Source organism: Carcharhinus amblyrhynchos, chromosome 3, assembly GCF_965287045.1.
Source record: "Carcharhinus amblyrhynchos chromosome 3, sCarAmb.v2.hapA, whole genome shotgun sequence".
In the NCBI taxonomy this organism is placed as follows: Eukaryota; Metazoa; Chordata; class Chondrichthyes; order Carcharhiniformes; family Carcharhinidae; genus Carcharhinus; species Carcharhinus amblyrhynchos.
In genome coordinates, this window is record NC_137326.1 from 107425695 (window position 1) to 107569873 (window position 144179).

A 144179-nucleotide genomic window follows, 5' to 3' on the forward strand; every position below is an offset into this window, starting at 1 on the left:
AAAGATACAGCAGGAGAGAGAGAGAGAAGACAGGAGGGGAGTCAGCTGAACTGAGGAACATTACAAAGTTTGAGGAGGGGGTAGCCCAGCGAGGGAGGAATTGGGCTGAGCTCATGCAGATAGAGAGGTCAGCTCATGCCCCCATCCAGTAAGCACCCATGTATAATGTAGTCACACAGAAGCCTAAGGATCATGCAGTCCATCATGTCGGAGGCAGCTTATGCAGTCACTTACTCTCTTCTCTCTCACTTACAGCAGGAAGAGGGCAAAGCCAGTAAAAGCCCTGTCCAGGAGTCACACCAGCCCACAGAGAACAAAGGATATTGAGTCCCTGCAGAGTATCACAGTGGTCTCCTGTACCATCCACCAGCACAGAGACACACACCTTGGTCGGTACAAGGTATGGTTCAGACTCGGTCTCACATTGTGGTGACCATCGCTCAGGCACATACCAGCAGCAGGAGGAGGCAGGGTCAGCCAAGCTCACCCACACTCAGAGAATTACTGGGGAAGAGGCACCAGGAGCATCCAATAAGATGACAAGCCTCTGTGACTGACCTTGCACAACTTGCTGGAGATGTAGCAAGAGGCAGAGGAACATGAGGCAGAGATGGCAGAGATGGCAGAGGCCCTCAATAGAGTGGCTCATGAGATGAAGGCCGGCTGCATGTTTTGTGAGAAGTGCTTCTATGGGGGAGATCTCGCTATGGATATGCGAAAGGAGGACAGGACATCCGACCTCTCTCTGGGTTCCCCTCTCCCCAAGAAACCAGCAGGGGTCATCAGGCACCTGAGGTGAGGAACAGCAGTTGTTGAAAACCGCTGGCATCTCCACTCAGGACTCTCTTATGAAGTCTGGCCCTCTGGAGTACCCTTTGCCTGTGATTCCTTTAGTTTTATCCTCTGTGACCACAGAGAGAGCAGCTATAATACACCACACCCTCAGAGTCTCAGGATGACTACAGCCAAGGCCATCTAAGACAACAAGGCAAACTGGTCAGCAGGCAGACTCCACTCCTGCTGTGGATGTCAGGGGAGCAGTTTGAAGAGGTGGTAGGGCACAAAATATCGAGATGTTATGATTTTATGTGTGCTTGGGCAGGTGCACTATAATTGTTAATGTCATTACGCTTTTGCACATTAATGGATCTGCGGTCTATTGTTGTTAGGTCTGTGCACCATTTTCATCACTTCGTCAGAGGTCTGATTAAGGGTCATCTAAACTCAGAATGTTGGCTCTTCTTTCTCTCCACAGATGCTGTCAGACCCGCTGGGATTTTCCAGCATTTTTCTGTTTTGATTCCTCCAAGTAGGTCTCTTATGAGCAAAGGCCTTCCAGGCATTGAAATATATGTTGCATTTCTTGAGGGAAGCCTTCTGGGTGCCTTTGAAACACTTCTTTTGTCCTTTTGTTTGGGAGCCTTCCTTGAGCTGGCAAAGAAGATTTGCTTTGGCAGTCAAGACTCTGGCATCCCAACCATATGGCTAGCCCAGAGGAGTTGGTTTTGGATGATTATGGCCTCAATGGTGGTGTCCTTGCTTCCTTCAAGGATGCTAACCTCTCAGTTGATGGGGAGAACTGTCTCAGTACGCATTGATAGTCCTTCTCCAGAGCACTGAGGAGATGTCTGTATGTAGTCCGAGTTTCTGGACCATATGTAAAAGTTGGGAGGATGACTGCCTTGTGTCAACACGAATCATCTAAGACTCTCATCTTTAGGCGTCTGAAGGTGCATGCTTGCAAATTGGATAAGATGTTGGATCTCTGCATCAATGTCAGCCTTCAAGGAGAGATGGCTCCCAAGTAGGGGAAATGTTCCACATTTGGTAAAGTTTTTCTGTTGATCTTGATGGAGGGAGAGACTGGATCTTGCCCTGGGGCAGTTTGGTAAAGGACTTGAATCTTCTTGAGGTTGAGGCTGAGATTGATTCTTTGGAATGCTTCCACAGAGACATCAAGCATGATCTGGAGAGTTTCTTCCAAGAAAGCAGAGATGGCAATGTCATCTGCATACTAAAGTTCTAGAGATATCAGTATCATTTTCTTTTTGGATTTTAACCAATTGAGTTGAAAGGTTTTCCATTCGTGGTGAAGAATGTGACAATGAAAATGGAGAAAAGGGTGGGAATGATGATACATCCCTGCTTGATTTTAGTGTTGACCTCAAAGGTTTCTGTCTTATTTCCAACGGTGAGGACGATTGCCGACATCTTGTCGTGGAGGAGTTGGAGAATGTTGATGTGTGCACTCCCAGGACTCATCAGTTGACACTACAAAGCCCTCCTTCTGAACACTTATCCACTCTTCCCCTCCATATCCATTCACACCTGCACATCTTTTATGCCCAACAAACCTGCCCACACCCCATCTGCAACCGAATGCAACCGACCACCAGATGATCCACTTCCAGGAATCTCCTGCCGTGTGAAGATTCACATCTTGAAAATTCCTACAGTGTGAATATCCATATCTTGAATGCCGCTACAGTGAGAAGATCCACATCCGGGAATTCCTGCAGTGAGAAGATCCACGTGTTGATGCTCTATCACCTACTGTGGCATGTGGTGTTCCAGGGTCACTGGAAACCTCCATCTGCAAATCTCCACAAGCTGCCCCAAACCTTTTTCCAGGTGATTTCCAACATGTCCACGCCATGTTGGTCTGGATATGATTTGTATTGATGTGATGACCTGCTGGTGGCAAAGATAATTGGATGGGGGGACAATTCCAGTTGGGACTTGTTGGTGGGGTTTCCAAGGTGGCCGGTACTGCCAAATCTTCAGACAATACAATACTCTTGAAGCCAATGTCTCAGTACAAAGTTACAACTTTTACTTAGAACAGCAGCCATTAAGAGAAACCAAAAAACGATCAGGACAGCTCTGAGATAGACCTTGTTAATGAAATTTGATGTACACAATTCAAAACAGATCAATTATAGGTTTTCTTATCAATTACTCCTGCCTTTCATTAGCTTTAAATCATTCATCTTCAATATACACAAATCAACAATAATACCTGTCATATATCTTAGGCAATTGCATCTTATCCTCTGGCATAATAGCATTTTACTCGTCCATAGCATCCAGAAGCTAACTCCTGGTCTTGACTGACCCCCACTTCCCGTGTTCCTAGTAATCTCAAATGCTAGCCCAAAGTTCAAATGAACGTTCCATGAGTTCCACTATTGGTCACTGCCAAACCAGATTAACACATGACTCCATGTCTGGGTATGCATCTATCTTATCTGGTCAATGAGTAAACCCTATTCATGAAATATGATTAAATATTCTAAAATGTTCTCTACTGATAAATTTTGTATATTCTCAAGGCCTTAACGTTCTCTTACAATATGGCTTTGTCCTAATGTCCTTTACCATGTTGCTTTGTGGCAAATTGCCTTGGCAAAAGTGAACAATATACCTGAAAAAATGCATTAACGCATTCATAATATCAGCATATGTGTTTTAAAATCATAATCACTTGTTTAAATCTCTCACTGCATCCCATATCTGTATAAACTGTTTTCTTGTTAGCTCGTAAGCCTATTTTAAAATTTACTTAACTTAATGCTGGTAGTTCTTAATGTCTAATGGTTTAAAAATCTTACTAACCTATTAGGATTTCTCCCTTACATCTGAAACTGGCTTTATGTGGCACCTGGCAGGATTGGCGACCCGCCATGATACGTGGTAGCATCGTCTTTCATGCTAGTGGTAAAGCGATTCATCATTTTCCTCCACAATGCTGCCCTCAGCAACATCCACCATTAAACCTCCAGTCTTGGGACTGGAATGTCCCAGATGATGGGGATGATTTTGAGCCCACGTTCTCCTTCGTGGGAATGGTGACATGTGCTCAAAGTCCGGGGAGACTTAGCGTGATTTGCACAGGTGAATTTCTGAGTTCTGATCTTCCAGCCCACTTTACCTGAGAAGTAGTTGACTTCCACACCCTGTTGCATGTAATGACCTTGGCAGGTGTCTCCTGGAGGGCTGGGATCTGGAGGGGAAGCATTTTCACAACTGTATTACTAATAAGTATGCTGGTCTATCATTCTTCATTGTTTTTTCACAGCTCAAAGTTATATCCTGTCTTGATTTATGTAATGGCCTAACTGCTGAAGGACAGAGACTTCTAATCAGGGGATTAGAAACAACTCACAATTCTTTTAATTAATTTGCTAATTAACTGTTCAAAACAACTCTCACTTAAGCCATCAAATAAACTACTAATAATTCCTGGTATTGAACACTTTCAGTTCATTTTTGTGGTTACTTCATTTTGATTTCAAATACAGTGAAATATATAGTTGAAAATTTGTGTACCATGTCCCAAATTCTCTCCAGGCCTTGCAGACCTGCCAACATTTACCTGACGCCTCCAATGTTGGCCAGAATTTTCTGGCCATTCACACCAGTGGGATTCTCTGGTCTTGCTGCAATAGATGACGATTTGGCTGAGCACCAAATTCTCCACCCTCGCTCTAGCAGGGCGTGAATGTGGAAAATTTCACATGTGTCTTTCTCTATCAATCCTTTTCTTGGTTCTGGTGGGTTCTGGTGCCCCCTACTGGTCCTGAAGTCCCCAAATCCTCTGGATCCTCTCTCTGTAACTTTGAAACCCAAAGGACTGTCCTCTTTCCAGGTTCCTAATGGGCTTTCTTTGCGCTTAAGGTCCTTTCAAGGTCTAGAGGTTCTCAAGAGTTCAGCTGCAGCATCTTTCTATAACATCAACCGGGTTTTCTGCATTGTCTTGGCTGATTTCTTCAAAAAGGTCATTATTGGATGGAGTCATGGCTGGCCAGATCAGCACGTTGCCTGGCCCTTGAATTGATTGGCTTTCTTGGCCATTTCAGACAGCATTTAAGAATCAACCACACTGCTGTGGATCTGAAGTCATATGTTGGCCAGACCAGGTAAGGATGGCAGCTTTCCTTCCCTCAAGGACATTAGCTTTCTTTAAATCATAATGCAGCCTTCTTCTGAAATGATCCAACATGATTCTTTCTGCTACGTTTGAAGAGGAAAGAACTTTGGTTTAGTCATGTTCTGGCTAAGTGCATTTGATCACCTCTTTGTGAGCAGGGAGCTCTTTCTGTTTGAAAGGTCATAAGAGGATGGGGCAGCAGTGCCTCAAGAAGATGCGGGCTCAATATCCAATGTGAGCTCTCGCGAATGATACATTGATGCATTTAAATTAGGTTTGGGTCCTTCCCCGATGCGTTCACATTACTCCGCTGCTGATGTTAGCTCAAAATCAGAAAACGTAATCTTGCTAACATTGGCAGCAGAGTTCTGTGGAACAAGCTGGGGAAGGGCGCGAACCTAATTTGAGTTGAGCCCGCACTACCATCCTTGCAGATGGTAAACACGCACTCAAAATGTCGCCCAATGTTTCTCTGCAAGTACTTCAACTGGAAAAGATCAACTAAAAGGTGGTGTTGGTTCTCAAGAATGTGAATCTGGGGAAATGAATCTGGGGAAAAACATGGAAATATGGGAGTCATTGAACGGGTATTTTGTGTCTGTCTTCACCATAGAATAATTTAAAAGCTTCCCAAAGATACTGGAAAATCAAGAGGTGAACAGGAGGGAGAAACTTAAAACAACCACCATCATCAGGGAAAAGATGCAGGGAAAACTACCAAACTTTAAAAGCTGACAAATCCCCAGAACAAGTTGGCCTGCATCTGAGGGTCTCAAAGGAAATGGTTGTGGATGCGTTGGTTATAATTTTCCAAAATTCATTAGATTCTGGAAGGGCCCCAGCAGGTTGGACAAAAGCTAACATAAAATCATTATTCAAGAAAGGAAGAAGACAGAAAGCTGGAATCAATAGATATCCATCATAGAAAAATTGTTAGAATGTATTATTGAGTAGATTATAGCAGGGTACTTGGAAAATCATAGTGATCATGATCATACTGATAAATTTTTGTTAAGTAAAGATGTTAAGGGACATGGACCAAAGGCATATTTCTGGTGTTAGGCCACAGATCAGACATGATCTCATGGCAGATCAGGCTTGATGGGCTGAATGGCCTACTCCTGTTCCGATGGAAGAGAATTCATTTTTAACTAACTCTTCAGAGTCTTTTGAGGAAGCCACAAGCAAGGTAGATAAAGGAAGGCCTATAGATGTGGTGTGCTTGGAATTCCAAGAGATATTTGGTAAGGTGCCAATCAAAGGTTACTACGCCAGATAACTAACAGGTAGCAGAGTGTCGAAAAAAATGGGCCTTTTTCAGGTTGCCAAGTTCTAAGCAGTAGAGTGCCATAGGGATCAGTGCTTGTGTCTTAAATTCTTTATAATCTATATCTTTCAGTTGGAAGAAGGGACCAAATGTATTTCTCCCATTGCAGCCCGCAACTTTTCTGGCAGGTCGGGTTAGGAGATGCGTGTGTCGGCCATTTCACGGGTTCCCCGTGAGTATTTATGATCCATGTGCATCTCCGACTGGAAAAAAATGGCACCACTGGGAACATGCAGAATTCCGACGGGATGTGAGGTAAGTAATTTGAATATGTTTTAAGTGTATTTAAATGTCATTTCAATGTAATTATCTGATCTGTGCTAGCCTTGATAGCATCTCTCCCACCCCCCCAGGGTACTTCTTTCCAGCAAAGTTTAGAGTGGCTCCCCATGTTTAGGAAACTAGTGGCAGACCCCGCCAGAATGAAGGTGGTTGTGGGGGGGGCGGATGCAATCAGGAGGGTGGGGGTGTTGTGCTCCCTGTGTGAGAAACACAGCTCACAGTTAAACAATTTAGTCAAGTCAAGTTCTGAAGGAGCAAGATTTTATTTGACGTTCTTGCAAGACCGGGTGTCTAGCGAAATAGGCACACCTCACATAGATTTACAGCACATTTTATACCTTTTTACAAGCATTGTGATAGCTTTGCAATGTGATGTTCTCTCCTAATTGGTGGTCCCTGTCCCATCTATGTGTTGACATTTTCCTATTGGCTCGAGGTGACCCAAGTTCTCATCCCCTCTACTCTCCATCTAACCAGGTTTCCTGTTATCACAAGAGTGCATTAGCAAACTCATCCATCTTATCCAACACTGTTATATGTCCAGTTCAGATTGGCGGTAATCAATCCTTTGCCAACTTAATCACTGCTGTCCCAACCATCTCAGTGACCCCTTCCCCCTTTTATGCTTAGTTGTATAAACAACACATCTTGCAGACCATTTGCTTTTTATAACGTGGGCCTCTTACATTCCTGCAGGATGTGGTGTATGCTTCACTGCACATCACATCTCTGATGTTATCTCTACGTTACAGGCAGTCTTTTTATTATCCCTAATTATTGCTGTGTTAGCAGCATCGAACCTTATGTCCTATGTTTGTGACTAAACTCACAGTTGTTTCCATAAAGTGGGTTATCAATATGCCTAACAATATCCAATCTATTTGACTTCAAGCTATTTCTCTATGCTCTACAAATATATGTGTTAACAACATCTTTACCTATTGCTCACACCTGGGCATGGGCACACTGACAGTGCCAGTCTGTGCCCCCTGGCACTGCCCAAAGGGCAAAGTGCCCATGCCCAGGCATGATATGTTCATGTGTCTGTATACATTGTGTGCCTGGTGGCATTGCCCACCAGGCATCAGGCAGTGCCAAGGGGCATGACCTATTTTGGGCAGGGCCAACAAACAGTTGTTGGGGTTGGGGGGGTCCCACTGCCTGAGTTTGCATGAGGATTGATCTGGACTGGAGGGAGGCCAGGAGGTGGAGGGGGGGAACGGTCTGCCATGAGGGTCCTGCCTCCTGGGGGGATCTGATGTCAAGGGGTTGGGGTGGGGGTCTGTGGGGTGAGAGGGGTGGGGGGAGTCACCACTGTTGTGGGGGGGGGGGGGTTGTAGTCTGGACATCGGGGCACTCCGGGGGTGGGGAGTGGTGGGAGTCAGGGCTGGCCCGGGAATTGTTGTGAGGGCCTTAATTGGGCCATGGTGGGGGGAAGGGGGGGGGGGGGCTGGAGGGGCAACACTGCAGAGGTCCCTGGCTGGCCGGCGATTGACCACTCCAGCGCAGAGTTCCAGAACTGTCAAACTCTGGCATGAATAGGTCCCACGCCCCTGGGTTTTTAATGAGATTCTCGATTGTGCCCTCTGCAGTGCACAGAGTGCAGAGATTCAGGTCTGAAGCTGCATTGAAAAAAAGTCGCGATCTAGAACAGTTTTCCCACCAATTCAGCACTTTTGGGAGAATCACCCACATTGTTCCTGAAGCTGGCAGTGAGCAAGGGAACAATGTCACAGAATGTCACAGCAAATAGGAGACAAACTGAAGTCCCAAAGTTGCTGAAATATTTTTCAATGAATTTTCACTATTGGGTAGCCAATAATAAGCCACTTTCTCCTCACATTAAAAAATAAGCACTGAGCTGTTAAAATAGATCTGATTCCCTTTGCATTAAATTAAAACAAATGTCACTTTTAACATTTGCCCATCATGACAGTTATGGAATAAAGGACACTGAATTTCTACATTTCTTTCAGGGTTTAGGCAAATTGTGTTGTTTGAAGAAGAAACCCAGTGAAACACACACAGCAGCTCTGGACACTCCACATCCTGAGGGACAGCCCGGGGGGAACCCATTGTTCAGGTGGAGGGTTTCCACCCGGACCTTTGTGCCGGGACCGGAAGTATGGGCTGGTCCTCGCGAATGAGGCTCCGGGTGGATTCTGCATTCGGGGAACCACTGGGTCGGTAAGCGGCGGTAGCGTGTCCCTGGCTGAAGGACGAGTGGGACCCCCCCCCCCCCCCCCCCCCATCTCCGAGCCCGGCTTCCGCGCCGGGAAGGAGCTCCCCCCCCCCACTCTCTCTCGAACCAGCAGGCTGAAAGCTCGGCCCGGCCACTCTTCCCGGGACAGAGAGCCCCGGCCACGGCCCAAGCCGCCCTTCCTCCGACCCTTCCCGGATCCCAGCAGCCGCCGGCTCTTCCTGCTCGGTCTGGTATAAAGTTCATCTGTACCCAAAGCCCCATCCTGCCCACCTCCTTCCCTCAGCTGGCCGGTGGCACCTTCTTCTATGTCAGAGTAAGGAAGTGAAACCGAGTCCGGTCTTGTCCTTGCTCAGCGTCCGGACGTCTGTATTTGTAATGGTAGCAAAGGCAGAATTTAATATCAATTGCACCTCTCTCATCTCGGGGTCTGGCGGTTATTTGACCAGCCCCTCTAGTTTGAGGTCATGCAAGACAGTAAAGGTTACCTTTATAGTTTGTGTTGACCTGGAATGACTGTCAGGAATCAATAATTACAGTTCCAGATGAGTCATTCAAAAATATACCAATCCTTGGTACCACCTTTAAATCGATCAAGTTTTTTGCGTTCGTCCCTAGAACCTTTATGTAATTCTGTGTTTGTGTTTCCACATGATCTTGTATATCACTTTAACATCTTGTCATCCTCTTCCTTATTTGTAATATTATAAATTTGATAACAACGTATTCAGTTTCTGCTATAATACCTCTTCTCACTTCAGGATTTGGCAAGTGTGTTTAACTGGTTTTATGACAGTTCTTAATTAGAGACGCCATCTTTTTCCATTGTATGTTCTTTCTTTAGCCACAACACGTTCTGTTTTATGAATATCTGAGGCACAGCAGTCCATGAGATTCAAGAAATATGTGCAAACTGATAGTACTTATCACTAGTGTTAGTATGTACCTCCAAATGAACCCGGCTGTCTCTTCCACTTTTTACTCCCGATATCAGTGATTAGAAGTTTTTTGCCATGAGCCAACTTTTGAGTTTGGATGAACTATTTATTTAAATTCATCCTAGAAAAGCATGTTCTTATCAATTAAGGTTTCTCTCAAATCATCAACTTTGCCTCTAACATTGTGCACTTGCCGTCGAAAACAGCTTTTCTTTTGTTTGTTAAATTCACTGCGGTTTTTTCTGATCTGGAGGGAAAAAAAGGGATATTAACACCACATTGGACTTACCAGTTTAAAAAAAAAGTTCAAGAATTAACCATAGGAATCAAATACATTATACTGAAAAAGCTCTCTACACTTGCAACATCACCTTCTTAAAAATCCTATGGATAAAATTTGATACTTCACAGTGTGAAAATAATTAGATACCAAGGATACTTTGAGGATGGTTGTTAGATTATCAAATTATTGACAGGCTGTCTAATTTGAAGCTGTGTTGATACTAAGAAAATTAAATGAGTTGTACTGTTCTGTGGGGTCAGTGGTATGTATACAAACATGGCTGCAGGTTTGTACAGAGGGCCTTGTAAACAACAATGGAACAAATGACCAGTTAAACTTCGAGACAGAGGTTCTGAAATTCAGCCCCTCCTGCAATGTTGGAAGAGGTCATCTAAGAAACTTTCAGTGCAGTGTTGAGGATTCGCTCCAGTGCCCATTGCTATTTGTTTTCACAATGTGGAGTTGTGGGCATTGAACTGGGGTAGGCACAGTAAGTAGTCTCACAACACTAGGTTAAGGTCCAACAGGTTTATTTGGTAGCATGAGCTTTCGGAGTGCCACTCCATCAGGACTCACCTGATGAAGGAGTGGCGCTCCGAAAGCTCATGCTACCAATTAAGCCTGTTGGACTTTAATCTGGTGTTGTGAGACTACGTATTTGTTTTCACAGCATTTTAGAGCAAAGTCTTATTCGTTTTTTAATGTTTTTTCTTGCATTAATGATTTTTGGAGAGATGTGTGGTGCTGTGGTTAGACAGTAGGCTTTCATCTTTTACACTTGGGTTCAAGTCCAGTCCAGTTGATGAGATGCAGGCATCTTTTGTGAAATAAGTTTGGAAAATCTCAAATTTGATCTGGATTGGTTATACCCAAGTTAGGAATGCTTCATGTTTGTACTGGGTTCTGGGAAAGGTTCCTCAGCAAATAACATCTTTGATATTTTATTAAATGGTAATCTTGACAGATAATCTATACAATATATAATGATGTAAATCTACAGCAGGTCATTTGGCCCAGCATCTCTGCTTGCTTTTGATTTAATTTATTATTGTCACATGTACACAGTGAAAAGTATTGTTTCTTGTGTGCTATACAGACAAAGCGTACCATACATGGAGAAGGAAACAAAAAAGTGCAGAATGTAATGTTACAGTTATAGCTAGGGTGTAGAGAAAGATCAACTTAATGCAGAATAGGTCCGTTCAAAAGTCTGATGGCAGCAGGGAAGAAGCTGTTCTTGTGTCGGTTGATACATGACCTCAGACTTTTGTATCTTTTTCTTGACAGAAGAAGGTGGAAAAGAGAATGTCTGAACTAACAATGGGCTTTTTTCTCACTGCAGTTAAAGTTGACATGGAATTTGGCTTTGTTTATAAGCACTTTAAATATTTATCAGATTGAAATTCCTTGGTTGCTTTGATTTTGGTTGCATGAGTAATATAGATTTTTTTAATTGAGTTAGGGTTACTGTCAGCTTTAACTTTAGAGTTGGAAATTGAGTGGTCTCATGAAAATGTTGTGTGTTTGGGGAAGTGGAATTCAATTGAGGATGAGGGATTGTTGTTTGAACATTTCGTGCCTCTTCAGAATTCTGTGTACTTGAGGACAATTGTTTGCGGTGAAATCTGGAGTAAATGGGGCTGCTTTTTAACATAGCTTGTTACAACAAGTTGGTATTAGTTGCAAAACCGAGCAAATTTAAAAGCTCAAGGCTTTTGAAAATATTTTGAACCTGAAGCAACAAGGACAAAGAAAACTCCACTCAATTAAGTAGCATTTTATCTCATCTGTAAAATGAATTGAGATTTCTGCTTACACAGCTAATGAGTTATAAAAAACAAAGGAACAAGAGATGGAAACGAAATAAAGGAACTGATAGACTTGTCTGGAGGATTGGAATAAACAACCCACTCGTTGAATTGTAAAGGTATGAGGTGCAGTCAGAATAATTATGAAGACAAAGTTAGTATTTGAAATGCAGAACAAAGGAGGTAAATAAGAATTAAAGTAAAATACCATGAGGAATATATTGCAGAGCTGTTTATTGAAATGGTTCTCTATTTCTTTTTTAACTTCCTCCAGGCCTACAATACTCCCAATTCTGGCCCCTTCCACTCACTCCACCATCATTGGTAATATCCTCAGCTTTTAGGTCCTAAACTCTGGAATTTCCTCTTCAAACTTTTCCATCTCTCCACCTGTTTGACCTTGTGCTTCTCATTACTAATATCTCAAGGTGGTTCGATGTCAAATTGTATCTGGTAAAGCTTCTGAGAAGCATCTTGGGCTGTTTTACTTATTAAGGCTGCTATATAAATGCAAGCTGTTGTTATAACACTTACTTGCAGACCACTTTCATAGCAGGAAAAACTGGGAGAGTATGCAGGAAAGGAGAAAAGGACAGTAATTGAAGAGAGTTGGCCCAAAAGTAGATTTGTAGTAAGTGTTTTAGGAGGCATTTTTAAAATTCTTTGTTAGAATGTATGTGTTGCCAGCAAGCACTTGTTGCCCATTCCTAATTGCCCTTAGTGCAGCTTCATTAATATCTTACAAAAAAATCAGTGTCTCATTCATCATCTGAGAGTAATGCAATTTTAAATAATTGGAAATAATTTCAAAAATGTGCAGGGCCATTTCCAAGTATCATTGGTGTAAAATCTCAGTTATTGTGTGAAGGCAACATTTAAAAGCTTTTAAAAGTTGTCCAATTGTGCCCTCGCATTTCAGAAAAAAGCTTAATTTTAAGAACCTCTTTGAGGGCTTGTGAATATGTGCAATTAGTGAAAACTTGCCATGGTGATTAATTTGATTTGTAGTTTGAGCAGCTTTGTGAGCTGGGCTGGCTTCCAACACTACTTTCCAAACTGGTTCAAACAGTTAGATTAATTTGTGCGGAATCTAATATTGTGCTTATTATGGGAGAGTTGCACTGGAAATACTGGCACAGTAGCAGGATCTCCAGCCTGTAAATTTGTTTTTTGTTGTCATTAGGGATAATGCCTTCAAGGCAAATAGCCTTACACCTGTTAGGGGCATTATCCCAATAGGCTTCCACAAACCAGGGGTAGGCGGGAATTCAAGAAGGAAATTTTCTCATGGATTTTATGCCAGTTCTGTGTTCATCAGATTTGTACAAGAAGGAAGTGCTTTATTTGTCTATTCTTCCTATCTCTTTCCCCTAAATCTTTATATTTTTTCTCTGTTATTCAAACAACTTGACAGATGTCTGTGTGAGAGAGCAGGGTTCATTAAACAGTGAAGGTTACTAGAGCTCAGACCTCCTCTGTGTGATCTAAGAGATGAAAGGTTAAAGATGTTAGATTTGCACATTTGTAATGACAGGTTGCGGTAGGGTTGAATTACAAGTAAATAGATTGGATCTGAAATTTGCATTTTGAGATAAGTTAGGAAATTGATTTTTCAGCTGTTGAATTTCAAAAGGAAGTTCAAGGATGACAAGGAATACTTGCACTTTACAGGGGTTCCTTGAGTAAACAGGGGAAGGCACATTAAATGTTATCAACCTGAAATTTGAGGCAAAATAGGAAACATGAAAAATTATTCTATTTGGAGAAGTTGAGTTAAGAGAGGTGTTCAAGAACGATGGAACCTGAGACAAAAAGGAGAAAATATATTTAAGGAAAGGGATGTTTAACTGACTTGGGTTGCAGTTGGAAAAATCCTTGAAGACTAGCTCCTTTATGTGGGATGTTGAGAAATTGTGAAAGTTCTAAATTAAAAGAAATCCTTTCTCAGATTACAAAGCCAGTGCACAGAATAGACATGGCAGGTCCTTAATCCATCTCCTTGCTTGCTCCCAAAACCAATTCAAATTGAATCCAATTCATTGTTCCTTCAAAGGAGACATGCTAAATCGAAGCCAACAAGAACAGGCTTCTGACCTCATGCTTGAATCCAGCCAAAAGGACTGAGAATTAAATTGCTGCCTCCAATGTTAAGCCAGGAAAGTCCTTGTTTCAGGAAATGGTTTGTATTGAAACCACCTTTTGGAATTCCACAGAACCTGAGAAGTGATGAGATTTATTAAAGTGATAACAATTCCTTGACTTGGGTAATATTTACTAGATTTTTATGGTTAAAATCCTCAAAAGGGGTTGTTACCAAAAAGGTAGTTGAATTTATACACTTGACAGTGCATTTCCTGGGGAGTTGTTCTGTAAGACTATTTTAATTGAACTTCTTCACTCAAAGGGTGGTGAATCTCTGGAATTCTCTGCCCGTTGAAGTGGTGGAGGCTGCCTCGCTAAATATTTTTAAGAAGCTGGTTGATGGGTTCTTGATAAGAGAGGGGATTAAGGGTTATGGGGAGAGGGCGGGAAAGTGGAACTGAGCCACGACAGATCAGCCATGATCTTATTGAATGGCGGGGCAGGCTCGAAGGGCTAGATGGCCTACTCCTGCTCCTATTTCTTATGTTCTTATGTAATTGTTTGACTTTTACCTTATGTGCTAATGTAATTTTTCTTATTATTTTAATTTTTAAAATTGTAATGGTGTAACTGGAGTTCTATGCTTTTGAGGTCAGAAGCTCTTACTCCTCAATTTCAAGAAAAATGGTTAAAGTTTAAGATCAGTGAGACAGACTTCACTTTGGGGTTTGGCTTGCTCAGCGATAACATCAGCTGTGGTCGTAACAATCTAGGTAACCAAGATAAAACATCTGTTCCTGTTGGGAAAGGATCAAGAGCCAGAAGACATTTACTGACGGTGAATTTCAAAAGAACCAAAGGTGGCATGAAAAGCTTTTTTATCTGACGATTTGTGATCTGGAATTCACTGCTTGAAGGGGTTGGAAGATTCCATCATGTTTCCAAAAGGGATCTTTATAAGTACCTGAAAAGGAAAATAATGCAGGACCACAATGAAAGAACTGGGAAGTAGGACAAAATAATTGGTTCTTGCAAAGAACTGAGACAGGCCAATAGACCGAATGGCCTCCTGTGCTGCAACCATTTTATAATTCTTTGAAAATTTTCCCTTTCCCATTTATGGTAAGCTTATAATTGCAATTGAAGCTGTGGTTGGCAGTCACGAGATAATTTTACCACAATCGAGTTACAACATTCAAAGAGATGAAATTCAGCATGTCCTGGAAAGAAGGACTTGCATTTATAGACCTGATCACTGGACGTCTCAAAGCACTTCTCAGGCAATGAAGTGTTTTAAAGTATAGTTGAGTTGTGATGTAGGACCTGAATGATTTAACTGGCAGCACCTGAAGTCTAGAATTATTCACCATCGTCACTGGCTCTGGTCCAAATGTCAGTTCTCGTCAGAGACATAGAACTCTCAAATATTAGGTCACATTTGTAATGAAATAAATTGTATAAAATGGTTTAAAAATGTGTAGTTTAATTTTTTGCTGCATTCTACCCTTCGGTTATTGTACCTAAAAGACCCCCCCCCCCCCAACTTTCAGTTATCGTTTGTAAATGTTATGCTTAGTTGTCATAATATTTATTTTACTTCTTCTTGGCATGTGAGTACCACTGGCTGGACCATCATTGACCATTCCTAATTTCAGTAAGGAGTCTGACAACGCCAAGTTTAAGTCCAACCAATTTATTTGCCAGTAAACTCAAGCTTTCGGGGTTTGCCCTTCGTCAGGTGAATGGAGAGTTCTGGCCTCAGACACAGCATATAACAGCACAGACAGTTTACAGATTACTGATTAGAATGCGAGTCTTTACAACTAACCTGCTATTCAAGTCTTAAAGATGCCGGCAATGTGAGTGGAAAGAGCATTATGCATAGGTTAAAGAGATGTGTATTGTCTCCAGACAGTACAGTAAGTGAAGTTTTGCAAACCCAGGCAAGTCATGGGGGTTACAGATAGTGCAACACACAACACACGACAGCGCAGAGTCGCTGAGCAGAGACTGATAGCTAAGTCCCGCACACGTGAGGGTGGTCTCAACAGGGATCTTGGGTTCATGTTGCACTATCTGTAACCCCCATGACTTGCCTGGGTTTGCAAAACTTCACTTACTGTACTGTCTGGAGACAATACACATCTCTTTAACCAATGCATAATGCTCTTTCCACTCACATTGTCGGTATCTTTAAGACTTGAATAGCAGGTTAGTTGTAAAGACTTGCATTCTAATCAGTAATTTGTAAACTGTCTGTGCTGTTATAAGCTCTGTCTGAGGCCAGAACACTCCATTCACCTGATGAAGGGGCAAACTCTGAAAGCTTGTGAGTTTACTATCAAATAAATTGGTTGGACTTAAACCTGGCATTGTCAGACTTCTTACTGTGTTTACCCCAGTCCAATGCCGGCATCTCCACATCATTCCTAATTGCCCAGCTCACAGCCACTTCATTGAGCACAACTAGGAATGGGCAATAAATGCTGGTGGTGCGCACGTGCTAAAAACAAATAAATCATGACATATCACCATATATTCTGGGTTTTATAGTTCGAAAGGAAGTGCCGTTAAAATAATACATCTGTCACAATTTTTTTTACTGAAGCTAGAATCCTTTTTTAGCTGATTGTCATGTAATGTCAATGTAGTTTCCTGGATGGGTTTTGATTGCAGAAGGCAGGGGTGGGGTCATGATGAGAGGAATTTTCAGATTCCTTTTTGGCCCTGGGCATTTTCTGTTTGCTTTTTTTTTAAACTCTTCCCTGCCAGACAATAGCTCTGCATCTGCAGGCTGCAAAAAATGCCTAATCAATACAGTCGTGGCATCATGAATGTGAGCACGTTTGCTGGATCAGCTGGGGTTTTCCTTCCCCTTGTTTCGATGTGTCAATATGTTGGTTATGGTGATAGACTGACTATTGTAGTACCCCAGAAATTGGGTGTAAAACACAATTATAATTATGCATCTTTTTCTCATTTGCAGAACTTTGCATGTTAAAAATGTTAGTTCTGACTGTATCCACTACCTTGAGACTCAATAAGGAAAATGGAAGACAAAAACTGTGGAAAGTTACTTAAGCTATTTGCTGGCTTTCAGCTACTTTTTGGTTTAGTATTGGTAGCTTAAAAATAAATTCAGCAACTCGCATGTTCACTATTCTGTTGCTTACTTCTCCTTTTAGTGCTATTCAACTGAATCAGTCTGCTTTTGGTTTGTTGATAGCGCACTCTACACCAAGGTTCAGTTTTTAATTTTAGCGCTGAATCTCCTCATTTCTTTGGTAACTTGCTGGTTATTCTGTTATGTTGAGCATTATCTGGAGGACAGCTTTGTGCACCACTGATGTTGTGCTTTATGATGCAATGGAATTCTCTTCTGGGAAGACTTGCATCACAAAGCATGACCTCCAAAATATCAGTATGGCTTTATTAATTTGGACAGCAGCATTTTATTATCTTTGAATGTAAACCCAGTGTTCTTAATGGGTACTGTCTTTGACGACTAACACTTTTTTTCTTGTTTTTCTACTTTGTAGCACGTAACAATACACTTTCAAATAAAAATGGAAATGTTGCCTTGTTCTCTAGCGTTGGATAAATTGGAATGAGATCACTTTGTTGCTCTAGGTAAGGACTTCAGTACTTAACTGTGTATTGGAGTGTTACCCTTTCGTTTATTATTGTTGATAGAAGAGATTGCATATTTTTGCCTCATAGAATCATACATTGCCAATGAGATCTTTTGGCCCATCGAGTCTGCACCACCACGTTAGAAACACCTGAGCTCCCACTTAATCCTATCCGCCAGCACTTGGCCCATAGCCCTGAATGTTATGTGATACGCCAAGTGCTCATCCAGATGCCTTTTAAAGGATGTGAGGCAACTCGACTCTACCAGCCTTCCAGGCAGCGCATTCCAGACCATCATCACCCTTTGGGTAAAAACGGTTTCCTCTCATCTTGAACCTATGTTTCTTTGCGATTGTGTCCCATGTGAATTTACAAGTCTCCCATGTGGGACCTTATCAAAGGCTTTGCTGAAATCCATATAAATTACATTGACTGCACTACCTTTGTCTACACACTGGTCACTTCCTCAAAAAGTGCAGTCAGATTTGTTCAGCATGATGTCCCTGTGATGTAGCCTTCCTCACTTTTCCTAATCAAGCTTTGCCTCTAAGTGGAGATAGATGCACTCCTTCAGAAGTTTTTCTAATAGTTTCCCTACCACTGACATGAGACTCAGTAGTCAGTAGTTCTATGGTTTATCTCTACCACCCTTCTTAAATAGCATAACCACATTAGCTGTTCTCCAGTCTTCCAGTATCTCCCTTGAAAATTTGGGTCAGTGCCCCTGCAATCTCCTCCTTTGCCTCCCATAGCAGCCTAGGACAGAATTCATCTTGACCTGAAGATTTATGCTCTTTTAAGGCTGCTAAATCTCCAATACCTTGTCCTTCTCTTTGTTCATTTGCTCAAGAACCTTACAGTCCCTGTCCTTGAATTCCATACTATCGTCCTCATTCTCTTGGGTGAAGACTCTATCAATGTCCTCTGGTGCCATCCACTGATCATCCTCTTGGTCACTATTGTGTCCTACTTTTTCCCTCCTTATCCTCTTCCCACTGATATACTTACAGAATATCTTGAGATCTTCCCTACTTTTACCAGCCAAAGCTTTCTCATATCTCCTCTTTGCATTCCTAATTGCTTTCTTAAGCTCCTGCACTTTCTGTACCTCACTAATGCCTCCACTGATTTGCTCCCCTTTATATTTTAAAAGCCTTTTTTTCCCTTCTCATTGTAACCTGAGTATGTCTGGCCATCCATGGTTCACTGGCTTGTTATTCCTAACTATCACCCTAAAGGGAACATGCCAGTCTTGTTCCTTCCCATTTCCTTTTTGAATGCCCTCCACTGCTCTTCTGTAGATTTTCCCATTAGTAGCCGTTCCCAGTCTATCATGGCCTGTCTTATTTTACCGAAATCCGCTCTCCCCCAGTCCAAAACTCTTTTATGCAGCTTGTCTATTTCCTTGTCCATATCAAGCTTAAATTGCACCCTGTTGTGATCGCTACCACTAAAATGCTCCCCCACCACCATCTCAGCCAGCTGTCCAGCTTCGTTCTCCAGAACCAGGTCTAGCACAGCTCCCTCCCTTGTTGAACCTTCCACATATTGACTTAAAAAGTTCTCCGGTGCATATTTCAAGAAATCTACTCCAAGCCCTTAACACTATGTATATTCCAGTTAATCTTGGGAAAGTTGAAATCATCTAATATAATAACCCTATATCAACGATTTGGATGAGAATGTACAAGGCATGATCAGTAAGTTTGCAGATGACACTAAATTATGTATTGTAGACAGTGAGGAAGGTCATCAAAAATTGCAGCAGTGTCTTGATCAGCTGGGGAAGTGGGCCAAGAAATGGCAAATGGAATTCAATACAGAGAAGTGAAAGATGTTGCATTTTGGAAAGTCAAATCAAAGTGTGACCTTAGGGAGTATCGTGGAACAGAGGGACCTTGGAGTTCGGGTTCATGGTTTTTTAAAGGTGGAGTCACAGGTAGATAGGGCAGTGAAGGTGGCTTTTGACATGCGGGCCTTCATCAGTCAGGGCACTGAGTATTGAAGTTGAGAAGTTATGTTGCAGTTGGGTGGGACAGTGGTGAGGCTGCACCTGGTGTATTATATTTAGTTTTGATTGCCTTGCTGTAGAAAAGATGTTATTAAACTGAAGGAAGTGCAGAAGAGCTTTACAAGGATGCTGCCAAGACTCAGGGGGCTGAATTTTAGGGAGAGGTTGGACAGGTTAGGACTTTTTTCTTTGGAGCATAGGAGACTGAGGGGTGGCCTTATAGAGGTGTTTAAGCTCATGAAGGCATGGGTAAAGTGAAGGCACTCAGTTGAGGAATCAAGAACTAAAGGGCATAGATTTAAGTTGAGGGGAAAGAATTAATGGGAACCTGAGGAGCAACTTTTTTACACAGGGTAGTATGTATATGGAATTAACTGCCGGAGGAAGTGCTTGAGGCAGGGACATTGACAACATTTAAAAGGCATTTGGACAGATACATGGATAGGAAAAGTTTAGATGGATGTGGGCCAAATGCAGGCAAATGGGGTTAGCTAGATGGGCATTTTGGTCGGCATGGACCAGTTCGGGCCGAAGGCCTGTCTCTGTGCTGTACATTCTATGATATTGTTATGGCTTTTACACGTCTCCACTATCTGAGCACTTATTTGCTCCTCAGTATCCCTCTGACTTTTTGGGGCCTATAATAAACTCTTAACAATGTGGCTGCCCTTTTTTTATTCCTAAGCTCTACCCACAAAGCTTCATTTGATGGCCCCTCCGAGATATCATCTCTCACTGCATTAACTAACTCCTTAACTAAGACATTGCAATGTCTCCTGCTCTGCCTCACTTGAAGATTCTATATCCCGAAATGTTGAGTTGCAGATCGTGATGGTAAACCCAAGATGGTATAAAATTGCAATAGTAGTTTTCTACATTTCCCTTTAATTTTTATTTTACTTTATGAATTTGATTATCCTCCTATACCAGTTGCCTTATTTTGTAATAACACAATTATTTCAGAAAGTCAAGTAATTGATGTCACACCCCTTGAGAGTCTTTCTAAAAGATGACTGGAGAATTTAAAAACCTTTAGTAGATATTACCATTAAATGAAAATTGAAACAAAGTGCAATAATCTGAGGCTTGTTGCAGTTATGAAATTGCTCAGAAGTCCCATTTTGTTTTAATGCTGTTCCTAAATGTATACAAGCAGTTAATCACTTCATACTGTTTTCGATCAATATTTGAAACAGGAGTTCAACTTTATTTTTAAAAAATAATTTTAAGTGCATGCTATTATAAAAATTTAAGATGTTGGCTAAATTTTACTGTAGCCGGACATCTAATGCCATTTGCCATCAGTCACATTTACTCTTGTATGTTAAGGTTTTTTGTGTGGCAAATTGTTGAAACTGATGTTACAAGTTCGCATTGAGAAAAGTAGTATCTTTTGTATCCGAGTGCACCAATATATTCCCCGGATCAGTAAGATTGAAGAATTGAAAAGTCAACAGAGCAAGGACTGAGGAGGAAGTGTAGATTAGACTGAGTGAATTTAATGTCATATCAGGTTTAGAAAGAGAAGAAAGGAAAACTAGATAAGAGGGAGAGAAAAATGGGAAAATTTGCATTTTACATTTCAAAAAATTGCTAATAATAATTGGTACCTGGAGGAATGAGATATCAACTTGTAGTAGTTAATTTTCAGAGCGGTTGATTGACGTTGTCGTGTCTTTAAAAGTGTAACTGCACTTGAGATGGTGAACCTTGACTCGTAGTGAGTTGAGTTCACGTGCACTGTGTGAATAAATCGACTTTACGTCATTCCTTGCTTTTCAATCATTTGGCAGTCAGCAAAATCATGCTTTTGCACAGCTAACAGCAGAGCAAATCATCTTGGACAACAACCTTTGGATATTTACACTTAACCACACACCTCTGTCTTTAACCATCAACCCCCACCTGTGAAATGGCTGTATCATTTATGCATGAATAACAGTGAGCGCAAATAGCAAATCCTAGTAGGTTGAATTTTGAATAATTCTTGCCTCTGTGCCACTTAAAAGTTAGTGTCCATTGCTCCAGCTAACTGATTATTCATACTCACGTAAGGAGGCTTAAGAAATAGTAAGTAAATGTATTAATTAGAAGAGTGTTCTGTTTTGAGTTGCTGGTAAAATATAATGTGTGTTACTTTAACTAAGATGGACAATTCCAGCCACATAACATTGTTGTTACAACATAAGAGAGTAGGAAGTCAGGGATTAAAAAAAGGTAATTTGCCCCATCATAGCTTACTCCTTTTAATGAAATGTCATCCTTTAGGAATATGACAAAACTGTTTTGTTTTCTAGATTCTGACTCAAAAATGAAATGAATTAGTAATAGAAAGCGTTACTAATAATAATTCAATCTATCATCCTGCAGCATGTACATTTGTGCAGATGAGTTAGATTATTGACAGTTATGGTCATAATGTGCCCTTAAATTGGAATGGATTCTGCTTTAGTGTTTCAATCTTGAAGTTATTTAGACCATTTATTCCATCTTCTCTCTGTGCCAACTTGTGTAACCTTTGTCCATTTTGGTAGGTTACTGCTGCTTGATGGTGGCATCTGAAATGATTGACTTGCAGTATTTCATATTTACTTTTCCCCTGCATGCTTAATACTTGATCACTAGCCTTTCCAGACCAAAGACATTTTATTGTAGTGCAAAATCTTTTAAGTTTTCCTTACTGTGGTGAGCCCAATGTATTTAAATGGCACTAATGCTTATTTTTCTCTCTTTTCTTCTACCACAGCCTACTGGCAAACACACTGAAGCTATATTGTATTAAAATGAAGTTCCCTACGCAGAGACTGTACTCGCTGTCCCGAACTGTTCACCATCTGAATACCCCGCGCATTAATCCGCGCAGACTACACTGGAATTCTGCTGCTCGGCCATACTCCACTTTGAAGAGATTTCCGTTGAGGACAGCAAAGCCACTTCCGTGGAAAGTTGAATACTATCCTCACAGAAATTTCATTCTTGCTAGATTGGCAACACGACTGCTAAAAATTCGTTACCTTGTGCTAGGATCAGCAGTGGGAGGTGGTTACACAGCAAAGAAGGTATGTCAGAAACTTACACACTTGGCATGCAGTATGCTGAGAAAATGAAAAAGGGCTAATGGAAAGAATAATATTTTTCTTAGCTTATCACGAGGAATTTCTGTGATTGTGCTTCCCAACGCAAAGACATAATGGACTCTAAAGATTTAGCTTAAAATCATGAAACCTTTCCCAAAAGATATATAAATTCTTTGATAATTTATTATTGCAATTAAAAATGTTTAATCTCCATAATTGTTTGTTAGAATGTGTTTTTTCCTGTGAGATTACAGCATTTTTGTTTATATTTCTGATTTCCAGCATTTACAGTATTTTACTTGCGTAATAATGTTTACCCTGCATTTTCTTTTGTTAGACGTATGACCAATGGAAGGATATGATGCCAGATCTGACAGCATACAAGTGGATAATTCCAGATTTTGTTTGGGATCTTGATGAACATATTAACTTTGGTGAGCTGTTTTTGGTTGCAGGTGTATATTCAGAAGTATTTGAGGAGTAATATTTATTCAAAATATATCACAGTGGCTTGATTGTTCTGGTTGTTGTGCTGTAGCTTTACCTTTTAAATGAATCACTTCTTGCTCTGTTCTTTTCACGGTTAGCGAAATATAATTTATCATCGATCTGGATTTTGCAGTGATGATAATGGAATTGCCAGTGTTTGCACATGCACAGTCGAACTTGGGAGTCCAGAAGTTGCTGTCAGTGATTTTTATGGTTCCTCAGAGGTTGTAATATTTAATTATAAGAACATAAGAACATAAGAACATAAGAAATAGGAGCAGGAGTAGGCCATCTAGCCCTTCGAGCCTGCCCCGCCATTCAATAAGATCATGGCTGATCTGTCGTGGCTCAGTTCCACTTTCCCACCCTCTCCCCATAACCCTCAATCCCTTCTCTTATCAAAAACCCATCAACCCGCTTCTTAAAAATATTTAGCGAGGCAGCCTCCACCACTTCAACGGGCAGAGAATTCCAGAGATTCACCACCCTTTGAGTGAAGAAGTTCCTCCTCAACTCCGTTCTAAACCGCCTCCCCTTTATCTTGAGGCTGTGCCCCCTAGTCCTACTGTCTTTTTTGAGCGGGAAGAGTCTCTCCACCTCTATCCTATCCATCCCATTCATCATCTTATACGTCTCAATGAGATCTCCCCTCATTCTTCTAAACTCTAACGAGTACAAGCCTAGTTTATTCAGCCTCTCCTCATAGCCCAATCCCCTCAACTCCGGTATCAGCCTAGTAAACCTCCTCTGCACTCCCTCCAGGGCCAAAATATCCTTGCGCAGGTGCGGCGCCCAAAACTGCACACAGTACTCCAGCTGCGGCCTCACCAATGCCCTATACAGCTGCAGCAAGACCTCCCTACTTTTATATTCAATCCCCCTCGCTATGAAGGCCAGCATCCCATTCGCCTTCCTGACCACCTGCTGCACCTGCAAGCTGGGTTTTTGCGACTCATGCACAAGGACCCCGAGGTCCCTCTGCACCGTCGCCTGCTGCAGTTTTTCGCCACGTAAGTAATAGTCCTTCCTACCATTCTTCCTACCAAAGTGGACCACCTCACACTTGCCAACATTAAATTCCATTTGCCATTTCCTGGCCCATTCGCCCAGCCTATCTAGATCCTTCTGCAGACTCTCCACACCCTCCGCACAATTTGCCGTTCCCCCAATCTTGGTGTCATCAGCAAATTTCGACACCCTGCACTCGGTTCCCTCCTCCAGATCATCTATATAAATGGTAAATAGCTGAGGCCCCAGCACTGACCCCTGGGGCACCCCACTAGTCACCATCCGCCAATCCGAATAGCACCCATTGACCCCCACTCTCTGCCTCCTATTTGACAACCAATCCTCTATCCACGCTAACACCCTACCCCCAACTCCATGTCCCCTGACCTTCTGCAATAACCTCTTGTGAGGTACCTTGTCAAAGGCCTTCTGAAAATCCAGAAAGACCACATCCACCGGCTCTCCTCTATCCACTGCCCTAGACACATCCTCATAGAACTCCAGTAAATTTGTCAGACACGACTTCCCTTTAATGAAACCGTGTTGCGTCCGCCCTATCAAGCAATTCCCTTCAAGATGCCTTGCAATTTCCTGCTTAATGACAGATTCTAACATTTTACCCACCACAGACGTTAAACTAACCGGCCTATAATTCCCCGCCTTTTGCCTGGCACCCTTCTTAAACAACGGCGTAACATTAGCCGTTTTCCAATCTTCCGGCACTTCCCCAGAATCCAGCGACGTCTGGAAAATAACCACCAAGGCATCCACTATCACCTCCGCCATTTCTTTCAGAACCCTCGGATGCATTCCATCCGGTCCTGGGGACTTGTCCACAATCAGCCCCTCCAGTCTGTCAAGCACCACCTCTCTAGTAACAGTAATGTCATTAAGACCCTCCATTCCTACCACCTTTCCATCGCTAACACCCGGCAAATTATTCACGTCCTCCTCCGTGAAGACAGAAACAAAAAAGTTATTCAAGACCTTCGCCATATCCCCATCCCCTACCACTAGCTCCCCTTTCTCATCCTCTAAAGGACCAACGTTCACCCTAGCCAGCCTCTTCCTTTTTATATATTTATAAAAACTCTTGCTATCCTTTTTTATATTAAGTGCTAGCCCAGCCTCATAGCTTCTCCTACCCTCCTTTATCAACTTCTTTGTCAATCTTTGTTGACATTTAAACCTTTCCCAATCCTCTTCTCACCCACTGCTCTTAGCTACTCTAAATTCCTCCGCTTTTAATTTAACACTTTCCTTCACCTCCTTCGTTATCCACGGCTTATTACCTCTCTTCCTACTGTCCTTTTTAACCATCGGAATAAATTTCTGCTGAGCACCAAGAAAGATCTCCTTAAAGATCCTCCACTGCTCCTCAGCAGACCTACCTTCCAACACATTCCCCCAGTCCACATTCGCCAATTCTTCTCTCATCCTACCATACTCCCCTCTATTCAAACAAAGGACGCGCGTCCGGGAACCCACTTTCTCCTCCTCCATCTGCACCAGAAACTCCACCATACAATGATCACTCTCTCCAAGAGGATCCTTCACCGCAAGGTCCCTAATTCTACCCGCCTCATTACATAGCACCAGATCCAAGATAGCTCGCTCCCTCGTCGGCTCCAACACACACTGTTCAAGGAAATTATCCCGGCAGCATTCCAAGAACTCCTCCTCGAGCCCACCTCGTCCAACATGGGTCGACCAATCAATATGCAGATTGAAATCTCCCATAACTACTGCCGTCCCATTCCTGCACGCCGCACTTATTTGCGTGTTAACAGCCCGCCCCACCTCCAGATCATTATTCGGGGGCCTATAGACGACACCCACCAGCGTCTTCCTCCCTTTGCTGTTCCTAATCTCCACCCACAACGATTCCACGTTCTGCTCTTTGGCTCCGATATCATCCCTTGCTACCACCTTGATACTATCCTTAATCAGCAGAGCTACGCCACCCCCTCTTTCCTCCTGCCTGTCCTTCCTAAACACTTGATAGCCCTGTACATTCATCTCCCAGTCCCAGTCACCTTGCAGCCACGTCTCTGTAATGGCCACCAGATCGTATCCATTTGTGTCGATCTGCGCCACCAGCTCATCCACTTTATTCCGAATGCTTCGTGCATTCAGATAAAGCGCTTTCATCCCAGCCTTCACCTGGACCCTATTTGCCGTAACGCCACCAATTGGGACATCCTCGGCCTCTTCCCTTACCTGTACCCTATCCTTAACTTTAGACCTCGTAGCGTCACCTACCCTCGCACCCTCCCCCCCCCTAATTAGTTTAAAGCCCTGTCTACAGTCCTCTTTACTCGATTCGCCAACACTCTGGTCCCAGCACGATTCAGACCAACCCCATCCCGCCCGAACAAGTCCCACCTACCCCAATACTGGTGCCAATGCCCCATAAATTCGAACCCATTCCTCCCACACCAATCCCTGAGCCACCCATTCACTTCCTTTATCCTGTCAATCCTGCGCCCGTCTGCACTCAGTTCAGGCAGTAGCCCAGAGACGACCACCTTGTCGGTTCTACTTTTTAATTCCACTCCCAGCTTCTCATACTCCCTCCGCAGATCCTCAGTCCGCACTTTGCCTACGTCGCCGGCACCCACATGTACTACAACGACCGGGTTCTCACCCTCCCACTCCAGGTTCCTCTGCAGCCCAGCTGTGACATCCTGTACCCGAGCACCAGGCAGACAACACACCCTTCTGTGCACTTTGTCATTGTGACAAAGGACAGTGTCAATACTCTTCACCCCACTATCTCCAATCACTACTATGTTCCTTTTCCCCTTCTCTTTGCCTATGTCCTGCTGCATCACTGTACCGTGTGCAGTTTGCTCACCAACCTCACCTGCCTCGTCCTCTTCCAGACTGGAAGCAAGAACCTCAAACCTGTTATGCAGATTAAGAGGCTGAGGCCTCCGCTCCTCACCCCCCTTCCTCCTCCTCCCAGCAGCCCCCTTTTGTCCCTGACCCTTAGATTTAGCCAATCTAGGGGCACCCTCTCTCCCCCTGATGAGCCTCAGTGTCTGTAGCTCAGAGGCCAGCTCATCCACCTTGAGCTGGAGCTCCTCCAGCAACCTGCACTTACTGCAGACATGGTCACTGGGAAGGACCCTGGGGTCCACCAGTTCCCACATCATACACAAACCACACATCACATGCCCCTCCATTATTCACTGTAATTTTTTATGGGAAAAAAATTTTTTTTCCTTGTTTCTTGCTGTAGTAGTTTTGAAAAAATTTTTTTCCTTGTTTTTTTCAAACAAACTCACCTGGCCTTTTTTCCTTCCAGCCCTTTTTGATATTAAGCCCTATTAACTCACTCTGCTTCCCCCTCACTCCGCTGCCCGCTCAGACGCTGCCCGCTGTCTACACCAGGCCTCCTTTTAAACCTGGCGCTGATTTAAAGCAGGCTGGTCCACAAATGCCTTTTCACCACACCCTCAGAATTCTTAAAGCAGTAAATACAATAAATAAATGCTTTAAACAGTTCTACAAGAGTAAAGTGCTTTAAACTTATTTTAAACAGGTTTTTAACAGGTAAAATCTTAGCTCTGTCTCTCTCTCTCTCTCTCTCTCAGCAGCTTCAGCAAATTATCTCCAAAATACAATCATTAGAAATAATTGAACTGACAATAACTTATACTGTAGTACTGGTGGTTTTGAAAACCCCCAAAAACCCATGAAAAAGGTAATTTGTGGAATCAGGCGTAACTGGAATTTTAACAACATACCAAGTTCATAATTATTGCTCAATACCTTCACTGGCCCTGAAAAGACAGTTGTACAATTGTTGAATGCCAAATATCTCCTTTATGATAAGAATTTTGTTTATATTTTAATTTCTACATCAGTCCCATGGTTGTGTCCCAATCATGAATTTGGTTCTCTGTAGGATTTGCAAATTAAACATGAAAGGAACCAGTGTTGTTTACTTCCTGGTTTGCTGTATGTGAGAATGCTTAAATTTGATTGGTTGCTTATCGATGACTGTCGCTGGATGCTTGGTACCCTCCTCATCTTGGTGCCAGATTGAAACTGATCTTATACTATATCTTTGTAGGTAGCTGCCTTTGAGCATTGTAGCAAGTGCTGTTGCTCTGCTGCTGACCACAAGTGCAGCACATATACCAGCTTCTATTGTTAAATGGGCGGATGACTTAACAGTTTTGTATTTTGCGCCATTTTTCAAGTTCACCTTTTTTAGCAGAACACATGGATTCCTAGGCTTTGTTCACTCAGAAATCAAAAACAACCATGATTCTTTTTGGAAGAAACAGGAATTTCCAATCTTGTTTAATATTGATTCTCTTGACAGACTGTACAGACTTATTTTTATTTGTGTAAAATGGTGTTAGAAGTTGAAAAGAAAACATTTTATTTTCATAAGTTGATAGGGGCTGGTTAGAGAGAAGTTACCTGTATTCAGGGGTTGCATGGTAACACAGTGGTTAGCACTGCTACCTCATAGCGCCTGCCGATTCCTGGTTGGTCACTGTGTGGAGTTTGCATGTTCTCCCCATGTCTGCATGGGTTCCCTCCAGGTGCTCTGGTTTCCTCCCATAGTCAAAAGATGTGCAAGTTAAATGAATTGGCCATGCTGAATTCTCCCTCAGTGTACCTGAACAGGTGCCAGAGTGTGGCAACTAGGAGATTTTCACGGTAACTTAATTGCCGTGTGAACGTAAGCCCACTTGAGACTAATAAGTAAACTTTAAATTTTAAAGTTTATTCCTGAGCAAAAATTAAGGATGCTTTCAGCTGTGGTTTTGGTGGAGAAACTACGTGGTTTGTTTCTTTGGCCAAATAGTCGAGAATTTGGAGTCATGATGTTAGGCTAAGGGGTTGCCCATTTAGGACTGAGGTGAGAAACATTTTCAATCAGGGATGTGAAATGTGAATCTTTGGAAGTCTCTACTCCAGTTAGCTGTGCATGTTCAGTGGTTGAGTACATTCAAGATTGAGATTGATGGATTTTTGAGCATTAAGGGACTCCAGGGATATGGGGATAGGTTGAGAAAATGGAATTGATATAGTAGATCAGTCATGATATTTTAGCACCTATATGACCTGCTATTGCTCCCAGTTCTGACCTTAACATTTTAACTGCTTCTGTCCGGAAAAAAAAATAGAGAGTACATCTAAAATATGTTAATATGTTTTCATTAATATATTTTCAATTTTTAGAAAAAATTCGGGAAATGTTTTCTGATGCAGAACTTGCAAAGTTCCTACCTGATTTTGACAAGGTTGGAGAAAGCCTGAATCACCTGAAAAGCCTGCTATCGCCAGGTTGGTAGCTGTTTGAGATATGCTATGAAGAGATATTAAAAATGTCCATCGGGACGCCCGATGTGGTATTTCTTGCGTATTATTTTGAGGAACTTGCTGATTTGCTACAAATCTTTGTTGTTATTTGGAGAATTTTAAATTAATACTAAACAACCATTTATTAAGTTCAAGCCTTTGGAAAATGTTAGACTAGCAGATGCAAGGTATCATCGAGCTAACTGATCTTGGCAGGATATGAGCAATTGTAACCAAAAACCAATTTGAGCACACATTCTCATTTCAAAAACATTACAAAGTGCAACTTATGGAGTAGCAATAACAATGTGAACCATTTTTCAAAAAATAAAACTGTGGGATTTTGAAACGTTGCTGGAAAATAATCATGAAGGATCATGTGATAGAGTGGAATGTACAGCCCTCCTACTGGTAATTATTCACGGGTTAAATAAATAGCATTCCATTTTCAAAATGAGCTGATTGCTTAAAAATGTCAAATGCTTGTTTTCTGAGCAGCATTATTTGAAGCACCCCCGTTCTCTCATTACTCTGATCGCAGAGAACATGTTTAATACACAATGAGAAGGGGAAAACGTTTCGGATTATTTCATATTAAAGCTCAAAACCTAAGAAATCCTGACATGATTTCTTTAGTCCAATGTCCAAAATATTAAACACAATGCTGAATAAAATGCAGGATCAAATGAACATAGCATTTCTAAATACGTTGGTAAACTTCATTTAAGTGTTGAACAATCCCTAGTTTATGTAGATGACTATTAAATCTTATTAATGCCCCCCACTGAACCCATACCCACTCAACTGCTGACCGCCGATTTCCTACTTTCCAATCTTCACTAACTATGTAAATGCTCCCCTCGCGGATGCTGCCACCCTCATTTCAAAAACATTTCATCACCTTACTTCCTCAAAAAAGAGGATTTCATACATTACATCAGTATAGCTAGAAATGACTTCTGTTTTCACCCTGTGCTGTTGTCTTCAAAATTCTATACTTGGCTACTTCCTCACCTATTTGTTGCCCTGGCTATACTATCTAAAGACATGGCATCAGCTTCCATAGTATACCCTCTGTTCCACTTGTGTCAGCTGCTTAACTTCTTTATGTTGTTAAACTGTTTGCCCTCCATGAATCTTGAATGGTCTGCAGATTGCTTCCACAGCAACTCTTGTGTCTTTGCCACTGATTTTATTCCCTCTTCCTGCGCTCTCAGATTGAACCAGACTATTTGAAAGTTTGACATCCAGTTTCGTGCCAGATTGAGCTCTGATTTTCATAAACTTGCCACTGTCAATTCTGTTTCCATCTCCATAACGTTGCTCATATCCTCCCTTGCCTTGGTTCATCTGCTGCTTCAACCCTCAACAATGCCTTTGTCACCTTGAGACTCAACTATTCCAGTATTTCCCTGGCCGCTGCCCCAATCTCCTCCCCTGTCCGCCATACTTGTAAGTTTTAGCTCACCTTATTGCTACTCTTATTTACTCTTCCACCAAGCCTGTAATACTTTGCATAGTCCCTCACAATCTCCAATGTAATGTTTCTTTTTCAGTATTTAAATCCCTTTTTTTGCCCTGCCCTCTTATTCTGCAACTTCCTCCAGCCCAACAAATCTTTCTCAAAATTCCCCATTCTTCTGTGTCTGTTCTGTCTTTAAGCCACCATTGAAAGCCATGACTTCAGCTACCTAGGCTACATGCTCTGTAATTCTATCCCTGACACACGCTGCCTCTGCAACCATTCTTTCCTTTAGACCCTTCGTAAATCTATGAGCAAGACCATAAAGCCTCTATGATCAAGCTTCTGGTCACCCTTCCTTATATCTTCCTTCCTTGGCAATTACTTTTGCCTGACTGGGCTTCTGTAATGTGGCATAGTATGTTTTTTTTTAGTATTAATGCTTCTATATAAATTCAATTTGTTACTTAATTTCATTTGTTGCTTATTTAGTCAACATTGAATCAGAGATTCCAGATGTAGATGCCGAGCTCTTTAAATTTTGCCTTTCTAGCTGATTTCCTTTTTTTTTGGAGAAAGCAAAATAGATGGAGGTTTTAAAATGGCTCAAATTAATATCTTTAAAAATTGTGCATTGTGGGTTAAGCTTTCACAACAGGGAAGAAACCCTTTAACCATGATTAAATGTTATCTTTGAGCAAACTATTCATACTAGATGTGTTCTGATTCATTATTGTAGAATAAAATTGCTTCTATTATGCACAGTCATGTCTGACTTCTTAGTTAACTGTACTGGTGCCCCAAAATAGCTGAAGTTCAGTGACAGATAATTGGTCAGATGAGAATGGGCTGACTGGTGGCATGGTAAATCATGCAAACTAACATTCTCTTAAAGTGTGTGTGTGGTTAGAGAGGGCTTTTTATGAATATCTTGTAGATGATTATCATGTTCCAACTTTGGTTTTGTAGTGCTACAGTGAGGAGATATTGATATTGGATATTGGAAAGAGTGGGAATGTAGAATAAAACAAAATTATTAGTATCTTGAATTCTATTAAAATACAAATGCAGATAGTTTTTCTTTTAAGATAATAACATTAGACAATGCTGAGTAATGGGCTGATCTAATTTCTACCCCACGTCACTGAAAAAATCTGTTCTGCATCAATTGTAAAAAATGACTAAAATGCAGCATTTCAGGTTTTGGTGATCAGCTGTATGGAGTGGCATAGTCATTTTCACGTGTTTTCAGTACATTTGTGCACTAGGGCAGACTAGTTAAAGATGTGACTTACATTTGTGTTTCTCATTTTACTGCCTTTTCACAGGTGAAAGTTTGTGTAATGAAGTCAAAGGAGTCTCTGATGTGCTTCTGTTAGGTGTGTGAATCGCTTTTGTTGTCATTAACCCACCTACTTACAGTTTAAAAAAACTAATACTTTTTGTCTCATCTACAGTATTATGCATCATTGGAACCATGTGTTTTAGGCTTACATTGTACCTTGAAATTGGTGATTAAATTTGAGATGACTAGAACTTCCATTTAGCCACCTGAAAATGTTTTCTTTGAGGTGACTGCAAGACACAAGTTAATGAATTTACCATTTCCAAGTCAAATTCATTTCCGGGAATCTTTCACATTTTGAAAATTAGATTTGAAATCTTATTCGTACAACAATGTTAAAATTAAACCTCAAATGCAAAAAAAGTCAGATTCTGTTCAACATGAATTAACTAGGTTTTCTTGCACTTAACAACAGATTACTTTTCATATTCCCAGAAAAATTTTCAAGTTGCCTGAAAGTCCTAAGAATTTTCTGCTCATTTACCTCCTTTGACTTCAGTAAATTCTTTGTGAAATGTTGTATGCAAAACTGAAGTAGCAATTTGTACAAATTTAAGTTCAATTATGAACAAAATTTAATTGTTTCAGTGTAAGAATGTTTTGAGCGTTAACATCCTGTAGTTAAGGCATGCATGTAGGCATGTCACCAGAAAGATGAAGCAGAATGTAACTAGACAACAGAATATTTAGCTGAATGAAGGTGAGTATTGCCAAGGAGTAATGTTGCGAGAAAAATGCTTGTTTATCTTAGAGAATGAATTATATTTCAAAAACTTGTGGCAAAGGCTCCATGCCATCCACTTTCTCAGTTTAATGTATTACATTTACGATGGGAAACCATTCATTTTAGAATTAGAGATAATTGACCCTTTTCCCTTCTATTGAATTATGTCTTGTTATTGCCTAAAGGGAAATACTTTTCAACATTAACAAAATAGAACTTTCAGTAATCTCAAATACAGCACATTTCAGTGGTATAATTCAAACACATACAAATGAGTTAAAACAATTGATGCTGCAGATTAAACAAACAATACCAGGAGTATCTTTCTTGCTTTCAGGCGTGTGTCTCAGAGCTTTTTTGGTGCTTATTCTATCTTTAAAATATCGGACAGTCCAAATTTTTTCTGGACAGAAAGATATAGAAAATTAAAGAGTAAAGCAGATGGGAAATTTGTACGTTAAATAGAAACTGATCATGAGGCTTTATTATCTGCAAATATTATCATCACCAATTAAAATTGAAATAACGGCATATATTTGAAGATAACGTTTGCATTCCTTGAGATATGTTGGGTGAATTACTTTGCCAACTACAATGTCATGTGTGATTAACTACATTTCAGCTCAAATATCCCTCTTCCAAGTGTTCCTTATTTCACAAATAACTGACTGCAAAAGATGTTTATTAAAACTTATAAAAGAAAGGCAATATATTATCACATTCAAAAATATTGTAACCACTTATTCATTGCACGTTGGCCCAATGGTCCATGTTCCCTATTCCGCTTGATAGATGTAACCAGGTACTTTAATGTGAGAACTTAAATATGCTATCCGTTAACTTGGGCTGTGGGAAATATTTCCTACTTTATCAATGTTTGGAGGTGAATACAGCTCAGAAAAAGCTGTGCACCACTAACAAAATTCCTTTATTCTTGATATAGTCCATTGATTTCAGTTGTGAACTATAATATCAATAAGCTCTCGGATAATATTTTATATATGTTGGTTGATTGTTCATGATGTTGCTCAGACAAAGTTTTAAAAAATCTGAATTGATTAAGCCCAGCTGCAAATACCTCTGCAAGTGATTGCTCTCAATTAAGTCCAAGCAAACAGCAGGCTCTTGATCAGACCCAGAATTTATATAGTTGAAATTTCATGTACAATTATAATGTTTGACGTCTCAGCTTACTCAGATTTTCAGTTTTAATATGTAAATTGCTGCTTTCTGTGTTTGTTGTGAAATGCTGTGGATTAACCCAAGTGCCCAATGCTAACCAAATTATTCAATTTCAAGACAAAGCAGCTCAGTTGACTGGCATCCTGTCCATCACCTTCACATCCTCCATACTGGCAGACTATGCTGCTATGTGTGCTGTCTGCAATATGCACTGCAGCAACTCCTCAAGCTTCTTTGACAGAATCTCCCAGACCTGCACCATCTATCACCCTAGAAAGACAAGTGTAGCAGATGCATGGGAACACCACTACCTGCAAGTTCCCCACCAAGTCTCTCACCATCCTAACTTAGAAATATGTCACTGTTCTTTTTCTGTTGCTGGGGTTAAAATCTCAGAACTCCCTTTCTCCCAGCAGTATAGGAGCCCCTTCACCACATGGACTCCAACAGGACAGAAGAGAACTCAGCACCAACTTTTCAAGTTAAGGATGGGCAAAAATGCTGGCAATATCAGTGTCTCACACATTAAAAAACAAAGTTGGTATGGACCAATCAAAGTGATGTGGAATATAAAATCCTTAATTATTAGATGATTTTTTTGGTCAGCATTTAATATGTTAATGAAGCAGCAGGCTTCAGCTTTTGCAGCCATTTGAATTTAATGTGTGTCGCCATAGTTTCCCAGGGCTTGGAGAACCTGATAGCTGAAGGGAGGCAAAAATAGCCAGCTGCAGCAGATAAGTGTGGGCTAGGAGAAGCAGGAGTGCTTTATCCTTGGCTATCCAAGTTAACTTGCCATAAAACATTTTCCCCTTCTGCAATGTTCTATCCCTCATACTTCTCTTATGTGATTCCCCCCTTTCCCACAATCTACCTCTCTTATCCAACATGGTGACTCATCCATTAAAATTAGGCAGCATACAATTTTCAAAACCTCACATTGGGGATCAATATTTCAATGAGCTACACAGTACTGTTTGCATCTTTTACTCACTGCTGTTTTTTCCCCCCTTAATCATAGATTTGTTTAGGTATTCAACATTCAAATTGGTTTATTGTGTCGGAAAAGTTAGTCCGCTCTTATATGGTTTATTATAGATTCTGCAGAAAATTCTACTGCTATGAAAGCATCTGATTCTCAAGGATTTGACAACAATGGGAAGCAATATAAGAAGGCAAGTTTCTAATTCAAAACTAGTTGATTTCTTCAATTATTCGCCTTAGTTTGGAATTACGGGAGTTTGCATTTTGATTATTTAAACCTGGAGTAATTGAGGAAAAGTAAAAGCATTAATTGTTGCAAACTGGTGGAAGTTAAACATGGGACAAAAAATATGGTCAAATTTGATACTTATTCCAATCACAAAAGGCGATTGAGAATATATGCAACCTGAGTTAGAGTCATAGAGGCTTACAGCATGGAAACAGGCCTTTTGGCCCAACTTGTCCATGCTGCCCTTTTTGTTAAAACCCCTAAGCTAGTCTCAATTGCCCTCATTTGGCCCATATTCCTCTATACCCATTGTACCCATGTAACTGTCTAAATGCTTCTTAAAAGACAAAATTGTACCCGCCTCTACTACTACCTCTGGCAGCTTGTTCCAGACACTCACCACCCTCTGTGTGAAAAACTTGCCCCACTGAATCCTTTTGTATCTATCCCCTCTCACCTTAAAGTTGCTTTGTTCATGTCAATGAAACATTCTTATTCTACAGATGTGAAGTTTTACAGAATGGACAAGATTACCTCACCAGCTTAGAGCACAATTGTATTTTGTGTTTTACTGCTTTATGGCTGCATCAGTCTCCTTAACAAGCCAATTTACAAAGTGAATTATCATATCTTCAACAATAATATGATTAATCTGTGTTTAAAATAATAAATTGAAGTGCAAACCAAACTCAAAGTAATACACTGATAAATTTTCCTAAGAATGTTGCACATATCAAATATTTCACTTGATAAGTTAGAAGAAATTGATACTTTCCCCTGCTTGGCTAACAACAGATAATCTTGCTATATTTTGGAATTCTGGGCTGATGTCCCTTTTGTGCTGCTTATAAAGAATGGTGGTAGAGGGAAAACCCCAAATGGCTGAGAGTTAATAACAGGATCAACAATGTTTAAAAGATTACACAGAGGGCAAAGCTGAGATGTAGGAGGGTGAGGGAATCATAAGAATAGTAATGAAAGCCACAGAATTTACATGGTGCTGAAAGATGAAAAGAAGAAGAGACACTTGAGGGAAGGCATTGGGAAGTGTGAAGGGCAGAGCTGTGGCGTCAGAAACTCATGATTAGAAGATGATATGCAGTGGGTATTAGGAAGTATTATTTCTTCTGAATATTTTAATTGTGGGTGTGTTTATTTGTAGAAGTATATACTAAGATAAATCAGGAAGCAATATGATTGCTGGAATTTTTTCTACTTGTTTGTTTTTACTGTGGACACAAATGGAGTGTAATGTGCACTTCGCACATTGCATAGATAGTTTAAGTTGCAAAGGTAGCTTTACATTAGGACAAATTGCATTTAAATGTTAGTAAAACATTCAATTTTTATGTCATCTAAACAAAAGTTAAACTCAATTTTCAAGTACGCTATATTGTATAAGTACGCTATATATATATATTTTATAGGGCAAAGGACCTGCCAAGATTTGGTGCTGATTGACTGTAACCTTTGCAAAATTATTAATGATTTCCCACTGAAAACGTCCAGTTATTAGCTGAAAGAATGACCCAACAAGATTTATTGTTTTAGACCTCTTACCGTAACAAATTACTGAGAAAAATTATTAACTAAACGCTATTTTTGTTTTGTAGGCAACTTTACTAAAGTGACATTCCTCTTGTATACTTATCACCTAATGCACTGTCAGTGGAATTAAAATCCTTTTATCAAACCATTCATATTTAGTCCCAGGTTCCCAGTGAGTTCCATTTCCCCATTTTGACTGACTATCTCCAGGCATTTTTAAAAAACTTTCAGAGAGTTCCTTGAAACCAGCAGTAGCTGTACAGCCTGCTCTAATGATTCTTCTTACACTCCAGGCCATGCCTGAACAAATTTCCCAGAATCTATAGAAGGCTGCAAGTTGCACCTGTTCAACAGGAGACTTTTTCTCTTGCATCTGCCTGTGGGAGCTCACAAAAGTCAAAGCCTTTCCTCTCTGCTGATCACACAGAACCACCTGTTTTCTCCTCTTACCTGCCCAAAAACCCAGAGCCAAAGCCTCTATACTGGTTAGCGCAGCTGTCCCTGACTTTTTATCCCAGGTTTGTGATTTTTGCACCTTCCTGAAATTTCTCTGACTTGAGCCGCTTATTACCATAGCAACTAAACCAGACTTGTTACCAAGCAGTATTTGGAATAGGTCACACAATCCTTCTTTGTTTTACCTAAAATTAAAGATACAGGTTAAAGCAGTCTTGTATTTTTATAATACATCAATAATTATTGTTTCCCACTGTTAGAATTGTTCTGTATTCATTTTGTGATGTTTCTGCAGAGGTCAAGGTGTTATCTAAGGTAATGGGAGCGTTTATTGTAACTGTATTAAATTATGTATGATTGTAACAGTTTAGATTTAACTTTTAGCGCATTATTTTGTCTGACCCTGAGTACTGGTATATTATAAACTGCCTTTGCGAAGCTCATTTACTCCTTGCTAATGGGCACTAAATGTAACAGCCCTTTACTCATTAAGCACTACATACTTTCCCATTCCTTCCAAGTGTTCATTTGTCTTTTATGTTGTGTTTTTTTTATTTTCCTCCCTAACTCTTTTCCTTACCCATTGAAAAATTCATGAAGGGTGTGCTTGGGGAGCTCATTCTAATCCAGCAGCAAATCCAGGAGCATGAAGAAGCAGCACGCAGGGTCGCCGAGCAGTTAAACTCTGGCTCCTCTCAACAGAAACGAAAGGTGATAGATTGTACCATCATTTGAGATAACCCAAGCTTGATTCCTTGCCACTGATTTTCATTCAGGGATGTTATGCATATTTGAAATGCTCATTTGTATTGTATGTTAAAGGAAATACTACTTAAAAAATCATTTGAGAAATGGCTGTCTGTGAACAACAAGTAAAAAGTCTGACAACACCAGGTTTTAGTCCAACCTATTTATTTGATAATATACTTACAAGCTTTCGGGGTTAGCCCCTTCGTCAGGTGAATGGAGAGTTCTGGCCTCAGACAGAGCATATAAAGCGCAGACAGTTTAGAGATTACTGATTAGAACGCGAATCCTTACACCTAACCTGCTGTTCAAGACCTGAAGTGGCTGATAATGTGAGTGGAAGGAGCACTGATCACAGGTTAAAGAGATGTGTATTGTCTCCAGACAGTACAGTAAGTGAGGTTTTGCAAACCCAGGCAAGTCACAGGGGTTACAGATAGTGCGACATGAACCCAAGATCAGCCGACAGAGAGATCCGCAGTGCAACAGCCTAAGAGGAAGGAATCCAATTGGACTCCTCCAGAAGGCCGCTGCCCTCGACTGGACTTGTATGCCCAAACCATCAGGAGGTGCGTTAACACCAGGTTCATCAGCCGCACTCACAAGACAGCCCCGAACATCACCCAAGCACAACGCAATGCCATCCACGCTCTCAAGACAAACCGCAACATTGTCATCAAACCAGCAGACAAAGGAGGGGCCATTGTCATACTGAACAGAACGGATTACTGTAAAGAAGTGTACCGACAACTAAACAATGAGGAACACTACAGACAATTACCCACAGATCCGACCAAAGAACACACTCGTCAACTCAATAATCTGATCAAGACCTTTGATCCGGACCTTCAGAGCACCCTCCGTGCTCTCATTCCACGTACTCCCCGCATTGGAGATCTCTATTGCCTCCCAAAGATACACAAGGCAAACACACCTGGCCGTCCCATCGTATCGGGCAATGGAACTCTGTGTGAGAACCTCTCCGGCTACGTCGAGGGCATCCTGAAACCCATTGTACAAAGAACCCCCAGCTTTTGTCGCGACACTACGGACTTCCTACTGAAACTCAGCACACACGGAGCGGTTGAACCAGGGACACTCCTCGTCACAATGGATGTCTCAGCGCTCTACACCAACATCCCCCACAACGATGGCATTGCTGCGACTGCCTCAGTACTCAATGCAGACAACTGCCAGTTTCCAGATGCAATTTTACAACTCATCCGCTTTATCCTGGACCACAATGTCTTCACCTTCAACAACCAGTTTTTCATCCAGACACATGGAACAGCCATGGGGACCAAATTTGCACCTCAATATGCCAACATCTTCATGCACAGGTTCAAACAAGACTTCTTCACTGCACAGAATCTTCAACCGATGCTGTACACTAGATACATCGATGACATTTTCTTCCTTTGGCCTCATGGTGAACAATCGCTGAAACAACTATATGATGATATCAACAAATTCCACCCCACCATCAGACTCACCATGGACTATTCCCCCAGAATCAGTTGCATTCTTGGACACACGCATCTCCATTAAGGAGGGTCACCTCAGCACCTCACTGTACCACAAGCCCACAGACAATCTCACAATGCTCCACTTCTCCAGTTTCCACCCTAAACATGTTAAAGAAGCCATTCCCTATGGACAAGCCCTCCGTATACACAGGATTTGCTCAGATGGGGAGGATCGTGACAGACACCTCCAGACCCTGAAAGATGCCCTCATAAGAACAGGATATGGTGCTCGACTTATAGATCGGCAGTTCCGATGCGCCACAGCGAAAAACTGCACCGATCTCCTCAGAAGGCAAACACGGGACACAGTGGACAGAGTACCCTTCGTCGTCCAGTACTTCCCCGGAGCGGAGAAGCTACGACATCTTCTCCGGAGTCTTCAACATATCATTGATGAAGACGAACATCTCGCCAGGGCTATCCCCACACCCCCACTTCTTGCTTTCAGACAACCACACAACCTCAAACAGACCATTGTTCGCAGCAAACTACCCAGCCTTCAGGAGAACAGTGACCACAATACCACACAACCCTGCCACAGCAACCTCTGCAAGACATGCCGGATCATCGACATGGATACCATCATCACACGTGAGAATACCATCCACCAGGTGCATGGTAAATACTCTTGCAACTCGGCCAACATTGTCTACCTGATACGTTGCAAGAAAGGATGTCCCAAAGCATGGTACGTTGGGGAGACCATGCAGACACTACGACAACGGATGAATGAACATCGCTCGACAGTCACCAGGCAAGACTGTTCCCTTCCTGTTGGCGAACACTTCAGTGGTCACGGGCATTCAGCCTCTGACCTTTGGGTAAGCATTCTCCAAGGCGGCCTTCACGACACACGACAGCGCAGAGTCGCTGAACAGAGACTGATAGCCAAGTTCCGCACACATGAGGATGGTCTCAACAGGGATCTTGGGTTCATGTCGCACTATCTGTAACCCCCGTGACTTGCCTGGGTTTGCAAAACCTCACTTACTGTACTGTCTGGAGACAATACACATCTCTTTAACCTGTGATCAGTGCTCCTTCCACTCACATTATCAGCCACTTCAGGTCTTGAACAGCAGGTTAGGTGTAAGGATTCGCATTCTAATCAGTAATCTCTAAACTGTCTGTGCTTTATATGCTCTGTCTGAGGCCAGAACTCTCCATTCACCTGACGAAGGGGCTAACCCCGAAAGCTTGTAAGTATATTATCAAATAAATAGGTTGGACTAAAACCTGGTGTTGTCAGACTTTTTACTGTGTTTACGCCAGTCCAACACCGGCATACCCACATCATGTGAACAACAACTCAGGGGACCTATTAAAATACAGTGGAAATGAGCTATTATGGATATGTGCAAACAATTTTACTGATTATCTGGTCATTTGTGGATTGTGTGCATGAAGTTTATGATCTGTTTTCACAAATTACCTGCACTCAAACTGCGTCATTTTACATTGACTCCTAACACATTTTAATTAGCATTTGTACATGTTGAATTTGTGGATGCAGTTCTGACTCATCCACCAAGGTTTGAAATGGCCCAGAAGTTGCAACTTGTCTTTGATTGCCAATATTAATAAGGGTTTGGATACTGTAATGATTGTTTCACGTGCAAACTGCTTTCTTTTGGGGGAGGAGAGGAGGAATCTGTTAAGTAGAAATATGGTTGAGGTTTGTTTAACTGTTTTGATAAATGCAATTTAACAGTATGACCAAATTAGGTTACATCAATGTAAAGGAATAGAAAGATAATCTGACAGGGTTAGATAAAGAGGGCTGGAGGATCCTGGAGTGGAACATTGACATCCTCATATTGCAGTTGCACTGAGAGGCCTGTTTCTGGCTCTGAACTCTAATTCTAACTGGCTTGAGAAGCATTCATTTTATTATAGTTATCTTCATCTCTACATATTTATAGATGGTCTGAATGAGAAATTATTGAATTGTTTGGTTTGTAAAATGGAAATATTACATTTTACAGTAGGCTGTACCACTCCCATGTTACCTTCATAGGGCAATCTTTTTGTTTTATTTGTGAAGGATAATGGAACAAAGATGTTAAAAGTCTTATTAGCCTTTAGTAATGCAGATGTGTATCGATAGTAAAGCTCATGAACTGACATCCAACTTCTGAAGTTAATTTGTTGGTAGGTGGAAATAATTTCTAGTTCTGCATACTGTAAATTTTCTGGCCTGGGTTGTGTTACGTTGTAGCTCAGTACCATACCTGACCTACAATGCAAAAGTACAGACCAATTTCTAACCCTCTCTACGCTATCCCTTAATTCAACAAGCATTCATGTAAAAATTCACGTTGCGATGCCAATTGATAAACCATTGCTATCAGCGCATCTCTAACAAATTAGATGTTCGCACAATTCATGACAGGTCATCTATGGGCTGATTGTTACTTTTGAGAAGGGTTGCACTTCTGAAAATTTCAACCTCCTGTATTTTAACTAATTTTTCATTGTTGTCAAATTCTAACATCATGCTGTATCAGATGTCTAATTTGGATTAACAGGCTAAATATTTATAACAAGTTCTGACAAAATACAAACACAGATTTAATTGGGCATAAAAATATGGGGGTAGATTTTGAACTTAGCACCTGGGCATAAAGCTGGTATGGTAAACTGGAGTCCCATTTATTTTCATGAGCATTGAAATCAGTGAAAATTAAAATTGAGCAGTTTCTAGATTGGGCAGCTGATCCACTATGCCAGTTAAATGCTAGCATTGTAAGTTATGTAAATATTACTGTTCAATTGTTTACTAACATTTAAATATTCATTGAGACTTTGCCAGATTCAAATAATGTATCATTATGAGCGAACTTATAACAAACTCACCATACATAACTCTCGGTTAATTGACAATTTCTTGGATCTGGCTGAAGTTCAGAGGGGAACCCGGATCGTAATGAAATTAACTACTGCTAAGTTATATGGTAACATTGACAAATTTCTAATAAGGAAATTTAATTGTAGCACCATATTTTGCTGACACAGTAAATGAGATTTAAATATGTGATGTTTGTAATAAAGTTTGATTAAAATTTTGAAGTTTCAGGTGGCGTTTTGGTAGATTTGCAATGTGGTGTAGTTGAATTTGCTGCTAGGATGTTAAGTGAAAGAAAAATATTGCTTCTTGGTTGAATTTTTTTCTTCTGTAGTGTCAAAATGAGCAGGCCTAAAAAATGTTTTCCAAGGGTTTTCATTTGTTTCAGTGTTTAATTTACTTCACTGTTTTTCAGGTATCAGACAAGGACAAAGCTGAACAACTGCAAGAAGAGCTTCTCCGCACACAGGTGATGAATGTGAATATTTATAACTTGCAACGTAACTGACATTTACTTTCAGGCTTCGGACATTGTGTGTGGAAACATAACATGCATACCCTCAGACAATGAAATGCAATACTAATAACTTCCCTCCAACTTCTAACCTTGCTCGTGATGAGTTATACCTGAGACACCATTGACATACTTATCTAAAATGTCAGGGGTATTGCACCATTCTCAGTGCGATTATATACTCAGCTTAAAGCTGAATCCAAGAAGGTTTTGAGGAAAAGGTTAGGAAAAAAGGTTTCAGTAACTATTGGCACAAGTATGTCCCAGAGACTCTTAACAAAAGAGTCTTTGTTTAAGACCATCTAAAGCAGTTAGATCATGAGAGCTACGATATTGTGGTGATAAACCTTGCCTTGCTTTTGAAGCAGCGTCAGATTACGTTCTGGATTTAACAAGCACAAGTCAATACTTTCACAAGGTTTGATACTTCCAAACAAGGGATATGGACGTTGGGAGGGAGAACATGGAACAGAGTTTATTAGGATTGAGAAATGATTGTTCAGGTTTCTTAGGTTGCACTTTCAATCTTTAAGACATTGTGGTGCAGAAATTGCTGGAGTGTTGCATGTCAAGACGAGGGCTTTGAATTGGATTTTTACATCCTCCCTTTGGTTTGGCTTTTTGTGCTGCAAGATACTTTGTTGGAAAGTCAGTGCAGACTCGATGGGCTGAATGGCTTCCTTCTGCACTGTAAGGATTCTGTGAAGTTGCTGAAGAAACAAATTGATAATTGAGAGGCAGCAGGGCGCCTGCAACTTCATGAACACTGGGCCCACATGGTCTATCTACTTAACCAATGAGATTTAAAGATTAGTAAAGAAAAATGGTATCTGGTGGATTTGAGTGAAATTATATAAAAAAAAGAGAGGATTAAGAGAAAAAAGAAACTGACAAAGGAAGAAAAGAATATTAATAAATGTCTTGAAACTCCACAGTTTCATTGTTATCTTTCTGGCTTCCTGGAGTTGTGACATATCAGGACCATAATTCTCTTAATTTAACGATGTCCGAACCATTTGAAATACCAGCCCTTCAATGGCTGTGGAGAGATTAATTTATACTAATGGCAATTTCATTCTACTCAGTAGGAAAGTTCATAATGACAAATTGATATTCTTTGTGCTTCAATAATCGCAGCTGCCATGAATTTGTCATTATTTTGTTGAGAGATTTCGAGACCATTGTCTCTTTTTTTAAAAAGGGTCATCTTCTAGATAGTGCCCAAGACAGGAGGAAATATTAACGGATACCTGATCATCTTCTCAGAGAATTCCTGAGTTTGTGGGCTTGAGATTGATGCCTGTCATTTTTGCAGTGCTAGATTTAAAAACTGCGTTCAATAACTGGGACTGAACCAACTGAAAACAGAGAGGTAAACAGAATGAGTGGCCACCAGCTACTGCACCTAATTATCCTCCAAAATATGCCAGTTATCTTTAAGATTTGCTTGTTGCTACACTGACTTATTGTTGACAGTAAGAGGTAATTCATTCTTTGTGTCCTGTGCTGATTTCTGGTGCATAGTTCATATTTGGATATCAATCAGTGCATTGTCATGCGTATGAAACATGCTTTGAAGTCTTCAATATCATATAGAAGACGAATTTGCCTCTCAATATCATAGGTTTAAGTAGTTAAGAAGTAATTGTTGATTTGTCACAGGCATGCTTACATTGATACTGTTTTAGTGACATGTACTACATTTTGTAGAACATGCCTTACACACAATGTATTTACTAAACAAACATCTATGCCATTCAGTGCCGAACTTTGCAGTATTTCTCTGTCACGAAGGCCTAGAATTCTGTGACAACACACCTTCTTGACAACAACACAGCTTCTAGGTTTTTATCCAGCAGCCAAGGACTTCATCAGATCAATCACTGAAAATGTTAACTTACAAGATAAGACACTTCTGTCTTATCCCTACTCCTTGTTCAGGACGTGGCTGGATGCTGCTTGCCCCTTTTATTGTGATGTACCTCATTGGAGCTGTTTGTTCGTGGTTGGACGTATTTTAATCTGCCGGTCTGGAATAATTATTCTGATTGGTTAAGATGACCGTGATGCAATATCTTCCCCTTATTTCTGGTGTTTCTAAGGTGCTAAGGTCTGATTTTTTTTTTAACCTATGCTGCACACCATTTTAGCAAATAACCAATCAGCAGTAGCCAAAACAGTAAACGATGTATGATCAAAAAATGCTCTGCTTTTTACCTTACCATGCTACCAATAAACGATTAAATTGCACGTGTACAAGCACGTGCAAATGATTACCAAAATCACATACTCAATGATGGTATCTATTACTCATTTTTTTATTTGATCACAAATGTGGCTTAACCACATAAGGATTCCCATTTTCTCTCACATGGCTAGCGGCTAATATATTGGACAAAGGCAAAATGCTGCTGATGCTGGAATCTAAACAAAAACAGAAAATGCTGTAACATCTCAGCAGGTTTGACAGCATCTTTGGAGAGAGAATAGAGCCGATATTTTTGTGATTGGCTGACCCTTCAGATGCTGTCAGACCTACTGAGGTTTTCCAGCACTTTCTGTTTTTGTTGAATATATTGGACAACTAAGTAAAAGTGAAGAAGAAACTGTAATTTTCAGTTCCAGACAGTTCCCAAAAGTATGTTTTGCCTGTAAAGTTTAGCTGGAATTTATGGTTTGCTTATGTGGAATAACATTTTTTTTTGTTATTTTCCCCATTTCCTCCTTACAGCTGAAATATCAACGAATTCTTGAACGTCTGGAGAAAGAAAATAAAGAGCTACGAAAACAGGCTCTTCAGAAAGATGACAAAGGCATTCACTTACGGAAAATGAAGGTGAACAGATGTTTTTGGTTCTGAGTGGAATTGATCAGAAATTAAAACCTTGTAACCCCTATTCCAAAAGCTTAGTTGACTTGGAATCAATTTTTCAACAGATAGTGACTACATTCTTAATCAGCTACGAAGCAAAACAAACTTGCATTTATATAGCATTTTTCACAATGTAATATGTCCCAGAACATTTTACAGCTAACCAAGTATTTTTAAGATGTAATCACTAAAAGAAATGCAGCAGCCAATTTACGTTTAGTAAGATCCCACAAGCAGCAATTAAAGGATCGGCTTAGGATCTGCACAGGTAGGCCAGTCACACAGAAAATTCTGGAAATATGCTGTAGGTTTGACAGTGCCTGGGGAGAGAAACAGTTTTGAAGAAAAATCAGTGCACCTGAAAAGTTATCTCTATGCCCTCTCCACAAATGCTGCGTATTTGCAGCATTTTCTGTTTTTACTTCGGATTTCCTGCGTCCACCATATTTAGCTTTTGTAACAATAGTTTTGGAGTCTTGCTATTTAACACTTTTTGTATTGAGTTTAGATTGCAATTAAATACAAATCTAGTTTGCTCATTATTCAGTGGACGATTGTTGGTGTGTTTGAACTGCCATGATGTGAAGGTACTAGCAGATGCTCAAGCTACAGCTAGATACTGAAAACTTAGTGTGAGGATTATCCTTTTCTGAAGTAAAGGACATTGAGGAAGATTTTGGTTCACTTCTTTGGTTTGCCATACAGCTCTTTCCTCTAGGTCTCTAAATGTGCTATTTGGGATTAGGTTAAAAATATTTCTGTATTGTTACTCTTTTTCTTCATTTGTGTTTAGTTGGTGAAATGTTGAGAGGATGACAATACATAGCAAAGCTTTCATCCTATCTTCACTTTATTTCCTCATTCTTCAAGTCACATGGGTTTTGGAGAATATTTTTATAAAGGCCAGAGAAACAGCATGGTACACTCAGTGGAAGGTAATGATGTGATGAAATAAAAGAAGCTAATTTTCATTTGGTTCCATCAGCATCCTCACTAATGACCTTTCCTGTATCAGCTCAGCCCAAGGTGCAGCTTTTCCTATTCTATAGCTGCCATTCCCCTGGCCAATATCAAAACATGTAGCCTTGGGTGCATCGTAGTTACTACTTCCACCAAAATGATATTGATCCAGTTTATTCCCGTTGAAATCATCATTGCTAGTTCCTGTAGCTGATAGCAGATGTGGAGCAACACAGTGTTCCTCTGAAGCCGATCACTTCTTCTCACATTTTGCAATACTTCCAAGTTTTATGTCATCTTGTGCCCTGGACACCTACAAGTCTAAGTTATAAATATGTATCCAAAAATTCTGTGATCCTGGTACTGATCCTGGGAAAACTAATATCTTGCTCCAATTTGCAAAACAAATCTTTACCACTTCTCTGTTTTCTTTCACTCAGTCAACCTTGTACTCATTATGACATTGTTCCTTTCATTCCATGTCTACAACTTTGCTGGAAGCCCCTTATTTGGCACCTTATGCATGACTTTTGGGAGTTCGTATATACCACATCAGCTGCATTACCCTCATCTGTTACTTCATCAAAATATTCAGTTGAGTTAGTTAAACATGATTTGTCTTTAAGAGACCTGTGCTGGTATTCCTTAATTAATCCACTGTTGCCCAGGTGTGCAGTTTGGCTGAATTCTGAGGAAAACATTCATTTATTTTGCCATGCAAACACATTGGGTAAAGGTTAAATAATATATTTTTGTAAGTATTGAGTTGCAAAGTTATTCACCGAAGTGTGTTACTCATTTTTATGATGATTTATAATGTGCTGCACTAAATTATTTTGCAAGTTAACTAGAAGAACTTTTACTGCGTTAACTGGAAGAACTTATATTTTTCTAGAAGTCCCTAATTGACTTGTATTCTGAAGTACTTGACATTCTGTCAGACTACGATTCCAACTACAATACCCAGGACCATCTCCCAAGGGTGAGCAGAAAATTGTCATTATTTCTAATTGTGTGGAGTATCCTAGAACAAATGCCTGACACTGAGAAAAGCAGCTATGCTTACAAATGGTTTTTATGTCAACTTCCACCTTTTTGATTTTAACTAGTACAAGTTACTTCTCTTCTAGGTAGTTGTAGTTGGAGACCAAAGTGCTGGGAAAACCAGTGTTCTGGAAATGATTGCTCAAGCTAGAATATTTCCTCGTGGATCTGGTGAAATGATGACTCGTGCACCTGTCAAGGTAAGGAGATAGAACTTGTTACAGTAGACCTAGAGCTTATGGAAGTAAGCACTGGAAAGTCTGTGTATTTAACCTTTGATAAATAGCATTTGTTTTGACATTTTTGTGAATTATTCTAATTCTCAAACTGATTCGTACAGCCTTAATGAACCATTGGTGGGCCATTTGCAACACCATGGTGGCACAGTGGTTAGCACTACTGCCTCAGAGCTCTAGGGACCTAAGTTCAATTCCCAGTGTAGAGTTTGCACGTTCTCCCAGTGTCTGCATGGATTTCCTTCGGGTGCTCCTGTTTCCTTCCACAGTCCAAAGATGTGTGGGTGAGATGCATTGGTCGTATTAAATTGCCCTTCAGTGTCCCGGGATGCACAGGTTAGATGAATTATTGGTGTAAGTGTGTGGGGTTTTGAGGGTATGGCCTGGGTGGGATTGTTGTCGGTGCAGACTTGATGGACTGAATGGCCTCCTTTTGCATTGTAGGCATTCTTTGAAACAGTGACAAACTGCTCCCTAACTGTTGTTGCATAATATAATGTCATGTATTAAATGGCGGAGCAGACTTGATGGGCTGAGTGGCCTAATTCTGCTCCTATGTCTTATGATCTTACTGAGTCTAACTAAACTGTTGTCTTTGATGTCAGAACCAACATTTTCTTTGATGTTAAACAACTTTTCATAAAATGGAAGACATTTCTTTGTGTTTATGTTCCTGTGATGATTTATTTCTGCAAAAATCACCCCTACTCACTAAATAATTTCTGTGTATTTGAATTCATTTAGGTGACATTGAGTGAAGGACCTCACCATATGGCGATATTTAAAGACAGCTCACGAGAATTTGACCTTACCAAAGATGAAGATGTAAGTTTTTATAGGCATTATTTACTTAACCTAATAAGATTAGTTAAGATCTAAGCTGGGTGTGTAATCACTATTAACTTGCTGAACAAGGTTCAAAACACAATTGAAGAGCAAAATAGTACAGATGCTGGAAATCCTCAATAAGCCAAACAGCATCTGCAGACAGAAAAGTGTCAGTAACGTTTTGTCAGAACAGTTCTAATATTGTGTGTTATTTCCTAGTTATGAACTCCCTTGCATAATTTGCTGTTTGAACCCTTCAAACTGATTTCTGTCCCTCCTGACAACCAGCCACACATTTATACTGGGCAGTGCTTTATTATCATTCTTTGCCTTCCTCAATCTCTCTATAGGATTTGCAATTAGCCATATTATCATCACTCAATTTCTTTCCATGGTCTAGCTTCATGGGATTGTCCAAACTTAATTCTTAACTATTCGGTCATTGTTGACACATTTCGAACAATCACTGTTTCTCCCACCTTTGCTCCAGCATTTCAGGAATTCCTTAAAAGTTCATTCTTGGCATTTTTGCCACCTTCCTTAGACAGTGCAGCACTCTCTCAGTACCGCACAGGAGTATGAGCATTAGAAATCTACATTGAAATTCCACTATGGTACTGAGGGAGTACTACACTATCAACGGTGCTGTCTTTTGGATGAGCCATTTGCCATGGTCTGTCACCTTCTCAGGTGGGTGCAAGAAAAAAATCTCATGGTGCTATTTTGAACAAAAGCAGGTGCCATGGTCAATATTTATCCCTCAATGAACATAATCAAAAAACAGGTTACCTTGTCATCCTCACATTGCTTTTTGTTGGAGCTTGCTATCTGCAAATTGGCTACTACGTTTTCTTAATTGTAAGAGTGACTACACTTCAAAAGCACTTCATTGGGTATAAAGTGCCTTGAGAAGTTCTGAGGTTATGATTTGTGCAATATAAATGCAATCCTTTTATCCTGTTACTTGGCAACATTGGTTTGGGCATGGAATCTTTTTCCACATTTATACTTTCCCTCTCTGTGACAGCTTTTGATTCCATTTGCTGTCTCTTTGCTATAACATTGCTTGTCCACTCTTAACTTCATACACCTAAACATGGGGTGGAGAAGACCTAAGCTGCTAACTTTAGCTACGTTCCTTTCTGATACTGACTGCAAGCTTGCCATCATCTCAACAGCAGTCAAAGACTGCACCAGTTGTGACTTGGGAGCAACTTAACCTTGAACTGAGTTTCTGACTTCATATTCTCTTTGTTACAAAGCCTGTCTACTCCCACCTTCAGAACATTATCTAATCCCACCTCTTAGGCTCATACTTCATATATGTCTTTGACACCTCTTGATTTCTCCAAGATTCCCCTTACTGGTTACCCATCTTCCATAAAATTCAGGTTGTCCAAAGTCACGCTGTTCAAGTCCTATCCTGTGTCAATCCTATCCTCACTAACCCAGAGCACCGTTGGTTCCTCAAACTATGTTCTTAAATTTATTTAGTGTCACTGGCATCACTGTTTCTGGAACTACTTTTAATCCGACAGCTTCCTCCCCTGAATTTCCTATTCCTTTCACTCTGACTTGTGCACCTTTCTCCTTTCATCCTACTGTTAATAATGTGCCAACTTACCAGGTTGCATTTGCTTAAACTCCTCTGGTCTCTTCGTCTCCGACTTCTATTTGAGCAAGCTTGAACTATCCCTTCTAATATCTTGCTTAGCTTCTGTGAAATTTGCTTCTTGCTCCACATGCCATTGGATGTTTCTCTATAATGAAGAAATTATCTAAATAAAAGTTGTTGTTGTCAGTGCTGTTGGTGCTACCTCCACAACCACAACCTTACAAAGTAGAGTATGGCTCATAGAAATTGTCAGTCTTGAAATTTGCCATCCTAATAGCGGCTGTTTCCACCTCTAAGCTGTTGCTCATCCATGTCAAGATTTACTGCTCGCTAGTTTCAGTTGTAAGATGAATTCCTGGAACAAACCCTGACCTCTAAATATTTGCTTTGCCTATGAGGTCACTTAATCTAATTGTTGTAATATATTGAGTAGTTATGGTTTTACAGTACCCCAAGTTATGTTTGGATTTTGAAATATGTTTTTGTTTATGCAGCTAGCAGCGTTGCGCAATGAAATTGAAATAAGAATGAGAAATAGTGTGAAGGAAGGACAAACTGTCAGTGCTGAGGTAAGAATAATTGCATGCAATTATTTGCAATCATAAAAAATGTTTGTTCAGTACTCAGTTAAAATGGAATTTGTATTGCCTACATTTTGAATGAAATACAACTGCAATGAATAAAACTGGCGAACAACTTACAGCTTCTGTTAGCAGTAATTGCTGTGGATTTGTATGGTATGTCTTATTATCAATTTTACAGTTTGTTGATTTTATTTACATGATTCATAGACCATCTCGTTAAATGTGAAGGGTCCGGGTCTGCAGCGAATGGTACTGGTCGATCTTCCTGGTGTTATCAGTGTGAGTATCAGAAAACATTATTCTATAAAGGAGACTTGATGCACCTAAAATCAACTCAGATCAGCAGAACCTTCTTATTGTGAGCTAATTCGATCTGTCAGTATTAGAAAATAATCATTATGAATAAATATTCTAACTACGTTGAAAGCCAAATAAAAAAAAGTACTTGGATCAAAGCTTTAACAAGATTTTACACTTTTTCACATGTTGTTGATTTGATAGCATGTGCACCATGATGATTCGCAATGTATCTTGTTGGAAGAGAAGTTGTCAACATTTGAAAATGGTACCTATGACCATTGCTAAAAGTGTGGGTCTTGTGTTTAGTTGGCAGCGGTTCTCCATGCCTTTGACTAATGTGCTTCATGTTATTCATATAAAAATTATCAATGGTCTATAAATATATCATTTGAACTTGCACTTGAACATATAATTGACTATAAATGTGTATGAATGAAATCTTCATTGTTATGCAGAGCTTGAACCTCGTAGGTTGATGGCAAAAATGTCTTTGGTTATCTTACTAAACTTTATGGTGCTTTTTTTCATATGTTGAAGACTGTAACATCAGGAATGGCTGCTGACACCAAGGATATAATTTTTAGCATAAGCAAGGCTTACATGCAGAACCCTAATGCCATTATCCTTTGTATCCAAGGTAAAGATTCAAAATTATTTATCTAGTAAATTGGCTGGTGAGAAACTATTAAGCTGATATACAAATGCATCATCTACTTTTTTACAATAAAGATAACTTAATCATTTTGTACTTGATTAATATTTTGTTGCAATGTAACATATTAGAACAAAGTTGCACTGACCTTATTTTCCATTTTACTTTCTAGCACCAATGTAAATTATGCATTGAGGATTTATGCACATTGTGAATTTATGGTTAAACTCGTATGCAAATTTGCATCTTTGTATATCTTATTCTGTGACTATCAGATTAAAAAAAAATGCAGCCAGCATTCTCTGCCAGCAAAAGTTAATCCTTAATTTCTGTGTTCTGATAATTGTTCTCATTGCTCTTTTTTAAATCTGTGATCTGCCTCAAGCACCACGTGGCTTGCTGTTTCATCTAAAGGATGCATTGCTGTCAATCAGCATTAATTCTTGGCCTAAAATGTGAACTGAACTTACTTGCTCACACCTTTGTGTTGGACTTGAACTTGTAGCATTTTGACCCATGAGTGAGAGTTGTAGCAGTGGAACCATATTGACAAGTGCAAATTGTTGATATCAGAATTTTACATCTTCATTTTTGCCTTGCAAAGCTAACTTAGAGCCCAATTCCAAATATTAATCCTGATTTACATATGTTGCTTACTGGAATTTAGGTAGCATTTCCACGCTATTTTTGGTCCTTTAGATGCGATAAAATATCATATGCTGAACCAAAAATATTTACAGAATTTAAAAGTTAGATCATGTTCAGCTCAGCTAATGAACTGATTTAATAGTAGTTGTAATGAGTAAGCAAATGAGTGAGTTTTAATGAAGTGGAGTGAATTTGATATTTGCTATATGACCACTCAGAACAGATTCTCAAGCATGCAAACGTATGAATTAGGAGCAGGAGTAGGTCACCTGGCCTCTCGAGCCTGCTTCATCGTTCAACAGGATCGTGGTTGATCTGAATGTAACTGCAACTGTACATTCCTGCCTACCCCCCAATAATCATTCACCCCACGTTAATCAAGAATTTATCTGGCTTTGCTTTAAAAATATTCAAGGATCCTACTTCCACTGCCTTTTGAGGAAGAAAGTTTGAGTGACTCATGACCCTCTGAGAGGAAAAGTTTCCCCTAATCTCTGTCTTAAATTAGCGACTCCTTATTTTTTAAAAGTGACTCCCTTATTCTCGATCCTCCGACAGGAGTCATTCTGCAGCCACCCTGTCAATACCTCTTAGAGTCTTAAATGTTTTGATCAAGTTGCCTCTTGTTCTTCAAAATCTAGTAGACCCAACAAAATACAAGAGATTTGAATAAGTAGTACTTTGCGTTTTAAGAATTACATATTTGTCCTTGTTGCCCTGGATTTTGTGTTCTATTTTCAGATGGTTCAGTAGATGCTGAACGCAGTATTGTAACTGACTTGGTTAGCCAGATGGACCCACAAGGCAGAAGGACCATCTTTGTGTTGACCAAAGTGGATCTAGCTGAGAAAAACCTAGCCAGTCCAAGTCGGGTAAGGGCCTTGCAACATTGGATAGTTTTAAAATATGTTTGAAACAAGCTCCTGTGGTATCTTGTTAAATATGTTAAATGATTTAGACCTTCTGAATGTGTGGCAGATAAATTCAAAATGATCCTGAATATCATTCATTCTGAAATGTTCATTGTTTAGTTGCCCTTGTAGCCTGTTCTTTTGCTGTTGTTACAGTAATCCAGTCCCAAATGCAAATCAGAGAAATACGCGGGTTAAAAATAATATTCGCACAAAGCTAGCTTACTGGAATGTATAATATGTTACAGGGAGTTTAATTTAAGCAGCCCTGATTCTCCTCTTGTCACCTGTCGATAAACAGAAAGATAATTTGGGTTTGCTTTCCCCTTTATAAGCAGTAGTGTATTTCTCAACCCTTCCTTTCTGGGTGTAATCCAAACTTATTAATAACCCACAGTAAACTTGAGAACAGATGAACTCAAAGGGTTAGTTAATTGCACACATTCAAACTCAGGAGAGGAGTGGCATTGTAGCCTCCTGTTCAGTCACACAGTAAAAGGGGGATGGAGAAAAGAAAGTTTTACAGGGAAAGAACATAGAAAAAGATTGTTTCATCTGATTCCAGAATTAAAGTCCAACAAGGTATCCCTTTGTGAGGTTTGCAGGTTGAAAATTGATGCTGTATGATTATATTTTTTGCAGGAGAGTTCACTTCGTACGAGGAGATAGGCAGGCACAGATGAATCAGTCACTGATGCTACTGACATGATAGCTCCTTTAGTTCATAGTCACAGACTAACTTAGCTTCAGCAATTTTAAGTTCTTTGTCCGGTTTTTAAAATTTTAGAAATTAGCCAAGAGAAAATCTATATGTGAGAGGTGTTGCTTCCCTTGGCAAGAGCTTCTCATTTATTATAAGCTGCTGTGTGCGTGACTCACTGGACTTCTGTCTCTAAGGATACAAGACACAAGAGTCATTGAATGTGTAGTGAGAGTAACTGTTCTTGACACCAAGGCAACATTTGACCAAATGTGGATTAAGGAACATAGTCATTGGGAATTGGTGGAGGGGGGTAGTGAATCTGTGGAACTTATTGCCACAAAGAACTGTAGAGGCTGGATCGTTAAGAATGTTCAATGCTGAGATAAACAGATTTTTAATCAGTAAGGGAATCGAGGGTTATAGGGATGAGAAGGAAAAGTGGAGATCAGAATTGTGTCAGATCAGCTATGATCTAACTGAATGGTGGATTAGACTCAATAGGCCAAATGGCCTACTTCTGATCCTATGTCTTGTGGTCTTATGGATAATAAATGCTGGCCTTGCCAGAAATGCAAAATTTCAGGAATGAGTTAATATAATCAAGAGTGACTTAGAATAAAGCAAGACTGGGATAATTTTTTTTTAAAAATCAGATACTCTTAAACAGGACAAATGCAGTAAGCATGGCCATGGCTCTAAAATCTTAAGAGTTTTGTTCAATGACATCTTGTCTATCCACCTGAAAGTAATTTTCCCAAAGCAAACCACCCTCCAGACTTGACACATCTTGCAAATTTAAAACCTATCTCTCAAAGGTGAAGTGTGCATTTACTATCCCGGCATGAGCTTCCTTGTGATTTTTTTCTCAGTCATGCACTCCTCCAATTGATTACATTCTATTTTAAGTTAATGATTATACTATATGTAATACATTATTACATCAATGTATGCAAACTGATTCCTTTAAGACACAACTTAATATTTAAGTTATCTTTGAAATTTTTATATTGCACAACTACAGATTCAACAAATTGTGGAAGGCAAGTTGTTTCCGATGAAGGCTTTGGGTTACTTTGCAGTTGTTACTGGTAGAGGTGAGCAATCCATGTCAAGTTTCCATTACATCTTTTAACAAACATCTCCAATGTTAGTTCTAAATCAGTTATGCCATTGACTTTTGTCAGAAAAACATACTGCTTAAAAGCTTTCTGAAATTAGGATATGAGTGAACATTTTCTTTTACCAAGGAATAACGTAGTTAGAATGCATTGAAATATAAATTTATATTAAAATGTTTGTATATGTTTTGTGTTTTAAACAGGCAACACCAATGAAGGTATTGATTCCATAAAGGATTATGAAGGAGAGTTCTTTCAGAATTCAAAATTGTTGAAGTAAGTTTTTTTCAATTTTTGGAATTTTGTTTTGATGGTTTGGACGACTTTGGCAAAATTTGCTTTTGGGTAAAAATGCAAATTGATGTTGAAGGTATAGCAGACACATTGCTACATGGAGGAAAAGTCGTCCTTAGTTTCAGGTATCAAAACAGTATACCTAATAATGTCATTCAGTCCTTTAAGGACGGTGATCAGGTTTGAGTGAATTTAGGTAGCATTGGGGTCTTTGGTGTGACTCAGGGCAGTCTGGAGCACAGGACGGGAAGTGAATAGATGATTGGAGAAGGGAACTTGGACTCCCCAGAGGAACCATCATCCTCACCATATTTAGAACTGAATACCAGTTGGCGAGTGAAATGTACTCTGGTGCCCTGCACTACTGTCTGGTACTCCTTGACTGTTTGATTCTCTGCCTGCACACCTTAAGCTGCGACGTGAACATCTCGAGAAAAAGAGCCATCCACGTAGCTCTCAGCGTTGCATTTGCACTGCAGGGATGCCAGCTGCCACTCAGATTCAAAGGCTGGCTTGAACTCCTGCAAATCCTTGAGATCCAGCTGCTCCAGCCTGACCACTTTCTGCACATGTGGTTGACCAGGACATCGAAGCACCCTGGTGTTCCTATATGGAATGTGATGTGCATTCCATGGGTCTGGGATGCTCTGCCATGCTTCTATTAGACTATGATGTGGAGATGCCAGCATTGAACTTGGGTGGGCACGGTAAGAAGTCTCACAACATTAGGTTAAAGTCCAACAGGTTTATTTGGTATCACAAGCTTTTGGAGTGCTGCCCCTTCATCAAGTGAGTGACTAGTTTATCAGACTAGTTTAACATCGCAGAAGTATCTAATGATTTATTAAAGACTCATTTTTAAAAATGTAGTTGTGTTGTGTTTTTACTCTTTTGCTTTATCTCAAATTGGCTACTTTGCTCCTCTGCTTTTAAGCTCCTCCCTCTACAATCTGTTATTTATTTTGCAGGCCTTAAAGGGAAAGTCCTTATCCACTTCTCACTTGTAAAATGTATGGCATATTGCATTTAAAAAGTAAACTAGTATCTATCATTTTTCTGTTGTGATAATCGTTAGAAGGTACCCAATGTCTCTAAAAAGCCATTGCATAAATGGGTGCTGAATGCTCCTCCAACAACACTCAAGAAGCTTGACACCATACAGAACATAGCAGCCTGCTTAATTTGCATTTTATTTCCTGCCTTAAACATTTAATTCTCCCAACTGCTTGCGCACAGTGGCAACAGTGCGTACCATCTACAATATGCACTGCAGCAATTCTCCAAGGCTGCTGTGACAGCAGCTTCCAGGTCAGCCACCGCCATCACCTGGAAGAGCAAGGACAGTGGTCAGGAACATCATCTGTAAGTTCTCCAAACCACATACCTTGAAACTTTCCACCATCCCCTCACTGTCACTGTGTCAAAATCCTGGAACATCCTTTCTTATTCTGAGTATACCAAAACGAGATAGATTATAAACTCAAGAACACGGTTCATCATGACTGAAGCTCAACTAGAATGTGTAATAAATATTGACCTAACCATAAATAAAAAAAAAATACAATGAGTGTAATATGGAAACTTACAGTAACTGGAATAAAATTATTTTAATGCGGTACTTCAAGAATTTATGTTACTGTCATTTCAGTTTAAATTATATTGTTTGAAAAATACAACTGAATTCTCAATATTCTGCAGCATTAATAAAGAGATTGAAAATCCTGTTATGCTCTTATAGTCTCAGCTGGTTACTTTTAGAATTTTCTTATTAATTGTCAGAAGATTAGAGTTGAATTTTGATTTTTTTCAATGCCTCTGGTAGAAATAATGACATAGGTGTATATTAGTATGGATTAACACTGCCCAAATTGTGTTGTTTTCAATGCAGAGCTTGAATTTCTGCAATCCTCTAACATTCATTCATAGCACTATTAACTGAGAATGTTTGAATTAAGCTGGAAAAATGGAAGGTAAATTTCAACGTCTTGATGTTGATGGCTTCTGCATTTATAGATGTCTTAGGCAGAGATGCTTAGATGTAAAGTTTATTTCTTTGCGTAACAAGCTCTAGATATTTAATTTTAAATTGTAGTTCGAGATCAGGCATTCAGAGGCCCTTCCTCCTGTTGTCCATGGTGACTATTCCCTTTTGGCTGCAGCGCTGAATCTCTGAAACAATCACTTTCAAGCTGATTTTTTGGCTATATTTCAGCCTCTCAAAGCCTGGCACAGCCTTTCCCGATTCAAATATTAGCTTTTATCAGTTCTTCGCAGAGTAATTACAAGACTAAGCAGATTTTGTAACATCCAGGTTGTTTACTTAGCTCCTGGTAATGTCTTCTCATCAATCAGATGTTATAGCTATCAATTAAACATCTTCTGATGCTTCAGGTAGCCACACCAGATTACTTAGCGACTTGTTCTGTAGTCCAGGGGTCACAGAATGCAGTTGAACAGTGCTTCGTATAACTCCGCTCAAAATATTATATATTTTAGTATTCTAGCTTGAAAAAATGGAAAACAAAAGCTGGACCTAGACAACAATTATGCTGGCTAATACAGAGAGAAAACCAGGTCTAGAAAAACAGGACACATTATTATTGATTAACTAATCAAAGCAGGCTTCTGGCCTAGAATCCCTGTTGAAGCCGTCTGAGTGGGAGCAAGGTTTGGGAAAGAATTGCAAACCAAGTTCTTTAAAAATGGAGATTGGATACCCTTGTGAGAAAGACGGAGATTCATTGAGACCAGTTGGCTCACAGTGTAACCAGAGTCTGGTTGGATTGATGAGAAATCCATAGAATTTGATTTGGTATCGTCTGTCACTTGTTTTGGGGTTGTGATGACCGACCACAGTTCATCTGTTAGTTCAGATGCACTGTGGATTTATCCTGAACATCAGAATATAAATTATTATAAATTGTGTTGTCTTTCCAAATTTGTATGTGTAAAGATATAGCTGGGGTAAAGGAATAGTGAATGTTTAGATTACACCAGATTTCACTTTGGGAATTGAGTTGTCTAGTAATATCATCAGCTTGGATCGTAACATTTGATTAATGAGGTTTCACTGTATCTCTAATATATTACAATTTCTTAAAGGCAGGTTGCTTATGTTTTTTTGTATGGAGGAAGTATGTTCACAAATATTGTCATTTGCTATCTGTTTATGGAAGCTGCACGCTGGAGAAAGTACTTTTATAAATGTATTTTAAACACAAGGTGGAGCTGTACGCTAGTTTAGTGACCACAGCTTCACTCATTTCCGAGATTTGAAAATTTACGCTGATGTCAAAGGTTCATAACCAGTTTGTTTGATAACTTCTTGGGAGCAACGTTGTCTTTGACTGAAGTAGAGGAACATGTCCAAATTACAAGTGATTACCTGAGGAGACTGGCAGAAATCCTGGCAAAGTTGTTTCTTCAGGAGTTCTTTCACAGTTCGAATCAAGTGAGCCTTATGGACAGTCAGGGTCTATTCCTCTACGTATCTTTTTGAAGATCCAATGAAGCAGTCCAAAGGCAGAGTGGTAGCTAACTATGACTCAACCTCTTAATTATTCCTTATGTGGCTAAGGTTTTATAATTAACATGAAACTAAATCTGATTTATTTGAGTACAAAGTCTTTACTCTGTATGCCAGCTTCAGTGTTTATTATTAACATTGTTAAGTATTAGTTTGTGTTTTCTCAGCCAGTATAATTGTTTTAGAACAATATACTTAAGAGCATTATAATGTTGTTTTATTCTCTGGAAGGTTCATTTTTGCACTGAATGCTATTACGCATTTTAAACTCATTTTTCATTATCAGCAGCAGTATTGTGTGTCTTTATTAGGTCTCATTATATTTTTAAAAAATGGTATTGGTGATGTACTGCTTCCATCTTTGACACAACTTGGCCAACACAGCTTAATTCACACACTTTGATTCCAGAGAGCTTAGGCATGGTTGATGTACAGATCCAAATATGTGCATGAGTATCAATAGTATGAGTATAGCCAGCTGCCACTTTGTAGTGTATCATTACCAAACACTTGGTCCTCCAGGATGACCTTGTCCATTGGACTACTAGCTTGCTGGATTTTGAGAGGAGAGTGAGAAGAATCTTCTTCTGAATGACAGGTTGCATTAGTTGGGCAAACTGGTCAATTATCAACACAGTGCTCCAGCATTATGTGGACTTGTCCCAATCAAGTACTCAATCAACAGATTGACTTTTGTTCTTGAGTGTGTCATCTTTAATCGGCCTTGATCCCAAAGAGATCTTATTTATCTCCTTCATGGAAGATAACCTACTTCTATCCTGAAAGTTTTGCTACTATATATCTACAAATATGAATGGGAACATTAGAACAATTTGATAGATGTATTGTTATATAAAATTATGTAATTCAGTGAATTTATGGTTCCCAATCAGTGTCAGCTGTGGCAAGTTGTTTATTTTGTGCTTTCTTAGTTAAAATGCTTATGGCTTATGATGCCCTTGGAAACCTCTAAAAGTTTTGTCATGTGCTATTTCAAGTTTATGAAGGTAGTGGACAGTAGTAGTAGTGGTATGAGGGACATACATATTTTATGTAAATATCAGCAATTGATTCTCTGCCCAGCTCAATATAACTTTCCCTTTTCCTCCCACTTGAGGGTGCTCATGTGATATGCAGTCATTGTCCTTGCCCATTTAGGAGGGACAGTGGGTTGATTTGACTCAGCACTTCTCATGACAGCCATCAGTACTGTTTGTATTTGGATGATGGGAGAGCAGGACTGACCCTATTGGTTTTCTTTCCAGAAGCATTATGTTGCTTTACTTCACTCTCCCTACTGACCTGGTTGGGAGCTGCCAGTAAGAATGGGAAGCTTGAAACTGTCTTTGAATGAGAGGTTAGTTTAAATCCTAAGTACAAAGTGAACACCAAACAACAGCAACTAATAGGCTATTTAACTCTGAGCACTAAGAAGGATTTTCAATTCATTTATTATGCATAATGCATGTTTTGGTAAATGAGACCAACTTTGAGTTTCTTTATATTCAAGGACAGGGATGCTGAAAGCACATCAAGTGACAACTAAGAACTTGAGCCTAGCAGTTTCAGACTGTTTCTGGAAGATGGTGCGTGAGTCTGTGGAACAACAGGCTGATGCATTTAAAGGTAAATGTAAATTAGTACCTCATTCTGGTTTATAACCGAATTCACATGAAAACTGGATTATAATTTGAGTTATTGTGAATATTTGAAGGACAAAGCATACTTGGTTTGCTTTTATTATGTGAAAAGTTGACTTTTTTTAGATGTTATGAAAGGGAAGCTACAAAGTTACTTTGTGGTTTAAACTATATCTTGGAAGGCAAAGGAATAATTCTAGTGAAAATTTCTAATCAGAAAATGAAGCTTTTTTCGCATTATGATTTTACGAGATAGAAAAGGAAACCTGAAAAATCAAATGTTTTTGATTTATGGGAAGCATGATTTCCTGCTATTGTATTCATTCAACTTCAATGAAAGTTCAATTTTTTTTTCAGGAACGCCTTTCTCCACTACATTGTTATAACTTAAGCATAATCACAGTAATAAAAAGCTGGAGGAGTTGCTGAATTATATTTGTGTTTTAGTTTGACCTGTCTGTTGTGTCTGTATTGGCTCTTTGTAAAAGCAACTCACCTAGTTTCGATTCTAATCAGGCCCTGGAGATTTATCCACCTTTATCCCATGAATTTCCCCAAAACCATTTCTATTCTAATACTGATTTCCTTCAGCTCCTCACTAAAACTTGTTTCTGTCAGAATTTCCGCTACATCATTCGTGTCTTCCTTTGTGAAGACAGAGCAAAGTACGAATTTAATTCCTCAGCCATTTCTTTGTTCCTGGCTATGAATTCTCCCGTTTCTGACTGTAAGGGGCCTACATTTGTTTTTGTCAACCTTTTTCTCTTTACACACCTATAGACACTTTTACAGTCAGCTCGTTTACTTTCATACTTTCTATTTTGCCCTTTTTAATCAATCCCTTTGCTGAATTTTAAACTGCTCCCAATCCTTATGCCTGATACTTTTGCCAATTTGTATGCTTCTTTGAATCTAATAACATCTCTAATATCCCTTGTAAGCCATGGTTTGGCCACAATTCCCTTACCACTCTTGTGCCATACCAGATTAAACAACTTTTGAGTTCACCCATTTGTTCCTTAAATGCCTGCCATTGCCTGTTCACACTCCTTCCTTTCAGTAGCCAATTCATGTCTCACACTGTCAGAGTTACCCTTATTGAGATTCGGGACCCTGGTCTCAGAAGCAACTATGTCAGTATCCACCTTGACAAAGAATGCTATTATAGTCACTCATCCCTAAGGGTTCTGTCACAACCAGGTAGCCAACTAATCCTTTCACAGTGCATAATAGCCAATCCGAGATGGCCTGCTCCTTTGTTGGCTCCTCAACATATTGGTCCAGAAGACAGTCCTGTATACACTCCCTCTCCCTCTCCTGAGCAGTGACTGTGAAAACTGCAGAATAGCAAAGGCAAGTTTTGCTTTTGGTAGATTGCGCTCCACTGTATGGGAATGTCAAGAAATCAGCCCAGCAACAAAACTGAAGGTCTACAGCGCAGTGGTACTCACTATCCTCCTGTATGCCTGTGAAACGTGGACTGTGTATTGGAGGCACGCAGGACAGCTCAATCATTTCCACATGACTTGCCTTCGCAGAATATTATGCATTAGGTGGCAAGACAAAGTACCAGGCAATGAAGTTCTCTCTAGAGCAAGTTTACCATCAGTCCACATACTGCTGATGAGAGTAAAGACCCGGTGGGCAGGTCATATCATTCGTATGCCGGACGAGCGCATACCCAAGCAGTTCCTTTTTGGGGAACTTTCTGCTGGAAGATGCTCGCATGGAGGGCAGAAGGAATGTTACAAAGATACAGTGAAGGCCTCCCTGAAGTCGCTTGACATAGACACGACCACCTGGGAAACGTTGGCACAAAACCGCCCTACCTGGCGCTGTCCCATCCATAAGGGTTGTCAAGCTCACGAAGCAAGGTGCAATGCTGAAGCACAACTTAAGTGCGAGCTGCACAAGTCCAGAGTCACCAGTGCAACAACTACAGTGCCTACACAGTTCTGTCCAATATGTGCCAGGATATTCCCTGCCCGAATTGGCCTGATCAATCATCTTCAGACATATTGCATCCAGCCTCCAAATGACTAATGGAGTCAAGGTCCTCATTGATGACAATGGACGAACAACAGCAACCATCTGTTGCTTCCTTGAGTGGTACATAAGTGAATAGACCAGCAATGTCAAACAAGCATGTGGACACAGCATTGCTCTTAACATGCAAGCCCTATATAGTCTACGCAAAGGTAAAGGAATCCTCTACCATGCATGTGGAAAACTTGCTCAGAGCTGATTGTGCTTCTTGGGTAGCCGTACATACATGGACAACTGTGCACTGCCAATTGTACTAAAGAATTAAATTGACAAGTCAGTTTACAGTGTGGCTCACTTCCATGTGTTCGAAGCTACATATGTTCATACGCAGGGCCTTATCCTTTGCAAATAGAATGAGTGTGTCCGCGCATTGTGCCTTTTTCAACTAAACAAAGGCTTGGTGACAGCCATTCCCTGATTCATTCCACGTGACAATTCCCTTACCAATCTGATTGGAATTGCCTACTTTGACTTTAAACAACATCTTGGTAGTTAACTATTCCTTGGTGCATTCTCCATGGCAATGCCTTTACCAATTAGAATTCACTAGCTAACCGATTCGCACTTTCTCATTCAGTGGTGGAGGCTGCCTCGCTAAATATTTTTAAGAAGCGGGTTGATGGGTTCTTGATAAGAGAGGGGATTAAGGGTTATGGGGAGAGGGCGGGAAAGTGGAACTGAGCCACAACAGATCAGCCATGATCTTATTGAATGGCGGGGCAGGCTCGAAGGGCTAGATGGCCTACTCCTGCTCCTATTTCTTATGTTCTTATGTTGTTCCTCTTGAGATTTAGTATTCGTTGATTCTTTGCCATCATGTTTTTTTTCCCCCAACAGTGCTTTAATACTGTAACTAATGAACTTTTGTTTGCTAAGAGCTATTAATGCAATGTTTAGAATAGTATGACAGCCGTGGCAATTATAATTATATCAGGAGACAGACAAAAATGTGTAAAAGTAGGAATGCAGCCTTACTTTCCATTGACTCTTTGAATCACAGTGAATAACTTCAGTTTCAAGATTTTGGAAGATGATCCAATGGAAGTCAGAAAGTGTCATGTGTTGCAGATAATCGTTCTGGCTCTCATCATTTAGAAATATTTCCAGTAACAAAACAAATTGTAGGAATTGTGCAGCTCAACAAGAGTGTAGACCAAAAAGCTATCTGTCGTTTCAAGATTTTACAAAGCAATGCCGGAGTGGAAAATAGTCTTCTTTCTTGCACTTGTTAGTTGTGGCTCCTGCTTTAACAAAGACCTGCATGTTAAATTAACCACTGTTTACAATGGGGCACTTCACAGGTCAGATAATTTTAATCACATTCGACTTAGAATTTTTATTATGTATTATAACTAATATTAATTTTTCTAATTCTAGCTACTCGCTTCAACCTTGAAACTGAATGGAAGAACAACTATCCTCGGCTGAGGGAACTGGACAGGGTAACATTCAATTCTCAGTGAATTACTATGGTATTTATAATTAAGTGATCTTTTTCTAACTTGAATTTTTTTCATTAGAATGAACTATACGAGAAGGCGAAGAATGAAATTCTGGATGAAGTGATCAGCTTAAGTCAGGTTACTCCAAAACACTGGTAACGTTATTTTGCATCAGAAGATATTAAAGAAGTGCAGTCCAATTGGAATGTTAATTCTCAAAACAAATGTTAAATAATCTTAGCTTACCACTATCAGTATCAGATTGTTAACTGTAAAATTATGCTTAGTAGAGTTATATTGCTGTAGGTTGCAGTAAAGTCAGCAACCAGGTTTCACTCTTCATGTGGCTAATTTTTAATGTTAGGAGAGCATAGGCAGGAACATCATTTTTCTAACAGCAAAACATTTCTTAAAGTTTATCATGATCCAAGAGTGGAAATCTCAAAACCACTATATTTAAGGAAATTCAAGAGTCAGATTGGGACATCAGGCAGAATTTTATGTTTCCCCAGTTGGCCAGGACTAGTAGCCTTCCCACTGCCCTCGTGCTTAGCCCCACTACATGCCTCCACCATTATGCTAGTCAGGCAAAGCTGAGGGGAGCCTACCAATTATTGGCCACTTTCGTCCACTGTCCACCCTGTCTCATTTTCAGGGGCAATGGGCATCTGGCAGATTGCTCTGCTTGTAAATTATTGTATATCATGTTTTTATACCAGTGCATGCCCTGGAACCACTCTGAAACAGTGCAAAGCTTGAAGCATAACTGCAGTATCAGTATGGCAAAGCATAGAAGAGGCAATTGCTTTCTTAAAGATTTTTACTTTTGGAAGATATGCACAAAACTTACAATTTTAATGTGTGTCAAAACTATATTTTAAAATTGACATTGAGGAATTATTTATATTTAAATCAAATTCTGATGCAGATTATTTATTGTAGACTTAAGTTATTTGGGGTGAGGAATGTGAAAAGTGGTGAATGAGGTTATTGGTTTCCTCTTTTGACCTAATAGTACATCTTATGTACAAGGAGAAGGGTTACCTACGAAGCACAATCTGTGTTAACCCTAAGTCTTAAAGACCATCTATGGTGCAAAAGTGTGACATTTCCAAATGATTTTTGATGCCTTCCATGATTAATCTAGTAACACATTTATAACACATGCTATCCTTCACTCCCTCAACTGGCTCAATGTTCAAATAATCACTTGGCCAGAGGATCGTTGAAAAAACGGTATTCTTGCACCTGTCCTGATGAGTGCAAGTCGAAAAGCTTTGAAACATGTGTCTTTGTCAGCAATGTTCAAATACCGAAAAAAGATGCAGAGTGATAGTGTCATTGTGCACATTGAATGAAAAATCATAAAATACCTCTCCTGCTTCCTTAAAATTTAAAATGCTTTAATTTATAAAGCACCTTTTCATGTTTTTCTAATGAAATGCCTTGAAGTACATCACATAAGCGTGACAATAGAATCCAACGAGTATTGGTACAGCAAATTTGAGCTCTAAAATCAATGTAGCTTATATAATTACAGTTTACTCCTGAAAATGTTATTTTTGTACTTCAATGAATTGCCTAGTAATTTCTGTTAAGTCGCATAAATAATGCAGCAAAGTGAGAAATTGCTACTTGAAAGTTAAATTATTTTGATTTAAGCAACTTTGAATTAAGAGTATATAGTATTTAGATGTAATTGTACTTTAACACAAATAAGCATTTTAACCCATACTAATTAGACTGTGCAAAAATCATCTCCATAATTATTTGTGCAGTTGAGTACCACAAGATGATATCAGCAGATATATTCCCTATTTAGCAGTGATAGTTCCTTAGTTTGTGAAAGATGGATCCTTTTTACTGTTTTGAGATATTTGTATTCCCATTTGTACTTTTGAAATGTCAGAACAAAAGAATATGTAATCCAGCTTGTTTATTTTCTATACTGTTAGGACCAGTATACAGTTTCCAGGAAAACTGCTTCAAAGTAGTTAATCTTTAGTTCTATAAATCTTGTCCAGAAAATAAAAAGTCACGTTAAGAGTTGAAGGGTTAAACGCCAACTTAATTCCTAATAGTCCTATTGATTAGTAGTATAGAGTGAAGTATTTTGGGCAACTTGTAGAGGATTTAAATCTGTCCCTTAAGAAAGTACTTGGTTGTTCTGGGAATCTATGATAGATTAATAACTTTCAAGGAATGAGAAGGAAATAAATCAAATGTTACTGAATCAATTTGATGATGAATTGTGCAGTGCTTACTATTGTGTTTGGCATCTTGTTAGTATATTCACTAACTGGCCAGTTTTATGTTGGTATGAATTGAATGCAGTGGTATTTTACCCATGGGTCTAAAAATGTAAAAAAAAAATCAATATTGGGCCTGTCAACACAGTTTGATTTTTGAAGGTGGCAGACATCAGCTTTTAGCATTTGTCAGCAGCTAGGACAAGCATAGAATCAACTGATGACTATGGTAAAATAAAAATATGAAAAGTGAGTCATAAAGTTATTTTAATGTGGAGCAAAGCAAGATTATTGCAATAGACATGACTGGCTCTCAAACTGAGTCTTTTTTAAAATGGAAGGAATTAAGTATTTCTCTTAGCGCATACTCAGGTAGTCCTTTCTTGTTGAGACAAAATGTCAGCAGTGAACCCAGTTTTGCCTGCTACTGTATTTGGTCATTGGCATCATTCCGGCTGAGGGAGATGATAGGAATGCAACTTCAGAATTTTGATGCAGCCGGATGAGATCACCTGCACTAATGGTGGCTGAACAAGACAATTCTGGGCAGGCAGAGCCTGTCATAGGTGCTACATGAAGTTGTTCCTTGCTAGTGGTGTGGGATGATCTCCACTGGCATCAGCTCTGGATGAAACCACCATAGTGGTGAACTCCCACCCACAGCTGGTGTTGCCATTTGTATTGATCATTAGCCAGAGTTTCTCGCTTGTTGTGACTGACGCTAATGACTTTCATGTCTCTTAAAAGCATCCATGAATGGGAGCATTGGGTGCCCTGCTTTTCTCTTAGAACAAGTTATCTCCCCATGTAGCATATCCATGGGGATATGGCCGATTTTCATAATGTGCACATGCCCAAGCCAGCAAAACCACCTTCGCTTAATTAGTGCGAGTATGCTTGCTTTAGAAAGGGCTGCTTCAATGATAACTTTGTCTTTCAGTGTGATGCCAAGGATGCATCATATAAGCTGGAGCTGGAAGTCATGGAGCTTTTGTTTTTAGTAAGTATAAGTTGTCCAGTCTTTACTACCATACAGCAGTGTGCTGAGTATTCAGATCTTGTGGACAAGCACCTTGAGTCGGTCAGTTTGTTGCTTTTTCCAGTGAGTGTACTGACCGAATAAATATTTAGTATGGAAATTTTAGACTGGCTGATAGAAGATTGATTGCAAGCTGACGATTTGAAAAGGCAATTTAACATATTGGCGAAGAAAGCTTGCAATAGACATCAGAAATATAAGGACTTGGAAATGGAGGCATTGATTTGAAATTTGTTAGAGTTTCAAAATTACTGAAAAGGGATTTAGCTTTTAAGTGTATTATTGTGTTTCTATTTACTACGTATATTGTAGAATTTAGTACAATGTAGATGTTATACTTAAAGGGCTATATGTAAGAGAAATGCAATAAAACTAGAAGCATGTTCTCATAATGCACTTAGTTCATTAGTTAATTAGGCACTCTCCTCTAGATAAGGGAAGGGTGACTTTATAATCTCTTTAAGATTATAAAATGGTTGGGATACGGTAGATGTAGCAAAAATGTTGCTCAGGAGGGCAGTCCATTGTTGTTTGATGACGAGAGACCCCCTGCTACAAGTGCAAACATTGTTTGAAAACAGAAGCTGATTTGGCTGTGAAAGACCCAATGTTGATTAGCCTGCCAACGCTCATTGCCTGTGCGCCCACATGAACAATGGCAATTTATGCAGTCAAACAGAGGAAGCTTTGTGCTTTTAAATGCATACCCAAGCAAGAGCTGAACTCGACTGTTGGCAAAGTTAGTGTCATTTTTCATCTCGTGATAATCTTCTGTCAGTGTATCTGCCCCATGTTATCTTATATATCCATAATAAAATTATCCATTTCCATCTCTTTAACGTCACTCAATCCAGTCGTATCTCAGCTCATCAGTTTCTGGAACTGGTATCTTTTGTTATTTCTAGATTTGACTATTCCAACACATTTCTGGCAGACTTTCCACATTCCGCTCTCGACACTTGAGATCATCAGAAACTCTGCTACCTCTCCTTATGCAAAGTTCTGTTCATGCATCACCCTGTGCTCACTCACCTACAACTAAGCAACAACTCAGTTTTGTAATTTTCAGTTATTTTTAAATTCCTCCATGGTCTCGCTGCTCCCTATCTTTGGAATCTCCTGCAGCCCCATTACTCTGAGATATCTTTGCCTGACTAATTCTGGCCTATTCAGTGTCATTGGTGGTTGTGCCTTCAGTTACCTAGGCCAAGGTTCTGGAATAACTTCTCTAACCCTCACCTCTCACCCGTCACCCTCATTCATGATGTCTCTTGTAACCTGACTGTTTGACCAAAGTTTTAGCTGAATGCCCTAATATTATCTGCTGCTGCATGACATCAGGTTTTTTTTTAATAACACTCCTGTAAAATGTTTCAGTACTACATCAATATAAGTTGCTGTTCGGTCAGCACCTTCAGGAGAGAAGTAACATTTTATCGCTTAAAAAACTGACCCCCATTCTATTTACAAATTCTATCTTTTGATTTAACAATTATGACAGTATTTCATTTAGAAAACATCACGTTCAGTCCATTGAGTCTGCACCAACTCTGAAAGAGCATCTCACTCAGTTCCACCCATAACCCCACGTATGTACCATGGCTAATCTGCACATTTTGGGACTGAGGGGGGAAAACGGAGCACCGCGAGGAAACCCATGCAGACACGGGGAGAGCATGCAAACTCCACACAGTCATCCAAGGCCAGAAGCTGTGAGGCAGCCATGCTAGCCATTGTCTTTTAAACTTCATTAGTGTTACAATTGGCTTGCATTAATACTGCAATGAAATATGAGCACTTGAAATGGAGGCATTGATTTGAAATTTGCTAGACTTTCAAAATTACTGAAAAGGTGTTTAGCTTTAAGTGTATTATTGTGTTTCTATTTACTACATATATTGTAGAATTTAGTACAATATAGATGTTGTGAAAACATCTCCTGTGAAAATCCCTGAGTTGCCAAATTCCAGTGCCCGTTCGAGAACACTGAGGGAAAATTTAGCATGGCCAATGCACCTAACTAGCACATCTTTCGGATTGTGGGAGGAAGCCAGAGCACCCAGAGGAAACTCAGGTGTACATGGGGAGAATGTGCAGACTTCACATAGACAGTGACTCAAGCTTGGAATTGAACCCGAGTCCCTGGCGCTATGAGGCAGCGGTGCTCACCACTGTGTCACAGTGCTGCCCCTGTAGAATCCCTATAGTGCAGGAGGAGGTTATTCAGCTGATTGAATCTGCACCGACAACAGTCCTATCCCGTAACCTCACATATTTACCTTGCTATTCCCCCGACACAAAGGGGCAATTTAGCATGGCCAATCAACCTAACCTGAACATCTTTGGAGTGTGAGGAAAAGATTGGAGCATCTGAAGGAAACCAACGTAGACAGTGACCCAAGCCGGGAGTCGAACCCAGGTCCCTGGCGCTGTGAGGCAGCAGTGCTACCCACTGTGCCACCATGCTGCCATGGTAGGTAGGAAAGTAAGTTATGAAGAGGACATAAGGAGGTTGCACATCGACATAGCTGGATTGAGTGAATAGGCAAAAATCTGGCAGATGAAGCATAATGTGAGAAAGTGTGAAGTTGTTCACTTTGACAGGAAGAATAAAAAAGTAGAGTATTCCTTAAACAGAGAACGTCTGCAGAATTCCAAGGTGCAGAGGGATCTTGTAGTACCAATGCAAGTGGTACAAAGGTTTGTTTGCAGGTACAGCAAGTAATTAAGAGGGCTACAGTAATGTTATAATTTCTTACGAGAGGAATTAAACATAAGGATAAAAACAAAATTATTCCAATACTGGAAATCTTAAATAAAAACTGAAAATGCTAGATAAATCCAGAGTTTTTACTTTTTTACAATTCATTTATGGCATGTGGGCTTTGCTGGTTAGGTCAGCATTTATTGCCCATCCGTAATTGCCCTTGAACCATTGCAGTCCATATGGTGTGATGTGCACCCATAGTGTTTTTAGCGAGGGAGTTCCAGGATTTTTACCTGGCATTTGGAAGGTACTGTCTTAACGAGCCTTGATGAGTTCCAGCAGTGCATCTTGTACATGGTGCACATGTGCTCCTGTGTATTGGTGGTAGAGGGAGTGAATATTTGTGGAAGGGGTGCCAATCAACCTGTCCGCTTTGTCCTCAATGGTGTTGAGTTTCATGAGTTTTGTCGGAGCTGCACTCATCCAGGCAAGAGGAGAGCATTTCATCTCGCTGCTGATTTCTGCCCTGTAGATAATTGACAGGCTTTGGTAATTTGGGAGGTGAGTTAATCACTGCTGGATTCCTGGTGCCTGACCTTTTATCCTCACAGTGTTTATATGACTAGTCCTGTTCAGTTTCTGATCAATGATAAGCCTCAGGAGGTTGTTAGTGGGGTGGGACTAAGCCATGAATGTCAAGGGGCAATGTTTAGATTCTCTCTTGTTAGAGATGGTCATTGCCTGGAACTTGTATGGCATGACTGTTACTTGCTTAATGATATGTGTCCTGTTAATAACTTTAACCTGATTATCAGGTTAGTTGTAAAGACTCGCATTCTAATCAATAATCTGTAAACTGTCTGTGCTGTTATATGTTCTGTCTGAGGCCAGAACTCTCCATTCACCTGACATAAGAACATAAGAAATAGGCGCAGGAGTAGGCCATCTAGCCCTTCGAGCCTGCCCCGCCATTCAATAAGATCATGGCTGATGTGAAGTGGATCAGTTCCACTTTCCTGCTTTCTCCCCATAACCCTTAATTCCCCTGTCGATCAGAAATCTATCTACCCATGACAAATATTTAGCGAGGTAGCCTCCACCACTTCAACGGGTAGAAGATTCCAGAGATTCACCACCCTACGAGTGAAGAAGTTTCTCCTCAACTCTGATCTAAACTGCAGCCCCCCCCCTGCCCCACACACACGCACACACACCTTATCTTGAGGCTGTGTCCCCTAGTCCTGCTGTCCTTTCTAAGCGGGAAGAATCTCTCTACCTCTACCCTATCCATCCCCTTCATTATCTTATACGTCCCTCTAAGATCTCCCCTCAGCCTTCTAAACTCCCAGACCCAGTCTATTTAGCCTCTCTTCATAGGCCAACCCCCTCATCTCCGGTATCAGCCTTGTGAACCTCCTCTGCACTCCCTCCAAGGCCAAAATATCCTTCCGCAAGTGCGGCGACCAAAACTGCACACAGTACTCCAGCTGCGGCCTCACCAGTACCCTGTATGGTTGCAGCAAGACCTCCCTGCTTTTATATTCTATCCCCCTCGCTAAAAGGCCAACATTCCATTCGCCTTCTTGATCAGCTGCTGCACCTGCAGACTGGGTTTTTGCGACTCGTGCACAAGGACCCCCAGGTCCCTCTGCACCGTAGCATGCTGCAGCTTTTTGCCTTTTAAATAATAATCCCTCCTACTATTATCTCTGCCAATGTGGATAACCTCATACTTGGTAACATTATACTCCATCTGCCAGGTCCTCGCCCACTTGCTCAGCCTATCCAGATCTCTCTGCAGACTTTCCACACCCTCCATGCAATTTACTTTTCCACTCATCTTCGTGTCATCAGCAAATTTTGTCACCCTACACTCAGCCCCCTCCTCCAGATCATCTATGTAAATGGTAAATAGTTGAGGCCCCAGCACCGATCCCTGCGGCACTCCACTAGTCACCAACCACCAACCAGAATAGTACCCATTGATACCAACTCTCTGCTTCCTATTAGACACAGTAAAAAGTCTGACAACACCAGGTTTTAGTCCAACCTATTTATTTGATAATATTCTCACTAGCTTTCGAGGGGACAGCCTCTTCGTCAGGTGAATGGAGAGTTCTGGCCTCAGACAGAGCATATAAAGCACAGACAGTTTAGAGATTACTGATTAAAATGCGAATCCTTACACCTAACCTGCTGTTCAAGACCTGAAGTGGCTGACAATGTGAGTGGTAGGAGCACTGATCACAGTTTAAAGAGATGTGTATTGTCTCCAGACAGTACAGTAAGTGAGGTTTTGCAAACCCAGGCAAGTCACGGGGGTTACAGATAGTGCGACATGAACCCAAGATCCCTGTTGAGACCGTCCTCATGTGTGCGGAACTTGGCTATCAGTCTCTGCTCAGCGACTCTGCGCTGTCGTGTGTTGTGAAGGCCGCCTTGGAGAATGCTTACCCGAAGGTCAGAGGCTGAATGCCCGTGACCACTGAAGTGTTCGCCAACAGGAAGGGAACAGTCTTGCCTGGTGACTGTCGAGCGATGTTCATTCATCCGTTGTCGTAGCGTCTGCATGGTCTCCCCAATGTACCATGCTTCGGGACATCCTTTCTTGCAACGTATCAGGTAGACAATGTTGGCCGAGTTGCAAGAGTATTTACCATGTACCTGGTGGATGGTATTCTCACGTGTGATGATGGTGTCCATGTCGATGATCCGGCATGTCTTGCAGAGGTTGCTGTGGCAGGGTTGTGTGGTATTGTGGTCACTGTTCTCCTGAAGGCTGGGTAGTTTGCTGCGAACAATGGTCTGTTTGAGGTTGTGTGGTTGTCTGAAAGCAAGAAGTGGGGGTGTGGGGATGGCCCTGGCGAGATGTTCGTCTTCATCAATGATATGTTGAAGACTGGTGTTGTCAGACTTTTTACTGTGTTTACGCCAGTCCAACGCCGGCATACCCACATCATCCTATTAGACAGCCAATCCTCTATCCACGCTAACACCTTACCCCCAACTCCTTGCACCCTAACCTTCTGTTGCAACCTTTTGTGAGGCACCTTATCAAACACCTTTTAGAAATCTAAAAACAACACATCCACCAGTTCCCCTCTGTCTACCGCACTAGTCACATCTTCATAGAAATCCAATAAATTCGTCAAACACGACTTCCCCTTAACGAATCTGTGCTGCGTCTGCTCGATCAAACTGGTGCCTCGCTATTTCTTCTTTGATAATGGATTCTAGCATTTTTCCAACTTCAGACGTTAAACTAACCGGCCTATAATTCCCTGCCTTTTGTCTGCAGTTTACTATCAAATAAATCGCTTGCACTTAAACCTGCTGTTGTCAGACTTCTTACTGTGTTTACCCCAGAACAATGCTGGCATCTCCACATAATAACTTTATTGGGACAGAGTTGAATGTTTAAAGCTTTCATGTGCACATCATCTTTTGTACTGTTTTCTAAAATTTGTACGTGGTAACTTTGAGACTGAACATTATTGTGTGCAAATCGATCCATGATAATCTTGCAGTAATCCCTTAGACAGAATTTATTTTATCACTCTCATTGGGTAACCTGTTTTAAGAGTTAAAATGCAGAAACACCTGCCTGCTATAAGCAGCTTTTTTTTGTAATAACTGTGTTCTTTAGAGTTTTTAAAATATGGGTACATTGTTAGGTTCTGATTTTGTGTGAAGTCTGTGAATTAATAATAAGTTGCATGTGACCTTGTCTATAGCCAATTTTTTTTAAATTCCAGCCAGTGACATAATTAGAAGAAAGACTTCTTTCAGTTGACAGAGTAAAACCAAATGAGAAATGTTATATTTAAAATTGCACAAGTTAACGAAGGTGTGATAAAAATGTTGAGACATCAAGAAGCAAGTGTTGCAGGAAATGCAACATTTTTAATATATATGTGTATATGTATTCTACAGATCTACCCATACCTTATCCTTAATTTGTTGTACTGTTAAGGAACTTACTTGACTTATTTGATTTGCTTTTAGGGAAGAGATTCTACAAAGGAAACTGTGGGAAAGAGTCTCTACACATGTGATAGAGAATATTTACCTTCCTGCTGCCCAGTCTGTGAATTCAGGCACATTTAATACCACAGTGGACATCAAGCTCAAGCAGTGGACTGACAAACAGTTGCCTCACAAAGCAGTAGAGGTTTGAATCAGCTTGCAAGTGTGCATTCATTCTTGTGTCCCTTACCTGAATTTTAAGTTGCGCTAGTGATTGTTTTAGGAGATGAAACTGAAGCTTAACAAATAATATAAGGGAGCTGAAGGAAATCTGTTTACAAAGAACATTTCACTTTTCTGAAATTTGTCCTGGAACAAGAATCTTTCATCACCTCAGTGTAACACAGTAAAGCATGTCATGTACAGCAAATTATTTATGACTTTGTAGCTTTTTCCACTTCTGCTTTCTCTCTTACTTCCTATTATTTCAACCTGTATCTGTGATTTTTGTCCCCATTCCCAGCCAATCCTGGTCACATAGATGATATGCTTCGCAGAACAACTAGCTTTCCTGCGAATCTGTATTGTTCTTCTCAGCTGAATACACTCCTGCTCTCTTTCAGTACCTATCCATTTCCTTTTAACAAGAATAATTGTTGATAGAAATGAGAGCTGTTACCAGAGCTAAAACCAGTTTTGGCCCATTGGTGTTCTTGTTAAGACTGCTTACTTGGAACAGTGTACAGATTAAATCTTTGTTTTATGTGGCTCATGATGCAATCTGTCTTGCAATTGGTACCCATGCTTCCTATGTTTGGGAAGATTGAAGAAAACTAATGTTCATCAATTGAGGAATCTTTCCAATTCCCATCAGAACAGCTGTTTGCTTCCCCAAGCCACTGATTGAGACCAGCAAAGGGCAGCCTGAGGGAAGGTCATGAAAATGAGGAGTTGTGAAGTTAATAATTGAATTTGTTAAAGCGCAGAAGATTGGGGCCTATATGTGATCATCCACTGGATAGCTCTACAACATGAGTGATTTTTAAATGTATTTATTAACAGCAGTTCTAATGCTTATTGCAATATTTATCATACTTTTTTCATTTTGAGAATTTTATTTAAAATATGTACAGAGCATCGAAGTTTCCTCTGCTCAGCGATCTAACGTGTTATGTACGATTAACGTTAATGGCAGTAAGTGTGATATATACAAATGCAAGTTGTTGAGTAACTTCCCCGAAATTGATAATTTTGCTAAGATTATAGTCCCAGCGTTTTACTTATACCAGCATATTCTTGTTGGCAGGTTGCTTGGGAAACCTTGGAGGATGAATTTGCTCGATTTATGTCAGAGCACAAAGGGAAGGACCATGATGATATCTTTGACAAACTAAAACATGCTGTTAAAGATGAAAGTATAAAACGTCACAAATGGAATGAGCAGGCTGAAGACAGTCTGGTACAGTATCACTTGATTTTGGAATAATGACTTTGGAAAGATTTCTGAATTAATTTGGTGCAGATAAAAAAATTTCTGATTATCATGACATTGCAAGTTTAGTAGTTAATATGCTATTTTGAACTTTTAATCCATAATTTTATGAATAATCCTATTATGTTCCTACAGCAATATAAAACTAAAAATCCAGACAAATAAAGAATTTCAAAACTTGATGTTTTATCATTTAAAGTTTTGTCTCATTTCATATGGAGGTATTTTGGATCAAAAGGTTTTATTGCATTTTTAATATCAACGTTAAATGTGCCACATAATCACCTTTGTTATATTGTACCATTGAAAAGGTAAGTATCTTAAAATGAGTAGCTCAGTTGGCTGAATAGCAGGTTCACCACGCAGAGCAACACCAACAGCACAGGTTTCATTCCATACCAGCTGAGATTATTTATGAAGGCTTGCCTTCTCAACTTTGCCCCCCACCCCAGATGCGGTGGTCTCAGGTGAAATCACTACCAGTCAGTTCTTCCCGTCTGTTTACCGTATACATAGACGATCTGGAGGAGGGGACTGATTGTAGGGTAACAAAGTTTGCTGATGACACAAAGGTGAGTGGGAAAGCGAATTGCGTGGAGAACGCGGAAAGTCTGCAGAGAGATTTGGATAGGCTGAGTGAGTGGGCAAGGATCTGGCAGATGGAGTATAATGTTGGCAAATGTGAGGTTATCCACTTTGGAAGAAATAATAGTAAAATGGAATATTAATTAAATGGTGAAAATATACAACATGCTACTGTGCAGAGGGACCTGGGGGTCCTTGTGCATGAATTGCAAAAACTCAGACTGCAGGTACAGCAGATGATCAATAAGGCGAATGGAATGTTGGCCTTTATCGCAAGGGGGATAGAATATAAAAGCAAGGAGGTCTTGCTGCAACTGTACAAGACATTGGTGAGGCCACAACTAGAGTCCTATGTGCAACTTTGGTCCCCTTATTTACGAAAGGATATATTGGCCTTGGGGGGAGAGCAGAGAAGGTTTACCAGGTTGATACAGGAGATGAGGGGGTTAGCTTATGAGGAGAGATTGAGTAGATTGGGCCTGTACTTTTTGGCGTTTAGAAGGCTGAGGGGTGATCTTATAGAGACATATAACGTAATGAAGGGACTGGATAGGGTATAGGTAGAGAGATTCTTTCCACTTAGAAAGGAAATCAGAACTAGAGGGCACAGCCACAAAATAAGGGGGGGTCAGTTTAGAACAGAGTTGAGGAGGAACTTCTTCTCTCAAAGGCTAGTGAATCTCTGGAATTCTCTGTCCATTGAAGTGGTGGAGGCTACCTCGTTGAATATGTTGAAGTTACGGGTAGATAGATTTCTGATCGATAAGGGAATTAAGGGTTATGGGGAGCAGGTGGGTAAGTGGAACTGGTCCACTTCAGATCAGCCATGATCTTATCGAATGGCAGGGCAGGCTCGAAGGGCTAGATGGCCTACTCCTGCTCTTATTTCTTATGTTCTTATGTAAAGGGGAGAGCAGTCTATAGCCATTGACCTTTACCTATCCTCAAATATATTTTTAGCTGAGAGTGTGTCAATACTCAGCACATCAGTATCATAAGCAGGAAAGTTGCACTGCCAGATACAGATTTGTGTAACATTTCAGTATTGTGGTCCACAATTGGTGAGTTTTGTCGATGCTTAGTTGCGCTGCTGGAGTTTACACCTCACAATACCTAAGTATTATAACTTGGAAATCAGATCTTTCCCAGGGAATCTTCCTTTTTGTCACCTTGTAGAGAATAGTATCACTAAATGAGGGAGCCCAAAGTTTGGCCTGACTGGAAGAAAATAAAAAAGAAAGTTTTAAAAAAAAGAAATTAGCAAAATTATCAGCTGCACAACTAGCTCAATTTACCAAGCGTTTAAAAATCCAGGAGCAATACTTTTTTCATACATGTGACACAATACTTAAAATTCTCAGCAGTAGAATGTATTTTAGATTTAATTCAAACAGAAGTGTCAGATTGCCATATCCCCATCATGTGCAGGATGTGTCAATCTGATTTTTTAAAATTGTACATCTTTATATTGAAAGAATTGGTTTTGGACTCTCTAAAATACCTGCCATATCTTGAGAGCCATGATGTGGAGATTTATCTTTGCACTGGGGTGGGCACAATGAGAAGTTTCAACGCCAGGTTAAAGTCCAATAGGTTTATTTGTAGCACGAGCTTTCGGAGCACTTCCCCTTCATCAGGTGAGGAGGATTTGGTTCACAAATTGGGCATATATAGATGCAAACTGCATTACAAGATAATGGTTGGAATGCAAGTTTCAACAGGGAATCAAGTCTTTACAGGTGCAGACAATATGAGTAGGTGAAGCACAGGTTAAAGAGGTGTGAATTGTCTCAAGCCAGGACAGTTAGTGAGATCAGTGAGTGAAATGACCTGGCTTGAGACAATTCATACCTTTTAAACCTGTGCTTAACCCTCTGTCTACTTGCATTGTCTGTATCTGTAAAGGCTTGATTACCTGTTAAGTTTCACATTCCAGCCTTTATCTTGTCATTGAGTTTGTGTCTATATATGCCCTGTTTGTGAATCCAATTCTCCACTCACCTGATGAAGGGGCAGTGCTCTGAAAGATCATGTACCAAATAAACCTGTTGGACTTTACCTGGTGTTGTGAGATTTCATACCATATCATGAAAGTGTAAGCATGATGAAAATACATAAGATTTTATTTGCTTTATATCCCCTATCATTATTTAATTCTTACCTTTGTGTTCCTGTAGCGAGTCATCCAGCACAACGCTTTAGAAGATCGTTCCATATCTGACAAACAGCAGTGGGATGCAGCTATCCATTTCCTGGAAGAAACCTTGCAAACCCGTCTTCGAGATAGTATGTTTCCAGAATTTTACATGGTTTTAGTTTCTTGCGTTAGTAATTACTTCATTATTTTAAAAGCCAGGATATTTTTTTTTGATTGACTTTATGATCTATGCAGGTCTCCTCTCTAATTCATTCTTATTGTTCGGTGGCATGTAATTCGCATCAAAAATTCTACAACTTGCTTCCCTTTTTTTTAACTGTAACCATACAGATTCTGTCTTAACTCAATATTCCTGGGCCATCATTTCCTTTTAGGGCTGTAGCAAAATACTTCATTAACACTGTGCTCCTCACTCCTCCTCCTGCTTCCACAGAGATCATATTAATACTTATGAAATCTTTAAAAATCACTAAATTAAGCTCCAAATCCTTTCTAATTTTTATTAAGTTTGCAGTATAATGCTTCTAATTTTGCAATTTTGGTTTGAATATTTCGCTTCACATTTCATTCAGACTGGATGCTATTTTGTTGACTTGTTAGCCATTATCTTTTTTCTGGTTTCCTTCTTTAATGCTTTAATATCCAACTATCATGACCTGTTTCTTTCCATTTCCCCTCTATTTCAACAAAGCTCGTAGTTTTTATTCCATTAGGCCACTACATACATTTGAATATGGATTATCCCCTTTGGCATGTTGATTTAAACCCTCCCTCACTGTGTTGTTTGTTCTGTTGACAAGAACTTTGGAATCTGTGTTCAGATGATGACCGTTCTTTTGGTACAGCCTTTCCTTGTTCCAAAGATTGCTCCAGTGCCAAAAGAATGCAAATGTTTTCCTTTTTCACCTAAATTTCTGTTTCCATGATAGCCTGGAGTAGAGTCTAACCAGTAAATAGAAAAGAGCATCATAGCCATTGTTCTGTGTCAGTAAAAGGCCAATGCAAAACCCACTACACCATGTAGTTCCTGCTAATGTCTTCTAAAAGCAAGAAGCTATCAAGATTACTGTAACTTCAAGACTGTAAGTTAAGGAAAATTGATATGTCTCATGAAGTATCTGTTCAGTCATCCCTTGAGAAGGGGAAATGAAGAGATAAATGTTACTGAAGTAAAATTCTTCCAGGGTCATGCACCAGCCATGCTTGAAAAGGAAGGGAACCAATTTGGTTTTTATGTTTCTGCGAGTGCATCTTAAATGTAGGAACAAACAGAGGAGAATGATACTACAATTTAGATCATGCACAAGGAAGCATTTGAGTTTAACGGGAATAGGTAAACATGAGAGAGATCATTCTGATCACTGTTCCTCCTTTTATTAATAGCTGAATCTGTAATTCGTGATATGGTGGGGCCAGATTGGCAAGAAAGGTGGTTCTACTGGAAATCACGGTCTCCAGAACAGGTGAGATAAAGAATTTTGATACGTACAAAGTATGTGAATTCTCCATTCTCCTCTACACTGAAATTCTTTGCATATGGACTAACTGGGTGGAAAGTGAGGACAGACTTGTCACCGTATTTCTGAGGTTAAAAAGAGTTTAGAAGTAGATGAGTATTCGGGTGTCTTCTCAACATTATCTCAGGACAATTACATACTTTGAATAAGTTACTGAGCTTGAAAGATGAGGGCAAGTAGTTTCTCTTTGCTTGAGCTCCAACAATCCATTTTTGGATTATTTACTTCCTTGGTATATTTTTGGGTAAAGGGAAAGGTGAAATTAATTTAATGGACAGAGTTTTGGAAAACTCAGAAGCTTGGTACTAAAAGGGCACTTACACTTTGTTGCAATCCTAGTGGATAATATCAGATAAGTCAGATCACAAAGTGAAACTTGGTTTGAAAGATCTTAACTTTTCATCTAAGAAACTGTGGAGGAAAGTTAGTGAACAAATTCACAAGAGTCTGCTTTTAATTCACAGAATAAAATATTTATTAAAACAAGAAAAAAAAACTATATCAGACCAGACAAAAAGATTGAAAAGATCTCAATACAAATACAGGTTGAAATTGATGATTCAGTTTCCCAAAAATCCTTTACCCAGCATCACCATTATAGCTTGTGACCCAGTGAAGAGTTGCCGTAGCTTGACACAGAAGCTTCTTGCTTGGCACTGGCACACATTTAAGATTCATTTATTAGTGTCACAAGTAAGCTTACATTAACATTGCAATGAAGTTACTGTGAAAATCCCCTGGTCACCACACTCCGGCACCTATTCGGAGAATTTAGCGTGACCAGTGCATATAATCAGCATGTCTTCCAGACTATACGAGAAAACCGGAGCACCCAGAGGAAACCCATGCAAACATGGCAGAACATGCAGACCCTGCACATACAGTGACTCAAGCCTGGAATTGAACCCAGTTCCCTGGTACTGTGCCACTGTGCCACCCCATGCAAATGGCACACTGCTCCCAGTCACATGATTTGGAAATTCACGCCATTTTCTTCCTGCAAAGACATGCTGGACCCAAAATAATGGAAGAATGCAGAACTGCACATGTGCAGCCCACTCTTCATCTGCACATGCCCCAAAATGCCAATGTCAAGATAAGATGCTGTTTCGAAGGGTTGGTGCAGACTTAGTGGGCTGAATAGCTTCCTTTTGCATGGTTGGAATTTTATGGTTAAGTACTTGTTTTGAGCAGAGCAACTTGGTTTGGTGGTGTCTCCTCCATCAGTTAGATTGAAGAACCCTGATTGGAGCATGCAGAGTTAAAAAGGAACTTTAGGTTGGAACATTTAATTAAATACAAACCGGATACTGAAAACAAAACAGAGGGGGAAAGAAAGGTGAGATGAAGGTGAAGGTAAAAGTAAAATAAAATGATTGTCATTTTTAATTTTGAAATTGCCCAGCAATGATTAAAAGTTTATGAAAAGAATTTTGCAGTGACAGTGTTGAGGCTATTTCATCACTGACAATTCACTTGCACTTAAATGGATAAACCCTAATTTTTCTGGTCTATTTAATGGGTATCGTGGATAAGTACAACAAATTCATTTTAACTCTTTAAAGGCCGCATCTCTCAGTGAGGCACTAGTATCTTTTTTTCACTCGTTCACAGGACACACTTGTCACTGGCAGGGCCAACATTTCGTGCCCATCTCAAGCATTCTCGAAAAGTTAGTGGTGAGACGCCTTATTGAAGCTAAAGCTTCTTGACACCACACTTGGCTATATTCTGCCTTGATATTATGAACAATCAGCTCTTGAACTCAGTTCTTATGTTCATATTTGAATCAAAGTTTCAATAAGGTGAAGATCTACTGGCACTAGTGGAACCCAAGCTGAGCATTGCTAAGCTTGTTATTGGCACGGGTGTGCTGCTTGACAACACTGTCAATGGCATCTTCCATCGCTTTGCTCATGATTAAAGTAACCTGATGGGATAGTGGCTGGTCAGATTGGGTTTGTCCTACTTTTTGTTGATGGGACAGTTTTCCAATTTGTGAGGCAGATATCAGTATTATAGCTGTACCAGAACAGCTTGGCTCAAGACAGAGCTAGTTCTGGAACTGGGATATTGTTTGGACCCGTAGCCTTTGCCATATCTAGTGAGTCAAATTGGCATCTGTGTTCATGCTGCCCTTGGGAAGAAGAATGATGGGCCATCACTTAGCATTCCTGGCTGAAGATCTTCAATCTTTTGTGTTTGTGCTGGGTGCTGCCATCATTGAAGATAGGGATATTCGTGGCAGCTCCTTGTGTTGGTTATTTATTTGTTCTCCACCATTTACAACAATATGGACTTGGGTATACCTAAGACAGTGCTAGAAGGTCCTTGTTCTTTTATTCTTACGGTTTTCCAAAATGGTTCTGACACTGAGTAATTTGCTAGGCCGTTTTGGAGGGCAAGTAAGAGTCAGCAACATTGTCTTGAGTCTGGAGTTGCGTATAGAGATAGGAATAGCATCTTTCCTTTCCTGAAGGATATAAATGCATTACGTGGGTTTATAATGAAAATTCAGAAAGTTTTGATGTCAACTGTTATGAGCTTTTTATTCCATTTAGGTGTTTGAAATATTAGTCTAATAATGTAACAAGCTATCATCCTCTTCTGGAGCAGCAAGGCAAATTGGACTGCAGTTTTCTAATGTTCTCTGACAGAGCTCTGACAAAGGGTCATCCGGACTCAAAACATTGGCTTTATCCTCCCTTCACAGATGCTGTCAAACCTGCTGAGGTTTTCCAGCATTTTCTATTTTTGTTCCTAGTTTAACTCTGTTGGATGCATTGCTGTCCAACTTATTCCTTGGCAAATCAGAATAGCTTCACTATTATTGTGACTGCAAAATTCAAGCTATGGAGAGAAAGTTTGGATCCTTGAGGGTCTTTGATCAGAAGCTGGCCTACATCTAAACAGGACATGGGGGGCAGGGGATAATGGAAGCTGTGGGAAGAGCTTCAAAGAAATACAAGTGAGGGCAGGTGTGGTCTCGCTTTAATGTCTCATCCAAAAGACTAGAATAAGGTGTCATATTTGATGCCCAAGCCCTGGAGTTTAACCTACAACCTTCAGACTCAGGTGAGATTACTATGAACCGAATCACAACTAGCGCTCTGGAGGAAGGAACATAATGTATCATAGTTTGGTTAATAGGGAGATTAAATCAAATTTGGGAATTTTTAAAGAGAACCATGTAGTATTTCTAAATCAGGTCATTAGAAACAAACCAAAATAAATACAAAATATGTAAGAAATCAGTAGGCATTTTATACCTGTACCAGATTGTCACCACCATCTCGAAGGCGATGAGGATTGGACACCAAATGATGGCCTTGCCAGTAACATCCACATTCCATGAAAGAACAATAAATAGGTTAGTAAAATGATTGTCAAGGCAAGGCTAGGTTCAGAAGAATCTGTAGTTAGCAGGTGGTTAGTGTGGAATTTTCTATGAAGCAGAATGTGTTGAATTTTAAGAAAATAGTTGCTTCAAAAAGTTGAACAGGAAAGGGTCTGGAAGGAAAACACAAGGGTGAATTAGACCAAGCAGCTAGTAGAGAAAATAACTAGCCAAGAGGTTAAAGATGGGTATTTTAGTGGTTGGATCATATAATGTTAAATAAAGTGCATTCTATACCACACTGCATTGTGTGTTGTTGACTAAGTCATAGATTCAAGTTCTTCGTTGATATATGTTTCCATATTTAATAATTGAATATCTCCTTTCCTCCAGCATGTTCGAAATGAAACCAAAACTGAACTGGAAAGGCTGTTAAAAATCAATGAGGATCATACAGCTTATCTTGCTAACGATGAAGTTACAACAGTTCGTAAAAACCTGGAGGCCAAAAATGTAGATGTGGACACCATTCTGGTATGAGAGCCAATAAGTTGACACCATCAAATAATTCACTTGGTTTTCAAATCAAAAGTAAATATGAATGGACTAACCTGTTTTGTTACTTGTTTCATGTAATGCTGATTGTTGTTGAAATAATTGAGATATTTTGAGATTGTATTTCCTTTTAGAGGGTGAGAATTTAAAAGAGCATGTATCCCAGCTTGAAGTCTAGTTTCTGAAGATAAAATAAGGGTCAGTGTTGGTATCTCTGATAATCGTGCTGCCAGGTTAGCCTTTGTAAGTAGAGGAGATCCAAACCTGGAAGGAATGAACAAGTTACTAAACATCTGGACTGAACATCAGCAACAACGGAGGACCCCAGTTTAATGGCCCAATCTTTAGAAGTGAGGTGCTTAAATCATTCCACGCACAAGAATTAGTAAAGTGGGTGGTGTTAGTGATAATAGTGGTGATGAAAGTGACGCAGAAAGGGCTGCTTCTTTGCCTTCTGGAGGATTTTCAACCAATACAGGAAAGTTTGATCACTTTATCAAGAGTTTTGGTCTGCATAAAATGAAGTTGACTGGGGAGGCTGTATCAGTTGACCATGCAACTGCAGGAGAGTTGCCCAAGGTGCTGCAGGAATGCATTGAAGAGAGAGGGTACCAGACAAAACAGATCTTTAACGAAGGCAAAACTGGCTACTCTCTGCCAATGTGACTGGTTTTAAGTGTGAATCAGTTCTGATTTATAGGTCATAATATACTTGAGCCCTTAAAAAGGAAGAATGAATCTCATCTACCAATTTATGGAAGACAATGCAGCAATATTTGAAGACTAGTTTGAAAATTGATTTCAACATGAGATTAGCACTTATCTGAGGGAACTTAACTTGTCTTCAACATTCTATATATCCTCAATAATGCACCTGGACATCCACACACTCTTATACATAGCCATCCAGACACTGACATTCTGTTTTTACCCTCAAAAATGACCTAATGTATCCAGCCAATGAGCTGATGGAGGGGTCATCACATCCTTCAAAACTGTACCTGTATAAGTTTCAGCCACATCTTGACATTATGGAAACCAACACTTCGACCACAGCCTGTGATAGCGAGAAGGAATTCAACACCCTTACAGTAATAAGGCTAATTAAGGGCTCATGGGATGAGATTAGAGAATCAAGTATAACTGCCTGCTGGAAGAAAGTTTGCTCTGAGGCTGTGAATGATTTCATCGGGCTCCTTAGTGTGGATGCTGAAGTAACTAAGATATTGAGCTGCAGAGATTTGAAGATCTGGTCATAGATGAAGTGGAGGAGTTGCTTCAATCTCATCAAGAGGAACTCTCTACAGAAGACTTGGTGAAACTGATGAAATTAAGTAAATTTAAACAGAAGCAAAAAACAGAACCTCAGGAAGCTCATTTTACACCAAGGTGATGACCGATGTCACAAGATCTGCTGAGATTTGAAAAACAACAAGTGACAGACAATGATACAAACATAGAAACATTCTTTTTGTAGATTGATTGACAATGCTATTGCTCCTCACCAAGAAAATTGAAAAACAAACAACAAAGCAATCAAAAATAAGTATTTTTTATCCATTTCTAAATTTGTCATTTCACCGACTCCCCTTGTTTTATTTGTATATGAAATTTCTCCAGTAAATGTCTCAAATTTATTCAAATCATAGTTTGTAATTTCTTTGAGACTTGATACGTGTCAAATTTTGAGATGGTTGGAACCTATCTAATTGACTCTCATTGTGAAGTATGTTCATGAAATTACCATTTGCGAGGTTCTGCGGGGCATAGCCTCAAAATAAGGGGAGCTGATATAGGACTGATTTGAGGAGGAATTTCTTCACCCAAAGGGTTGTGAATCTGTGGAATTCTGTGCTTAGTGAAGCAGATTAGGCCACCTCATTGAATGTTTTTAAGGCAAAGATAGATTTTTGAACAGTAAAGGAACTAAGGCTTATGGTGACTGGCCGGGCAAGTGGAGCTGAGTCCATGAAAAGACCAGCTGTGATCTTATTGAATGGCGGAGCAGGCTCGAGGGGCCAGATGGCCTACTCCTGCTCCTATTTCTTATGTTCTTAACGTGAGTGGTGAGACTCCATTGTATGGACTAAATGCGACTTATTTCTCCTGTGAGAAAGAAATGTGTCAAGTCTTATGAGTAAGCTAGATGTTATAGGATGATTGATTAAAGCAATGTTTTTGCAATGTTCTTAAACTTATTATAGTGTGAAGAACCAAGTTTTCTTGTTAGAATATGCTGGACTTCAATAAATACTTGGACTTAAGTTTTCTTTTTCTCTAGATTAAAGATACTTGGCACCAAGTTTACCGAAAACACTTCCTGAAGAAATCGCTGAACCATTGCAATCTTTGCAGAAGAGGTTTTCATTATTACCAAAGGCATTTTGTAGATTCTGAGGTATGAAAAGAAATAATATAAAGGAATACCTAATGTCCTTGAAACAATTATTTTTATATATTTTGTAAATTCTCACTTATCTCTGTTGTATATTGCCTCTTGGATGCTATTTCTCAAAATAGCCATCATGACAGTGGATCCATGTTTAGTACCAAACAAGATATAAAAGATTCAAAAGAAAAGATGAAAACTTCACAATACTAACTTATATAGTTTAAAATATGTATGTATTTGATAGCATATTGTATTGTGTAATTAGACATTTTCTGAAGATTTCACATGTATTTTATACTCAGGACAGATAGTTCTAATTGTAACTGGAGCATACATAGTACTGAATGCCAATAGAAGACAGAGCTGCCCAAATGCTTAAAATCCATATTGAAATGTCCACTATAATGAGGCCGAAATATGTTTATGTTTCAAAATGTAATAAAGTGTTCCAGTATTCAATTATGCAGTGATGTACGCAGTTCAAAACTCAGATCAAAGTTCAAATTTCTATAGAATCGGTCTGCTTTTTAGAACAAATTTTAAGTTGTACATAAAATGTGTTGGAAAGCTGTGCCTGTAGCAGAATTCAATTTAGTCCTCTTAGGAATCTACAGGAACCTCAATTTTTCAGTAATTTATTAATGAATATTGAGCTGTAACTTCCAGGTTCCACAGCATCAGATTTGGGGGATACCCCGAAGATGGGCTGGGGAATTCTTTACAGAAGTTCGCAAATGGGGATTTAATTGCTAACTTTCTCTGGGGAATTGTGCTGTGCTGGAAACATCCTAAAAAGTGACTGAAATTATAACTTTGGATGTTTCCACCAGGGTTACGCCAATAGTTACTCAGAATATGTTAAAAGAAATAAAATCCCCTCTGACTTCTGCGTAACTATTCTCGGAGCCTACGTTTAAAATTACCCTGACATGATTAGTCCTGGGTGGCACACATATAGTTCCAGCAAGTATAACTGGCTTACAGATTGGCGGTCAGAAAGCAACCCTGATTTAAGAAGCTGGTGTAGGAAAAGGAACACTTCACACTGGTGCAAACAGGATTTCTGTTATGAATGTGGATCAGAATTTATAAGACCTTTGCTTTGCATAAGCAATATTGTACCTAACCTGCTTGATAGTTGACTGATGATGAATAGTAAAAATGCTGCTTCATTTTTCAGCACTAAAATCCCTAACTGTAATCACAAAAATTGAAATGAAAGCTCATGTGAATCAAGGATCATGAAAATATTGTTTCTTTTCTCATCCTCTCCCTTGTCTCCACAGCTTGAATGCAATAACGTTATCCTATTCTGGCGCATTCAGCGAATGTTAGCTATTACAGCAAACACACTCCGACAACAGCTAACAAATACTGAAGGTGAGTGAAGATCCTGCATTGGTAAAACCAATAACCTATTTTTATATAGAACCTTTAATATAACAAAATATCCCAAGGCACTTCACAGGAATGTTATAAAGCAAAATTTGATGCCAAGCCACGTAAGATATAAGGGCAAGTGAACAAAAGCTTTATCAAAGAATTAGCTTTTATGAACTATCTCAAGGAGAAAAGAGAGGCAGAGACGATTAGAAAGGAAATGCCAGAACTTAGGACATGGCATCTGAAGGCATGTCTGCCAATGGTGGAGCAGTTAGAATCTGGGATTCTGACGAAACCAGAATAAAGAAGCCTAGATATTTCAGAAGATTATGGGCCAGACGGAGATTACAGAGATAGGGAACCTCAGAGCCTTGGAAGAATTTCAAAATAAGGGTAAGAATTTTAAAATGGAGGCTTTGCTTACCTGGGATCCAGTACAGAAACACAAACAGAGGTGTCAGGTGCAACTAAGGGTGCAGAGAGCAGAGTTTTGGGTGACTTGAAGTTTGCGAGTAGAATGTGGGAGATTGGTCAGGACTGCATTGGGATAATAGAGTCTGGAGGTAATAAAGGCATGGATGAGGAATTCAATGGCAGGTAAGCGAAGGTTGGGCAGAATCTGGCAACATTATGGAGGTAGAAATTGATGGTCTTGGTTATGGCCTGAAAATGTGGTGAGAAGCTCATCTGGTCTGGTTTGGCCCTGAGACATTTGCAGAGTGAGAGATTGAGAAAATGGAATTCATATTGGGGAGTGAAGACAATGGCTTCCGTCTTCCCAGTATTTAATTAGAGGAAATATCTGCTCAACCAGTATTGGATGTCACAGCCTGCCCTATTTTGTTTGAAAAAAAATTGAAAAGTGTTTTTAAATTTCAAATTAGTTACTAATTATTCTCCATCTGAGTAATATCTATTTACTATCATGATTGGACTCCACTTTAATGACACAAGCTTGGATGAAAGATCTTATTTGTGTTCTAACCTCTGAAAAATGATAAGGGAAATTAATTGGAGTTGAGTTGTATGAAACCTTAGAAATATGATCAAACAAGTGATGAGACACCGATAAATGTTGATACGTTTGTTTTACATTAAGGTTCATTGCTTGACGCAGACTCTGTTGTTACTAGGAAAATGCGGATATTTTAAAAATGAACTGACCAATAAAAGCTTTGATCTGATACTCAATCTGTTCTGAATACTTAGCAGTGGTCCTGACCCGCAGTAGTTCTTAAACAACATTTACTCAGTATTTTAAGCATGGAATTTTTCTTGTGCATTTGCAATTTAACTGTTTTTAAAATTTCAAGCACAGTATAGAGTATGAAATGATTTTTTTTCTGAAAAGTCTGTTGTGAAAAGCTACCACAATAAGTTAGACACTTTCATTTTCCAATGTATGACAACTAAGCACCTTGCTTATTTGGCAACAGTGAGCAGCAAATCTAAAGCCACTTAAAGTAGTTCATTGCTAGCACCATAACAGTAACTGATTAATGGATACAGAAGTTACACATGTAATTGTTGAAGTAAATGGCAAAAGTTACCATTCATCAAGAGCTTATAAACAAAATGGTTATGTTTTTCATCGATACCAGTAAGACGCCTCGAAAAGAATGTGAAAGAAGTGTTGGAGGATTTTGCTGAAGACAATGATAAAAAAATTCAACTGTTGACAGGAAGACGAGTTCAACTAGCAGAGGACCTCAGTGAGTAATACTTTATACTTGTGTGCTGTCTGACAATAGTGTTGCATTAATTCATGGTGACCTCAAACTGCTGAAATGTTTTCACGAACCTGACACGTCCAATGTGGTATATGGAGCTTCTGATTTGCCTGTAAGCTCATTATAAAGATGAGAATGGCCAGACTTGCAACCATGGGAGTTTTGGATTGAAGTGGAGTTCATAAGTTACATTAGCTATTTTAGTAAGGTTAGCTGTAGATTCATTCAAGATACTGTATTTGCACCTTGTGTATAAGCAATAATCAAGTCACTCACGTTTGCCAGAAAGGAGTTTCAAATAGGTAATAATATGAACTTAAATTTTGATTTGTTTTTGTTATAAATAAATTACTGCTGTTAAGCATTATTTGGTTCTAAATTCTTACTAAAACGCTTCTAGAGTAAATCATTAGTCTTTGTTGCTTTTAACGTTTAGTTGAAATAATTTGTTCATCTATAAATATCTTTTTAACTTAATTATTTTCATGAAAAATGTACGTTTATAAAATGTTGTATCTTCAACTATATCCACTCATCACTGTCAGCTTTCCCATAATTTGATGGCATATGATCTGCTGTAAAGTGGCAATGACTGTACCCAGACAGTGAGATGCTGTTTTTGTGAAGTATCTTAGACAGCAATGTTTGCATTTCAGCATTTAACTGCTCACCCGGCCTTGCCTGAGGTTACTTTAACATTTGAGCATAAATAACAGCTGTACCATTAGATGTGTCATAATAGTGTCAGAAAATCATGGGCCAATGCTTAAGTATGGGTTTCTACTGGAAGACTTGGTTTGTTTTACAGTGAAATAATATTTTATGTTGTTTTGGTTTATCGCAAGCAGCATTAGTTGCATAACAAGATAACTGCAGAGTGTGTGATATTTAGTATCTTCACAACTAGCCTCTAACAATGGTGGTTCCCAACCAATATGTTGTGGAACATTGGTGTGCTGTAAACAAACCCCTCAAAAACGTGCCATGAAGAAAGGTTCAAAATGATTGAAAATTGATGCAAGTAAAACTAGCCGTTGTCTTCAGCTCTGTGGTTGGCATCTCCAAGACCTGACAAATCTTGGGCCTCTGCGCGTGCATTGGCTGAGATTTTTATTTACCTTGGTCAGGTCCACGCACATAACCAACAGGACGTAGAGCTGATGACAAAGGTCCTGTGCACCTACAGAATAACGACAACACAAAAAGGGCACAAAAACCCTGGGAGAAGGTAGAGATCAGGGAGCGACAAAAAAGAAAACAGGCACAAGGACACAGAGAAGTTAAAAATGAAATTCCTAGTAAGGGAAGAAGATAGAGAAAATAGGAGGTGTGCGTCAAATGGTTTTAATAGCATAGAGGTGTGCCATGACATGCTAAAGATTGGGAACCACTGCTTTACAATGTCATTGTTGAGGAAAGCAATCTGCAATTCTGTCTCTGGTCAATAAGTGGCAGCATTTATTACAATTAGAACATTTCGGTCAGTCATCATATAAATTTACTGACCAATAATTTTCCTGGGATGAAATTAATAATGTTTGGCTGTGTTGCCAAGGGATATTCTAATCCTGAGTAAATCTAATTGGTATATATAAAAATCCAATTATAGCATTTCTTTATGCTTTAGCATGTTTGGTTACCACCACTGAAATTATTGAAGTGGGCAGTTAATAGAACAGTTCTTTAGGCATCTGTTAATTGTTATTTTCAATCATCCTCCTGCGCTTGCTAATCTATATTGGCTCTCAGTTAAGCATTGCCTCATTTTTAAAACTCCCATCTTTGTTTTCATCGCCTCGCCCTTTCTTATCTCTCAATTTTTTTCAGCTTTCAGAGACATTGGTAGTCCTCTGACTCTGGTATTGTAGGCATCCCCAATTTTAATTGCTCCATCGTTGGTGGCTGTGTCTTTGGTGCCAGAGCACAAAGCTCTGACATTTCTCTTTACAGCTCCTCCTCCTTTCTTCTCTCTCCCCTTTTCAGATGCTTATGTCACAGAGCTTTACAGCATGGAAACTGGCCCTTCAGCCTAACTCGTCCGTGACGCCCGGTTTTTTACCAGTAAACTCGTCCCAATTGCCTGCATTTGGCCCATTTCACTCTATACCCATCTTACCCATGTAACTGTCTAAATGCTTTTTAAAAGACAAAATTGTATCTACCCCTAGTACTACTAGTGGCAGCTTGTTCCAGACAGTCACCGTCCCCTGAGTGGAAAAATTGCCTCTCTGGACCCTTTTGTATCTCTCTCCTTTCACCTTAAACCTATTCCTCTAGTTTTAAACTCCCCTATCTTTGGGAAACAATGTTGACCTTATCTATGCTCATCATTATTTTATAGACCTCTATAAGATCACCCCTAAGCCTCCTAGGCTCCAGGGGGAAGTCCTAGACTATCCAGCTTCTCCTTTATAATTCAATCCATCAAGTCTCAGTAGCATCCTAGTAAATCTTTTCTGCACTCTTTCTAGTTTAATAACATTCTTCCTGTAATAGACTTCTGCTCACCCTTAAACCTACCTCGCTAACCAAGCTTTTGATGTCACCTTTACAACTTGGTGTCACATTTTGTTTGATGATGCTCAAGTGCCTTGGAATGTTTTGCTAATACAAATTATTAATGTCGTTCCCTCTATTACCATGGCCAGTTTTTGCTACTTGGAGCATCAGTGATATTTACTCGGCATCTGTTTTAGCCATGATGGTAAACTGCTACACTTTGCCTTGCTGGTTAGTCCAATGCTTCACTAAGATCATCTTAGTAACTAATAAATCTTATCACTGAGATTTTACTGTTGACGTAGATCATTAAACTGAGAGAGTATGATAAATCTTTTGTGTACTGTCTCACTATGCTGTAGATTTAAAGAGAAAAGTATTTTATCACTTGGGGAACATAGTGGATTACTGTTGATTATGTTGAGGCACAACATTATGTCCAATATAATAGAATATGGCATGTTTTCTTAGCTTTACTAATTTCAGGAACTATTATTAATTAGTTAGTTGTATTTTTCCTGTTGATAATGAGGTTATTTTGGGTGGGTTTGTTTAGATATTTCAACATACTGTTAAGGGAGTACAGCTGTGTTTTTATTAACTATTTGGTGTGCTATTGCCTATAGAAAAGCTGTAATTTTCAAAAAAAAAGCATCAATAATAGTTGTCATGAATTGAGCCCTGGAGCCTGAGAAGTAAATCTTTTTATGTTTGGAAATTAATTCACGAAAATATTTCTGGAAATATGCAATTTGGAACATTTTTTGGAATACTGTATTACATGGTCCATGCAACAAATCTCAACCTTTAAAAGTTGTGATAAATGTGAAACTCCTTTCTAAAAAAGGCTTAAATACGTCAGAAAGTAAATGTCCAATCTTTAGTAGCTTATTCACTAACGTTGGCAGAATCTTATCAAAGAATAGCAAAGTGTCAGGATTTGATTGGAAACTGGCAGAGAAACAAGCAGGTTTTCTGTCCAGATCTCACGGCATTTTGTCAAAAAACAATAGGGGTGCGTATTTCACACTGTCATTTTGAGGAGCGGGGCCTAAACACACAGTTAAAAGTGGCTGCAAGGAGATCAGGGCACTCTTTAAAAATAAACCCTCCCCCCACTACACCACAAGTCTCATGGGCTTCCCATCCCTAAATCAGTGTTGGCATTGCTCTCTCCCTGATTTATGCTGGCATCTCTCTGCCCCCGTCTGCCCCACGACACCCTCCCCTCTCTGACTGCAAATGTGGGCTGACATTGCCCCCATTGTTACTTTTCCTATGATGTAATTTGTCGCTTCTGCCAGTTGTTTTCAAAGCATTTAATATAGGCAAAGTAAAAGACTTGTATCTATATAGAGTCTTTGACAATCTCAAGATGTTCCAAAGCTCTTTACAGTCACTGAAGCACTTTGTAGTGTAGTCACTGTTATAATGTAGGGAAATGCAGCTGCCAGTTTACACACTGGAAGATCCCACAGACAACTGAGATGAGCACCAAATAATCTGTAGCGATGTTGGTTGAGATATAACTATTGGACAGAAGTCCTATAGTCCCTGCTCTTCCTTCATAGTGCATGAGACCTTTTGCATACATTCGGGGGAGGGGTGGGGGAAGCAGACATAGCCTTTGATAGTGATCTCATGCAAATAGGCTCTCTCCAGCACTCCCTCAGTATTATACACTATTATGTATATAGTTATCGATACGGTATTATGTGCTCAAGTCTCCAGAATAGTCCTTGAAATCACAACCTCCTGACTCAGAAGTGAGACTGCTACTACTAAGTCAAAGCTGATACTTTATGTGATTATGGTAGTTTACATATTTGATGAAGATGTAAAATAAATCATAGCTATGCATTCATCAGGGAACATGACTGTTTAAGATTTCATTTGTCTTTAATCAGATCAAATGTTAGCATTGTGGGGAATGTTGTCAATTTGGTATGTTCATCACATTTTGCAGTAAGGTTCCGATGTAACTTTCATTAAAATATAAGCAGAACTTTGTGTTTAAACAGTGTAAAATGTGCTGTGATTAGGTGAGAAAGGGTGAACTGGCTCCCCTCTATCCAAACCCCTTGGTTGGTCACAAAGTTTTATATTTTTTTTAACGAGGTAATGCCTTTGAGACAGAGGTTTATGGCATGGAAACAGGCCCTTCAGCCCAACTTGTCCATGCTGCCCCTTCTTTAACCCCATGCTAGTCCCAATTGCCTGTGTTTGGTCCATATCCTTCAATACCCATCTTACCCATGTAACTACCTAAACACTTAAAAGACGAAATAGAGTAACAGTAGGGCCTTTTTTCAAATCAAAATATATTTAACAATTTAAGCTGCAAGTAATACAGAACTAATCAAACAAGCTTTTCTTGAGTCAAAGAAATAGCAAACTTATTAACCGTTAAACCCAAGGAAAAAAAATCAACACATCTTACAGTCATTAGGTACACAGACACTTATCAGAAAAAAGGGAAGTTGGAATCCAGTTTAAAAAGAGTGAAATAAGGTACAATTAAGTGTCCTTTCATTGTCCTTGTGGTGTAAATTTTAAAACATTGTGCCAGATTTAGGTTAGCTGGTTTCTTGAATGTGGTCAGATGTGAAGATGTTGCAATTGTTCCAAGATCTTTGTTTGGGAGCAGATTTCTGGTAGAATTGGCTTCTCGGTTCGGGCGACAGGCTTATTCTAAAAGAGAGAGAGGGTAGGAGTGAACAGCCCTTGGTTTGTTTCAAGGTTTTCTTGACATCGCCTGGGTCCCATGCAATCTTTCTCACATGGATGCTGGCCTTCTCTTGAAATATTTCATCCATTTTCTGAAGTTCCAAGAGGTTTTGGGTGGGCCTATTGTGGCAGTCATTGTTTCAATATCCATTACTTTGCACTTTTAATATCTCATCCTTAAACCGTTACAAGTTTCGATGGAAGTCTGTTGTCCCTCTCCACGCTCCCTGAGGGTAATTTATAGATTTCTTAGCTTCACATTGGAATGTGGCTATGCATTTTTAAGCAGATTGCTCTGTCTCAGGTCAAACTGCACAATTTCCAGTCAATTGAAGGATATATTTTCAAAACTAAAGGGACATAATCTCTTAGCATATGAAGTGCTCTAATCTGTCAGCCCACCCCCTCCAATCTTCAAGCTCCTTCTGAAGTCCATTCAGAATTAGCAAAGTAATGTAGTTCATTTTTGTCTCCATCTATTGCATTGCATTTATTTATCTAATCGTAGAAGGGTACATTTCTTCTTTTAAGCAGTCATGGGCAATAAGTATTACCTGTTAAGTGCTAAGTTTCCATACTTTTCCAGAAACAAAGGAAGTACTGAGACAAAATAATGAGGACCACAAGACTTGAGCACCTTGGTAGGCAGAGTGCAGTAGTGGGGCAATGATGCGTTGTTTAAAATACTATTCCTAGGATGAGATATTTAAACTAAGGCACTGCCTGCTTTTCCAGGTGGATGTTAAAATTCTGTTGTTTTGTTTCTAAGAATGTGGAGTCCTCCTGATATTGTAGCCAAAGTTTATTTTCCCTTGGGCGACATCACCTAGCATTAACTGATAGTTTATTTCATGGATGTTTGTGGAACCTTTTGTGTGCAAATTGACCGTTGAATTTGGTTACCTAACAATTGTCGCTCTTTCAATGTAACTCGTTATAGTTGAAACACTTAGGAATGTTTCTGAGAGATGTACTTCATCATTGTATCTATTCCAGATGGGTGTTTTAGGAAGAGGTCATATCAGTGCACTGATTTATTGTATTCGGGGGTTTTGGAACAGGTGAGATCCAAAAATGGCCTGCTCTATCGAAGAATGTTACGTTGCACTGAAGTGCAAGGAGTAGGTAAAGAAATGCTTGAGGGGAAAAACTGAAAATTGGGCCTCTTGTTTCAGAACCTGAATACGTTGTAAAGGGCACAGCTTTTCGAAGTTTTTCTATTTTAAGGAAGTTTGGCCAGTTTGCGCTCATGTCCAGGCTTGTTCCCTTTTGCATCTGTAGTTCTTGCGCTGATAATGTTACTGCATTTTGGTAACTTTGCTGCAGTGGGTCTCATTCAGGCTGTAAAGAAACCACAAAGAAAAGCTCAGACCTCCTCCTTACTAACTGAAGGTCTAGGAATGATTCTGAAAGGAGAAATCAAACCACTTTTACTTTACTGTCAATGTGTTGTTGGCTTTGGCTTTCTAACCTTATCAATAGGGAATAATTGTTTCTGCACTGCTGTATGTGGTGCTGGGCTTACAATGACTGTCTTTTTAGTTTGTTGATAATGTTGACATGTCTGGACTTGGTGATAGTTGGAGTCGCATAGCAAGGCAATGGTTGCTACCCACATAAAATACACAAGACATTCAAGTGCACGTCATAAGAGGAACAGTTGGCTTGAACAGAGGATGATTTTTCTTTGCATGCTTATGATAACTAATCTAGCCCAGCCAATTAGCACTGCTTGATTTTAAGGAGACATGAGCATTCATGCCTGAGATTCATCAAAATTAAATTTTGAAATATAGACTTAAAACAGTTCACCGTTACATTATAGTTGTTTCAAAACTGTACTGTGAAACATATAACCTGTGCTTATGATGTTGAATTAAATCTTCTTGTCCTGAACTCCTGACTTAACATTATTTAATTCTAGATTCCTTGGTTTGCACTAAATGAAAGCTATAGTATACTTTAATTAAATAAATTATGGTCAATAGCAGTGTGATTAAATAAGCTTTTATTACAAGTTGGCTTCAAACGATCTGCCGGTGTGGATTTCTTGCACAAGGTGGCAACCGAGTTTTCCTTTGATATCGGATCAGGGAGGTGGAGAGCAGCACGTCAGGCCTCCTGCCTCTGTTTACTGTTTGTTGCATTGCATTACACTGGCAGCATTTGTTTTCCTGTCGCTATTATGTCCCTTACTGTGTGCTCCCTAACTCGGCCGTTTAAGCAACATGCCCAGGCTTGTTCATTCTCTTTCTGTTTAGGCTGCATTTCCATTAAAACGATTTAGAAATGTGTAGATTTTAAAGACTCTTGGCAACAGCTATTGATGATTTAAGGGAATGGTTATTAATAAAAGACTGCTCATGTCGGAAACCCAGTATGAGATGTAGCGGCAGTTATCTTCCAGAGGACTGAATTTTCTTTAGCACGCAAACCTCCCACAGAAAGCAGGTTGCAAAGGGCTGTTGTACTGACTATTAACACAAAGAAAATGAAATATGCGGTTAAAATAATTCTTTGCTCATAAAGGACCGAATTCCAGCATGCATTTTTTTAAAGCCTGAAATATTAACAAGGAACCAAGACAGCAAGTAAAATATTCAAAAGTTAGTAATATTGGTTAAAAAGAAATGTTCCAAAGCTTGCTCAGTTTATAGAAATTGCCCTTAGTTTATTATTAATGTTAACGACATTCAGTTTCTACTTCTACGCTCGCATGTTTAACTTTTCACCCATCCACTTTAACGAAGAAACCTGCAGACTGATGGCTACAAATTTGGAAAACTCGGGATAATAAGAGTGTGTTGGAGTAAAATGGGCCATATTTAATTGAGATGATGTAGGATTCTGTTTGACTTCAGAAATTAAGTGGAAATGCTAGTTTCCTTCATAGAGTCTGTTTAAAAAAAAAACTCCCCTCGTGAAAAGGTTATTTGCTCAGAATCTTATTTCAAAGACCTTCATTCTAATTTTGTAAAAAGTTGTCATTTTTTTAGGACAAGGACCCTATGCAATATTTCCTGAAAGAATATAGCTTAAAAAAGCTTAAAATTTGTCAATTTTCTATCCTTTCCTAGAGTTGCATTTCCCAGGTGCAACAGGATGCTTCTTGCAAATGTTCACTCATTATGCTTGACTTAGAATGACTGCTGGCAGGCCATTCAACAGTGAAGAACATCACAGTCAAATGTAATCCTATCCTCAAATTGCACAGTGTCCACGTACATGCACCTACCAACAGGGTTGGATATTAAGCGGGGCGGGGAGTGGCCATGACATTTTGTTTCTGTGCTACTTCTTTCCAGCTACAATTGTTGTTCAGCTGAGATCAATTAACACAATGGCCAAAATCTTCAGCCATTCATGCTGGCAAGATCTTCCAGTCCCACTGATGGTGTCCCGCTACCACGGGTTTCTTCGTGGCATGGAGCAGAATCAATGGGAAATCCCATCAACAGCGGCGAGACCAGAAAGTCCCACCACCTGCAAGCAGCGCACCGCTACCCATGGCCAAGAAACAAGCAGCTGCGAGGCCAGAGAATCCCACCCTACATTTTCCCTCCCAGTTTATTTTCAAACAGCCTCAAGTTATGGTAAAAATGCTGATAATTTAGAAGAAATTAATGTGAAGTTTGCAGTCTTGCTTTCTTCATAAGAATTATAAAATCCTCATTTATATTTGCACTATTCTGAGATTGAAGTCAAAAGTCGGATTGAAAAAAATTGAACCATTTCCCATATCTGATCATTACTTAAAAGTACTAATACTGAACATCAAATATTTTCCATTGGTATAGATTGGCTGCTACATCATGGAACATGAATTAGCTTGAGCACCACTTAAAAAAAAATGTATACAATACTTTTAATGATGGAGAATGCCCATGGGGGAGGTGCTGAGGAGTTCCATGGGTGGGTGTCAATTTTTATTTTTTTTACATAGGGCTCCCTTTTTCTTTTAAAAGCTGAAGTTGCTGTGGGTCAAGTTCATTCAGAGAGACCCACTCCTTGAATTTGTTTTGACTGTGTCTAAAGATGTGGCAGAAAGAGCTGGCGGACCACCCTCCATTTTTCCCACCCCGATTGACACTTGAACAAGATATCAGTAAATTCCACCCTTTGCATTTCCCAAGGTTGCCAGAAGTTAAGCAATGAACATTTCCATTTCAATAGTTGAAGCCTAAAGATGTTTTTCTGACATGCAAGTGGAACAACTTCATAGAATCATAGAATCCCTACAGTGCAGCAGGAGACCAGTCGGCCTAGCAAGTCTGCACCAACAACAATTCCACCTAGACCCTTAACCTGTAACCGCATGTATTTATCCTGCTAATCCCGCTGCCACTAAGGGGCAATTTACCATAGCCAGTAAGAACTAGGAGCAGGAGTAGGCCATCTGGCCCCTCGAGCCTGCTGCGCCATTCAATAAGATCATGGCTAATCTTTTTGTGGACTCAGCCCCACTTACCCACCCATTCACGGTAACCCTTAATTCCTTTACCATTCAAAAATTTATCTATCCTTGCCTTAAAAACATCCAATGAGGTAGCTTCAACTGCTTCTCTGGGCAGGGAATTCCATAGATTCAAGCCTTTGTGTGAAGAAGTTCTTCCTCAACTCAGTCCTAAATCTACTTCCCTTTATTTTGAGGCTATGCCCCCCTAGTTCTAGTTTCACCTACCAGTGGAAGCAACTTCCCTGCTATCTTATCTATTCCCTTCATAATCTTATATGTTTCTATAAATCTCCCTTAATTCTTCTGAATTACAATGAGCATAGCCCCAGTCGACTCAGTCTCTCCTCATAAGCCAACCCTCTCAACTCGAATCATCTAGTGAATTTCCTCTGCCCTCCAGTGCCAGTATATCCTTTCTCAAGTAAGGAGATCAAAACTCTACACAGTAGTCCAAGTATGGCCTCACCAGCACCTTATACAGCTGCAACATACCTCGCTGTTTTTAAACTCCATCCCTCTAGCAGTGAAGGACAAAATTCCATTTGCCTTCTTAATTACCTGCTGCATCTGCAAACCAACTTCTTGAGATTCTTGTACAAGAACACCCAGGTCACTCTGCACAGCATCATGCTGCAATTTTTTACCATTTAAATAATAGTCTATTTTGCTGTTATTCCTACCAAAATGGATGACCTTACATTTACCAACATTGTACTCCATCTGCCAGACCCTTGCCCACTCACTTAGACCATCTATATCCCTTTGCAGACTTTGTGTCCTCTGCACACTTTGCTCTGTCACCCATCTTAGTCTCATCTGCGAATTTTGGCACACTGCACTTGGTCCCCAATTCCAAATCTTCTATGTAAATCATAAACAATTGCGATCTCAAAACTGATCCTTGAGGCACACCACTAGTCAGTGATCGCCAACCAGAAAAACACCCATTTACCCCCACTCTTTGCTTTCTGTTTATTAACCAATCCTGTATCCATGTTAATACATTACCCGTAACATTGTGCACCTTTATCTTATGTCCACTTAAGCTGCACATCTTTGAAGTGTGAGAGGAAATTGGAGCTTCCAGCGGAAACCCACAACATGGGGCGAAGGTGCAAATTCCCACAGTCACCTGAGGCCAGAATTGAACTCGGGTCTTTGGCACAGCTAGTAAATATTAAGTGATGCCTGAATTTTAAATCGAAACGTGGATACTGTGGAGCAAGTTACAAAACTAATTTAATCAAGTGGATCTGTTGATCTGATATGTTGCAAAAGTGGATTTCAAATGATTTAGGAATATGGGCAGAATCCTAGGATTGAATTCCAATTTTTAATTCTCATTAAACATGGACTCTGTATTTTAAAGTTACAGTGGGTGACTCCTTCTCCATGTGGCAGTTCATTGATCCAAGTGGCGCAAAGCTGAATTATCTGAACAAGAGGAACTGGACCCAGTAAAGCCTGATTTCTTCTCTCAGAGGGTGGTGAATCTCTGGAATTCTCTGCCCATTGAAGTGGTGGAGGCTACCTCGCTGAATATATTTAAGTCACGGTATATAGGTCTCTGATAGGGGAATTAAGGGTTATGAGGAGAAAGCGGGAAAGTGGAACTGATCCACTTCAGATCAGCCATGATCTTATTGAATGGCGGGGCAGGCTCGAAGGGCTAGATGGCCTACTCCTGCTCCTATTATGTTCTTATGATTTCATCCCATTCCTTGATTGTAGAAAATTAGATAAGTCATGGGAGTCAGCGCAGAATTTGGTCATTCCTTTTACAGAAAGTGGCAGGTGACATCATCTGTTGGAAATCTCACCTGTTCTACCTGGTGCTCTAATGCTGTCAATGTGCTTGGACCTGGTCCTGGCAGGAAAGCAGCCCTCTATTGGCAAGCAGTTGGTTGCAACTGGAAAAGCACTAAGTTCAAAATGAGTTTTTTTTTAAAGAATTTTTGAAGATGAGACCTTTGGCTGCTTCAGCTGTATCACTTCAGAGTGACTTTTTCCTTTTGGTCCCCCACAGTGTAACTGCCGTTATAGACCTAAATTGTGCTGAAAATGGCAAAAGAATATATAGTGTTCAAAACAATGATTCGGTCATGAAATTCTGCAGTGTCCTAGCTTTTCCCCACGACAGCAGGAGCCACAGGAATTTGTAGTCTGTTTTACAACTAGAACTTATGAAGATTAACACCATGAAAATGATTTCATTTGGAATCAGCGTGATGGTAATTAGCACAAAACAGTATCTTGATTTGAGATAAGTGCATTATTTTTCATTTTATTGAGGAATGACGTCAATTCCTGGGATCTAAACATAACGATAAGTTACGTATTGTTTGAAAGTATGGAAGTCCGCAGTAGTTCAGAACAATTGCATCACAAAGTAACAAAACTTGGGTGGAGATGTATCTCATTCCCAAAAGCAACTGGATATGGCAGCAACCTTCTGATTATGTTAGAACAACTGTGAAATGAGAACGGCTGCCATGACTGGACTTGAGGCCTGGTATGTGATTGATATCAACAAAAACCAATAATTTCAAAACCTTTCAACAAATTATGTACAAATTCCATATCATTTAAGTATAATTTGTCCTTCCCACTGTAAAGTATTTTCTGCACTCCAACATAAATTCCACCTCTCTTTTACCCTCTCAGACGGAACTTAAAAATTCCCCACCAGTGCGTCCCCACATAAAAATTTTAAGAAGAGCATGAAAATCAGTTTTTAGCCATTATTTAGCCCAACAGAGAGACAGAAATGAAGTGTTTGCAGTTGTAGTTGTGCATGTTGTAATTTAGGGAAAATTATGTTTCATTCGTGTTGTGGCCTGAGAAGGCGTTTTTAGTAGATAAAGGGAGAATAATTTCCTAAAATATTTCTGGCAGCTGCTGTCTTCGAAACACTCGGCTTCCATGGCGAATAATGGTTTACTCAGCTTAGGTTGCTAAAGATGAAGGATTTTATGTCAAAACCTTGAAGTAATTGATGAGGAGCCTGTCTTGGAATTGCAGGCCAGAAACAGAACATCACAGAACCAGGCTCACTCTTTAGAACCCAGTTGCATCATTTAAAGTCATGGATGGAGAGAAATGATGAATTGTTACATGACTAAAAGCCTATTTACTAGCCATTAATCTGAACCTGGACTGCTGGCTTCCAAAGCTTTGATGCCTTTGGCCCCATGCAGTACTTGTAACTTTTTAAAAGATGCAGAGGATACCAGTGCAGTGATCAAATGACCTGACTTGACATAAACTAAAAAAATTGCGATTTGTCATACTGCAGGATCTTCTAACTGAAGATTAAACTGATACTGATGAATGAGTTCAGTTTAGCAACAGAATTGGAAACAACCAATGGAAAATGAGATCTGAACAGCAAATTAAACAAATTGCCCACTAAGTTACTATTTGCATGAATGTTTCATTTTTAAAAAAGGGAAGTTAAAGGCTTAATTTCTTCACTTTATTTGTGTAAGTTTTGCAAGGCGTCTTTGAGCATTAGGCTAAACTTTTTATTTATTCCTCCTAATTGTTTTAAATGCTAGATTGTGCAACAGTGAACCTCATTGCCCCGTTATCTCCTATTTTGTTTTTGTTGGTACATCACATCCAAGCATTCATTCCAAAGAGTGTCAGGAAATTAATTCATTTTTTAGATTTCAGAAACTGTTACTTGTAGGCAACCATTTGGCGCCAACAGTTTTCTGAAAAAAACAGTAGAATGAATCAGTAGTTTATTGATTTGATTGTGTCAGTTTAAGTGCTGTCAAGACTAAGAGATGATTCACAGTCCCAGGATTGATAAGTAAATGCTTTGTTTCAGCTTATATTTGATGTCAGTAATTGTATAAAATTTGCAGTATTCTTGAACAGGTTAGTGATTTACTCTGTTTTTAAAAAAAAGGGAAGTTAGAAGCTTAATTTCACTATTTGTTTAAATTTTGCATGACATCTTTGAGCACTGAACAGGCTAAACTTCTTACTTATTCCTCTTGATGCTCATTTTAAATGCTGAATTGTGGAATGGTGAACCTCATTGCCCTGTTATGCTCCTGTTTTTTTTTGTTAGCCAATCTAGGCTGTCATTCGAAACTCCACTTCTAAGCTATATATCATTTCCCTTTGACATGCATACACACATCTGGATTTTCTTACATACTATCTTTAATTTAGTTTCTCCCGAGTAATTGCTGCCCTCAGATTGGAGAACATTATATTTTGATACAGCTGAGATTTTGTTTTGTTTTCATTTTAACCACTCAACTTTTGTTTTGTTTGAAATTTTTTTTTTCTATAACATCTTTTTACGATCAGATGTCCTATGTTCATTTACTCTTCCATCTCCCTTCCTGCAAATGAGTTGTTTGGTAAGACCATTCAGTGTAAACATTAAAACAGTGAAACGATCCAGGATATTAAAGTTCAATCTGATAAACAATGCCACAGTTTGTGTTTGGTTCCCTCCAAACAGTGATTGTTACCTTTTGATTTATTACAGTTTCACCAATGCGTTTCTTTGAGTTGCACTTCCAGTCAAAGATTTGACAAATGGAGATTTATGCTATTTGACAGCAGGATGGGAACCACGTTCCCTTTTGTAACAGCCAAGGGAAAAAAAAGGGCTTTTCCAGCTTCCAGCAATGTGTTTGTAGTCTTGACCCCTTTCATATGCTGGGAATGTACAGCCAGGAGATAAATAGCACCTCCCTTGTGTTTTCTTGACCTGCTGACTGTCCATTCACTTCCCATCTGTTTTTCAGCCCACAAGGAATGGGTTGATATAAATCTTTCCTCTCAGGAGATAAATGATGTTCTGGATCTGAAAGGGCAGCACATTGGGTGGTTTCTCTTTTTAAAAGCTCGCTCATTTTCCTCTGGGCCACATCTACTTGAAAACTCTGTCTTATGAACTAGGTATTAGAAGCAGGGAGGGAACAGTGGGTATCTCTGAGTTTGTGCATAACTTTTAATTCTGTAAAAGACCTTTTGTCAACATCAATAAATCATAACCTTGTTCACTTTGCAATGCAACTAGTAGATAAATTGAAGAGGAAAAAACTGTTGCATAAAAAATGAACATATTTTCAGCATTGAAACAAGTGTTAGCAGTCAGTACCTCATGGGGCTAATGTATGTTTGTTTAAAATTTTGAAGAAGTGTTTCTGATTTTAATGGATTCTAAATAAAAACAATATATAACATTGAACGGTGATCCAAATTGCTATTGTATTGATTGATCTCTTTATTAACATTTGTGAAACAAATGCATATTACCTTTATAGCCAAAAATGAATAAACTTTCAAAGAAATAAAATCACCTTGGCGAAATAGGCTCCAAATTAAAGAGACAAATGGATTTTGTCAGAATTCAAAATGCCCAATACAAAAGTGGCATGGTGTGCTGCTGGTTCTCACTAACTCAGCAGATAAATTGCTCTAATTATTTACGTTTTATAAAAATGCTGTATTTTAGTAATAGAATCATAGAATTCCAACAGTGCAGGAGGAAGTCATTTGGCCCATTGAGCCTGCACTGATAACAATCCCACCCAGGCCTTAGCCCCATAACCCCACAGATTTACCCTGCTAATCTCCCTTACATGAAGGGTCAATTTAGCATGGTCAATCCACCAAAACCACACATCTTTGGCACGCTGAAGGAAACCGGAGCACCTGGAGGAAACCCACACAGACATGGAGAATGTGCAAACTCCACACAATGACCCGAGCCCCCAATTGAACCCAGGACCCTGGATCTGTGAGGCAGCAGTGCCAACCACTGTGCCACCATGTTTTGTTCCTTTCGCATAGAAATTAGTTTATACAAATTTGGAGTAAATGGTTAATGTACTTGCCCGGGCTGTCTCTTTAATTATTATTGTTTGATTTCTTATTGTGCTGAATGTGGAGCTCAAATGTAGTTTTCAGGTTAAATGGAATTAGAGGCTGTGTATAACATGACCAGGCCCCCACAGATGTAATTCAGATGTTATTTTTAATTTATCTTCTATCTTTGGGCGGGATTATCCCCACACACACACACACACACACACACACACACACACACACACCATGTTATGCAGAGGCGGCCTGCCAATGGCTGGCAGCAGGATCTCCAGTAATGCGCTATCAACAGGGTTTCTCATTGTTTGCACCAGTCACAGTCAGGAAGATCCCACCCTTCATTTTTATAGCATACTTTGATTTTATATTAGTAGTTAAAAAGCACAATATGTGGCAGTTTAGGGAGCAGACAAGTAGATTTGAGTGGAGCAGGGAGACGTAAAACTATAACACTGCAATGTCACCATTGGTGGGGTCCCCCCTCTTTCTCTCTGTCTGTCTCCCTCCTCGCCTCCCTTTTTTGTTTGAACTTTCAGCTAAAAGATGATTGGTGTGCAAAAAAAACCGTCAATTACTGTAGACTGTATTTAGATGTGGAGATGCCAGTGTTGGACTGGGGTAAGCACAGTAAGAAGTCTCAACACCGGGTTAAAGTCCAACAGGTTCATTTGGTAGCACAAGCCACAAGCTTTTGGAGCGCTGCACCTTCATCAGGTGAGCAGGAGTTGTGTTCGCAAACAGGGCATATACAGACACAAACTCCATTTACATGATAATGGTTGGAATGCAAGTCTTTACAGGTAATCAAGTCTTAAATGTACAGACAATGTGAGTGGAGGGAGGGTTAAACTCAAGTCAAAGGCTGGAGACGATACACATGGTCCTGACTGGAGACGATACACATGGTCCTGACTGGAGACGATACACATGGTCCTGACTGGAGACGATACACATGGTCCTGACTGGAGACGATACACATGGTCCTGACTGGAGACGATACACATGGTCCTGACTGGAGACGATACACATGGTCCTGACTGGAGACGATACACATGGTCCTGACTGGAGACGATACACATGGTCCTGACTGGAGACGATACACATGGTCCTGACTGGAGACGATACACATGGTCCTGACTGGAGACGATACACATGGTCCTGACTGGAGACGATACACATGGTCCTGACTGGAGACGATACACATGGTCCTGACTGGAGACGATACACATGGTCCTGACTGGAGACGATACACATGGTCCTGACTGGAGACGATACACATTTCTTTAACCTATGCTTAACCCTCCCTCCACTCACATTGTCTGTACCTTTAAGACTTGATTACCTGTAAAGACTCTTATTCCAACTATTATCATGTAAGCTGAGTTTGTGTCTTTATATGCCTTGCTTGTGAATACAGACCTGATGAAGGAACAGCGCTTTGAAAGCTTGTGGCTTGTGCTACCAAATAAACTTGTTGAACTTTAACCTTTTAAGTGTTTTGAGACTCTTGACTGTATTAAGGACAGAGGTCATGATAAAAATATAGCCCTCAGTGGCTCCCTTCTCATCCTCTCTCCCAATCGTGTGTTTCTCCCCACACTGTCACTTCTATTTTCCTATCTCTTCCTCTCTGTTTCCTTCCCTTCTTAACACTTATCCTTTCAAATGTCCACTAAGCACATGCATCTTCCCCTCTCCTTTGCCCCATCATTCACCTGCTCCTTAATGCTCCATCCGCACTCTAAACTTAAATTCCAAAATCTTTATCCAGATTATCTTCCTTTTTTCGAATGGTTTTGAGAAACATTTCAGCAATAACAATTTAGAAGTTAAAGAAAAAATGTATACTTTATTCATAAAATTTGTAAACGCATATTCCAAAACATTTCAAATCTGACGTTACAGAAATTGCAGTAAAATTCAACCACAGAGCATGTGCCTCAATACAATTTCAGTATGCGTTACCTGTTAAGTATACAGTCGAGGTGGTCTATGCAATTCCCAGCTCCTTCGGTACTATGCTGAAAGGCCTTGGTTACTTTTTCCCATTGTGCCTTTGCAGCAGCTGCTCTTAGTGCAGCCCAGACCAAATGGTCCTGGACTTCTTGATGTGAGAGTTTACGACACCTAGTCATGGACAGCTCGTTGCACAGGAAGTTCAACAAATCTTAACATAGAAAAGAGTGTCTTCAGTGAGTTGTTGATCATCCAACAGCACTTGATGTTTGTCTCATTGTGCATCCTCGTGAACAGGCCATAGAGCAGAATCCTGCATCACAGAGCTGTTTAGGATGATCCTCAGCAAAAACAACTGCATCCCTTTCCAGACCTTTTTGCAAAGATACTTTCCGGTAGGAGGTGGGTAATGGTCTCTTCCCCATTCAAGGACGTCTTGAGAACTTAGTGTACTGCACCAGCTCAGGCCTTTCGAGTCACATTCAGCTCAAAGTCTAGGAAAAAATGAAGATCAGACTTTTGAGGGAAACTAATATCTTTAAGTAATTATTTAGTGAAAACAAATTTGATATCAATGGAATGTTTATTGTGAAATAACTTGTTTCTATTTTGTTCAAACCTTTTGGACATTAGAAATTGCTTTTCATAGAATCCCTACAGTGCAAAAGGAGGCCATTCAACCTATTGAATCTACACTGACTTTCCAACAGAACATCTTACCCAGGCCCACCCATCACCCTACCCCAGTACCCGACGTATTTTACCCCACTAATCCCCCTAACCTACATGTTTTGGTACACTGAGGGAGAATTTACCATGGTTGATCCACCTAACCTGCACATCTTTGGACTGTGAGAGGAAACCAGAGCAACTGGAGGAAACCCACACAGACACGGGGAGAATGTGCTAACTCCACATAGTCAGCCGATGCCAAAATTGACCCCAGGACCCTGGCTCTGTGAGGCAGCAGTGGTAACCAGTGGGCCACCATACCATCCATTTCTGCTGAAAGGGGAAAGATTAAAATTTTCAGATGACTTTCAGCAATGCAGGTGTAATAATTTTACAAGCTCACAAATTAGAAAAAATCTATTTCTGGTTTAGCTTTAAAATAACCAGCACTAGCACTAATAATTTCCTAGAAGGTAAAAGTTCCTCATGAAAGATACTAGATTTGTCCAGAATTTAGATAAGACTTAGAAGTCCATTCCAGGGTGTAGGCAAAGTTTTGAGTGTCTCATGCACCTTGGTTATTTAATACCATACAAGTCTCACAACATCAGGTTAATGTCCAACAGGTTTATTTGCAATCACGAGCTTTCGGAGTGTTACTCCTTCTGTAGGTGATTGATGTCTCTGTCGATATGCACGATCTTCTTGGATCATCTCCACTTTGAGCCAGCGATTTGTGGTGTCAATGGTAGTCATGATGCGGAGATTTTGGCATTGGATTGGGTTGTGCCCACCCCAGTCCAACGTCCACATCATATTTAATTCCAAGAAAGACTGGCAGAAATACTGCACTATTGGTTACAGAGGCATCCTTGTTGAAATCCTAGAGGTCATTGGAAGAGACAGGTAAAAGAACACATAGGTCGAGGGGCTGTGTTGATTGTCATATCAGCATTTGCGTTAAGCCTCTGTCCCTGGTGACATTAGAGAAATTGAATACAATTCTTGCCCTCTTTTTGGATGCTATATTTGCCCTTCAGTTTTAAATTATTATGGCACTGCCATGGTTAATGAATGCCTGTAAGAAATTGCATCCAAAGGGTAATAGGTTGCGTACGCTCTTAGCTCTTGAATGATCTCAATTGTAATTTATTAACTCATGCTGCCCATCTTAACTGGTTTATTGAGGCACCAGGTGAAGAGACAAGGTCATTTGTGTGGGAGTTTGAAGAAGTGAAAGAGAAAGTATGATGGATGAGAAAGTAAAGATGGGTGTTATCAAACTTGAATTTTTAAAGTTGAAGAGTGTAAGAGACAAGAGAAAAACAGAAGGTAAAATGTTCAACAGTTGACTCAAAGTTGAGTCAAAAAGCTGCAGTGTTGTCAGGTTTATTCAGTGTACAGACATCAACACACTAACAAAAATAACGTACATAAACGTCAATGTTGTATGTCACTCCTGTTCCACAATTTTAAATTGCTCTTGCTGTTATTATTACATATTAATTTATATAGTTCCCTTCAGAGCTTAAATTTGGAAATATGAAAATGAATGTTTTTGACAGATCAAATCAACTAAGTATGGCAATTGCACATGCATTTGATGACAAACTAAACTGTGGTTACCAGATCTGATCATCGTAAGCAAAAATATCAAGTTTATAACAAAGTATTTTATTCTTCAAGGTCAATTTGTTAATTTTCCATTTTTAAACATTTTTAAATATGGAATACTTTTGCTATGCAGCAGGTTTGAGACATTCAAAATAAAATATTAGCCTTGAAGATTAATCTCTGATCAATCCTGACAATGAACAATGTGCCACATGAGCATTTCACACTTCGTGCCACCTAAACCTTAAGAGAAGGAAGGAACTGCTAAAATATGGTGGTACTTCCAAGCTCATTGGCTCAAGCCATAACTGTCATGGCCACTCCCAGACAAAATTAATTCCTAAATGCTGCAGGGAAGTAATTGGATAGAATCATAGAATTGCTACAACATACAGGCCTTTTGGTCCATTGTGTCTATGCTGGACCTATGTAGGAGCAATTGACTTAGTGCCACTCCCCCGCCTTGTTCCTATAACCTTGCAATTTTCTTTCCTTTTCTGAAAATGATCCAATTTCCTTTTGAAAGCCTTGATTAACCAACCTCCACCAGGCAGTGCATTCTAGATTCTAACCACTCGCTTCCTCATGTTGCCATTGCTTCTTTTCTCAATAACCTTAATGATGTGCCCTCTGGTTTTCCATCCTTCCACCAGTGGAAGCAGTTTTATTATGCACAGGCTGCTTGCCAAATATCAGATTTGTCTCAAATTTTTGATTTCAATTTGTGAGTGCTGTTCTTAAGTATAGGTAGAGATGTCTCACAGGATTCTTTTCTAAAGAGCATAGGAATGTTTATTGAGGGGAATTGATTGCAAAATAGTGACCTTATGCTTCAATTATACAGGACATTGCTGAGGCCACATCTGGGGTACTGGGTACAGCATTGGTCTCCTTATTTAAGGAAAGATGTAAAAGCAGTTCAGAGAAAGTTTACTAGACTAATATCAGGGATATGAGGAAAGATTGGAAAGGTTAGGTTTGTATCCACTAGAGTTTAGAAGAGTAAGGTGACCTTTAAGATGCTGAGGGGTGTCAACAGGTGGATGTGCAGAGGATGCTTCCTCTTGTCACATGATCTTGAACGAGGGGTCACTGTTTAAAACCAAGAAGTCGCTCATTTAAAGACAATCTTTTTCTCGGGTTTGAGAGTGTCTTGAACTCCCATCGTAAAAAGGCAGTGGAAGCAGTCTTTGAATATTTAAGACAGGGCTAGATAATTTTTTGATTAACATGGGGGTGAAAGGTTTTCAGGGATAAGCAGGAATATGGGTTTGAAGTTACAGTCAGATCAGCCACAATCTTTTTCAATGGCAAACTCAAGGTATCGAGTGGCCTACTCCTGTTCCTAATTCATGTTTGTATGGACAGTTGCAAGTAAAATTGACTGACTCATATATCCAACCTTTTATTCACATCCTGTTCCAGCAGCATGAGCACCACTGATCATTGCTCTGTCTGAGTCCATCCTGAATTGCTAAACTGCATTTGGAAATACTGGAATATCTTCAAAATGTGCAATTTCCTTAACGTAAATAGGGAAGCGAACAATAGTAGAGATCAACACTTGAAAATTAGGCTACACCCAAAGCTTGTGACATTTTGAGGCCATTTAAAATTATCTGTGACATTCCATCTATGCAGCAGAACCTTAACACTGACTAAATTGATGGAGTTGCAGTTAGTGAAGAGGATAATGACGATGATTGTCAAAGGATACAACAGGATATAGATAAATTGCAGACTTGGGCAGAGAAACAGCGGATGGAGTTTAATCCAGATACATGTGAGGTGATGCATTTTGGAACATCAAATCCCAGCTAACCATCCCCACCACACCCCTCTGGTTTAGAAATTTGTTGTTACATTTTATGAAAATATGCAATAGTTAAGAAAGTGCTGAATTTGGAATACTGGTGGAGGATCGCAATCAAAACCATCATTTGTGTCTTAATAAAATAAATGGACGGCACAATGGCACAGTGGTTAGCGCTGCTGCCTCATAGCAGCAGGGACCCAGGTTCAATTCCAACCTCAGGTGACTGTACAGAGATTGCACATGTTCCCTATGTCTGTGTGGGCTTCCTCCACGTGCTCCAGTTTCTTCCCACACTCCAAAGGTGTGTATGTTCGGTGGACTGGCCATGCTAAATTTCCCCTTAGTGTCAGGGGGATCAATGGGGTTATGGGGATAAATCCTAGTTGGGATTGTTGTCAGTTCAGACTCAGTGGGCTGAATGGCCTCCCTCTGCTCTGCAGGGATTCCATAAGCTAAGTATTTGATTTCTCCCCATCTTCCTTCTGTACAAAGTACATTCAAAGCAAAATCTGTTTAGGAGCACTCTTTAACTAAAATTAATTTTGTTCTTCAACTGCTTTTTGTGAAAATGTAGTATAAAAATACAAAATTTGTGATGCTAATGGTTAAAAAGCAATGGAAAACTACTTCAAGCCGTTAAAAGGTAGCTTGTAATTTAGCTCTTGTTCATCAGTACAAACCCATTTCAGGACAGAATCTCACTTTGCTGGTATAGTATTGTACCTGTGACACTTTCTTCCTGATAGGCAAATTGCAAAGCGAACAAGGCCCAGGTTGATTCTTGTGAGTGAACTGACTATCATGAATAGGAGTGAAAATACTGAATGTTCATTATCCTACTTAATAAATGTAGCTACTTTTTTGGTTACATCAAAATTTTGATGTATTTTACAAAATAGCAAGTTCTACTAACAATATTTCCTGCAAATGCTTACATACTTTAACTTGGTTTCAGATAACTTCAGAGTTTAACGATTATAGACTGAATCAAATGTAAGACTGAGAACAAGTAGATTCTCCAAGTACAAGTATGTTAACTATTATTGAAGATGCATCTATTGGATTTGAAAGCAATTAAAAGAAAGTTTTAACAAGATCAAAATGCTAGGTAAGGTACAAAGCTATTCAGTCTAGCTTTAGGAACGCTTTGGAAGGGCTAAAGATGAATACAATGGCAACAAAATGGAAAAGAACACACAAGCATGTGAATGAGAAACTTTTCAACAGTTGGAGAGAGTCGGCTAAAGTGAATGTTGAGATTAGAGGGCTGAAGTGTACCCAGGATGAAGATAAAATATCAGGAGTAATTTTTAACCTCACGATCACTGGGAACTTCTTACTTATACCAGGTATGATTCTGGTGTATGTGCAATATTTATAAATCTCTGGTTCACCGCCCCCCCTCCCCCCCCTTCTCCCCCCCCCCCCCCCCCCTTCTCCCCCCCCCCCCCTCCCCCCCCCCCCTCCAGGTAGGCAATGGAAGCATGGAGTTGGATTGCTCCAGCTGGCCATGAAATTTGCATTGGACTCATTTGTAGTGGTGTAGAATGCTAGCAACAAAAACATTGATGTGAGAATGGGAGATTAATTAGAAGTAGGTAACTAGAGGGGTCAGAATCATGCTAGTAGACAATGGAATAGGGAAAGGAAATAGTTTGGTAAAGATATTTACAATAATTGTATATCTATATTCAAGATAGTATATAATATCTATTAAATATCTACAATAATAATCCATTTTTCATCATTTTGATATTAGCCTTCAGTGTTTAATATATTTCTGGCTGTAAACTGGACTATATATATCTTTAAAATATGAAAACTTTGGCTTATTTTGCTAGAACATAAGAGGACAGTTTCCCTTTTCTCAATCAGTCCCTTTTGAGACTAGTCAAGGGCTCAATTATTTGTTGAGTTTTATCGCTGCCAAAAGTATTCCAAACTCTGACTACAGACCAATTAGATGCCTTGCAACCACCCCGAGCCATACACCAGAAGATTAGAGATGCGAAAATTAAGTGGCAAAGGTATGAGGAGAATAGCAGTGAATCAGTTTCTCACAATATTTGAAAGCAGTCATGTCCACATAATGTGCATGAAGGAGATTCTGCTGTATGGGTTAGGGGATTATGAGAATATTCATGGCCAGATCAGAAAAATAATGAATTAAGGCATGGAATAGTTCATCTCTTAAGCAAACACACTTCAAAAGACTGCCAGAATAGTATTAAAGAAAGAAGGGTCAAAGGTTAGTTAGAGACTTGTATGGATCATAGTTTAATGTTTGGACATGTGAAGGTTGTTATGAACTTTGTTGTTGCCTTTATTCCAAGGGATTCCGGGGTTTGAGCTTTCTCAAACATTATATTTGTACATTTTTAGCAGTTTGTTTTGCCTCATTCCCAAAGGTTGCATTTCTGATGAGACTTGGATTTAAATTCACCATAAGTGATTTCTGCTAATAACAGATTAAAAAATGACTATTTTTAGAGATCTCTAATTTTAAGCTCATAATCATGGTTCCATATGTAAGTCACAAATCATCCGATATCAAATTAACAACATATAGTTATTAACATATATTAACATGCATATATTCAAGTTTCGAGAATGTGGTGTTTTAAAACAGTCCGTGTTGTGAAACATCCACATAAATTTGACAAACTGAATTTTGAAATGGCATTTTTCTCATATGCAAACTAAAGCAAAATGCATCAAATGTGAAATTTGTTTTATTGTATATATGTTCAAATTTGGAAATCTGTCAAACTTAAGTCACTGGAATAATTAGAATAAAATTTGATTTTAAAATGATTAGAAACAACTTCATCAGTGTTTGTTCAAATGTTATTTTGTATGCTACTACAGACAGCAATTGACATAATCTCTAGTTTAACTTGTGATTCTGTGAAGGTGCCAGATGGCATTGTTATTACAGCTGTGCAGAATGGATGTGGGCTATAGCAAGTGGCAACAATGGCATGCGCAATGAATGAGTTAATGCTTGGAGTGCAGAAGATACATTTCAGGATCTAACCAAAGAACCATGTAGCTTGTCAAAGAAGTTCAGGTGGAATGTAAATAACCTTTTCAGCCCACACAGGCTAAGATCTTTACATGTTCTAACTATATAATGTACACAAAAGAATTCCTATTATTGATCTGAGCTATTCCGTAAAATGATACTAAGCAGCAGTAAATGTCTGTAATCATTTAAACTTGATCATGATTTGACTTTTTCCACTTAATGTATTTTAGATTATTATTAAAAAAAGGCAGAAACCAACATTCTACTTGATAAATGGCTAATTCCAAATTTAAGAAAAGCAGTGTTTAAATTGCCTGTCTATATATTATTTTTAAGAAACTTAAATGTATTTGACTCAAGCTACAAGATAATGCTGCCAATAAAGTGCACTCACAAGATACAGTTCTGTCACAATAGAATTTTTTTAATTGAAGTTGATAACTTCACGTTTAAGTTCTCAAATCATCAAGGTGCTATGGTTAGAAGGTGGGATTGTTGATGTAACTTTCACATATAATAGTTATCTATATCTTTGTTTAAAACTTCCCGCACAAATTGTGAAGATGCCCTCAGGGTTGTCTTGATATTTCAGGAGTTTGTTATATTTAAGGCTGCTTTCATGTTTCTGAGCACTGTCTAAAAACACTTCTCTTCTACAAAACTTCAGGATCTGCAAAAAGATCTTGTGCTTGATTCAGGGATGCTCAATCTTGTAAAATTTAGGATTTGAAGAGAACTGTCTTTTGTGGCTTATGAGATGCCTCAGCCAGCTTCAATGGCAAAATCCTGAGTCAGTGTGATATCAATGATAGCGGTTTTACATTTAATTGCATTTTAATTGCATTTAAAAGAAAGATAACTAGGAAAACATTTGGCACCTATTTAGATCAGGTCATTCGTATATGTGGACTAAATTGTAAGAAAATTTTATTTGAATCAAGTAGGCTTTGACTTGATGTCAACTGTAGCAAATATTACATTTAAAACATACTTTGGAGAATATTAAGTGATCTAAGTAAATATATATGTATACATCAAAAGTTAGCTGCAGGTCTGTGATAAGGCAAAAGTCTTCTATGGTTGATTTCTTATGGTACTTCCATTTTATTTGGATATTTATTGTGAATTACTGTGTTTAGAGTGCAGGAATTGTCAAACTTTTTTTTATATTTCAGAAAGGGTTCGTGAGATTCAAGAGAAGTTAGAAGTATTCATTGAAGCCCTTCATCAAGAAAAATAACACTGTCTCTGTTGTATGTATGCATTCTCATCATCTAAAATGGATTTAACATAAATTTATCAAACATTGTTTACACAGATTTATATAAATATTTTAGGAGCTCCCCTGGAGGCTAAAATATTTACCTCATGAATAGCTGAACCATACTGACCAAGAAGGCCCTAGGCTGGATCCCTACAGGAGAGATGATGCACTAAAATTAGGTTCAGTGGCCTTCTGTCAAGACAAAATGTTAACCAGGGTTTCCACTCCAAATCACTATCCGCATGCCGATCATTGCTAGAAGTAAACAGACGCATTCACTGGGTGAACATCAGGTTTGGTTGGGATGCCTCTGCTCCACCAACCCTGGGGACATCTTCCATTTGCTATCAAAATTCTCACGAGTCATTGTCGTTTTTGTAAGGTGTGGAAAGGCACTTGCGTAACTCCACCCAACAAAATATCAACACTCCCAGGAAAGGACAATTGTGAGAAAAACTGACAGATGAAATTAGCAAGAAAAATGTGGGTGTGGAAACTTTCGGTTAAATGTGCCCTAATTAAACTAAAAATCACTGCATTCTACCTAATCCAGCCATATTTAAATTATTTGCAAATGTATTAATTCCTTACTTGTTTAGAATACAGTGTAAAAAGTCTTTTCTGAATATGACTTTGTGTATAAATGCATATTCCAAATCAACACGTGGTAATTTGCAATGTTAGTGAGAGTGAACTAAGAGTTCGGTACAATTTAATTATATAGCTACTTACGAGTTGAGGTTCCTCCCTCCAGCCTCCACTCCCCCATCAGTTTTAATCAACTGTTTCCTCTTTTTATAAAATACATTATTGACTTGTTGATGTATGGTTGTGTGGGTGCCATACACCCTTTGGCACTTTGAACAAGCGATCATTCATCTTGTGAGAAGCTAAATGGAGAATACTGGCAGACTTAAATTGTAAAGGAAACAAGAGTTTGTTGTTATACTTTCTCAGCATCCACACTTTCAGACTGGGTCACTGAATAGTAATACAGGGGATAAATCCAGCTGATTTTTCTGCTCCCATTAACCAGATTTCTGCGATCAACTGTGGTATCCTTATCACCGCTCCTAGTTAACAAGCTCATTCAGAATGGACTGGGATCAAACCTGACCCCTGCTCACTGCTTTAAACAGATGAACCTTAGAACCCCTGCAGTGCAGAAGGAGGCAACTTGACCTGTTGATTCTGCCCCAAATCTCCAAAAGAGCATCCCACATAGCCCCCTCCCCTGGCCTATCCCTGTAATCCTGCTTATTTATCATGGCTAATCCACCTAACCTACACATGTTTGGACTGTGGGAGGAAAGTGGAGCGTTGAGAGGAAACCCACACTTACACAGGGAAAACATGCAAACTCCGCACAGACAGTCACCTAAGGCCTGAATCAAACCCGGGTCCCTGGCGCTGAGGCAACAGTGCTAACCACTGCTGAAGATGTTTTTATATTTATTTAATTATTTTTTATTACCGTTGTCACAAGTAGGCTTACATTAACACTGCAATCAAATTACTGTGAAAATCCCCTAGTTGCTACACTCCGGCACCTGTTCAGTTACACTGAGGGAGAATTTAGCATGGCCAATGCACCTAACCAGCAGGTCTTTTGGACTGTGGGAGGAAAACGGAGCACCCAGAGGAAACCCATGCAGACATGGAGAATGTGCAAACTCTACGCAGACTGTGACCCAAGCCAGGAATTGAACCCAAGTCCCTGGTGCTGTGAAGCAGCAGTGCTAACCACTGTGCCAGCATGCCACCATTTGTTCGTGGAATGCATTTTCTGGGTGATAAATACTGCTGACAAATTTCTGATTATCAGCCCTTTTCACCTACACTCATATTACCAATAAGCATAGTCATGTAGTATTCCAGAGCGCACACTGCCTATTATCAGGGAGTTATAATTTGAATATTGTAAGGTAAGAATGTTGTACAGAAGAAGGAAACCTTCCAAAATTTTCATTGTGAAAATAGAAACTTAGATTGAATCTTGTTGGTGCATTAATTGTTTTTATTAATCTGGAAAATATACATTTTGTCACTCTGCAATTAATTGTTATAAACATGATTATGAATATTATGAATATTTTGATCAGTTATTTCCTCTTGCTTTACCATACTAAATAAATAGATGTCAAATATTTTCAGAAAAGTTTCTTTCACAGCCAGTCTCCCAGAACTGTTGAAACCACTTTAACAATTAATTTTTTTAAGTAAAATTTGAATTGAGGTAATTAAAGCTAATGTTTTTTTCCTTAGTACGAATTAGTTCACCACACAGCCCTAGATATGGAGCTTTGTGTCAGGAGATGTTGCTTGAATCAGGAACCATTGTCTGAAGTGCTGCAGAGAGACTCAGAAGTACCAATGACAAACACCTCAGAAGACATCCCATCACAAATTGTGTGCACTGATTGGAAGAGCATTTAAATTCTCCTTACATTCTACTCTTTGAGCTGACAATTCATGAGCAATGTTTTCTTTGCATTTTTATAAAATTTCATCACAAGTGCTTCAGCTAATCACGTTTTCTATTGTAATGTGCAGCCTCTGAAACACATTAAAATGTTGATTTATTTTCAAGTGTCCAACGCAAGAATAAGCACTGCTGTGTAAATGAGAGCTGATCATCTGTTTGTCAAACCGTGTAACACTTTTCAGTGCAAATATTTTAAATGTTTTAGCTCATATCCAGCTCAATAAGAAATAAAGAACAGCTGTCTGAAACTACTTTCATCGGGAATTATATAGTCTACTTCTCTCACCCACTTCACAAGTGCAGTCGGGTTCCACTTATTAATTCACAAGAAAAGGCTGCATTTCTTTGATCCCTGGGAGGAACATGTAATACAAAAATGAAAAGTTCTTGGAAGACAAATGTTTGTTTGGGAGTAAAGCAACAGTCATATCCAGTATGTTTTCCATTTGGATCTTTGATATTGGGTCTGTACTTCTGCAACAGAATCTGTGGAGTTTGTGCATATGCTTATATAAATGGAAAAAATATTATCATAGTTTGTGATTCTTTCTTTGCAAGTGTCCAGGCCATGCTTGATGTAATTAGTGAGGAGTCATGTATTTATTGAATGCCGTTATATTTAAATAAAACGGAGTACAATTTTGGAAACAAGAGTCCTTAATTCTGAAATATTTGGTGTACTAAAACTGGTTCCAAAATGTTTGTTTTTCAGTTTTGGGCTTTTACAAGTTATGAAGTGTGGTGATGGCACTCAGTTGTATCTAAACCATTATGGAAATCTATTATGGGAATAAAAATGGATGACCAATGGCATTGACATAGGTACTGGACACAGTAAAGGCACGACCTCTGCAATGTCATCCTCAAATGTGGGTATTTCTATCAAAATTCAGAGAGCTGTTCCATAGGCTAGTCAAATAGCAGCCTGACATAGTCATGCTCACAGAATCATACCTTTTCAACAAAATGTCCCAGATACTTTCCATTGCCATCTCTGGGAAGATCCTGTTCCACCAGTGGGACAGACCCAGAAATGGAGGCAGCACAGTCACATAATCAGGAGGGAGTGACCCTTGGAGCCCTTAACGATCCCATGAAATCTGATGATGACAAGTCAAACAAAAATGTTCTGCTGATTATGACATTGTCATTCTTCAGTTTATGAATTAGCACTCTTCCACTTTGAATACCATTTGGAAGAAGCACTGAGGGTAACAAGGTGACAATGTACAATAGATGAATGAATGCAGTGCCAGTCCCCAAGAGTAGCTTGATAGCACTGCTACTGCCTGAACCTGCTTAACTTCTGAAAGAGCCAATGCCAGAATATGATAGGAAAAAAGATGGTTGACCTCATCCTCACCAATCTATCTGTCGCACATATATCTGTCATGAAGGTATTGGAGTGACCACTGCATAGTCCTTTTGGAGACGGCATCCCATCTTTACACAGAGGAAACCTTGCATATGTTGTATCATCTACCTCAACTTCACTGTCCCCCAATATTTCCATTTCTCTTCGTTCCCTTTGTATCCATATCACAGGTAGTCTTGAATGTACTCAAGCGACTAAGCATCCACAGCTCTGAAGAATTCCAAAGATTCACAACTCTTTGAAGAAATTTCTCATCATCATTTCTAAATGACTCATGCCTTATTTGGAGATAGTGGCCCTGTTTTCTGAATTCACCATCCACATTCATCCAGCATTTACTCATCAAGCCCCTTAAAAATGTTGTATGTTTTAATGAGATTTAGAATTGCGCTGGTCAGTTTATACTGCCTCACCTCCTACCTACCTACCAAATTATGCCATCATGTTCCTGTGCCTTAAATTTCATTATGCCACATATCTGCCCATTTCACTAGCCTGCCTATGTCCTTGTCTATAATCCTCACAATTGCCTGTAATTCCAAGTTTTGTGAAATTTGTATATTTTGAAATTGTTGTCTGTACACTCAGGTTGTGTGTGCATATATATATAATTAATCAATCAAAACATATCCTTGTCCTGATCTCTGTGGATTTTCCATTTCTTCCAGTCTGAAAGACAATGATTCACCCCAATTCCTGGTTTCCTAACATTCAGTCAACATTGTGTCAATGCTGCATCTGTCCCTAATATTCCATGGACTCCAACTTTGCTGGATAACTAAATGTGGCACTTTATCGAACACCTTTTGAAAGTCCATTTAGACCACATCAACTGCATTACCCTCATTGACCTCAGTTACTACATCAAAACACTCAAGCATGATTTGCTTTTCACAATTCTATGCTGGCTTCTTTAATTAATCCTCAATCCATGGTAACGTATTACCTCCCTTCCCTCTAACTCAGCCCTAATTTTCTGTAATTTGATTTATTATTGTTACATGTTGGGATAGAATTGAAAGTATTGTTTCTTGCACGCTGTACAGACAAAGCATAGGATACAAAGGGGAGAAGGAGAGGGTACAGAATATAGTGTTACAATCATAGCTAGAGTGTAGAAAAAGATCAACTTAATATTTGGTAGGTCCATTCAAAAGTCTGATGGCAGCAGGGCAGAAGCTGTTCTTGATTTGGGTAATATGTGACCTTAGATGTACGTATGTATGTACGTATCTTTTCCCAATAGAAGATGGTGGAAGAAAGTATGTCCAGGGTGCGTGGCGTCCTTGATTACGCTGGCTGCATTTCTGAGGCAGCAGGAAGTGTAGATGGAGTCAATGGATGGGAGGCTGATTTGAGTGATGGACTGAACTATGTTCACAACCGTTTGGGAGCAGTACCAAGCTATGATACATCTGGAAAATATACTTTCTATGGTGCATCTGTTAAAATTATAATGTCCTTTAGTGTGGCACCTTATCAAATGCCATTTGTAAATCTCAATACACTAATGTTTCTTCCATTTATGCACCACACCATTACAATCTCAAGGAACTGAGATTGGTCTGAAAATCCTTGTTTTATCTCTTTGTCTCTTCAAAGGTGCTAGTGGTATGTTTGCTACCTTTTAATCCATGTGAATACAAAACATTATTGTCAACGTGTCTTATTTTTTATGGTTGGACCACTTTCCCATGGAGTTTTTATTCCTTAAGGATCGTATATTATGAATTAATTCTTCAAATGTTTGCTATTGCTTATCTACCATCATACCTTCTCATCTCAAATCCCAATTTATCTTAGCCAACTTGCTCCTCATACCTATATAATTTGCTTTGTTCAGATTATTTTTGGACTTAACAGAACCAAGTTCAAACTCAATATAAAATTGTATCATATTATGATTACTTTCCTACTGGCTTCTTTACTTCAAGCTTATTAATTAACTCTGTTCCAATACTAAATCTGGAATAGCCTATCCCTGATGGTTCCTCAACACTGATCTAGAAAGCTATCTTGAAGTCATTTCATGGACTTATTCTAGACACTATTACTGTAAATTTAGTTTGCTCACCTACTTTATGATTGAAGCTTCGAGACACTTTCTGGTCTGCAACATGGCCAGGTAGCCTGGAACATTGGTCCCAGGATATCTGGGCCCAATATCTATTCCCCAAATATATGGGCAGCACAATGGTTAAAAATGCAGCCTCATAGCGCCAGGGATTCAGTTTCGATTCCAGCCTTGGGTGACTGTGTAGAATTTGCATGTTATCCCAGTGTCTGCATGGCTTTCCTCCCACAGTCCAAAGATCTGCAGGTTAGGTGGATTAGCCATGCTAAATTGCCTCTTAGTGTCCAAAGATGTGTGAGTGAGCCATGGTAAATGTGCCAAGTTACTGGGATAAGGCAGAGTGGAGGGCCTGGGTTGGATGCTCTTTTGGAGAACAGGTGCAGACTCGATGGGCCAAATGGCCTCTTTCTGCATGGTAGGGATTCTATGGTTCTGTATCGCTGAAGGAGTTTCATGGGGTGGTACTGTAAGCCTAATCATCACCTTTCCTCTATCATAGGGTCAAAACAGGTTTTACTTTAATGTGATTGTACTGTGCTCTGTTCCACTCAGAATTCCTCTGCTATTTCAGTTGTCCTTGTCTGCATGCAGTGAGACCTGAACAACATTCCAGTTTAGACTGAAAAGTGGCAAGTAACATTTGTGCCACCCAAGTGCCAGGCAATATCATTCCCCACAAGAGAATGCCTAAGTAACTCCTTTTTGACATTCAACAACATTACCATAGCTGATTCCCCAATCATCAACACTCTAGACTCACCATTAACTGGACTAGCCATATAAATGCTGTGGTTACAAGGGCATGTCAGAAGTTGGGAACTCTGCAGCAAATGACTCATCCCCGGACTCCCAAAGTCTTTCCACCAATTAAAATGCACAAGTCTGGAGTATAATGGAATAATTTCCCTTGCCTGGATGAGTGGAGCTCTGACAACACTCAAAAAGCTCAGTGTCAACCAGGCCAAAGCAGCTTATTTTATCATATCATCTTTAAGATCCATGCCCTCCATCACCAGCACACAGTAATTGCAGTGCGTACTCATCTCCAAGATGCACTGCAGCAAGTTTCCCAGTTACTTCAACAACACCTCCCAAGCCAGCAATATCTACCCCCTCGCACAAGACCAGCAAGCACATGGGAACACCACTGCTGTCAATTTCTCTTCTAAGTTGTTGGAAGGATGTTGTTTACAGGTCTGTATGTCTCAAAGAACTCACCACAGTCTTCTGTAGATTAACTGTAAGTCTTCATGAACTAACCTATACAGTAAAGTGTATGAGTTAGGAGCTGCCTTCATGCTTAGGTCTATACACATCTCCATCAACACTATACTGACCTAGTGTCTGGGTCATTTGATTTCTCACATTATGGTATGGGCGGTACTGTGCTCAGTCCCTTAACGTGCCAGTATCCTGACTTGGAAATACATTGCTATCCCTTCACTGTTATTGGATCAAAATCCTGGAACTTCTCCCTGTAGCATAGGAGGCAGTGGTTCAAGAGTGTGAAGGACAATTAGCTATTCAAGGGGAGGCAACGGCCTAGTGGTATTATCGCTAGATTATTAATTCAGAAACTCAGCTAATTTTATGGGGACCCGGGTTTGAATCCCACCATGGCAGATCGTGGAATGTGAGTTCAACAAAAAACATCTGGAATTAAGGATTTACTGATGGCCATGAAGCCATTGCCGGAAAAACCCATTTGGTTCACTAATGTCCTCTTGGGATGAAAATCTGTCATCCTTATCTGCTTGGGCCTACGTGTGACTCCAGAGCCACAGCAATGGTTGACTCTCAATTGCCCTCAGGCAAGTAGATGGGCAATAAATGCTGGCCAGCCAGCATGATTGATGTGCCATGTTCCATGAATGAATGAAAAAAAGGATAATAAATGCTGGCCTCACCAACAATGTGAGTCCAAAGATGTGCGGGTTAGGTTGATTGGCCATGCTAAGAAATTGCCCCTTAGTGTCCAGGGATGCATAAATTAGAGGGATTAGTGGGTATAGTATGTAGGGATATGGGGGTAGGGCCTGGGTGGGATTGTGTTTGGTGCAGACTTGATGGGCCAAAGGGCCTCTTTCTGCACTGTAGGGTTCTATGAACAATGCCCACATCCAAAGAGCAAAGAAAATTACAGTACAGGAACAGGCCCTTTGGCCTTCCAAGCCTGATTGTAAAACCTTTGGGACAGTACCGTTGATGAGAGTTGTATCATGTGAATGCCACTAATTTATTGATCAAACCATATGGTACATTGTGAGACATTTCTTTTTGAATCTGTTTTGTTCATATGTTCAAGGGATATATTCAAGCTTGCAACTTCCTCGTTAGTGTAGAGGTTAGTACTGCCGCCTGTCACGAGGATACTGGGGTTCAATTCCCTGGCAAGGAGCTGCCAAGTAGCAGCGCAGTGGCAGCATCTGTTAAGATGTATGAGGCAAGTTTTTTACATGGAGGGTGGTGGGTGCCTGGAACTCGCTGTCAAGAGAGATAGCGGAAGCAGATACAACAGTGACTTTTAAGGGACGTCTTAACAAATACAGGCCTTCCAAGCCTGCACTGACAATGCTGCCCGACAGATCTAAAACCCCCTACCCTTCCGGGGACCATATCCCTCTATTCCCATCGTATTCTTGTATTTGTTAAGACGGCCCTTAAAAGTCACTGTTGTATCTGCTTCCGCTATCTCTCTTGACAGCGAGTTCCAGGCACCCACCACCCTCCATGTAAAAAACTTGCCTCATACATCTTAACAGATGCTGCCACTGCGCTGCTACTTGGCAGCTCCTTGTCAGGGAATTGAACCCCAGTCTCCACGTGACACGCGGCAGTACTAACCTCTACACTAACGAGGAAGTTGCAAGCTTGAATATATCCTTTGGACATATAAGAACATAAGAAATAGGAGCAGGAGTAGGCCATCTAGCCCTTCGAGCCTGCCCCGCCATTCAATAAGATCATGGCTGATCTGTCGTGGCTCAGTTCCACATTCCCGCCCTCTCCCCATAACCCTTAATCCCCTCTCTTATCAAAAACCCATCAACCCGCGTCTTATAAATATTTAGCGAGGCAGCCTCCACCACTTCAATGGGCAGAGAATTCCAGAGATTCACCACCCTTTGAGTGAAGAAGTTCCTCCTCAACTCCGTTCTAAACCGCCCCCCCTTTATCTTGAGGCTGTGCCCCCTAGTCCTACTGTCTTTTTTGAGTGGGAAGAGTCTCTCCACCTCTATCCTATCCATCCCATTCATCATCTTATACGTCTCAATGAGATCTCCCCTCATTCTTCTAAACTCTAACGAGTACAAGCCTAGTTTATTCAGCCTCTCCTCATAGCTCAACCCCCTCAACTCCGGCATCAGCCTAGTAAACCTCCTCTGCACTCCCTCCAAGGCCAAAATATCTTTGCGCAGATGCGGCGCCCAAAACTGCACACAGTACTCCAGCTGCGGCCTCACCAATGCCCTATACAGCTGCAGCAAGACCTCCCTACTTTTATATTCAATCCCCCTCGCGATGAAGGCCAGCATCCCATTCGCCTTCCTGACCACATGCTGCACCTGCAAGCTGGGTTTTTGCGACTCATGCACAAGGACCCCGAGGTCCCTCTGCACCATCGCCTGCTGCAGTTTTTCGCCACGTAAGTAATAGTCCTTCCTACCATTATTCCTACCAAAGTGGACCACCTCACACTTGCCAACATTAAATTCCATTTGCCATTTCCTGGCCCATTCGCCCAGCCTATCTAGATCCTTCTGCAGACTCTCCACACCCTCCGCACAATTTGCCGTTCCCCCAATCTTGGTGTCATCAGCAAATTTCGACACCCTACACTCGGTTCCCTCCTCCAGATCATCTATATAAATGGTAAAAAGCTGAGGCCCCAGCACCGACCCCTGGGGCACTCCACTAGTCACCATCCGCCAATCCGAATAGCACCCGTTGACCCCCACTCTCTGCCTCCTATTTGACAACCAATCCTCTATCCACGCTAACACCCTACCCCCAACTCCATGTCCCTCGACTTTCTGCAATAACCTCTTGTGAGGTACTTTGTCAAACGCCTTCTGAAAATCCAGAAAGACCACATCCACCGGCTCTCCTCTATCCACCGCCCTAGACACATCCTCATAGAACTCCAGTAAATTTGTCAGACACGACTTCCCTTTAACGAAACCGTGCTGCGTCTGCTCTATCAAGCAATTCCCTTCAAGATGCCTCGCAATTTCCTCCTTAATGACGGATTCTAACATTTTACCTACCACAGACGTTAAACTAACAGGCCTATAATTCCCCGCCTTTTGCCTGGCACCCTTCTTAAACAACGGCGTAACATTAGCCGTTTTCCAATCCTCCGGCACTTCCCCGGAATCCAGCGACGTCTGGAAAATAACCACCAAGGCATCCACTATCACCTCCGCCATTTCTTTCAGAACCCTCGGTTGCATTCCATCCGGTCCTGGGGACTTGTCCACAATCAGCCCCTCCAGTCTGTTGAGCACCGCCTCTCTAGTAACAGTAATGTCATTAAGACCCTCCAGTCCTACCACCTTTCCATCACTAACACACGGCAAATTATTCACGTCCTCCTCCGTGAAGACAGAAACAAAAAAGTTATTCAATACCTTAGCCATATCCCCATCCCCTACCACTAGGTCCCCTTTCTCATCCTCTAAAGGACCAACGTTCACCCTAGCCAGCCTCTTCCTTTTTATATATTTATAAAAACTCTTGCTATCCTTTTTTATATTAAGCGCTAGCCCAGCTTCATAGTTTCTCCTACCCTTCTTTATCAACTTCTTTGTCAATCTTTGTTGACATTTAAACCTCTCCCAATCCTCTTCTCGCCCACTACTCTTAGCTACTCTAAATTCCTCCGCTTTTAATTTAACACTTTCCTTCACCTCCTTCATTATCCACGGCTTATTACCTCTCCTCCTGCTGTCCTTTTTGACCATCGGAATAAATTTCTGCTGAGCACCAAGAAAGATCTCCTTAAAGATCCTCCACTGCTCCTCAGCAGACCCTCCCTCCAACGCGCTCCCCCAGTCAACATTCGCCAATTCTTCTCTCATCCTACCGTACTCCCCTCTATTCAAACAAAGTATGCGTGTCCGGGAACCCACTTTCTCCTCCTCCATCCGCACCAGAAACTCCACCATACAATGATCACTCTCCCCAAGAGGATCCTTCACCGCAAGGTCCCTAATTCTACCCGCCTCATTACATGGCACGAGATCCAAGATAGCTCGCTCCCTCGTCGGCTCCAACACGCACTGTTCCAGGAAACTATCCCAGCAGCATTCCAAGAACTCCTCCTCGAGCCCATCGCGTCCAACATGGGTCGACCAATCAATATGCAGATTGAAATCCCCCATAACTACGGCCGTCCCATTCCTGCACGCCGCACTTATTTGCACGTTAACAGCCCGCCCCACCTCCAGATCATTATTCGGGGGCCTATAGACGACACCCACCAGCGTCTTCCTCCCTTTGCTATTCCTAATCTCCACCCACAACGATTCCACGTTCTGCTCCTTGGCTCCAATATCATCCCTTATTAACAAAACAGATTCAAAAAGAAATGTCTCACAATGTACCATATGGTTTGGTCAATAAATTGGTGGCATTCACATGATATAACTCTCATCAACGGTATTGTCCCAAAGGTTTCACAATCTGCTTTGATCCAGGCAATTAGTAAAATTATCTAAAACAAAATGCTGTGGATGCTGGAAATCTGAAATAAAAACAGAAAATGCTGGAAATACTCAGCAGGTCTGGCAGCATCTGTGGAGAGAGAAACAGGGTTCATGTAATAGTTGGCAATTGCAAAATAACTCAGAGAGCATTTTGTTCACTTCACAAATTCTTTTTATTTTGGATGTGGGAAAATCTAACACGGCTGCATTTATTGCTCATTCCTAATAGGTATGAGAGGATGGTGATGGGCCTTCTTGAATATCCTTATCCTTGGTATGGAGATATATATCCAAGTCAGGATTGGTGAGTGGCTTGAAGGAATTGATGCTTCTGTAGGATTATTGCTCTCAATTTCACCAATTAAGCTTACGGGGAGGGAGATGAAGTAATCTTAATGAATTTCTGCATTGCATTCTGCAGAGCTTACATAAAGAGCCACAGCGCATCAGTGGATATTGAGTCCAGAAGCAGCAGTACAATTAATCAAACTGTTCTGTCTTGGATGGTGTTGAGATTTGTAAGTGCTGTGGCTGCACCCCCACAGGTGAGTACCCCATCACATTCACAACTTAAATTTCGGGGAGGAAATAAATCATACAATCTTCTAACGACGAATGGGTTTACCTGCTGTACATTCACATTCCTTTAACTGGGTATTTGGAGATGTAACTTACATGACGTTTTTTGACTATTGTTTATTTCTTTTTGTATTTGTTTGTGTTTCCTTGCAAGCTTTTAAAAGCTTTTCAAAAGGCAGTTATGCCATCTTCTTGTACAGTGTGATTTCCAAAAAAATAGTTTGTACATTGGTCTTTAAACTCTTAAATAATGCCTTACAAATGATGATCCTGACCATTAAATAATCATTTTGTAGTGCTTCTTGGTTGAACTGTAATTGTGCCTGAGGAGTTTTACTCCCCACAGTGGTTAGCACTGCTGCTTCACATCTCCAGGGATCTGGGTTCAATTCCAGCCTTGGGGGTCTGTCTGTGCAGAGTCTGCATGTTCTCCCTGTGCCTGCGTGGATTTCCTCTGGGTGTTTCGGTTTCCCTCCACACTGCAAAGATGTGCGGGTTAGGTGGATTGGCCATGCAAAATAGTCCCTTAGTGTCCCAAGATGTGTAGGTTAGATGGATTAGCCATAAGAACATAAGAACATAATATATAATATATAATATATATATAATATATAGCCATGTTAAATGCCTGGTGTTACAGGGATAGGGCAGGGGAAAGGGCCTGGGTAAGATGCTCTGTCAGAAAGCCAGTACAGACTCGATGGGCCAAATGGTCTCTTCTGCACTGTAGGATTTTCACGGGAGGATTTTCGCAGTAACTTAGTTGCAATGTTAGTGTAAGCCTACTTGTGTCACTAATAAAGTTTAAAACTTTAAACTTTAAAAAAGTAAGGATTCTATGATTCTATGAAAATTTGTTGCTATACTGGACTGTAATGATAAACTGTAGAAAATCAAGAATGACAATTGCAGCAAAACTAGGATTTAATAACAAATCCCTGTAAATGTTAGCGCAGGCATTTAGTTTTACATTTTGTATGATGTCCAGCAAGCTTGTGTGTCTCAGATTCTGTATTTTGTCTGTTGAATTCATAACCAAATTTGATTTGTGATTATGTTTAATGAGTTTAAGGTACTAGCTTTGCCACATTCTTCAATGCAGTATAGTGAAATATTCCATGCCGGTGGAAGATGTCCTTTATTGCAAATCCAAACCTTTGGGACAGGCATGAGAATAAATAATAACACCTTCAACAATAAGGACAACTTCTGATATTAAACATACTTTTGCTAAATTAAGAAAGACAATTTATAAGTAACCTTCGTAATCCAAGGGAAAGTAAATTAAGAATTGATCAAAATTTTCAATATTTTGTTACATGGCAGGGTGTTAACCTGAGTATGCATTTAACATTGACCGTTAGATTTAAATGCAAACTCTTAATCAAATTATTGTGGAAGTTGGGTTCAGTTTCAGGTGCATTTGTGTTGTTAGTGAAATCCAAAAGGGAAACAATAATTTTATTCTCTCAATGTGACCTTTTTTTTTTGTTCTTTCATTTGTGTCACTAGTTTCCATAATATCTTTGTAAACTTAAAGTTTTTTAACATCAGGAGATTTAGTATGTGACTTCCAGTTATCCAGCAGTACACCAAATCTATTAAGAAGCACAATTGGTTGCAATTCTTAAGAAGCATACACTTTATCCAAGGGAATATGTGGTGCTGAATTGTTTAGATTTATAAAATATTTATTTTTTTATCAATATTATGCAGAAAAACAATAAACCATAATGAAAGAGAGCAACTACATACAGCACAATAACAGTGTAATTAAAAATAATAACTGTTATTGTTCTTATTCATTCCCCAGTATTAGTTGGCAGATACATTTACGGAGACAAGCTCAGCAGATGTGAGGCAAATTAGAAATGATTTGGTAAAGATTGGTCTTTTTAAGCTAAACTTATGCCCATGTGACTCTATGGGAAGTGAAGTGACCATTCTTTGTATCTTGTCAGCTGACAGCATTCAGAAGCTGGGGAGGATGTAACAGAATATTAGCATTTCCAAAGAGCTGCAGTGACTAATAGTATACAGAACTGTTGCTCACTTGTGTACTCCTATTATGTTGAAGACACAAAGAAGCTGAGGGCTGGTAAAGACCTGTCACATCTTGCAGGCTAGTAGACAGGCCTGAAGCTTCATTGCTTTTTTGGGAGGCCTGTCCTTATCCCTCCCCATCCCTCAAAGGCAGTGAATGATCTCTGAGGTAGGTAAATTTATTCAGTGATACAGAGCGGATGATTCTATTCTGACTTCATGCCTGTACCATTTGTTTCCCTGCTTGTTGTGGGGATGTGGCAGTTTTCAGGGTTTTGTTTCTAATGATTTCCTCACAGGTTTGGAGTTAATGGTGCCCTTGTCTGAACTCAGCAGAGCAAGAAATTCCTCTAGTACAAGTTGTGACATGCCCGACCACCTCGGATGTTTAAACAAGTCGTTGGGGGTTGAGGGTGGGGGCAGTGGAGAAATGATGAAAATCTATAACCTCCCCAGCACTGGAGATATTTATAGTTAAGCCATCAGATGTAAATATTGTTTGGTTTAGCAACATCTACCCAACAAATAATTGTTCTATTTATTTGCATTATTTTAAGTAGCTGGTAGTTAATTTGGTGTAAAGAGGATCCACAGCATCAACATTGATATTTCCTTGAGTTGAAGATGATACTTGGGCCATGTCGACTCCAGGTCATCCTATCTCTACAGTAAATGCTGAGGTGGAGATGCGGGCGTTGGACTGGGATGGGCGCTGCTCCTTTATTAGGGGAGTAGAGAGGTAGATTTTACAAACACAGCATACATAGATAAAGACACAATTGCAAGATAATGGTTGGAATTGGTTTCACAAACACTTCCAACCATTATCTTGCCATTGTGGTCTTTGTCTATATTCGTTGTGTTTGTGAAATCCATCTCTCCACTCCCCTGATGAAGGAGCAACGCTCCGAAAGCTCGTGATTCCAAATAAACCTGTTGGACCTTAACCTGGTGTTGTGAAACTTTTTACAGTAAATCCAACTTTGAGCAGATCACTGGAAGCCATTTGCTAACATGAGCAGTTTTATCAGTTGCACACCTGGACCCACCACCTTGATCGCTGACTGAGACCACTGCTCGTAAACAACCGCTCAGATGTTTGTCTAATTTCATGGATTATGAAAAATCTTACTGTTGAAGGATGAAAATCCAAAACTGTTTTCACAAGACTATCTGAAAGCAGACAATCTTAAACAATTGAGCATAAGCCAACTTTAGGGATGAGGTTTGCAGCAGAACCAGAAATTCCTGTGTGAAATTAACCGTCCTTCGGCCGTTCCCCAAATCCTTTGGGCCCGCCCACAACAGGAAATCAATCCAGAGGCAAAAATACTTCAACATGAACTCCACTGACCCAAGTTGGAAGAAAAATGAACAACCTCAAAATAAAGTACATGTTCTTTAGAGTAGTGCTGACAACCTTAAAAGCAGAAGATATTTAATGATATATGTGGTCCCCAAAAGTTTGGGAAGTTACGGAACATTGTGGACCAACATGCTGGAACTTTCCCAAAGAAGGCAGAGTTGCAAATGGTAATAACACTCAACCTCCAGGTGCCAATGCCACCGAGGGCATTGACAACCATGGGCTTCCATTGGGTTGCTCGGTGATTATGTTTGACAATGTACTGCAGTTTGCTGTTGTATTTTGCCATTGGCTGACCAGGAAACTCTCCTGTTTTTATCACCTGCCATATTGAAAGGATTTACAGGCTGAATATCCATCTGCTTGTACACATTATGCACATACCTTCCATGGCCATCAAGGCACAAAGTCAGATTTGAACCCAGATTTTCTGGCCTAGAATTAGGGATACTACCATTGCACCACAAAACCTTCCTGATCATAATGTTAGATGTTCTAATAATACAACCACTGAAGATTTCAAACATGTTTATTAACAGATCAATTCAACAATGAAAAAATATGTCTGTTGCCTAACGAAATGCCCAGAGGCTACATCTAATTACTAGAGTAATAATGCAATTGTGATGAATGTAAGTGAAAATTCAGTAATCACTTTTGTTAAAATAATGGCTCATGTAAGCTCTTATACAATAAACCTTAATGATAGGAATTCACGGTTCTCCTAGGTGGCAGTGATCATAATGTGATTGAATTTTATATACAGTTTGAGGGGAGAGAATAGTGCATTCAAGATTAGTATTTTGAACTTAGATAAGGGCAATTCTGAGGGCTTATCATCTATGGGTAACTAAAAACATTATTTTATCTATGGTTAACTAAAAACAGTATTAAATTATGAACAGTAAATACTTCAGTATTAAATTAAATATTTGCTTTGGGATTAGGGATGTAAAGGGAAGGCAAGATCAGGATATTGAATCTGATGATCTGTCATAATCAAGATGAATGGCGAAGCAGACTTGAAGGGCCGAATGGCCTACTCTTATTTCTACTTTCTATGTTTCTAAACTTGAAGAAGTAGCACAAAGACAACTGGCAGGTCAGAAGATTAGAAAGAATATAAAGAACATCAAAGAATGACAAAAAAGCTTGATAAAGGGGGAGAAACTAGTAATATAAAAATGGACAACAAGAGTTTCTTTAAATAATTAAATAATAGAGCTAACAAAGTGAGCGTTGGTCCTCTAGAAATTGTGTCTAGAGAATTGATTATGGAAAGCGGGACTGTGGCAGGTTAATTAAACGGGTATTTGGCGTCTGTCTTCACAACGGAGGATACCAATTACATACCAGAAATAGTCATAAATTAGGAAATGGAAGGGAGGGAGGAACTCAGGAAAATTACAATCACCAGGGAAGGTGATTTGAGCAAATTGTTGGATCTGGGGGTTAACAATTTCCTGAGTCTGGATGGACTTCACCCTGATGTCCTGAAAGAAGTGATTAACAAAATGGTTGATGCATTGGTTTTAATTTTCTGAAATTCCCTAGATTTGGGGGAGGTTCCATTAAATTGGAATATAGCAAATACAACTCCCTTATTCAAAAAGAGAGGGTGACAGAAATCAGGAACACGCAGACTAGTTAGCCGAATATCTGTCAGAGAGAAAAAAATGTTAGAAACTATTCGTAAAGATATTATAGCAGGGCAGTTGGAAAAGCTCAAGGAAATCAGACAGAGTCACCATAGATGGTGAAAGTGAAATCTATTTCAAGCGATTTTTTAAGTTCACATAAGGAGTCACGTGCTGTCGATAAAGGGGAACCGATGGATGTACTATACTTAGATTTCCAGAAGACATCTAATAAGGTGCCACATGAAAGGTCAATTGCGAAAATAAAAGCTCATGGTGCAGAGTGTCACAAGCTATGCTGATGTTACCTGTGGGGGTATCCTAAGTTGAAATGCCGGTTCGTGGTGGTATATAGAATTTTTTGAATACTTTGAGGAGCCACATAAAATATCAATGGGGAACCAGTCCATTTGTTGTATAAACAATTATTGAAGAATATTTATTAACTTAAAAGAAAAGGAAAATGCACAACAACAAGGATTACCATATCCTACGGTACTTAAGTACATGAATAACTAAACACACACACAGTTTATGTAGGAATTACCTCTTGTTCCAAAAGATACCTATGATCCCTGAACTCACTACGACTTCCCTTTCCCAAACAACATCCAAATTAAATAACACTATAGGTCAAATCCAGCTTATAGTTACCACAAGATATAGGACTGATGATCAAGTCTGGCAAATGTCTTTTTCTGGCCCCGTGCAGGTACTTAAACTTCCTTTATGAAGGTTTCCTGCAATGCCTTGACTCTAAGACTTAGTTGCAACACTGTAGCATCTCTGAGAAGATGTTACAGGATCCCTTGGCTGTGAAGTGGGTCCCAGCCTCCTGGCTGTGAGTTGCAGATTGCAACCTGAAGTGGCCAACTATTACACAGTACCAAACAACCTTGATAGCTGTGAAAGAGTACAGTTTAAATGGTTCAATCTCATGTTGTTGCCTTAGAAGTTAAAAGTGTAAAATTAAAATTTTAAAATTAAAAGTTAATTAAAAGTTAAAAATGCTCTTTAAAAATGGGTCCCCATTGTATGGGTCAATAGGGGGAGAATATAGCGTAAAGGGTTAACTTTAGGAACATCTAATACTGAGGTAATTTCTCCTGTAACCAGTATGCAATGTCACGTGATTAAGTAGCAGAGATCTGGGATGAAGCAGAAATCCAACTTTGTGTAAATACTGACACGTATATAGATCTGTAAATAAACAAAAATGGTTTTTTACAAATTACAGACTAAATTCCAGACTAAATTAGCATTCTTAGGAGAACAGGTAAACGATGAAGAAACCCGATCTAGATCTGAGCAAAACATCGTGCAGTGTACAGAGTGTACCCAGACCCAGAGAAACTTCAAGCGAAAGCTGAAGATCTGAAAGACCCACAAATCCTTGGAAAGTGGACAGAATTAAAAAATATATATAACTCAGCTGAGAACGGAGCACCTTGGATACAGTACAGGCTTTGGGGTCGATCTTACCTGCTCGTCCACCAGCCGATGGGTGGGTCAAGCCAATAAGATCACGCAAGAGGCAAAAAATCAAGTTCGCGCCCAATTTCTCACCTCTCGCAATCTTATTGGCGAGATCAGCCTTGCACCCAGGAATGGCACAACGCTGATTATAATGTTTAAATCCATGCTAATATAGATTTAAATATTATTAGTGAGCCTGGGATGCTATCATCTGGGCTCATTTGCCTAAATGGTCTCGCTGATGAAGATCCTCACTGCAAGCATCCTGTATGGTTTCCATTGACAGGGACTTGACATCTTGGCCTCACCAGCAGGGCTGGATGCCATTAAGGCCCCCTGGGTGGTCGGGGACAATGCCCCTTCGGCAGTGCCAGCCTGGCAGTCCCAGCTTGGCATTCTGACAATGCCAGTCGAGCACCTTGGTACTGCCCACCAAGCACCCTGGCACTGTCAGCTTGGAACTGCACCAGGCAGTGCCATAGGGTAGGGCCTGGGTGAGGGCTTAAGAGGGAAGCACGGTGGGGCAGAGCCTAAGGAGAGGCAGGCGGGGGTCACATGTCGGCCAGACCAGGTAAGGATGGCGGATTTTCCACCAGTGAAGGACATTAGTGAACCATATGGGTTTTTTTGAACAACTGATGACAATTTCATGGTCACTGTTGTGATTGTCCCTTTTAAGGCAACACAGCAGAGGAAAAGTCACATGACCTGGGTGACCAATCGGAACTTGGATTGTGGAACTACCCTATGGTAAGAGACCCTCCTTGGCAGAGACATTTTGGGAACTATCTATGGTCATGCAGCTGCTGTACAATTCCTGTTACTAATTTTTTTTGTTCACTAATGAAGTTTGTGGATGTGCATCTTTACATCTGGCGACAAGGATGAATGATCATGACACTGCTTCTGGGCCAACACCTGTTAAGCATCCAGTTTTAATGGAAGTCTGAAAACAAATACCAGAATGCCTCTCTTTAGGCAATTGATGCTTTTGAAATATTGAGGTATTGCCCGACACTGAGTAATGTTGATGCAGAAAAGATGGACAGTTACAAGACGGGTGACCAATGGAGAGAACACAGCCAATCTATGGTTCAGAATCCATAAGATGGGTGACAAGTAGGGAAGAATATCTACACATATATTGCCAACCAGGTGCAGTCCGGAAGACGCAGTGCATTAAAAAAGATGAAAGATAGACATAGAAAACCTGTAAAATTTGTCCATAGGCAATAAAGATGTCAAGGAAGTGACCACAGAAGACCGTGCAAGAAGCAATGAAACATTAAAGGAGAAGCAATAAGGTCCTCAGAAAGAGGCAAAAAAAGTCCCCAGGCAGAGTGCAAAAGAATATCTCAGAGACGAGACAATGGAAGACTCCAAAAAAAAGGGCAAAAGAGAAGCTCCTCTGCAGACAGTTTGGGAGCAAGACACATGGCTGCTGTACAATTCTTATTAATAAATTATTTTTATGTTCACTAATGAAGTCTGTGAAAATGCATCTTTACAGTCACCATTACTGAGACTAGCTTTATATTCCAGATTTATTAAATAAATTTATATTCTATTAGCTGCCATGGTGGGATTTGAACACAGGTCCCCAAGGCATTAGCCTTGGCCTTTGGATTACTGGACAAGTGATATTATCACAATGCTACCATCTCCCCTTTAAGTTCATAACAGGCTATTGATTAGCAAACTGGGCATGGCAAACCGTCTGCAGAAACAAATTCCTACCCATCAGATGCCAAGCCTATCCCAAAAGTTCAACTCAACATCACAAGAGTTGAGAAGTAACATGGGATTCATAAGATGCCAATTGTCTACACCCTGAAATATCTGATTCCTGAAGTTTTTTGTAATGGTTTATTTCCTGGGAAGTGTAATACTATGGCAGAGGGTAGTGTATTTGTTACTTAGTCATTAATTTTGGGAATGGTTGACAAGTTTTGACAATTAATTGGTGAATTAATCATTGGAATTAGTTAAAAATTGGGGAAAAAATTGCTTCTGTTTGCATGGAGTCAACATGTAAATTTGTCATTAAGTTACTGATCAGGTATATTCTTTGTTTCTTTTGGTTTCTTGTTGGAAATTCTGTAACTAATATTATTTTATGTTTTGTTCAGCAAAACTATTGTTCATACAAAGATAGAGTAAACAATTGATCAACTGGATTCAAATGGGTTAATTGGTTCACTTTTACTGCTCACTATTATCTGTTCCACATGTTAAAACCTGCACAAATAAAGAGTTTGCTGCTTTATAGACTATCAGTTAAGACTACTTTCAAATGGCTTGCCCCTGAAATAGATTAACCTGCATGCTCATTGCAGAAAAGTTACAAAACGATAAATATTCCCGTTCAACAAAATAAAAACTATCTACATCATGTGTGTTTTATTTTAGTATACAGATAATGCTCAGATACACAATTAGTTTTAGCGTCAGCAAGATTGAAGAACGATGCTGTAAACTTCCCGCGTGTGCTGGGAGCTCACATCTTGCAAGTCAGCAATCTATTTTTTAATATGCAACCAAGATGAAACAAAGTAAAGAAATCATCATTCTGACTTAAGCTGCTTTCTTCTCAGCACCAGGCCCTTTTTTGTGTTATTCTTTACATACAAGCCTGCAGCCTTAATTTACACAAGAGTCCAGAAAGACATAATGAGAGTTTTACTGGACACGTAATCCACAGTTAAAGAAAAAAATGTCAATAGATTAGAGGTGAGGAAGAAGCATTAAGGGGATGCTTGTGGTAGAAGCTTCTCTTCATGTGGAGATGAGGAGCACTAAGGATGAATGGGACTCACAACTCCTCAATGAAGCAGATTCCTGATGAAAGAGTTTATGGGATACAAACAAGAGGATTATAAGAATATTCATGACCCGTTTGGGTTAGCAGGTGAGTTTGGCCTCAACAGATCATCCTTTGGGTAAACAGTACACAAAGCGTTTGGTTACCAGGATGAAAGTGTAGCAACAGAGTTCCTGATCTACTTAAACAGGACACATGACAGATTCCTACTCGTTCTAAGCTGAGGCGCAGACTAAAGCTTTCATGTTTGAAGTGTTGTACGTAACCAAATCACAAGAAGTCATGTGATATTACTTAAAGGAGAGGCTTGCTTCTTTACTGGTTCAGACCCAGTGGCCAATATCCTTACTTAGGTTAAAAAAAACTTCAACTAGAATAACTTCATGAAATAATGTGGATTGCACTTTATTTAAAAAAATGATCACAGCTCCAAATATCTATTTGGTGAAGTGAGTGGAACTTAGTGCTCAACTTATTTTCAAGCATCATTAAAACATTTTTGGCAATGTGGAACATTAAATAATTTGTTGGAATTGTATAAATTTTGATTGATTTCACAAAAGTATAGCATTGTGTGAATTAGTGAAACAGTTTTACAAGACAGTCCACCTTCATCACTGAAAAGGTATTTTGTGAGAAAATGCAGCATCATTTAAACAACAATGGGTCAGAACCTTTCACACAACTGTTTTTGGTTGTAAAGACAAGTTTAAAGTTTATTTAATTAGTGTTACAAGTAGGCTTACATTAACACTGTAATGAAGTTATTATAAAAACTCCTGGTCGTCACACTCTGGCACCTGTTCGGATACACTGAGGGAGAACTTAGCACGACCAGTGCACCTAACCAGCACGTCTTTTAGACTGTGGAAGGAAACCAGAGCACGTGAAGGAAACAGAGAGACACGGGAAGAAGGTGCAGACTTCGCAGAGACAGTGATCCAAGTCTGGAATCGAACCCAGCTCCCTGGCGCTGTGAGGCAGCAGTGTAATCACTGTGCCACCGTGCCACCAGGATATGGAATCGATAAGGAAACTTTGCAGCATTGGACCAGTTGCTGAGTTTCAGTATCAAAAATGCAAATATAATGGTACAGTTAGTTCAGTTTCTATTATGGAACAGTAATAGTCTGTGTAAATTTTATATAAGCACTAACGCTGCAAAGATCATCACATTATTTTGACACCAAAATTAAAAAAGGCAGGATGGCTTTTTTTCGGTTATTTATAGATTTCAGAATTGTCCAACCACAATCAACTTTTACAACCCAGGAGAGCTTGAGACCACCCAGAAATCAATCCTCTAGGATTTTATATTTCTTAAAATAATTGTCTTGAATTTAAAATCTTCACGTGAAACATGTTTTAAATCTGATAGAAGATCTAAAAAAAAGACACAAAGTGTATTGTCACAAAACTTGTTGAATTTTACCCAGAGGATAATAGGCTGAAATAGTTTCTTAATTGGTCAGATACAAGAAGTAAGGAAAATTCTGTTGCTCCTCTTGTTTTAAAGATGTAAGCAGATTATATGTTTTAGAAATTTGCATACTTTGGAAATCCAAAATGGACAGTTCTTTTCTTCATTGTTAATTGTTTACACTTTTATAAAATGAATAAAATGTCAGCCTGAGAAACAAACATTATTGCTTCTTCTGATAGGTAATGTTAAAGTTTAGTCCTTGGATTTGTTTCCAAGAGACACCCAAGGAACATCCAGCAGGTGTTGCTACTGTTGGGTTAATGTCTGAGTTTCACTCGAGATTGGCAAATATTGAACTAACATCTCCAGCTGCACAACAGTGTCAGGGTTGTTGACAGCAAGCAGAAACTGGCATTGTCTTCTTTGTCCTGGTGGAGTGCATCATGGTCTGGCTTGTGGTAAGGAAAGCAAATTCGGTGTCAGTAAACATAGGTTTTGTTGTTATCCGTGTAGGAAGCAGAACTTTGAATGTTTGCTTAGTCAGTGCGAAGCTGTTCTTCTCTCTCCTAACAACTCTTATGTGAGTGTCATTTGACTTCAGTATTCTGGGAATGCAAGACTGAATTCAAAATTCATCAATAATTTAATCAGTCAGTTAACACTGATCACTATTATCTTCTATCTTTACATATTGACAGTGATTTTTTTTGACATTGATGTACTTTTTCCATCAGGGGAATGATTAATGAAGGGGATGTGTCTTTTGAAAGAAGAGGATGATGACACTAATATTAAAATGATAGAAGACTGTTCTGTCTCAAGGTCATTTTCCAGACTGTTAATCAATGACTTGTGAGGGACTTTTACGGTGGGGAGCCCATAGTTTGAGAATAAGGGGTAAAACTTTTAGAACTGATGTGAGGAGAAATTTCTTCACCCAAAGAGAGGTGAATATATGGAATTCACTACGACAGAAAATAGTTGAGGCCAAAACATTCTCTGATTTCAAGAAAAAATTAGATATAGCTCTTGGAGCGAAACGGATCAAGGGATATGGGGGAAAGGGGGATCTGGATATTGAATTTGATGATTAGCCATGATCATAATGAATGGTGGAGCAGGATCAAAAGGCCAAATGGCCTCCTCCTGCTCCTAGTTTCTATGTTTCAACACCAATCTTTGCACTATGAATTTTCAAGGAGTTTCCCTAAATGTGTTTAAGTTAAAACACAAACAGTTGCCTTATTAAAGGTGAAGTGAGCCAGTGGATGAACACATGAAGCCAGAATGTCTCACCATTTCTTGTCTGTGATAAATTAGCTGGGGCTGCAGTTTGGGGTTTTACTATGGCCTCAGAGGAGTGAAATTGGTTTAGATGGCTAGGTAGAATAGAAAATTGGTTGAGGTATAAAATGGGTTGCTGATTTGCTATTGCCTGTTTTGCGCCACTTCTAAAGACAGTCTGTTGTTTGGTGACTCATTAGCTTCAGCCTGAATTTGGTGATCTCGATATTTCTGATTTAAAGAGGTAGATATGACTGAGTTGGTTGTTGCTCTGGAGACAGTAGTAGAGGTGGGTACAATTTTGTCTTTTGGAAAGCATTTAGACAGCTACATGGATAACATGGCTATAGACGGATATGGGCCAAATGAAGGCAATTGAGACTAGCTTAGTGATTTTAAAAAAAGGCGATATGGACAAGTGAGGATAAAGGGTCTGTTTCCATGCTGTAAACCCATATGAATTCATGACTTTATGGGCTTGAAGTTTACCAGGTGGCTGAGAGGGGAGGGAGAGAGAGAGAGAGAGAGAGAGAGACAGACAGGCAGAAGAGACCCTCATTTAGGTCTCCTCTCTAAGCTGCATGAGCGCAATTCTGCTGAGGAAACATGTGTTTGCTACCTCCCCTCTCCCGTTACCAGGGAGATTCAAATAAGATCCCTGTCTATGTATTCTAATGGTAATGTGATCAGCTGGGAATATCTGGGAATCTACCTTAACCAGTGTCCCACTATCCGGGAGATAGTCATAATGGGCTCTTTCCAATAGTTGACTACCTCAGGTGATTGCCTTAATGCCTTGTTACTGGGACAGGAGATGGGAGGCCTTCACACATTATTGTCTTTCATGGGTTTTGTGCACAGACTGCCTCCACGCAATGAACTTGAATCTGGAATAGTAAGCTTATTGGGGTAGCCACCTTTGCGCAATCTCAAGTCACCTTTGTTTCTGTGTTTTTAAAAATTCAATTTGGGTTTTTAGCCAGTGGATTAACAATCACTGATGTCATAAAGCACACACATTCAAGACAATCTTGACTCATCCTTAATCAATGATGGCACTCACATGGCATGACAATAAATAAATATAATAAAGCCCTTTTAAACATGTTTAGAATTGATCTCATTTTCAACGTTACCTGTTATTTATAAATCTTTTTGTATAATTAATTCCTTAATATCACAATTTTGACTTCAATAGGATTAAAAGTCACTTTACATCATGTATGTAATATTCGAGACTGTGAACATTATTTCATCTGATTTAGAAATTCAGCAGATGAGCATAAATTATTTTTTCATGTTGTTATACAAATACAAAACTGATTTACCTATCGCCACTCCTGGGGGAAGCTGTGAAGGTTATGCGTGCTTTCCCAGAGGCAGGCTTCTGCCTCCAAAGTTCGTGTGACATTCTTCAGCGAAATGGATGGATGTCGCTGTGTCCTCTGTGTGTACACGAGTTTGTTGAATTGGCTAACATGACGCCAAATTGGAGCAACACAGGCCTTGGCAACACCGGCATTGTCCATTCTTAAAACAAAAGTGCGAGGAAGTAAGAAGAGTTATGCAGTAACGTCATTTAAAGGGCTGGTTTGTAAGTAAGTTAAATATTTGGAATTTGTTCCTTTAGAGAGTGTCTGAAAGCACTATGGAGAATTTTTGGGGTGCTGTAACAGACAGTGTTGTTGCCTTCTCTCCATAACGGCAGTGATAGGTGACCTGCCCACACAATGGCTATAACAGGTGTGGAGACAGCTCCTGTGGCTGGGCAGGTGGCAGTTCCTGGGTGTTTAAAAGCAGAACTTCGGAATGAGAAGGGTTACAATGATGAAGGATGTTGTGGTGAAACATAATCATACCATCTTGTCCCTGATGCCTGCAAACTGGATAAGGGGGAGCTAGGTGTTAAGAAGGGAAGTAAGTAAGGATCATTCTCCATCTTCTCTGCAATGCTTGACAAAACTACTGGCCCCATGATGCTAAGATTCATCTCCCTCTGCAGGCTTCCCCATTCCTATCGATTCTGCTCCATTCCTTTCTCTGTGTGCTACCTTGCCCTGCCTTGGAGAGGACAGAAAGCCAGTGACTATGTAGCACTTGCTTGGGTGATATGCCCAACATAATCGAATAACTGGGAGTACATAGAGGCACTGAAAGATGGGAAATGCAACATTAAGGGCTCTGGGAATGAGGTGGAATATGTGAAATATAATACGAAGCATGTACCAGGGAGTGCTGATGGGGTGTATTGGGGATGTGGTGCAATGAGAAGCACAAGGGATTGGTGCTATGGTAGGTAGGAGAAGTCATGTAAAGGTGCATTCATTGACATTGACCACCTATATGAAGCCACTTGACCTGATGTGGTACAGCTGTCAGGTCCGCAGGTGCAAACATTGCACGCTGCTGTTCCTGGCTACCTGCTTCCATGCCCTCTTGAAGGTTGTGCTTGATGGTTTGCTGGTGTCCTGCAGAAACGTGGTGCCTCTCTTCCTGCCCACCTGCACCATTAAAGATTCCATGTCACATAGAATCAGAGAATCCTACAGTGCAAAAGAAGGCCATTTGGCTCATCGAGTCTGCACCGACCACAATCTCTAGGCTTAACCCCATAACCTCGTGCATTTACCCTGGCTGGTCCCCCTGACACTAAGGGTCAATTTTAGCATGGCCAATCCACCTAACCTGCACATCTTTGGACTGTGGGAGGAAACCGGAGCACCTGGAGGAAACCCAGGCAGACACGGGGGGAATGTACAAACTTCACACAGACAGCTCCTGAAACAGTCCACCTTTATCTTGTGTAAATGACGATGAGGGGCATGGACAGAGTAGATAAGGATCAGCTGTTCCCCTTAGTTAATGAGCCAAACACAACATGTCATAGGTTCAAGGTGAAGAGGCAGGAGATTAGGGAGGATATTAGAGAAAAATATTTTATCCAGAGGGTGGTGATGTTCTGGAACGTGTAGCCTAGGAGGTTGATAGAGGCAGGTTGCCTCACAACCTTTAAAAAGTACCTGAGTGAGCTCTTGGCACATCATAATATTCAAGGCTATGGGCCAAGTGCTGGTAAATGGGATTAGGTGGGAGGTCAGGTGTTTCTTGCATGTCAGTGCAGACTTGATGGGCCGAAGGGCCTCTTCTGCACTCTATGCATCTATGAACAAAGAACAAAGAAAGTTACAGCACAGGAACAGGCCCTTCGGCCCTCCAAGCCTGGGCTGACCATGCTGCCCGACTAAACTAAAACCCCTTACTCTTCCAGAAATATTTTATGCTATGGTCAACAACAATGTGGTCTAGTCCTCTTGCTGGTGGTTAGTGCTCACCAGCAGCATTGAAAAGGGGAATGCTAGAGAACAGGTCGTTGTGCTGATATCATTTACCTTGACTTGAATTGGTGTGGGCACACCATGAATCCCAGTCCATGTGCCCAAAAATAAGGGCAGATCAATTCACACCTTCTGTTTCTCAAGCTCCAGACCATAGGGCATCCATCATTGTGGTATCCAATTATTCAATTGTTCTGTGTTCGATTATGTGAGTCTGTTTCCTATTGATGCTCATTGTGTCTGATTAGTTAAGCCTGGGGACAGATTCAGAGAAAAGTAAAGAAAGCTGGAGAAGGAGTTGGAAACCTGCACATTTAAAATCACTCTTAATAAAACCTGATCGAAACTAGTGTCATTTCTGCATTGTTCTGAGAGATATAAAATAACCATAGCTGATAATACTGGCCAATTAGGAGATGCTAGAATACAGCATTTCAAACAAACTTAAGTGGCGTCCCTTCGAATACCATATGTCTGAGTTAGTCAGTGATGATGTGTCAGTCGATATCACCAAAGTTGTGTAATCGGGAGGGTCTATCGATCATAAGATTCACTGGGTGGTTTCCCTTTTACAGACGAACTATATTGTATTCTTCCAGACTTTAGGACACATCTTATAGGCTGACAGCAGGAACCACTCTGTTACACAAAAGGCTGCTCTGCTCAAATCAGCAGCACAGGTTCCACTTAATTGAGAATTATGGCGACACCACTCATTGGTACAATAGGTCCCCAAACAGTGTTAACTACTTCACTGAGTGGTACTCAAGATGTCAGACAGTGCTGTTTCTCCATGACAGTCATTTTTTTAGTCAATGCTGACTCTTTCCTGATAGGTACTCCACATTCTGCCTGGCATGATTTTACCTGCAGTGTGTCTCCTTAGCTCCGCAAAAATACTGATTTTTGTGCACAGTTGGCTGTTCTTAATCTGCCATTTCTTTTCCAGAATTATTTTAATATCACCTTATCAATCTTAGCAGTCAAGTCATTTGCCATAAAACTATACACACAGCCACGATTAAAATTTGCTCAATGCTTAAAATTCTCACATGTTCACCAATTAACAACCACAAGAGGTCAGTAAAGAACATTGATTTAGGTATCACGCCATTATGGCTAAAAATGGTTGGCAGCATTATAAATGTCAATGAGGAAGCCAGTGTTAGAAGCTTGAGGAATCAGCGTCCAAAAAAATGCA

General features: G+C 39.8%; 1 protein-coding gene across 6 annotated transcripts; it reads left to right on the plus strand.

Moving 5' to 3' along the window:
- Positions 1–6445: 6445 nt before the first annotated feature.
- Positions 6446–118182, plus strand: opa1 (OPA1 mitochondrial dynamin like GTPase). 6 transcript variants are annotated; one of them, XM_080185658.1, is made up of 32 exons: positions 8652–8726; positions 17390–17480; positions 22241–22553; positions 22909–23005; positions 29274–29378; positions 32184–32234; positions 35205–35281; positions 37924–38034; positions 42857–42910; positions 45687–45791; positions 47683–47769; positions 47918–48031; positions 48812–48892; positions 51005–51079; positions 51302–51373; positions 51932–52031; positions 53436–53566; positions 55330–55402; positions 55630–55702; positions 60757–60872; positions 64310–64374; positions 64453–64529; positions 74375–74540; positions 75642–75794; positions 78590–78698; positions 79954–80033; positions 83818–83958; positions 86261–86377; positions 87658–87751; positions 89356–89466; positions 115284–115361; positions 117638–118182. In XM_080185658.1, exons 2-31 carry the CDS (start codon positions 17458–17460, stop codon positions 115346–115348), a joined length of 3036 nt encoding a protein of 1011 aa, XP_080041784.1. In that variant the 5' UTR covers positions 8652–8726; positions 17390–17457; the 3' UTR covers positions 115349–115361; positions 117638–118182. The 6 variants fall into 6 exon arrangements, with proteins under 6 accessions (XP_080041779.1, XP_080041784.1, XP_080041778.1 ...); XM_080185653.1 differs by lacking the exons at positions 8652–8726; positions 32184–32234 and adding an exon at positions 6446–6512; XM_080185652.1 differs by lacking the exon at positions 32184–32234.
- Positions 118183–144179: the final 25997 nt, after the last annotated feature.

Coding starts and splice junctions, on each gene's coding strand:
- opa1 (XM_080185658.1), top strand. CDS start 17,458: ATGAGATCACTTTGTTGCTCTAG. Junction 23,006..29,273: donor TGATGAACATATTAACTTTG/GTGAGCTGTTTT, acceptor TTCAATTTTTAG/AAAAAATTCGGGAAATGTTT. Junction 42,911..45,686: donor AAGAGCTTCTCCGCACACAG/GTGATGAATGTG, acceptor TCCTCCTTACAG/CTGAAATATCAACGAATTCT.